Source organism: Rhamphochromis longiceps, linkage group LG23 (genome assembly GCF_057381845.1).
Source record: "Rhamphochromis longiceps isolate RC_006_pf linkage group LG23, R_longiceps_female_GT1.1, whole genome shotgun sequence".
NCBI classification, from domain to species: domain Eukaryota; kingdom Metazoa; phylum Chordata; class Actinopteri; order Cichliformes; family Cichlidae; genus Rhamphochromis; species Rhamphochromis longiceps.
The window spans coordinates 15,340,898-15,483,359 of NC_140578.1; the positions used below are offsets into that span (position 1 = coordinate 15,340,898).

Here is a 142,462-nt window from a genome sequence, read left to right on the forward strand (position 1 = left end):
ACTATTATCCATCATACATATTCTGCTCCCAATTTACATAGCTGGTGCTTCAAGGGAGCTCCTACAGGGAGAGCTCCTAGCTCCAGGATTGCACTGCAGCTCCACCTGAGGCTTTGGAAGAGAGTCTGAGATGTCACTGCCACTACACCTCAAGCTCAAATATGCTAATGGTTGTACAAAGGAATTCCAATGGGTGCATTCCACTTTGTATATTTTGATTTGAGAGGGAGAAAAATTTGCAGCCTGATGATTTTTAAATAGTTTCATATCATTCAGGAAGTGTTTTACGATGAAACAGCCTTAATAAGATGAATAAAATAGACAATTTTATTACATCCATCACTTATCAGGCTTTCAAATTTCCAGCATGATGCATTTACATGTGGTGGCATTTCAAAAATAAATTAACATTAAAATGCCCCGAAGACCTATTTTCTCATTCAGCTTCTTTCTATTATCCATGGTCTCCTACACAAGTCCACAGCTGTCTGCCAGAGCTAAAACTGTGTTGTTCAGTTAAATGGGTGTGTTCTGAATAGGCACTTTGAATCAAGCTGTCCTATCAATTGTGACTGTCTGAGTTTAAGTATTATCTGATTATCTATAGTTTGTGTGTGAGTGCGTTTTAATTCCAGTCCTGATTTGTGGATATTTTGTAGTGAATATTTAAAAGGAGCCAAATTTAGTTTTTGATTACTAGTAGCACTATGGGGCCAGTGTATTTTTACATAAATTCCAGTTTTGTTTGGTCTCATGCACACACACACACAGCTGTACAAGCTGTGCATGTACGCGCAGCAAACGCCAGGGCTGAAAATTGAAACCAACATGTGATGCCACAAACTGCTGTTCCTCAAATAGCCACTTACGGCTGGCTCCAAAAAATAAATATATAATAAACAAGTCAGTAATATGCATCCTTATTTCAAAATGCTTAGATATAGAGTGTAAATAAATATGTGTATAACTGACTACACAATGTACACTTTTTTTTGGTTTTTTTGGCACACATCATGACTTTTGGAGAGACATTGTTTTTTAGGTTTTTATTTGTTAGAACTATAATTCCATTATATGAAGTAGAGGCAGCAGATAAATCCAAAACTGGCCAGGTCGAATCAAACAGTATAGATGTATACACAGCACTACGAACCTGAGGAATATTATATAAATTCCACTGGAGGGTGTACTGTCCTTTTACGTTATGAATTATTATGGTTGTGGCTACTTTGACTGAAAGTTAAGAATACACACATGGCTGCAGTCGGCACAGCAAAGATAGTGGAAGACATATATATAACTTTCAGGAGAAAATCCTTTTTAAAAAATAGATTTTGGGGAAAAGTAAAAAAATAAAAATAGCTTTTCTCATTCAAATATGTTCATTTCTGGCTCCGAAAAACTGAGATGACCAGCCAAAATGCAAAAACCACCTCTTCATAACTAATGGCTGATGGCAGCTATTCATGTTTATTTATACTATACATATAAAGCTGTCAAAGCTGTCAAAGGGCTGAAAAAGACCGCTGAAGACCAAAGATAGACATACGAACACCACATGCTTTCCTAAATGGTCAGTAAGGGTGTTTTTGCAAATATTTTATGAAGAAAAATCTAGAATGAATTTGAATGAACTCAATGCGATTTGGTGATTGACACTGAATGCAATTTTTTTATTTTTAAATTTTGAGAAAACACTACTTTTAACATACTGATGATAATGCAATGTATTCATGCAGGCTTCAGGGTTTTGTTTTATTATATGAAATGTGTTGGTCGGTCCACTAATGCACTGGCTCAAGTGCACATTGTTTGCAAAGATTTGCAGAAATGTTTCATGCTGAATTGAATTCAGAGTGGAGATGAGTTTGCAGGTAGCTGTCTTTTAACTCTGCTTGTAATAAAACACCAAGACACTCTTATGTATTAAAATACGCTCCATTTTATGTGTGTCACACATGTATACATCCAGGCCAGTGATTTGCACAGCACTGTCCTTACTTTAGTTCCACTCTGGAGCTCTTTTTGCCCCTCCTCTTCTGCCTCCTTCTTCTCTCTTCCCTCTGAAAGACTCTCAGTGGTGGAGGGAAGCAGCAGCAGTGAGGCAGCACTGGGCCTGAAGGGCACTTTTCAGCCTGGCCAGACACACTCAGGCCTTGCTGCTTGGCTGCGCAACATGGGTCACCGCCTTACATTAGGAGGACCCTGCCAAAGTCAGCCAAGCGGAGCCCTGCAACATACCTGAAAATGAATGAACAAAGTCGCTGTGCCTACTGCAACAAAACAAGCATGTCTGACTGGGAAGTCAGTTTCTGATATCAAAATGAAATATTAATGACATCAGAAAGGTGTTTTTCATAATGCGTCTCATCAGTAGATGGATTTTTCTAGTCGTAAATCTTTATGCACATTATCTATCTAATATTTATAACAAATGAGAAGGCTGGCCAATAGTTTTGATTGGTGCCCCTTATCTTGGCACAGCATGGAGATGAAATGGTCTCCACGGGGCCAGCTGGGGCTCTTGTTGAGGTCAGAAGGAGAGGCTAAAGCAGACCTCTTATTATTTATTTGGAGTTCAGGCTCTATCCATCACTGCGGGTCCTCAGAGTCTCCCTAGTTGTAAGGCAGCAACCACATCTTCCAGCTTCTCCACTGAATCCCACTCTTACAGTCCAATGATAGACGTTTCACGAGAGGCACCTCAAGGTGGGGCTAAATGGTCTTACAGTATATTCCCAATCATGTCGCGTAGGCGGAGTCTGACTCTCATGCTCTTTGCTATGTTGCTGCCTGCCCAGCTTCTACTATAGCTTACATGACAAAAGCAAGGGGATGGAGTGAGTGAAATAAACCTACACTTCGTGTTTCTCACAGCCACTTTTTGGGGGGTAATTTAGCAGGGAGAGGGGGGTTTGGATCTCTGCGCGACATTACAAGAAAACGCGCATGTTTAGTAGTAGAAAGCAGCTGCCTGTCTCTTTTACGCATATCCTACTCCAGTGAAGGCAGCAGCAGTTCAGATCAGATTTCACATTCAACCCCGACCAGCTGAGAGAGGGAGAGAGAGACAGCCAGAGAGCAGGAGGGCTCGTTTCTCCGCTTTCGTCTCCGAAACCCCCTTTTTTCCTGAGCGCCACTGACCGTTCCAGCGAGGAAAAACCCGGGTGTGCGGCGCAGTTATCGGGATTTTTTTTATTTTTATTTTTTACCTCCCTCCCTCCTTTTTTTCTTTTATGTATTTTTGCAGGATTTCAGCAGCGAGAGTACCACAGAGAATTAGATAAGAGGGGAGAAGAAGAAGAAGAAGAAGAAGAAGAGATGGACGAGCAGCCGAGGTTGATGCACTCTCACACGGGGGTAGGCATGGCAGGGCACCCCGGCCTGCCGCAGCATATGCAAGAAGGCACCGGAGGAACGGACGGTGACGGAAGAAAGCAGGACATTGGAGACATTTTACAGCAAATTATGACCATCACGGATCAAAGTCTGGATGAAGCCCAAGCCAGGTAAAGGACACACGCTGGTTCGCTGTCAAGAGACGGCGGCGGCAAAGTAGATAAAAAAAAACTAAAATTAAAAGATGGTGAAATTAAAAATAAAGAAACAAATTCTAAATATATGCGCGGACATTTTCAAATTTCCTGAGCGCTACGGCGAAGAGGAAAGTAGAAACGTAAAGGCGGTGCGTTTCTGTGCAAAAGCCGACACAACCGATTTTGCTCCAATTAAAATAACTCGACAGCCGCGCTTCAGCAGAAAATTAAAGTGTGTGAATATGGCGTTTATTGCCAACGTGTCGCCCACTGAGGGTATTTTTGAAACACTTTTACTTTAGCGCAGTCAAGCTGCTTTTATTAGTGCACTCAGATAAAGCTCATCATTTATTTCTAAATATGAAATGGAGTAAGCGAGTAACAGCCCGCGCTGTCTCTGGAGTGTTGTGCAGTTCACAGCAAATGCAGAGCAACTTTCTTACTTGTGATACATAATTCAGGATTTCACCCATCTTGTGTGTTCCGCCTTAAATTCAGCGAAGATGAAGTTATGCATTAAAAAAAAATCTTTGTTTTTGTTTTGTTTGTTTTTTAAATTGATGAACTATAATGATATAATTTTATTTTCTTAGTGTAAATATTGGAGCGTACATAAAGGTAACTATCAAAGGGTTTATAGCACATGTGTACACATACAGCTGTTAATAATTTACTTTTTTCCCCTGTGATTGCTCTGCAGCGTTTAACTGCTAAATTAGTTAAATCGGTAGTTTCTAATCAGTAATTTAACACAGGATAAAATCTATGCTTTTCCTTGCTGTGGTTTGCTCATAAAGCCACTTTTCTGTTTCAGGAAACACGCTCTGAACTGTCACAGAATGAAGCCAGCTCTTTTCAATGTCTTGTGTGAAATCAAAGAAAAAACAGGTATGTTCATACTAATTTCGCAGGAGTGTGTACCACTGCTCTGTCGCTGCCTCCAAATATCCTCACGCAGGTGAAGGGAATTCAAAAGTGCACACACTGTATTATTAAGTAGCTGAAAAACCCACAGAGGCACAGTACCTGCTCTCCTTATCACCAGAGTCTAATTTGCTATTGAGGCTCAAATTCACGTTGGAAGGCTCGATTCAGTCACAACACAATTCACCATATAAATTTCAGTGACATGTAAGACATGTGTTTCCTCATGTAGCGCCAAAGTCTGCGTGTTTTAGCGGTTTCACAATAGGAACTGTGGACAATTACCTCCAACAGTCCTTATCAATTATTGTGTCAAAATATGAATGAGGTTCTTTTTTGATGCTATTGTGGAATAATAGAGAGTATTGAGCAAAAATTGTCACAAGCACGTTGATGTCTCCCCTTGTGAGTTAACTGTCAAGTCTGCTGAATACGTCTCTTTCTATTATGTATTGTGTCTCTCTATTAAAGCAGTTGTGAGAGAGCATGTCAGCAGAATAATTGCTAGGAGAGAAATAACGTAACATAGGAGGCGTAAGTCATGTTTCCAAATCATTCTCCCTGTGACATTTTTGAAATTGGCACAGAGAGAATTCAGTGCACTTCAGCTTGATAGCGTGCACCTCGTCTTTTATTTCCTTGTCTTTACACCGATGTGCTTTAGGACTCTTGCAAACTTACATTGTTGAGATACCGAGTTGCCAAAACCATGGCAGCAAGAGTCAGGGTTTCTGTGTTTCCCACTCATTAGTACATGACATCAAATGGAAGGGGGGGGGGGGGAGAAGATATTGTTTCATTGTCTCCAAAGTTGCACTTGCTTATACTTGACCTTTGTGGTAGCGGTGATTGGTGCTGTTTGTGTTGTTTCTCGTGTGTGTGATCCCACCCTCGCTTGGTGCTTTCATGGATGTTTTCATTGAGGCTTTCATTGAAGATCACCTCGCTGCTCACCCCCCCCCCCCACAAGCGTGGCAGTTTATCTTGAATCGGCCACTGCCTCAGGAGAGAGCAGGGGGGCCTTTTGAAGCCTGCTGGCTCACTCTCAGTTTTGTTGTCTTGGTAGGTTTTATCGAAGGGGAGTGACACAGTTATGCATAGTGTTTTACTCCCTGGCGCTTCTCGGAGTTCATCTAAAGTTCGGCTCTTCTGAGAGTACAAAGTAACTTGGACCCCTTCCTGCCTGCACTCCCTTTTGTTTTCGCTTTCAGCTGGTAACCTATAAATACAAGGTGCAGCATAAGGAGCTGTGTGCTGGAGATCTGGTGCCTGTCGTGTTATTGTAGTTTTTTTTTTTCATTTTATCCAGTCAGCTTTGTTCTAGTTTAGAAAGAAACATTTATGCAGTTTCTACTAATTCGGATACACTTTAAATGCCACAGTAGAAATAAAGCTCAGAGATTACTACAGCAAAGAGTAACTGTGCATTTCTCCTTTCTCACACCTCAGCTGTGCAGTCAAGTTTAGTGTAAATAAAGTATGGAGTGTGAAAAACACTTCCTTCCATGTAACACATCAAGTCACTGACAGATTAGGCGCCATTATACAAAGGTTGTGCCCGCTCTTTTGACTTAATCCTTTCAATAATATTTGCCTTTCTTGATGAGACCAGCAGTGTGCATTTGTACACGATGAGCGATATTATGAATGAATATTTCTTGGGTCAGTTTTTGAATTTCAGCTGTAAAAGGCTTCTCTGCTGTGTTGTGAAAAAGTCGTAGCTTGTTGCTCCATCTAGTGGTTTTCCCTTCTTTTGAAATCTAATTAAAGTAGTGGAATTACTGAGTGTTTAATATCTTTTTTATTGTAATGTAATTGAAGTTAAGAATTTTTTTTAAATGTACATTTACACAAATCTGAGGCTATACTGGCAAAACAAAGTAGCTGAATTGGCTTTTATGTTCAAAGGTGCTTCAATGTTTACTGTAAAGTGTAAATTTGGTTCTTTTTACTACATTTTTTTGGCACACCTTTTTGCTTAGATGTTCTTCACATTTCAATATTGAAATTACTACTAAATCAGTATGAGCCACTTTTAAATATTTCAGCGCGCAGCTTTAGCAACTGCTCGGAGCTGCAAGTGTGCGGCTGTAACTTTGTCCTCAGTAACCATCAGAGTGCAGAGACAGTGTGTATCCACAGAGCTGCTGTTTGCTTGTGTATATTTTCCATCCCTGGAGCCGCTGACAGCACCTGCAGGACACAATGCCAGTGCTGATCTAGGGCCTGAACTTGTGACCTGCTCTGTGTATTTTTACTGGGAAGAAGTGAGCGATGGCCAACAGAAATATTGTGCAGTATAAACAAGCACAATAGAACACCGACACCAGGGAGGAAAAAGAGGAGGAAGGAACACTTTATTTAAACCAGTGTTTTTAGTTGCTTTTTTTCTTCCTTTTTTGACAGGCAGCGGCTCTGACTTTACCCAGATTCATTCCGGGTATATTTGGGCTGTCTATTTTACTTCAAAGGAATGCTGTTTTCCTGATGCTGTGTGTGTGTGCGCGCGCGCGTGTGCAGCATCATACATTAATAAGAGGAGACAAAGCATAAAATATATAGAGCATATTAATTATATGACTGTATTTATCTCAAATGTGGAGCAAAGGTAAAAGCAGCACAGCTTCTCTGTGTTAGTGCTCATCGTAGCTGTGCCGCTGAGCTCTTGTAGTTTCACATAGATACTTTCCAAAAATATGTCGTAACAGTTGGACTCCACTGCCATTGGACGATATAATCTTTACCTCTCACTAACCGATTTCTTTAAATTAGCAGGGTGTCAAAGGTGAATATATCAAGTGAGCTATTTATTTGTCTATTAATGTATCTTTATCACAGGTATTTGTAAGGTGCCCTGTTTTTTTCTTGGGCTTCTCCTTTACTTTTTTATGATTGATGAAAATGCCTCTTTAGATAAGCAAAGGCTTGACAAACTGATTTGGAAAATGAGCCGCCTTGACCTCTGTAAACACTTCATCAACATCGTAAATCTCTGGCAGTGTCAAACAAAACCACTCCTTGACTGAGCTGCTCAGTAAATGCGCTGCGCTGACTCGCTGTTTAATTTTTTTCCTCTCAACCTCAACAAAAGGCCAGCTTTCTCGTGGCCCGTGTTTGTGTAGTGTAAGGTTTCAAGCCTAGGGGATCCTCCATTTATAAAAATGACTAGCCGAGTGATGTAATGTTATTTTTTGAAGGGTGAAAATAGGGTGTTTTATAGAGGGCAGCCGAGCAGTGTTTGACAGGATGAAATGAGCCAGAGGTCTGATTATGGAAGGTGCGTGGAAGCCTACACTACATTGACTTGTCAGACCATTCAGATGCTTGGCATCTGCCTATTTGTATTAGAGGCTGAACTCGGCTCAGCTCTGCACGTCACTGGCGAAACGCTTTGAAGCAGCCTTCGAGGTGATCGGGTATGATGTAACCTTTAAAACGTGATACAGCTGGTGCAGTGCTGAAACCGCTGGTCAATACTTAAAAATTGGTAAGATGACAGAAAATCTATCACCGCTGGCATTGATATGTGATCAATCACCTTTAAAGCAACAATACAAGTATGTCCGACGTGAGGATCCATTTATAAAAGGAATATCTTTTGCTTTTTTGCCACTAAATGGCTTTTGTTATTGACTGTTTTTATTAATGAATTGGTTAGCTTTGTGACTTATTAGAAATCAGTGACTTAATGCAGTTTCATGGGATCAGTCAAAAAGTATTCAATTTACTGTAATTTAAGAACAAGAAAAGGAGTAAATTCTCCCATGCGAGCAAACAGAGTTGTCGATTTATTGGTTTTTTATACTCAAACAATTACTTTAAACAGGTCTCGACACATTTCGATCAGCCGATTAATCAAATAATTGACGAGTCTTTGCAGTTTGCCGCAAAAGAGAGATCTGAAAAAAATCTTGGAAAATTGTGATCACCTTTCAGTCCACTAAATGAAGCAATTGAGAGATCAATCACAATTAAATTGTTTATGAACTGTTTTCTTGAATATGTACCTGACTGATAAACTGACGGTTTGGTCTATTACATGTTAGAAGGTTGTTAAAAAAAAGGAGTTAGCTGAAGGCTCTGTTTTCAGGTTACCAAACTGATACACATGGACTTGATATATGAAATAGCCACATTACAGCAGCAATTAAGCGTTTGTAGGGCTTGTTGGGAGTCACTGCAAGTGCAAAGCAGCAGGTAGTAACAGTACACATTACCTTCCGCGTACTGTATTACATGTCGAGGTGGATGTCACGGGGCCGTGCCTCCCCTCTCGTGATTGTCTCCCGGTGGACGCAGATACGTGCAGCCTTTGTCTCCCTCTTATCCTTCCTCCCCCGTGCTGATACAGCAGCATCCAGCAGGAGAGAAATGCCAAGCTCGCCGCCACAGCTGTTTCCCCAATCGCTCTGCTTAATCATCCACTGAGAGAGAGGAAGAGCTGAAGTCTAATTCTGCTCTGAGGATGTCGACGACTGGGGAAAATGTGTTTTGATTAACCAACATAAGGCAGACTTTTTTTTTCGGTGCTGCATTTGATGCAGAATCGTAATCACAGAATCATCAGCGAGTGACAGCATTGTAAATGGCGAGCTAATACCATTACAGTATAGAACAATGTGGTTACATTATACGTTATGCAAATTGTCAGTCGCCTAATTGATACATGTTAATCATATTAAGGAGCTTAATTATAGGAATCTTAGTGTGCTGCGATTTGGTAATTAACACTGACATCACACGTACAAGGAAAGTGATCTATTTTTTTCCAGGACACATTTCTCTTCTCATCCTTGTGAAAAGGAAGCAGCAGCTCTACATCGTTTTTATATTTTTGAATTTCCTGAACTGATGAATGATTTTCTTCCTCTCTGCTGAAGGCTACTGGAATGCAGTTTGTAGAAAAAATTACATTTAGCTCCCAGCAGCTCTGCCAGTGTGGAGATTACAGACTGAAGGCGAGATCCAAGCAGACTTGTAAAAGAGCGCGGGCCTCAATCTTTTACCTGAATGTCGACTCCTGCGCCTAAATATCACTGTTCTGCCATTTACCTCGATCAAGGCTCTCTTTGCAATCTCAGTCCCTGCAGGTTTGCTCTGCCTTTTTTTATACTGGCCTCCTTAATATGTTACGAATTTAATCAAGTCTACAAATTTGTTATGCACGTTAAATTGAACATGCAATGGCACATTCGAATGTGGTTGCCATACCAACCCCCCAGGAGTTCATTTTCCATAATGTAGTGTTTGGAATCTCATTTCCTCCACTCTCCCCTGCTGCTACTTGCAGACGCCACCTCCAGGCTTCCACTGTATGTTCGCCACGAAGGAGGCTCGACTGCCACAGCTTTCAAACACTGGAGGGAGGGAGAAAAGAAGGAGAGAGGGAGAGAGAGGCCTCTCTCCACGTAGTGGAAATGACACAAATTAATATACACTACTTAAACCAGACCAAGATTAATGGTTCCCTTTCGCTGCAGCTTAGTCCCACTGTCAGTTGCCGGGTGCTCGTTGGACAAAATCAACACTAATCAACATTTATTCCACTTTTGCCCTGGGCTCTCAGGAGTCTGGCAGGACTGCCTGCCCCCCCTCCCTTACCTCCTCTCTTCCCTCCCAGAAATCCACCCCTCCCTCCGTCCGTCTCGCTACGCTTTTCACCTCTCATCCAGCTCCTCCATACATCACCCTCCTCACACCGCTCGGCTCCTCAGAGAAGAGTGCGCCCCCTCCTATCAGGCCACATTAGAGTCATGATAGATTTTCTCTTTTCATTTGCATCTGATATTTAACACAGCAAAGCAGTTGCTCTGTCACTTTACAGTACAAGCGTATGAGCGCGTGCACGCGGGCTCTTGTACGCGTGTGTCTTTTTGAAGCAGTTGGTAATCTTATCTGCACTCAGTCACCACTGCATTATGGGAAACAGGATATTCATTCACTGCTCAGTCAGGAGTGTGTATGTGTGCACGTTTCAAGTTGTGTATTTATACAGCACTTCATTTGCTGGAAAGTAGTATTTTAGATTTCCCACCACCAGTAAACTGAACTCCGAGGTGTCACGTGTGCATTTTCCGAGTATCCATTCAGCTTATCGTGCGCGTCGTAAATTTCCCTTTGATTTCAGTGACTGGCACTCGGATCTGCTGACTCTTCTTTCAGCTCCACCATCAGCCTCGCACAGCAACAATAAGTGTCCCGTGAAGGCTCATAATTGGCCGAGCTAATGCAGGTCACAATTCCACTGATGCTGCACGACTCTTTGTCATTCCACCAGCTATGATAAAAAAACGTTCACAGGGGCGATTAATAAGAAATATGAACAAAATTAAACAGCATCTATATCCTGACTGTAACTATGGGGCAAACATGGAAAACATTATATCTTGACTGAGGCTCATGCTGCTGCAACTTAAGGAAATTTTAATGTTTTCCTTCTTGTGATTCTGATGCTTTGGTACATAATAGTATTTATTCATGCAGTGTGATTTTTCCACTGGAAGTTTTGAGGACAGACAAAGTAATTCAACCAAAGGAAGGAAATAATGAGGAGAACTACATCTGGATGATGTAACGATTCACCATCATTAAATTTTAGGGACTGTTAAAATTGTTGAAAATTATTACATGATCCGATAGTGTTATGGATATTTCTGGTTAATCCATCAGCAGTAAACCGAGCACTTAAAAATTCCAGTTTAAAAATAATTCCTGACATTACTTCCTGATATCTGGATATATAGGACTAATGTTAATTTAGCTGATGTGGTTGTCAGATGCTGTACCTCGAGCACTTCCAGGTCGTATAACATAACATTTTTAGATTTGACACAATACCTGTAGATGGAAAAATCTTAAATATACAAAGTCATGCAAGTAAGTTTGTTTCCATAGTTGTAAAACACAACAGCCTACTAGTAATATTAGCATGCCACTATAGATGCACCCACTGCTGTTTAGATTTCTAAAAGTCTGATTTCCTCATTCCATTTTTTTCCCCAAATCCTGTTCATTACGTTGTAATTACAAATTCAAAACATGAGTTGGCGGTAGGATTGCTGTCAGTGTTGGAGCTAATAAACATTAAAGAAGAGTAAGGCAAAAGAGAAAGAAAAGAGAAGACCTCAGAACCAGTTAACTGATTGGCAGTCATGAAGATGAGGAAAGAGGAAATGCTACACTGCCAGATTACTGACTTTACAGAGTTAGCATCATGAGAAAGCAAGTTTGGAGACATTATCCAAATCAGTTCCCAACTGGAGTGATTCCAATTAGTGCCTGGGAGATGTGACATAGGTTAATATGATCACCAGAGAATCATTTATATCTGAAGCTGATTGGCCAGTTTTTAACCATGAGTTGTCAGCTGTGAAAGAATTATTTCTTTATGATAAGTTTCTTTAAGTTTCAAATTTATAACAAAAACAAAAAAGACAGATGGGAAAAATAGACCTTGGCGTTGGATATTGGTTAAGCTTATTTCAAAGATTGACATCAGCCCAGAATTTCTCAGTTGGTCCTTATTTGTCACTCAAGTAAGGTGCTGAAACACCCCCCCACCCCCACCCCCTCCCTCCCTCAGATCTACAGTCCTCTTTTGTGTGCGTTGTTTTCACAACCATTTGGATTTTCATTCATCCAGCTATTGTCTTACCCACTTGTTCCTATTTAGGGAGCTGGATGTGCTGGATCTATTCCCAGCAGGCATTGGGTGGGAGCCAAGGAAACACACTCAGCGGGTGAACAGTCCATCACAGCAGTTCAGATTTTATTAATGTCCAGTAATCTGAGGTGGAACCCCTACTGCGACAGTCTCAGATTTAGAATCTGCGTGTCGCTTTATCCCCCTCTGAAGATGAAATTGTGCAAACAGCTGATGCCTCTTTTCCTACTTTGCCAAGATATTCAGCGCAGTGTTGTCCATCTTGTAGGACTGCACGGCCAGAGGCATTGTCATGGAACCAACTGGCCTCATTGAAGTGACACCTAGTGCTTTGTCAGCTTTGTGTCTCAGGTGCCAACCTGCGCTTCCCAAAATAAACTGTCATGCAATGTGGCAGGACAGAAAAATGTAGAAGGAGCATGTTGGGGCCCTGTGCCCCCCTGAAAGGAAACAAATGTTCCATAGCAGAAATGTATTGTGGCTTTGGATGCCTTCCCAGCACCGACACCAGCGACGTGGAGGGAAACTTAAAGCGTGGAGTGTGATTGTCTGCAGCATCAGCAGGGGTCGCAGCAGGTGGGAACGTAGAAGTAAAACGTGAAGTTTCTCTGCATTGACATAGCTTTTTAATTGCAATTATTTCAACTTATTTCATTTCACTGTGGACCTGTTAGAGTTTGACAGCTCTTTGTTACTTGCAGACATCCTCTTCCAGAAATAGCTTATGCTTACTGTAGTTAGCTGCTCTTCCTGTTTTTATAAATGGTCTGTCATTTTCTCTCTGCGGTGCAACATCACACCAGGGAAGTGAGCGGAGGATGTGTTCTCGGTTGAAGTCACTTTCAGACTGGTGTCAGGAGGCTGGAAAGGGTGAGCATGCGGAAAGTCATATGCAGAGATTCCTTACCGACCTCTAAAGTGTGACCACCAGCCGTGTCTGCCCTGTTGGATTTGGCCCTGAGTGTGTGATTCCTGCTAGATCTCGCTGTGGCCAGTGTGTTCTATAGCTGCTATGACATTTTTATGACTAGTGGACTGAAGTAAAGTTGGGAGTCACAAAGGCTTGAAATGGATCTGCACCTCTATAATGAGGAACCAGAAGCTAATCATGCACACAAAGGGAAGGCTTCTGTAGGCTGACAGCGAAAAGTATAATGATGTTTCACTAAACATGGATTGCAGAGCTGGAAAGGTTGTGATGTGAACATTGTTTGAGCCAGGATTGTCTGGAGGAGGAGAAATGGGCTCATTAATACTCTACAAGGGGGTCACTGCTCCATCCAAGCGAGACAATAAGCACTTCTGTTAAAGCCGTGCACCTACTGAGCTCTGAAATGTTACATTTGTATGTTAAAAATTGTTTTTCAGTACAAACAAAACACAAAAGATTTTTCTAAAATTCAAAGTACAACTAATTCTCGAGGCTAATATTTGAATTTTACAGGAAGTCAGCATAAAAGACGTTTTTTATTTCTAATAAAACTAAACCAGTTTGCTAAATCACGTTCGTTTTATTACACTGTCACTGTGACAGCTACACGACTTGACAAATGTAATAAATTTTAATTGATTGAACAGTCCATGGTATAAAACTGAAGATGGATTCATTTTTTACACTTTTTGTTTTAAATAAATATACCAAATAAATCATTTCTAAATGAGATTTCATCCACATTTATCCTGTTGCTCCGTCATACCTTTAGCTGTGATGCTAACGTTGCCAAAGGAATATGAAACGTGAATGTGCTTTATGTAATTCCAATACTAATGTCATGTTTTAGTTGGGTTTTCTTTACCAAGGAATTCAGAATGGTGTTTAGTGTCTACTGTTATACAAGATACAAGAAGCATAACTGGAAAAGGCTACAAAACTAGCTAAAATAAGCTATCTGACAGACTCTGTTGGTAACTTAATAAGAGGAAGTATTTTAATGTTGCAATTTGTCTTGTACAAAGTTACATTTTACAAAGTGAAGTTAGACCGCTGACAGACCTCTTGGAAAACATCAGGTGCAGGGGTCATTGCAGTTTCCATTAGCCTATGATAATCCTACTAACCAATTTTAAAAGAAGAAGAAGAAGAAAAAAAATCCAACCAGTGACAAATCATTTTTGGATTAATTTCTTATTTATTCTAGCAGTATTATTGCACCGTTATTCCAACATTACACCTTTTTTAATTGTACAATTAATCAGCCAAATAAAAAAAACATCAGGATAATAATTGATAATCAACATAATCATTAGCTGTATTTCTAACAGCCAACTGGCCGACCTGTCATTGCTCTTCTAGCTGATAAATCCGCTCTGCTCCTGCCTCCGCTGTAAAGAGATTGTGTTGATAAGTTAATATTCCGACAACAGAGATGAGATAAAGAGGTTTAAGGAGTTTGGAGGATAGTGTAACCTTGATAAAACGCTCATCTCAGTGACACTGATTTTCACCATCCATCTTCATCTGATATGAAGTATGCAAATGGTGGCATCGGCTGGGAGTGGAGTACGGTGCTGTTAAATGGGCCATTTCAAATGTTCTTTGTACCATGCTGACTTCCAAAAAATTCACTGTCAGCCAGCTCAGCGCAGACTGAAATCTTTTTGGAGACACTTTTCCACCTTTATCTTATATCTTCTTCTATTTCTTCCCACTTCCATCCGCCTCGCCCTCTTTTTTTTTCTTCCCTTCTCCAGCTTTCCCTTCCCCTCTCCTTGCGTGCCATACAAATTAGGTAGGCACTGACAGTGTCAGAATGGCTACTCATGAAATATTAACAGCTTGTAGAGAATTTTACATTGCTACATTTCTCTTCATTTTTAACTGTGTCAGCACAGGCTGTGGAACACTTATTTGTGTGAGTTCAGGAAGGCTATTACCCTAACAGCTTTTTTTTCTCCAATGTTGTAGATGATATCCATCAACCCTCTTTCCAAATTCATGCAGTCTATCTCACCTCAAATATTTTTGCCTTGCAAATGGAAGTGATTCGATTGTGTTTATTTGTACCTACCGCATCCTGGATACGTGATCTTTGGGTACAAGAGCTTCGATGTAAGAAGCTGTTTATTGCCTTATGAAGCTGGTAATTATCTCCTTATGGGTAAAATAAGAAAAACACTGTGGATTAGACAACATATGGAAGCCTGTTAAAATGTCTGCATGGAAGGTAAACCTTGGACTGACTGTGATAAACAATGAGTCCAATTATAAGTTGTTGAGGATCAGTATTACCGAGCGTTAAAGAGAATCTAAAAGAGGTGCCATGCTTCTCTTGTTTGCCTTTAAGACGGTTGATTTTGCTTTTATTTTTATTTTTTTATCTCTACTGGTCTCCAAGCGCCTTCAGCTCAGTGGGCGGGGTTGGCCTCTCTCTCTCTGCCTTTTTGTTGGATGGCCTCTATAAAGATGGAGCTGTCAATCATCTGCAGGCTTCCCAGTGCTGAGAGGCAGCATCAGCTCTCTGTGAGAGACTGGAACAATGACTTTTGTTGTCACACATGTGCATTTCTGTGGAGCGGTCTGTGGACAGCGTTTTGCCCTTTAATTAAATTCATTCTTTCAGTCTGGAAGGAGTCAAACAGATGAGAGTCTAAATAATTGAACAGACCAAATACAAAGATGGACATACAAGCCATTTTGGGCTTTTTTTGACAGCTTATTACAACTTGGGCAACCGTTTCTCCTAGAAATCACGTTGCTGCCCACAAAGCACCAGATGTCTTTGGATGTTGTTTTCTGGTTGGCCAGTTGTTCCCTTTAAAAACACGTCCATTTAAATCTAAAAATGAAGGTTTAGTAGACGCCCACGTCACACCTAGCCATTGTCTGGCTTAAATCATGTATCTTTTTTTGATGCAACACTTGATTGACGTTTTATTTGGTTGCGAAACGACTGTGATTAAACAGCCACACAACATTTACTCATACACAGAGTAGCATTACAGATGGCAGCATTTTTATTTTTAAATATAAAGACTTGCTTTGCTGGTTACATCTGCATGCAATGTTATGGATTTCATGGTGTTACAGCTTATTCTGTGTTGTATGGTGAGGTTATCTATCCTCTGGACAGTCTAAACGTATTGTTGCTACATGCTAGTGCAGCATGGTGATGAATGGTGTCTCACAGCAAACCCACTGGCTGCTTTAACCTTGGTCACTGGTTAACCAAATCCCACATTGTTTAGACATCCAGTAAAATCGTCTTCCCAGGTTTTTGGCGAGTGGTGCATAAATGGTTCGGTTAAATTTAGAAGCATAGCATCATTTTTAGATGTGTATATAGTGATGGAGTCGATTCAAGGGTATATTTTTTCTTCTATCACTATTTGTGGTGTTTTGTTTTATAGAATTTCTATGAGAAAGGTTTGACTTCGATTTCACTTTAGTCTAAAAAATAAATATCCCAATACCAAAATACAGCTAATTGTGGCTAATGTAGAGGTTTGTCTATATAGCAGGAATTGACTGTGGAATAATTGCTTATTATATAAAGAAAAGACATGTTGGAATGCTTCAAAAGTTTTATTTTAAATCGTCATTGTCTCATTATTAGTGTATTTTGCATTTTGTCGTAACTCTATTCTTTAAAATAAATGAATAAAATGATAAAATCCTGAGAGTAGTTTCCTATTTTAGCTAATCTAACGAATTTAAAAATCAGGGCTGTAATACAGAACAGTTACTATTGATAAAAATCAGTTTTACACTGATTTATTATACTGGTCATCGAACTTGGAGTCAGACAACATGTGAAAACTGTGGCATAGTCCGCTAGTATTAATAGGACAGAGTGATGTGACTCACTGTAAAAGACAACAAAAAGGTAAATCAGATTCAGGTGTAAATATTGCTTCTATCATAGTTTTGTTACTTTGAAAAATAAATGGAGGAAAATTAGTTAATGAGGTGTGTCCTCCTCTCTTATTATATGTGGCTGGGGCTTCCTCTCCTCCTGACTAATGATGATGTGTGGCACAGGTAGCTGTCAGCAAGGCATGATTAATTAAAAGAAAAACTAGGACGATTTGTCATATCGTTCTAACTGTGGTCAGAGAGCAAGGCGACTTGCGCTGCTGCTGCCTTCCCACCCGCCACTGTACCTTGACTTCTAGAGCTTGTTGAGTTCTACAACTGTTTGTGAGAAGTCTCATCAGCTCCAGGGGAGTTTTTATCAGCGTCTCTCTGCTTAGACTGTCTCAGCACAAACCCGATAACAATTAGGAGGCGTCTGCTTTGGAATGGAGCTCAGATACATAACCGTGCCAAGCGAGGCTGACATAACGAACAGATCCAGCACAGAGGAGAGCACTCCTTTGTTGAGTTTGAAGTCTCAGAGAAGCACGGATCCTTTGCCACTAACACAGCTAAAGCCGCATTTGATGTTCAGCGTTTGTGTTTTAGAGGCTCATCCATGCAACATTGATTACCAGCGCTGAGATTCCAGCATTGCTTTCAATGCACGCTGACTGAAGCTTCTCAGCTGCCTCTCACTGCAGGCCCAGCAAAGAGAGCAGGAGTCTTGTTTGTGTTGGACTGCAGTGTTGCTCCCAGCGTGCAGCCTGGCCCTTGTCAGCGGCCCTGTCATATCTGTCTCGGGCCTGTCCCGGCAGCCAACCAAGGCTCCCACGTCACAAAGGCGGGCTCATCCTGGGAGAGACAGGTGTCAGCAACTTCCCCCTTCCGTACCCCCCCCCCCCTCCCTTCACCTCTCCCCCCCCACACACACACATTTGTCGAGGCAGATGCCTGCTGCAACAGAGCCTTATATTTGAAGCTGAACAGCTTGGAAAGAAGGGTCATCTGTGCCACCCATTCACAGTCGCCATATCGCAAGAGACCGCAGCTCCATCAGCTGTGTGAGAGCGCTCGTGTCAGATACGAAGCATCCACCAGAGGAGACTGTCCCGGTCCGAAAGCATTACAGACTGGGGCTGAGTCCTGACTGACTGACACACTGACTGACAGCTTTATTGTGTCCTTTGAGGAACGAGGATAAAAGGCTCTTATGAAGAGGCCTTCCAAACACAGACCGCACTCGGTCGTGCTCGAAAAGAATTACTCGTTTCTTTGTATGCATTGTTGTTTCTTTGTGTAGAGTCCAGGTCTTTCAGCTGACAACACGATTTTCTTTTAATTGTCCAAAAGCAGCTATGGAGAAGTCTGACTAGCTTTGGTTTCAAAGCTTCAGGAATAGCATTTAGAATACTGTGTAACTGTACTACAGTGTAGGTTTGGGCGTTATGTTAAAATTTTCCAATCATCCACCATCGGTCCAGTATACAAGTGTACAAGTACTCCCTCTGTGTGCTCACGCTCTTACATATTCATTTAATGTAATAAATTAGTACAAACTGACATATTTGGCTTTATTTTTGTTCTAAATCAGAGAAAACTGGCATCCCTAAGGACCTAAATGAATGAGCTTTGCCAACTTTACATGAGCAGAGATGTGAGGGTAATATGTGTTATTTGATGATCAAGAAGGAAAACCTTAAATATATGGTAGTGTCGGTTAAAAACTACCAAGCTAGCCTAGCAGGAGCTCTGATAGCATGTTAGCTCAGAAACTAGTAAGATACCGGAATACCTATTTCCACACTGGTGCTCTATTCCATTTAACTACTTAACTATGAGACCATGTGACGTGACCATGCAATGGCAGTTCTCCACAGGGCTATAATCACTAGTCATATATGATGAGAATCCCAGTGAGTATCTCTGTATGTTATGGGCCAATACAAAGAGAAGGAGTGTTATTCAGTTTAAGTTAATTATTTAATGTTTTGAATTTTCAAGGAGGCAAACTATTAAATTAGCAAAAATTACACAATAAAACTCATGTCAGTCATTGATGGCAGATGCAATCCTCTAATCACTTAACCTTACAGCAGTTCTTGAAAGTACAGGCTGCCGACTCATCATCACCAGAGGCGTGGCTGATGATAACAATCAAATATAAGGCGGAATAAGTCAAATAAGCTGCTACTCTAATAGTAACTCTGAGGAGAGACACTTCAGTAACGTAACTTTCACTATCATCAAGTTTTCTTTTATTTACTTTGACGTTTAACATTAGATAGCTAGCAACGTAGCGTAGTAGTCAAGCCCTGCTGGCCGTGACGTGACTGAGCCAAGTGCGCATTTCTTTTATTATGAATCTTTGCTCAGGGCCTCAGCGGACTGTGGAGTCAGCACTGATCATGAGTCTAGTACACCTTGAACATGGCCATAAAATGACCTGTGGGTGGTGCAACTCAGAAGGCAGAGCAGGCCGCCTATCCAGGCTTCTCAAGTTTGTATGTTGAAATGTCCTTGGAAAAGATCCTGAACCTTATATTTCCCCTGGCATAAAAATGTGTGCAATAAATAAAGCATGTAAGTGCATAAAGTACTGTGTGTGAGTCAGTGTGAATACTGAATGTGTAGTTTTAAAGCACTTTGAGGGTTGTTAAGACTGGAAAAGCATTAATAGCAGTCCATTTACCATTTAAAATTATTCTCTGGATTTTTTTAAGCTGAGAGACAAAGAGAGCAGAAAAAAAACATGGTAACGTCGCCTCATTTTAGAAGCAAATTTGTCCTTGTTCTGTTCCTGATCTACCTGCCAGTGCATGACATTTTTATTCAAAGAAGTGACATGAAATAGTGAGCACTATCCCCGTTCTCGTGTCTTCATGCTATGCGGCCAGCATCTCTATTTTTCCCCTGCATGTGTTATTTTTGCAGTGATCTAAATTGATCCAGGGTGAAGCCAGACAAAGATTGCTGTATATTTAATGTCTTTCAGCAGCCACATTAAGAGTGCATTTGTATGGCAGTGGTGGTGGGAGGTGAAGGGGTGGGTGGGGGCTGCTGTGACATTAATAATTTAATTGCAGTCGTGTATCTGAATGCTGCAGGAGCACCAAGTGATGGATATTTTTAATGATATGAAGAGCGAAACCCTGAAAGATCAATGCAGGCAAACACACACACACACACACAGTATCTGTCAGTGTTAATCTAGGTGCCTGGTGAGGATGATTGTGCTCCCACACTAATATTGTTTTGGTCCATAAGCCGTCTGGTCTGATCTTGCGGGCTGAAGGTCTCCGGCCCAAATGACTCTGTCCCCTTTGCTGGTGCTGTCAGAACTGACAGTCCTCATGTTTATTTCATTTTACGTCTGGGCTGTCTCGTTTCCCTATCCTCCAATGTCATTAACGCTCTGAGCCAGGACCCTGCAGTGGCGCGCCTAATGAATTCCTCTGCGGCTCCTCACTCCCCACCTAGTTACCCCAGCTCAAGGTGTCAAATTAAAGCAGGCTGCAGAGAGAGAGAAAGAGAGAGAGAGAGAGAGAGGAAACGGTTTGAATGTGTCTGTGTGTGTTTATGTTTGTTTTAAGTTTGTTACTGAGAGAGCCTTGATTTCCTGACCACCAGAAACAAGCGAACTTTTAATCTTTTAATTAAAAATGAGCCAACAACAATAGACAAAAACACCTCTGTGGCGCAGCAATGAGTTTGATGCTACAACACAAGAGCTGTGTCTGATGTCGACATGCTGCTTTAACCTTCTTTTTGGTTTTCGATGTGTGTGATTATTAAGCCTCACTTGATGAGGAATTGTTGCTTTTTAAGATTCGGGATCTCCGGGATAATTTGGGGAGTGAAATCGGCAGCAGTGTGGATGCCCGGGTGACTGCTAATTGTGCTTATTTAGTTGTCATTGTGATAAGCGTAACGAGGCCAGACGTGTTATTGAGCTGTGAGGCTGCAGTGGGGAAACAGATTTCTTACATTCAGCCCACATTGATAGCGCCTTCATGATGAGCATTTGTGTTTCTGGTAAATCTGCAATATCATTTGTTTCTCTCTTTTTCTTTTTACTTTATGAGTATACAAGACACATATTGAGGCAAAGCGATGCCGGTTCTCTGTCAAAGTGTGTGGGTCTATTTCCCAGTGGAGACCTTTCAGAAGTGACCACAGTGCTGCAGCCTGAGAGCCAGAGGAGCAGGCCTCCTTGTGTGGCTCACTCTCTCTCTCTCTGACAGCGCAGGAAGATGGAAAATGGTGTCAATCAATTCATCAGAGCAGCACGGGTGGCTGTGCAGAGAGGAGAGCTGGGGGCGTGGTAATGGCAGCATGCAGGAGGAGCGCAGCGCATGATTGTGGCTTCCTGCTGCAACTATTCCCCCTCACTGCTATAGCTGATGCTGCAGTCCCTTAATGGACTGAGTGACGGTACACCCACCGGCTACAAAAGAACCCTGTGGTGCATCCTTAGTGGATGGCGTTGTGTTGTGTCGTGGGAGTGTTTGAAGGGGCCTCCTTCACAGCATCTCCGTACGCTGCACAGTCACGACCGTGTTTTGGTCCACCTCGGCACTTAGTCCACGGCTTGTTAGGCTAAAAGAATGTGCTGCGTTAATTAAAGATGTGTAAATATGCTCGAATGGGCTGCATCTTCACATTAGAGAGATTTGCGGAATCAGCGCTGTAATATATTTTAATTAAGGATTAATTAAAAAATAATGTGGATTTTATTTTGCCTGGCAGACTGGGTTTGGGCATGATTCTGGCGTCTGCTGTGAGCTCATCAGTGGAATATTGAGCACCTCGCCGGCTCCTCAGGAGCACGGGGAGACTCTCAAGGTCTCCTGGAAACAAAAGCTCTGCCCTCTTGCCTGTTTGGAAAAAAGAAGAAAGGAAAACACACATTTACTGTGGGAGGGAGTGGCCTATGCGTTGGCTTAATTAAATTTTTTTCAACCCCCCCCATCCTCACCCTCACCCATCGTCTTCCCTCTTTTTCGGCTGGAAGAGCAGCAGAGTGGCTCTGAGACACGGAACACTAGTTGTGCTGGCAATTATGTTAATGGGATGCTATTAGGCCATGATTCCGTATGAGCGATCGGGGAGAAGAAGAGCCCCGGCGGCAGAAAATGATAACGGAGCGTGCGCCTCGTTGATACCGCTCCAGCAGGATCATTTGCATAATGAACCCTCCCCACTAACGAGGGGTGTGGCCTCGACACTGAGCTACTTAGAGAGCTCGGGAGTCGCAGCATGAGGCGAGCCGACACTGAAAGCACAATGTGACAAAAAGATTCATGGACTTCACTAGTCGTTGGGAAAGCCATTTTGGCACGAATGTAACTGTAGCATGCAAATTCCTGTGCTCGCTCCTTCACAAACTCAGTTTACAGGCACTGCTCAGTGTGTCTTTCTACAGAGAGACATGACAATGCAGTTTCTTTGTAATGCACTCTTATTTTGAAAAATGAATGAGGCAAGTTCCATATTGCCAGCTCTTTGGTCTAATCTAGTCCTAGAGTGACTAGAATCAAAGGTGATTTTTTTCCCCCTGTGCAGCGTTGGCACATATAGCATGCTGTTATTTTCGGTACAGTCTAAAATGTCTTTGGCTTCTATAAATAGTTACAAATCAAATATTCATTACGCTGCCATTCTCAATTAATTCATGTTCTTTTTATACTTTCAACCTCTCTTTAGAGGCAACATTTTGCATTCTATGTACAGCACACACACACACACATGTATACAGATAGCGTGTGGAATATTTGGCTGTATGATTCACTAAGCGTTAAGAAGGAAACTACCTTGGGGCACCAAAGCCCTGTGGATTCCCTCAGCAGCAAAAATAAAACAAGCTGAGCTCCACTTCATTCACACTGCTAAACACACTGCATGTATAGTAGCCTTTTTAGTCTTATGTATACAGATGAGGTTATGCATTCATGCTATTGATCCAAATAGTGACAATTTATTATTAATCTAGTAGCACAAGGTTGCATTTTTATTCATGCATTGCTCCTCTCTCTTGATGTCTTGATGTATTATTTGTGTGTCCACGCAGAGCACATATTTTCCTGAGGCACGGCCTGTCGTCTTTAGACACAGCCTCAGGATTTGATCAGAATGATCTGGAGGCCCAGGGGAAGACATTAAACACCCAGAATGCCCCTCAGGCTGCTCTCCCCTCCTCTCGTTCTCAACCTTTCATTCTCCCTTAATGAGAACTCCTCCTAATTATTTCAGTGGCTGGAGCGTGGGGACACAGCCGGAGTTAGATCCCCTGTGCTCGGACGTGACTGCTATGCTGATGAAGGCAGGGGATCAATAATTTAGGCCCTAGCCTTAATGGTGGGGTGAGAAGAAAGCGATACATCTGAGTCAGAGATTACATTTTAAAGGCACAGCCTGAGCTCCAGCCGGAGTTAACTAGAAACCCCTGAATGTGTTTGCTGTAAACAGCTGACACATTTATGTTTACTGGAATCCTTATTGCGCTTCCTCTAAAGCTAAGTCTGTGTCTAAGTGCTTGTTTACCTAGCTTTGTATCTCCTGGATTCAATTATTGCAGTCTGCACAGTCACTCTGAAAATGTCTCGCTTGCCAAACGATTTGCATTTGAAGTACATGTGGATATAATTGATTTAGAGGCATGAATATTGATAGCATCTTATTAGCTCGGTGCCCATCCCTCAAACCACTCTGTGGAGAATAATGGTCCTCTGAGCATTTTTCTGGTCATCTTGCTTTAGCGGATGCACACATAATCTTTAAGTGTACAGAGCATTGGCTCCATGAAGCCCTTCCATCTCCCTCTGGGGAGGCATCCATGCATCTTTTAAGGACTGTTCACATCAAGAAGGCCTGAGCAGAGTACCCTGCAGTCTCTCCCTCAATTATTAAAGCTGGGATTTTGATGCTCTTTCTCTAACTTAGCTTTGGAAGAAAGTGAAGGCGAGAAGGGATCCACATGCAGGGGACAGTAGCCAAACCAAACCTCCCATCCCTCCTTTAGAAGGAGGAGAAAGATGGTGACAATTTTCTGTGGCAGTTTATTAGAAGATTCTTTTTCTTTTAATGGAAACTTGGAGGAGGTTTTGAAACATTCATATGGATTTCATATTGCAGACATTCCTGCTTCAAACAGAATGATTCACTGCGGCTTGCATTACAGTTTTCCAGCGCTGCGTACACTGTCACTGTGTGATAGAAAAAAGTGCTGCATCCAATTATAACAGGGGACACATTTGCTCACAGTGTTTCCTTTGATTGATGTGTGAGGGCTGTGATCGGCCCTCTAACGAAGTCCAAATGGCTCAGATTGAAACATTACTTATTGACTCAGCCTGACAAACAATAACATCGACAACAGACATCAGTGTCCTCTGTGCTCGTTGCCATAGAAGTGGTAAATATGAGCGATGAATCAACTAAGTACAAGACAAGATCTCACGTTATTCTCTTCATCACGTGTAATGTAGGAAGATTTAGTTATTGCATTCAGGAACATGGTACAGAATCCCCACTTGGCCTTGATTGGATCATTGTTTATTTTTTCCATTTAAGTGCCAAGGAAGTCATGCAGACTCCAAAAATGGTTTGGCTGATGGCAATGGCACTCCATATAAACTCCCATCTATTGTCTCTGTGAATTGCAGCTGCCTTTAACTCTGATTAAATATTGATATCCATGTGAACACTTGTGCCATATTGAGTGCTTTATTCAGAGCCACAGTCTCCCTCTGCAGTATGGAACGAGCCGGTGTCCGCTTGAGAAATAGGCCCATTGTTTCTGGAATCATTTTTGATTTATGGCGACAAAATAAAGTGTTCTGACACGGAGCTGGAATTAAGACTCGCCCGATCTCCCGCTAAGGTGTTGGAGAATTTGAATAAATGCTTCTGAGAGTGCGAGCTAACACGCGTGTTCTCAGTTTACGGCACATGTGAAGCTGCTGTGAATAGCAGCGGCTGTCGCAGTAATTTAATATTGTCTTCCACGGGCATAAATATTCTCTGGTTGGGAAAAGACAGAGGATTAGTATGGCCTAATTGATATTTGACAAGATTTATTCATTGTGATTCCACAATCAATCAAGACAACACTCTTTAAAGTGGTTTGTTACATGAAAGCCGGTCATATCTTTGATTTGCACAAGCGTGGGTCAAAGTGTGTTATACATGCTTACGAAGACTTTGGAAAGATTATGTGCACATTTGCGTCTCTTTAAGGTAGACGTGTGTCTCGTTGATGATTCTGTGCCTGAATATAATGGCGTAAATTGTCATGAGAGCTACGGAGACAAGCTTTAGTCTTAGTATTTCCTGTTTTACAAGTATATTTATATATTTAAATACATTTTCCGCACACAAATAGCACTACTTACATCAGTACAACATAATAACTTCCTATAATCGCTCTCTGTCTTTCTTTTCTTTTCATTTTTATTCCAGAATTAATTCTCAGTACATCCTGCTCAGTGTTGTAAATGTGCTGGATATAACCAAGTTGCAAGAGGCTGGGTGCAAAAACCAATCCCCATATTAATTCACAATGTTATGAAAAATGTTAACAGACAAGAAACTGATTTGACCTCTGTGGCTAATCTCACCTTTGCACAGTAACAACTGTACAGAAACGATTTAAAAAAAAAAAAAAAGTCCTTCATTTAAAACATTTTAGGAGACATGGCTGCTAAACTGAAATACAAGCTAGCATAGAGAGCAGGACTCGACCGCTGTGTGCTAAACTACAGTCATTTGAATCACTCAAACACTTTTATGGCGTTATTTGACTTTTGACTATTTGATTATTTGAATTGTTTGACAAATGCCCCAGACATCTGTGCTCCAGTTTTGTTGAGCATGCTAGCATTAATGGGTAACTTAGCGGGCAACACCCCGCCCTCTTCTTCTGGCTCCAAAAACCAACAAGGTGATGGTGAAAATGCTAATATTTAGTCTTCAAAATGTAGCGTTACGAATGCCCATCTTTTGCAATCGGAAGACTCATGGAAGAGTTTTGGATAAAACAGAGTTGCAAGGTAAAATTAGAAATAATTAGTAAATGAAAACATTATTTATGCTAAAAACACAGAAATTTCAGTTACTACCACTACTTTGATCTTTTTTACTGCAATACTTCCTGTTTAGCTGCTTCACATTAAAAGCCTTCCAAGGGCTCGAATAGCGTAATCCCACTCATTCCAGTAACACATTCTGCAGAATGGTTTTTTTTTTCCATCACAGTGATTGTGACTGCCATTGAAAATAATTAGTGAATGAAAATTGTTCATCTGCTGAATGGGGAAATTCCAGTTGCTTCTTCTTTGATGGATTTGTTTGTCCTGCCTAGATGCTTAAAGACTTCCAGCAGTTTAAGGAGCAAAATCTGTTCCTTTTCTAGTAATGCGATACAGACGACCGTAGGAAGTGACCGCTGTTCAGCAGTGATTGAAAAAGAAAATGGCAAAGTAGACACGATTAGAAATGCATGACTATTGGTGAAATTAGAGCTGAGGAATGTGCATTGTTCCATACTTATCATGTGTGCCATTACAAGGCCCCGAAATTCCTCTGAACCCTAGTGTTGTTTAGCATCTGCTTTATTTGTTCAAGCTATAATTTGAGAATTGTTCATTACTGAAATCCCTGTTTTTATCTGAGAACCTACTAAACTCAACCATCAGACAAATTGCACGATAATCTGGGGACCCCATCATCTTGGATTGCATCCACAGATTAGCTTGAGGCACAGTGGCGCTCTCTCCCTCCTGTGTCTTTCATCCCACACTGCAATAGTTGCCACATACTGAGATAATGCTACTGCAAGAGGAGACATTTTCTTTCCTTCTCTCTTTCTGTTTTTCTCTCTTTGTCTTTTCTCCGAATAATAGATCTCCTGCCAGTGGAGTTTCTTTTTTCCCCCCTCTGTGTTTTGCTGATATCTCAGGGTCAACTCAATAGCTATATGAAATAGAAACATTATAGACTCTTACTTTGAGACTTTACAAGTGTGTATGTTCATGCAGTATACCACGATCCGTGTCTGAAATGCCATGCTCTTGGGAGAGGAGAGCTATCCACATATAAGAAATGAATGAGGTAATGTGCTGGGAGGTAATGGGTTTATGCAACATACTGGAACAGAGAAGCTCATTAGGAGACTGGAGCCTTTACCCCAGTGCTGCTTGCCTTTACTCCCTTTGTCATAACAGACTGGTGGAAGCCAGGGAATTCGGAGCGGGAGTGGCGGGAGGGGGGGCTGGATCCATTTTGGGAGGTGGAATTTAATATTGGGAGCCTTTGCACAGAGGCACAGGTGAGTTGCTTTATGTATGAAATGGCCTGTTTCCAAGCAGCAAACTAGCCATGTCACTTTTACTGGCAAGGAGCGCAATCAGTGAGAATGCACTCAGTATTAATACTATATAAGCAACCTACATGTCATATTAAATGTGCAAAAAAGGTCGATGGAAATAGTGATTGAAATCAAAATCTTAAAAATAACTGCTTAGAAAAAGCTGGAGCTGAGTGCTTAGTGCAAATCAAAATGTGTCTGTAGTACTAAACTCCTTCCACAAGCAAATCTCACCACTTGGCAGCCATATTGAAACCCCCTCTGAGCACCTATTTTGGCAGTTATTTTGAAACATTATCTGCAATAAGTGTAATTTCAGTGGGCACCCAGGCATAAACACTGCATGTGTAGTTTCACCAGTCCAAAAAAAACCAGTTAAAAGTATGCAGCCTTACTAACAGAACAAGGTTACAACAGAAGAACAATAGAAGAAGTTTGACCTGAAATACAAATAATTAGTTTAGGGCGAGCGATGAATTATCATCAGTTACATTTGCTGTGTGGGTGTCAACTGATTATTAGAACATGTTAAAATAGTGTAACCAACAACAACAAAGGACATGAGAAGTTAAGCCAACAGGGGAATGCCTTAACTTAGTCTTTTTAAATAATATAATTTTAGTTGTTGGTAGTTTCAAGTGTTATGAAACTACCAACTATGGAAAGGCTTTTAAGGATTTTAATTGCATTCACTTTTGAGGGCATTTTTCACTATTTTGTGCTATTTTGCAAACCAGATTATGCCAATCAAACATTTTATTGCAATTCAAAAAATAAATAGATTCACTTTAGAACCTCTTGAGACAAATCCCTTAAAATAGAGAAGCTAGAATTAGGCAGTTTTTGGCACTTTTACTTAAATGTAATTTGATGATTGCATGATTTTTAAAATACTTCCCAGTTTTTGTCAGTTGGCTCATCTGTAACCGAGTTATTGTTTCAGTGTGTATAATTTGAAACTTATACTGAATACTGCACGGGCTCCCTTAAAGTAGTTTCCATTCAGTATTAATGGCCAGTTCATTTTAAAAGGTTTAAAACATAGTCTCAGATATCTGTTGTGATATTGCGAAATTTGTTCATTTAACTGTAAACTTCACAGCCTGGATTTTAAAAGTGAGCAGATGCACTGCTACAGAAATAGTCTCTTTGCTTTGATGAGGATTTTGTTGTACAGCGAGTGTAATGTTTTGTTGGTAGCTGCACACAACACGACAGGAAAATTCAAGTCTGGGCTTTGTGCCATCCACAACGTTATCACACATCAGTGGACAGCACATCAGCTGATGGAAGTGTGTGCACACTTTGCTCAGTGCTGGTGTCTGCATTATAACTCAGCGGATAACATGCTTCGATCATGTTTGGTTTGGATGATTGAGATGTAGTTGAGAGGGGGGGTGTGTGTCTCTGGCTAGGGTGGTAGGATTTGTTTGGCAGGCAGGCATCACCAGGTTTCTGGCCTCCGTGGAGGCAGAGTTTCCGGTCTATTTCCAGCACAGCGTGTTCATTCTAGGTGACTGGGGGTGGGGGGATTGGGGGAGTGTGTGTGTGTCATTAAAGGCCCGTCCTCTGCCTCTACCCAAGTGTGAAATGCTGCGCCTTGGAGATGCTGGTCTGCTTTTGTTTGTTCGACCACTTCAACTCAGAGATCCTGGGCAGAAGGTTATCGCTGCTTTTAGAGGTCAAAAACATGCTGCGCTGCTTCAATCCAGCCTTTCTTATATAGATATATATAAGATTTAAGATAAGCGACCAACCGAGCCCATATCCTTATCACATATCATTGATTTTTGCTTTTTTCTCACTTCATTTGTTTTGCAAGACAAATTAAATACATCTTAATTAGTGTAATTCAGACTGCACAGGCTTATTGAAAGACTACTCTATACAGTTTTCTCATTTACTGTCAGGAAAGAGTAATGAGCCTGTTGGGACAGATCACCACAACAATAAAATCGCCCAATTACCCCCTTGTTGACTATTTCAAAACCATTTTATAGTTGATTCAAAGATATAAAACTTTATTGGATAAAAAGATACGGGACAGAGCACTGTATGGTTTCCTTGGCTCTAGTTTATACTATCCATATTATAGGTCCTTCATGACATTTAAAACTTTATTAGACAGGACTAAGAAATCTGGGAGCAGTATATAAAATGAGGAATTTATTAGACTTTGTGCCCTTTTGTGTAGGTTTTCTTTGAAATATTGTATAGCGAGACAGATGAGCCCAGCCGGTGTCTGTAATGATGTGCAGTAAAGAGCAGGTAACAGATGCTGAAATAAAAGGAACATGATATATCAATATTTAGCATAGCAGATGTGATACGGCATTTTATAATGCCAGTAATCCCCAACTGACCCTGTAAGCCTGTAACAGCCGTGTGATTAGTACATTTAACTAAACAGCAATAAGAGCCAGGACCTTCTTGTCAGATATACAGGATTTTATTTTTGTTTTCAGGGTCATCTTCCCATGATGCACCGAGCCGAGACGTATACATCCTGCATAGTGAATGATATCTTCTAGATGTGGTTCAGAAAAGGCTATAAAAGCACCATGTTAAGCCGGAGACTTTTTTTTTCTTTCTTTCCTGAGGCAGGTGCGCATCCTTAGCCACGAGAGCAGAATTTAAAAGGAAGCGGGGAGGTAGGCTCTGCGGGGAAACCAAAGTAGGAAGTCAATATAGCCTGAATCTTTTATGAAGGCAGAGGTATTCAGATCACAGCTCTGCTGACAGAAAGAGCAGGCTGCTGCTTATATGAGGAGACAGAGACTAGTAGAGGGTCTAAATCTCTCCCAGATTTACCTCAGTCCTCATTAACGCAGGAGCTGCTGCTCGTTACAGCTCGCAACTCGCTGTATGTATAGCTTCTTATAATGCGATGCCAAAACTAAGCTGCAATGTAGGAATACATGCATCCACACGAGGTAACGCTTGAGTGCATTTTTCAGTTCGTATGGGCTACATCAGTTAAATGCAATCCTTTTTAAGGAAGAATACATTTTTTATATTTTGAATACATATATTCACGTCATTATTTCACACTGGTAACATTTCCTCAACACAACTGATGAAATCTGGAACCATACTGGCATAAGTGTATCAAGCAGTTAAAACCAATGCATGCAATATGTCTGACCGTGTCATTACGATTACAAGTGCTGCAGCTGGTCATACTTTAGATTCAGATTCAGATAACTGTTAATCCCAAAGAAGGCAATGTGTTTGCAGCTTACCCACACAGCTTAGAGAACTAGCTTTGTTAGATGTACTTAAAACTTTTTCTAATGAATTCATTAAATTGAAAGCAACATCAATCAAAGTGTAAGACTGTGTATTTAAAAACTGAACATTAACTACAACTCCCAAGATGCAATTAGGTCAAAACCATTTGATCTTTGAGCTTAAATTACTTCGAAGTGCTCCAGTAATGGCAGCTGGAAGCTGGGAAGAGCCATGTTGCGGTCTTTCACAAATAGTTTTTTGAGATGTGCCACGCAACCTTATCTGATATCAAATGTGTTTGCCAGTGGCCACAGTGGAGAGCAGTATGAAAACACTGCTATTATATAGAAGGATGAGGGCAGGTGGAGATATGGTAATGCTTAAAAAAAACAGAAGAATGATGCATTTTCATGGAGATGCTGATAGCGTCGTAGGCATGAAAAGTGCTTCGCGTAGCCGAGCAACAATGAAAAGATGTAAAGTGTCCAGCTCTTTTATGACCTACACGTCACACAGTGAAGTGCATGTGAATGTCTGATCGTCAAAGTGATGCAGACAGAATGCAGTGTTGTTAGATGGTGAAAAGTTCTTTTAAATACTACCTTAAAACTTATGGGATCCTTTGTACATAAATTTGGCAAAGGGCAGCATAATTTCCTGTTTTGTCAAAGCAATTATGCTAAAAACTGCCCTTGTCAATTATAGTTATATTAATAGTGGATCACATGACTGGGTGGAACGTCAAAGGGCTCTCTTGTTGCCGTGAATCGACTAACAATTATCTGCAGTTTCCTTCATCTTTACAGAGAAGTTTATTTATTCGTTCAGGCAGTTGCAGCAGATCAGCTGATCTTAATTAAAGCCCGCATTAGTTGACGTCTCAGCTGATGCCCTCCAATCACGTAACTGGCAATTTTTACAGTGGGCCCCCTATTTAACCTGCCTCCCTGCAATTGCATCTGCAAGCCACTTTGCAACCCACCTCCACCCCTGCTACTCAGTGATAAATTTGCTCTGTTTTACACCAGGTGGGTTTTATGTTCCCTTATGCGCACGGAAGGGCGGAAACGTGTGCTCTCCTGTCGTCTGGACCTGCATGTGGAAAAGGAGCAAGATCCCAGAACTATGCAGCAAAATATAAAGTACTACAGATGGAAAGATTTAATGTCTTTTGATTTTAGTGGTCCTGACTCCTGACTCAGCTACGTGCTCACCAACTTCGTCCCAAGGTGGAGCATTTAGCAGCTCGGGAGATGGTGAAGATCAAAAAGGAGGTAGAAATGAGTTAATACTGAACAAAATCATGACACTAAATTAATGCTAATCTTCGTTTTTGTTCTGCGTCATTGCATTGTGTCTATGCTAACAAGTGTCCAAACGTCAGTTAGCAGCCCATCAAAACAAGCTGAATAAAAAGATGAGGTATTCTTTGGTGTCTGAAATATAGATAATAGCTCATATTAACGGCAGCCTTTTCAGCACAAGCACTACATGGTTCCTGCAGGGCTTTAAGACTCAGTTCACGCTCAATCATCTTTGTCTGCTGTCCTCACTTCACTCAGACTTTTTCTGAGCTCGTTTGAGTGTGCGTTTTGTGTTGAAAGACAGAGCGCCTGAGTGGCTCTTGTTTACCAAGGCTGCATCCGGGGGAGTTTAAGTCTGTTATTGATTAGGGAGCCAGAGTGCATCTGAGAACTGATGTTTTGCGAAGCTTCGGCTGAAGAATAGCCCGTGTTGTGTCGAGAACTGAAAATAGCCCATCAGCGCCTAACCAAATTAATGCGTACTTGCTGCTGCCAAGATCTAATTTAGCATGCTGGAGAAATGCACAAAGACACCAAATGACACGGGATGAAAAGGGAAAATATTAATTTGAGAGGGAAACAAATATCCAACAGGGGTTTAATAGATTCCTGGAAATGTAACAGTGATGCTGCCCTGCTCATTCATGATATCGCCTCGGCGCACAGGGAAGAGCAGGTGCAGCATTGCAGAAAGGTCGAGGTTGGGCTTTGTGAATGTTGGCCAGCTACTCTGGGGCCTGGGAGATGTCCACAATAACAGACCTTTTTTATGTCCTTTTTCTCACCCAGAGATGCTCCGCTGGCTCTCATTGCAATTAAAACCAAGTGTCCATCAGTGGCTATCTCTGCTCTGTGTGGCCCATATGTTTGGGTGCTGATAGAGCGTGGATTACTCTGTTTGGGACACAGATAACAGGCTGTTTATAACCTTGGCAGAGTCTGGGGCCTAATCTGGCAGGAGCATATTTCCCCTTGCTCTCTGATAAAGGCCTGTTAGCAGCTTTATCACACGGGCAGATAGAAGTCGAGCCAGAGTGAGACGAGCACAGCTCTGAGCCCAATCTGGCACCACACACACGGTTCTGCCGCTTTATTTTTAGAAGCCTTCTCAACCTCCCCCCAACACACATACACACATTTACACAAACACCAGCCCCGCTCCCTGTCAGAAAGAGCAATTAATTTCTACATCTGCCTTCTCGAGCAACACAAGGACCAACAAACAAATTAAAAGGACAATGTCCCCATTCATCATCATAGCATTTGGAGCTGCATTATGAGAAAAGAAACGAGAGCAGCGAAATGGAAGCCATTCTCTCTTATACATGTCATCATGTTTGCTGTAGTTTGTTATATATAATGTAGCACCTAAACATAATTAGTCTTAGCCTGCATTTATGGGAGCTATTCTTTATGTATGAATGGCCATCTCAGTTCATTTAAATAAAAAAAACCCATCCTTGTCTAAATAAAAGGGATGGGGTTTTATAGCCTGTTTTCTGCTTATACCTCTAAGTTGCTGTGGGATACGTGCAGCCTTGCTCTGCTATTTTCTGTATCCCCATCTTGATGGCTCTGCGTAGGCACAATTAGAGAGAGCACTCCTTTCACAGCCAGAGAAAATTGTCGTCCTCTGTAAATTGCTTTTGCCGCAGCTTAAAGAAGATCTCTTGTTACCCTCTCATTCAGTCTTTCTCGCAGCCCGCTCTCCCCCTCTTTCAGGAAAATTGCTTTCTCGCAATCAACAGATTGCTTGCTGCACTTAGGGGTAAATACAGGTAGACTAGAGCATTAGCATAACATTATTCAGACAAGTGTCGACCTCTAGGCAGTTAGCGCTGCATCTAAGCTCAGTGTGAGGTGAAATGAAGTGCTACAGAGTTGGAGGAGCTGCTGCTGCTGCTGCTCATGCCGAGATTTTCCGAGAGGAGCCTGAATTGGCCAAAAGTGTAAGAGTAAGAGGAGATGATGCACTTAAGTGTTTCTGCACTCAAAGAGGGGTAAAAAAACAACAACAAAAAAAAAAAAACACAAGTCATCTTAAAGGAATTGAAGCATGGAAATGTGACAGCGAATCTTGCTTCAAGGTGACTTAACGTGTGCAGTTTACTCCCTGTCAGGCTGCTGGAGGAGTCAGATCCTGGACTCTCTGGAGGTCTGCAGCATGTAGGTCACACCAGCCTCATCATCCAACTGCAAACCGTGCAGGATACAGGCTTTATTGGTGCGGTGGTGATATATGGCACGCTGACACGAGGCTGGAGACAGAGCTGGATATTGGACCAGTCCTGCTACAGAAAAATGTTAATGCTTTTTTACTCGCGTCGGTTAGCTCAAATTAACCTCACAAGCAAGAGTCTAATTAAGTTTCCTCATTGAAGCTTAACACCACTCCTCTCGTCTGTGGATGATTTGATCCCCTCTGTCCTTGGGGATGGGCTGTGAAGAGCAGCAGGCGCGATCTTTCACCGAAGGAGACACCCTCTCCGTTCTCTACTATTACTGCACCCTGTTCTCTGTTCTTTCTTGATTGACAACAGGGGTTCCTTCTGACCTACATTTGCATCTGCTCCGTGACCCAAAAAGGGCCCACGTAATGAGCTGCTTGGTCATTTTTTTAAAAATCCCCAGCACTCAACTTGTGTGGTTGCGTTTCACTGTGTTGTGGTAGCAGTGTCCCCAGGGCTTTGTGTTTGGAGCTGCACGGCTGCACAAAAGCACCGTCCCATCCAGACGCCTGCCTGCATGGTCACCCAGGCCATTCTGGGTCATCTGATTACTCTTCACGGTGATTACTAATCAGGGGCTTGTGCTAATATTGCTCAGACGCAGAAGCGAAATCATCACTCAGATCTCAATCTTATTTGTCAGATGCTCTGTCTTCAGTTTTCCTGAAGTGTCTTCTCAAATGTGGCAATAAAACCAAAATCCATTCAGAGTCGTAGCCATGCAGAGCACCGGGTTGTAATATAATCTGACTGTGCAATGAGCCTGTTATTGTTTCCTCCCAAACACCGGGAACAGTCATCTCTGGCAGCAGCTTGTACACAAACAGAGAGAGATCCCCTGGGATCCTAGTGTGGATTCCACGAGCGAGTGTGAAAGCCGTTTGCTGCTCCCAAGACATGCAGCGAATGTTAGTGCAGCACAACCTGTCTGATAAACACGCATCATGACATCGGAAATATGAACATTTTCTTGATAAAGATGCTTTGTCAAAAAATAGCTCTGAATACACTGAAGTGCACTTAGAGAACAAATGGCCTCTTTCTATTCTTACACAGCACTGTCAGATTGGATATATGAGCTGTACAATATTGCTAATGTTGTAACATCTTATTGAATAGACAGACATCACACAAATACCTGCATGCATATCATACATAGAAGTAGTGAGGTGATTGAATTTAGCTCCAGCAGAAATATAAATTTAGACTCAGGAACAACCCTGGAACTTGTTTCCTGGTTTCATTTCCTGTCTCTTCACTGTGGGATTTTCTCTTATCAGCATGCGTTATATCATGTGAATAATCTCATTTTCCTGCAGCTTTTTTTTGCAGCTTTCATAATGAGAATTTCCCACAATCCTGATTTTGATGAACATTCTCGCTGCTGTAAGCGTTCCAGAGAAAAACCATTCCTTTTTGGAGGAGAGAAGAATAAGACATATTCACCTAGAAATTGCTTCTCTTTTTATTCATTTCACTCCTGCTTTAGTCCACCTCATTTCAGATATTACTGCTTCCATCTGTGCTGAACAATCAGAAAGGAAGCCTCTTTTGTGGCTCTCATTTTCCTCGGGCCTGCAGTCTCAATGACATAATGTTGTGCACGGGCCTCTGCAGGGCACGTCTTGCTATCTCTCACTGTGGATTCACACTCAAGTAGCTTCACTGTTCCTGATATGTAAAATACCAAATCCTATTATTTCTTTGGCTAAATAACACTGGTCCCAAAGGCGTTGTGTGATGTTTTAATGAGAGCCCCGATTCCCGATGCTCAACGGCATCTTCTCCTCTGCATTTCCTTAAACTGCCAAGTAAGAGCCCCATTAATAATTCAGCTCATTAAAGTGTGTAATTAATCTGGAGCTGTGTAACAGGGAGAGACTGGGGCGCAGGGAGAAATCTCTCCAGGGGGGCACAAGAGAAACATTGGGCTAAGAGACACAGCACACCCGGTGTGATGGAACCAGTTTCCCGGCACACAACCAGTCCTCCTGCATCATTTATCTGGCAGGAAAAAAGCCACAGAGAGGCGCCGCCGCTTCTGCTGCTACACCCGAGACATCTTCAGGCAACTCAGCCAATCAACAATTCAGCACGGGTACACACAGGGGCAGGCACTCTGTGGACTCTGTGCTTGCCTGCACGTCCTTGTGAATGTGGAGAATCTGTTCTGGTGTCTGTTTATGGAAGATGTAGGAGGTCATTTTCTTGGAAGGTGGTTTTAGTCGCCATATACGTCCTGCAAAATATAAATCCAAAAATACAAATATCCAAAAGTTCTTTTTTTTAATTCAAATAATTGACATAGTCGTAATTAAAGAGCCGCACATGTTATATGTTACTGCGATATTTAATGTATAGGTTGAATCACTGTTCAGTGTTTTACTGGCATGTAAATATATTATGCTTTAACAACACAACACAAAAATTATATTTTTGAAGTCATATTTATGTGTTTGTGTGCATATTACCTTCCCAATTTAAAGTTTCTACTTTTATAACCATTAAACATCAGATATGTTGCTTTGGTTTGTGATTACATGCTCCGTCACTGGAAGCTCAGCTGTTTCACAACGCTTTTTTACATTAGTGCTAATACTGCTCCACAAAGCCACTTCACACAGTCAAAACAGATAAAATATCATGTGCTCTCTATGTAGTTATTGTAGATGCTCAAAGCTAAACCCAGTTAACCGTTTAAGTAATTGAGGCTTTTTTGTACCACCTAGATGAGTTTTTTTTTTTTTTAAATCATATGAAAAAGTCTCATTTGCACCGACGAAAACTAATAAATGTAGTCCTGTTAAACGATGCTAGCTGTATGCTAACTAATCAAATTTATTACATAATTTATTCACAACTAATGTTATAATAATATAATTATACTAGATAGTCTTTGCAAATAAAAGTATGAAAGAAGCAGGAAAAGATCCCAATGAATGTCTTTTGTATGTTTTTAAAATTGTAACATTATGGTCAGCTACTACTACGACCACGCTCCTACACCTCTGTCTGTTTTAACTTTAGCAATTAATGCTCAACCAAAAAGCCCCACCATGAATGTAAAGTGCCTAACAATCCATTTCCTCAACTTCATTGTCACTTCCTGTAGTTACACGTTTGACTTTTTAAGGTAGTATAATTTATTCAAAGCAGCTTTCATGTCAAAAATGCCAAGGTGACATTCAGCTGACTAGAACGGAAGCGTTTCCTGCACATATGTTCATAGGTGCATTGACATTTACATGCTGCAGAATTACAAAGTTTGTCACACTGACTGATAACACATTAGCCGCATCACCAAAATCAGAAAAAGATGCCGTATTGCTGATTTGTGGCGAGAAACTACTCTTCAGCTCTCACACAGAGCCTCACTTGGTCACAGTTCAAGGAATCCTTATAAAAATTACTGTTTATTTTATGTGTTTTTGGAAAATACTCCTGGTAAGCCAGTGTGAGACTCACTGTGTTGGCCTCAAACATCAGTGAAGACTCTGGGAAAAGCAGAAACCTGGAACCAGACGCTGTGAATAATTTATGCTTTAAAATGGACGTGGGATAATTTATCAAATTTATTGCCAGTTAATTTCATTTTCATCAACAGATTAAATGATTTTGTCACTTCTAATAGTGTCCCGCTTATTACAGCATCTTTATCAATCCTTTTTAATTGTAATTTAGGCGGATAAAACTTAAACTGTGATGTATGACTAGCAGCCTCTGAAAGCTACTTTGTTATCACATTGTGTTGAGAGATTTCTCAGTTAGTGAACCCATTTTTGAATAGTGCGGTAGGTTGAATTACATTGTACAGCACAGATATCTGTGGACTGAATTTGTTTTTAAGTTACAAAACTCAAAGGATATCATCAGTTCTCAAAGGCACAAAGCCCAAACAAGGCAACTGAGGTGATATTTGTGCTGTTTGCTTTCAGATGTTTCAGGTAGACCTCAGTAAACAGTGGCATTTACACTCAGCATGCCTGCTGCCACTCACGAGCCCTCAGCTGCTCCAGATGTGGCTTAATTTACTGCGACTTGGCTAATCATGGTGATTAAGGATTAATTACTGTTAATCACTTTTACATAAACTGGTTGGCGGTAGGAGAGCTGTGCTCTGAGAAACATGCCACACATCACTGTGTGTAGTCAAATAGATGGAATGGGACAGAGCTGGAAGCTGCCAGGCCTCTCAGTCCCGGGTTTCTGTGCATTTCTGATGTAGCTTTTTAACTCCGGAGTTCACCAGTATAAGGAAGTCAACCTCTAATAATACTTAATTCTGGTCGTGTGGTGCCAGTTTGGTTTTCACTGAACATATGTGGGGATTGGTTAAGTCTCGGCATACCGAAGCGGGAGCATGTTTCTTAGTAACAGGAGAGGCGTTGTCAATATTCAACACAGCAGTTGTGTCTGGTCAGCTGAGGCTAAACAGACACTGCTGGGCCATGTGACTGTCCTGCTACAGGAGATAAGAATGTGAAGGAGCAAAACCACTGGGAGTTCTATTAACACAGACTGACAAGGGAATCACAGGGACATCAGGGGGTCCGCGGTGAGGCTGACAACAAAGCCGCTGCACTGTACCCCCCCACCCCCGCCCCTCCCGCACAAGCTCAGGGTGGCAGTGTGGTCACCTTCCCTCCTTGGCCTGGTTTCACACTGTGACATGCTCGTCTGCTCTCCTGAAGGAATGGTTTTAATAAGGTGGAGCAGATCAAGGCGACTGTTAATGACATGGCAGGCCCAGTCAACACAGTGCCCGAGGCCCTGGATGGCCCCAGTCTGGTGCATGCTGCTGGACGCTCAGTGTCTCATGAGGGACACTTAGAACACTTGTCTGGATGCTCTTTAACTGCTACCCATCCAAGTGTCGTATGAAAAAGTTCCACAGTGGAGTGAACCCAAGCAGATGGGCTTATATTTGTGCCTTTTGTTACTGATATTTGTCAGTTTAATTTTATGCAGGATCGAATACTTATGAACTGAAAGCACATGATCAAAAGGTACACCATTATAAAATGGCTGAGTATTTTATAAATTATGCTAAGGTGTTATATAGAATATATTAAAGCTTTGTGCGACACAGCAAAGCAACAGGATAAGTAAAAATTTTACAGGCTTGTACAAAAATGACTTTTTAGTCTTTGGAGGTCATTTACACTTTCTTGAACACAGCATAAAGGGTTAATCTTTTTATATCTCACAAAAGTTATAAATAAATTAAGAACAATATTAATGCATTGCTTTTCTAATTGATATTAGTGTGTTAACACTACCAGCTGTAGTCACTAGCTGTCTGCTGTCGGTGGTTTAAGTCACTAAGCACTGGTGTCTTTTGGTGCATTTTTAATGCAGTTATCTGACAAAGAGGTCCTGAATAGTTGTCTAAGTCAGTACAGGGGCATACCTGCAGTGTTTATGTGTGCAGCTTCCAAACCAAACTCAATAGGCTCTGCTAATAACACTTCACCCACTTGACCAAATATGGCCACTGCTAACTCGGAAAAAGAAAAAGAAGGATACTGACAGCCATAATACTACAAATCAAGTCACTGAAGCAGGACTTAATAACCCAGTGGGTATTTTATATCATAATGGCTACATCAGCATATGATCGCATGTAGAGTATCATAGAGGACATCTTTGAATCCTCATGCCACCCACAGCAAAAATAGAAAGTCAGTTATCTTCTCTGGCATCAGTTTTCACCACAAGTCCATTAGCTGACCAATAGGAACACAGTGCACTCCTTTGTATGCCACATGGCAACGAGACAAGCAGGCTAAAGAATAAACCAGGTCTCACTTTTAAGCTTTTTTTTCCAGACAAAGAAAGCCGTTATGATCATCTAAAACACTACAGTTTGTTTGCATTGTTCTCATTGAAAGTTGCCTCTTATAGCTCCTTTTTAATGACATAATACTGTCTCCAAGCCAATTCAAGGCAGCAGTTTATGGTATTCCTCTTAATTGCCTACACTGAACATTGAATTTGTTTGGTATTCTTAACCCAGCACAAGAAGTTTGTGGGGAGGGGTAATTTTTTATACATGTTTCTACACTTTGTGGGTCAGAACCTCGTGAGACTGTGCAGATGAGCTGAAAATGCAACCATGTAAAAAGAGCTCAAACTTTGTCTGCACCTCATGATCTCCAGCAGTGGATACAAACCAATGAAGAATATGAAAAGATTGAAGCTTGAGGTTTTTCTTCTAATTTAGTAACAAAATACATTTCTGCAACTTTTCTAAATGACATGAAAGAAATTGCATCTCACTGCTCAAACTATGACAGGGATTTCAAGATGGTTTGTTTAATTTAATCAGATATACTGAAATATTCTTTGGAAAAGTAAATTTCGCCGTTCTTGGCTGAGTAGATATTAACGGAACTAGATGGAAGCCCGAGGCTGTCAGTGAACTAATTCATCCTGGATGCTGGGAGATTAGGTCAAGCATTTAGTTTTGCTAAAAAACTTTTTTTTTCTAAAATGTCAGAAGAAGAACAACTATATACTAAAAAAAAAAAAACCCCTGTAAATTTTAAGTGGTAAGTTTTTGTCTGCTGTGTTATTAGTGGCCCTAAGACCTCGGTGGATCCAATTCTAATTCCCTCCATTAGTGGTATCAGTAGACGATTGCAGTGTGTGCGATCAGGACTTCCTAACAAAGACAATGCTGCTTCTTTCTCTTCTGAACTGGTGGTGACAAAGCAGAGGGACCACATGGTGGATGAGAGAGCAGCGGAGCGCTTTAATGTGAAGGCTGTCAGCTCCACTCCCCTTGGTTTTCACCTTCTGAAGAGCACGAGGCCTTATCGGTTTAATTGACTCTTTATCTTTTTGTTAATTTCCCCTTTAGTGCAGTAACTCCCATTCTGCCTTTTGATATGTCATTTTACACTGGCTTTTGCGTGACTTACAGGAAGTGTCTGTATAGATTAGTATATTTCATGAAAAGGCAGATTTCCTTTTAACAACACAGTAAAGGAGCTCAGTTGCCACTTAACTGTCGCCATTGCCCATTAACCTCTGTGATATTGTCTGTTAACCTTCCTCAATTAAAATGAATCTCGAGACTTTATGCATTTAAAGTAAATGCAGTAAAATAATTTTATTCTTCACACATCCCAAAGCACTTTTTGTGCATATCTTATGAATGAAGTATAATTTTATATCACCGGCAGCGATCCTTGAGTCCTTACAAAGGCAAACAGAGGGGACTTAAGGAGAGCAGGATTTAACAGTTTGATGCCTGTCGTCTTCCTCCTGGTGTATGTTGGTTCTCTTTCCATTCCAGTACACTTGCGACTGTATAATGAATTATGCCGATGTTGAATTAGCATGTAGCTGTCGCTTCGGCTCTGGTGCCTGCCTTGTGACAGGACCACCACAGCACAGGCTTGTGTAGAGAGAGGGGGCTTCTACTATGATTTATTAACTGCTAAAACCACAATGAAGTGTGTCCACTGAAGCACCAATACAAACAAATAGGGCCAATCCCGTCACTGCAAATCGAGACAGACAGGCTCGACCACTGCCTGACCAGAAAGGGTTAATTATGCAAAAGCGTTTGGCTTTGACCCGACACACAGTAATGTTTTAAAGAAGGACTGTTTAGTGCAGGATTACACCACATTCTGTTTATTACTTTAAAAATATAGGGATTTTACTCACATGCATTTTCTTTGAAAGCTCCAAATTAATGATCTAGTTGTTATTTTTCAAGCGAAGAGAAGATAAGAATATTTTTACAGTTGCGAAAAATGTAAAACCTACTGAAGTTAAAATATTTTCCCAACGACATAAGTTAACAACTACTGGATTTCAACTACAGTCGGTCACGATGACGCGTTTGCTTGGTGGAATGTTTCTGATTAAAAAAGGGCTACTGAGTGACTGCAGTCATAAATAAATGGCACAAATAAATAACCATATTTTTAAAATGGCAGTTTTCCATGTGAGATGATGACATTAGCATTCACTTGTTTTTTTCAGGCACTTTCCTGAAGTGCAATTAATCCGTCCCTTGTCCTAGCATGACTCCCTTTGCTAGACGTCATTCACAACACACTACTGTTTAGCTCACGCTTTCAGCACCGTGCATACACTAGCTTATATTTTATGATTCATTTATACACAGTAATGTACACCGTTGATACAGTTCCTACAGCCAAGTTTACAATGGAATATCATTTGAATAAAACGACGTCTCTGTAGGTACAAGATAAGGCCGTATTTTAAAGCAAATTCTTAACACACATAACGAAAATTATCCACAGCAGTTTACTGTCGTATTGCCATAAATAATTTCTGCCAGGCCAGAGTGACAAGCCAATATAACTGCAAGTTTTTCCTGGCATTGCTTTTTTGGTCTCATCCTTTCAGCATGATTTGAAAGTTTTATCCAGCAGTATAGCCTGTAAACTAGAGCCAGCTTGATGTACAGCATTTTTCAGTTGACATTTGCTTATTAATAATAAATTGTTATGGATGTGGATCGACATGAAAACTTTCTGGCTAGTTTGTCCAGCAGAGGGACTCCATTATTCAGTATGCTCAGCTCTGTCTGCAGCACATGTAGCAGAATAGCATCGTAGCTGTACAGATGTTGGAGCAGAGTAGCTGCCATATTTCATGCATATGCATACAGAAAATTAGTCAATATAGAAATACCGGAATTTTTTACTCTGATTAAATTGTGAAGTTTTCTATGCATTTTCTTGTTACTGCTGACTGCTTGCTTAATGCTTGAGCAAATAAAACCTCAGTAAGTTAAGTGGCATCAGATAGGCTGGATAGAAAGATAAGATGATGTTTTATATTCAAAACTAAGCAGAAGTTTGAATTTTAATAGAAGTATCAACCCAAATACATATTTACTCTGTGTTTTTAGCCCTATCTTCTGTGCACCACTGAAAAACTGACTGAAAACATGAGCGGCTGAAGTCTTTGCTGGCAAAGAGCTCTTCAAAATGTCAAACCAGGCAGTTGTTGATCTGACTGAGCATGCTGTCACCTGACCGGTATCGAGTGTCACTTTTGGCTGTCTCTCCCCGTGCCGCTCCTCGTGACGTAACAGTGCAGCTCACAGTATCTGGGTGCAGAATGGGAGGCCTCCAAAGGTCTCCACCAGTCTGAACTAAGGCATCCAATCTCTGTCAGAGGCCTTTATGTTTTACCGTCCATCTCGCTAACTATGACAGACCAGCCCAACGTCATTAATTAAACATAAGGCTTCCCCCCAATCACCCGATCTCCGTGACAGGCTGCCATGCCAACAGTCCCTGTCGACATGCCTCCGAAATCTAGAAGGGGATTACATATGGTAATGTTTTTTGACAGCCTGCCATTTGCCTCTGTTAATCTGATAGGATAAGATATCTGGACTGCAGAGCATGGTGTGCAGTAACTCTTTGAGTCTGATATTGTTATGCCACAAAAAAACTGAATCATTTCGAAGATGCAGGCAGTGTCCTGGAAGAAATCTTAATCCCCTGACAAGCTTTTGATACAATCCCAAATATTGTCACTGACTCAAAAGTATATTTTTAGACTTGGATCTGGCTTGTATTTGCTGTCAATTTTAATATTCCGCACATTCTTGAATCATATCAAGTATGGTGAGATGATGTGACAATCTATAATGGACCTGTGTCCTTCCACAGCATTTCTCCAAAGACACTAGTTCTGTTGCCCCAGGCTACCGGCCCACTTTCATTTTGCCACGGTTCGTTCTCCTTCAGAGGGAGAAGACGGGTTATTCTCTGGTCTTTGTTCAATTAAGACCAACCCCAAACTCAGAGCCTCTCTGAAATGGTGCATCTCTGTTGCAAGTTGTTCAATTAATATTTCAATACCCACAGACATCTTCATGTAAGGCCATGAGCCAGTCTTCTCGGATGACTAATAAATGGGAAACGGAGAATGTTACACATGTGCTCGCTGAAAAACAAGCAACGTGGGGGGAGCGGGAGGAGGTTTAGGCAAGCTGCTCTCCCCCAAACAAGGACGTTAATCATCTCCAAGCATGATATTCCGAGCTTACCCTCAAAGAGCAAAAGCTTTTTCCCTCAGCCTCGCGGAAATGAAATAAATATTCCCAGAGAAACAACCAGACAGTTAAACATCCACCTCTCCAAAAGCCAATTGCCCTTGGCTTTTATTAAATATCGATTTGATTTGTAAAAGGCCAGATGTTGGGAAGTTAAACAAATGTCGTGTTCTCCCATTCCAGTTTACTTTTGTCTTCTCAGCCGGTGACATTTTGTCTCTCAGCATGTACACAGAGCAGTAAAACCACCAACCATCCATCCTCTCCCAATCCATCCACACAGAGACACCATGAATACGTAATTTCTTCCCGGCAAAATCATCTATTGTGCATCCGATTCATAAATTCATTAATAACAACAGCTACTGTGGTAAAAAAAAAATCCCATGTTTTTATTAACGCATAAGCAAAGCAATAAAGCCTGGTGCGTGCCTCCTTGAGAGAATTGCTTGTCAACAACAGGAAGGGGGGGGGAATAAGGCATCGTCTGACAACAAGCCATCTTTGAAACACCTCCAAGAGAGAAATGGCATCCATTAGAGACATACAAAAAAACGCGTGCTTGTCGACGAGCAGTGGGGGGAAATCTCTCGCACACACATCCACAGATAATTGTTTATCCCTGAGAGAACCTTCAGTGTTTGTCTGCGGGTGGCTAAGTAAGTTCACCAGCACTATTGGACAGGGAGTGCCCACCAGACCCAAGGCTCGAAATACATTAGGATGAATCAATTAGGCTGCCATTAGCCAATAAAGTGGCCCTCACTGAGTCGTGTAATTATGACCCACAGCAAAGCCAATTTTATGGAGGCACATTATCCCTTTCTTTTCCTTATTAATTGTATTTGTTTGAGATAATCCCTCCATGGTTTTAATTATGCGCTTTAGGTTCAGGGTGGAAGAAATAAATCATCATTTGCTTCAATCACTTCCAAATACTGCAGGTCTGCAGTTTTGTTTTGTTTTTTCTCACCGTAAGGGAAGCTACCCATCGCGGGGCAATGACTGCACTGATTAGGCACTTAAATTAAAAATGAATGCAGAAATCCAGATTAACCCCACTCAGAGCGAGTTCCCATCAGATTCTGCGATAAGATGCCAGGAAGAGCTGATATTATAGGCAGCCAGCTACTTAGCTTGTTCCCAGCTCAGAGGACACTGTAAGTGTGACAATGTGCTGTCAATGAGGGATGACAGTACACAGCCAACATGGCGTAATGCATTGTTCCTTCCTGGGTCCCTCCTGACAGATGCTCTCCAAGACAGCTGGATCAGCAGCAAGAATGGAGCCGGGATACGAGGGGAGGATATGATATGCGGGCTGATTAGCGAAGGTATACACGTGTCAACAAGCGAGGCCTGGGGATCACGTCGGAGTTTGTGTTAATTGTCAGTTTAAGACAGCGTTACCTACTGATTTTGAGCACAATGCAGGGCTTTGAATAAGCAGCATTGCTGGATGCAGTCGTTTTCTTTCCATTTGTCCATGACCTTTCTTATTCGTAGAGAAAAAATGTCAGCCTGCTAGAACTTTTTCTGTTTCCCATCCAAGAGATCTCCTAAGAAATGACCTTCTCTGCAACAGGCACTCTTCTAAGACTGATGTTGGAGGAGCTTCAAGCCAAGTAAAATAAACACTTTGAATGTTAAGCTGGAACTTGGCAGACATGAACTGAATCATTTTTGTGGACACAGGGAATTTTTATGTTCCATTTTCATTTGACAGTCTAGACATTTTATGGGTTAGGGAAGAAATCTAGTCTAGGACTTTTGCCTGAAACATCTGTGAAGACATGCTGATGTTCTCTGGACTTTTACTCTTTGTTCCTGGACTTGGGAAGCAGGAAACGATATCTTGTCCCATGTGCTTTATGTCAATTTTGAAAAGATCATTTTTATTACAGATGCACCAAATGTAAAGTCCTGGGCCAATTTCAAAACACCCAAACTGTATTATAGTTTTTGTCTTAGCCACTTTAGAGATGTGTCGCACATTATGTTGTCTAATGTTTATTCTTCTGTAATCTTTTGCTCAAAAACACTCTGTACTCTGCCATATACAGTACTCTGTGTATGGCTTGTTTAGTGAGACGCAAATACACAACAGTGGCAGCACAGATTACACGTTTCACAGATTTACTAAGATTTAGGGGCTCTGTGACCATCTTGGATTGTGAAGCCGAGGTTGCTGGGGGTTCTCCAGCTTTCCGAGTTGGAGATCCAACTTGAGGGGACATTCCAGTTCCCACTTAAAATTAATCAGGGCATTCGTTTTAGAATTACTGTAGTCAGTAATCTCAGGCAGCTGTGCCAAACAGCAATATTTCTGTTAAATTAACAACATTTTATGATAGTCATGTAATAAAAGCACATTCCCAGTGTTCCTTTAAATGAACTGTCATTGGGAAACCAGAGCTGCTGCAGAGAATGCTGGACTAATGCTGTGTTCTTCTGCTTTGCTAGCAGTTTAATAAATAGTGAATAAACTGAATGTCTCATTAATAATAACCAATAACTAACCAACTAATAAGGCAGCATTAGAAAGCATTGTTTTGTTTTTTTGCTGATTTTGGTCTTCATTTCCTCCTTTATCCTAATGAAACAAAGCATCTTCATAACTGATGAGTTAATGAGTGGTTTTAAAGTCTAATACATCATCACACCGTCTGAACAGTTAACTAGAGGAAAAATGATGTAACAAAACAGAAACACCGGCCATTGCCAACATTAATTAATCAAATAGGTCCACTTAAATATCAATCTTCTACTTACACAGCACGTTAACAGGCTTTAATTTTGAAGAGGTGTTATTTAAGTCAACTCTTTACGTCTAAAACTCAGATAGATAGTTTCAGTATGGCTTGACCTATAAATCCTGCAACCTGTTTTCAGTTCAGTGTTACCATAATGTAAGTTGTCAGCCTTCTTTTTTCTTCTTTAAGTATGTACTGCTGTGAGATGTTTTCCTACTAAAAATTACTTCCAGAAAGGGCAGCTAGTCCATGGGATATTGTGGTGTGCTCCTATTTTAACACCCACTTTAGATCGGCATTTATGAGGTGGTAAATGTAGAAAAAGTGCCTCTCTGTACTGGTGAGCATTCAAGAGCCGTGGGAGCGGCAGCGGCGGCGGGGCCACTGCTGATGTACGTTAACTAAAGCAGACAGGCGGGTTTAGAGTTTCTGATGGAGCAGGTTTGATTGGGTCATAACGTGGCAGCAGTTGTGACGGTGTGGAGGTAAGGCGCGTGTGAAGCCATCTGAGATTTTCCCCTCTAAGCCTGTCTATACATTACTGGAGTGATGAAAGAGTCTTGGTAACGAGACAGGATGTTTGTACTGTCTTGCCATCTCAAGAGACGTCCCCCCCCCCAACGCCGCCATTTCTCCTCCAATACTCCTCCCACACTCAATCTACCTCCCGCTGAGTCTATGGCCTGAAACCCTGACCTCTTCCACTCGCCAACAGTTGCCATATTTGCATTTCCAGTCCACTTAAAGGCAAAGGTGGGGGTGAATGTGGGAGCCCCCCTCCTCTTCCCCTACAAGTACAGCAGGCTTCATTCTCATCCCAGTGACCCCCTGCCCAGGACTACCAACCCGGACAGCAGTCTGGGGTTAATGCACCAAGCACTCCTATTGTCTCTGAATTAATGAAGTGCTCCGTGCCTGTCCCTTCTCATTCAATGACAACGAGACAAATGACAAGTGGTATTGTTTTAAATGGCTATCGACACTCAAGGGGCGCAAAGTCACAGAGTCAGGGCTCCTGTTAGGTCCGATAACGGTAACACCAGCTGCCGTCAGAGTGCCTTCGATGTCCACTCTGGGGTCAATTTGAATGCTAGCAGCACAACGCTTCACACAGGAGAAGGGATTTTATATTGAAATGGATGGTTCTCAGATGGAGGAGGAAGAGTCTGAGCCTGTGTTTTCACCTCAGAAAATGGAAGGTGGGGACTTGGATGTCCTAAAGAATGGCAAGGGAGACCTCTAGTGGCAAAGAGGAGTATTTGATCAGATTGTTTACTGACGCTATTAATACTTAAACCATACTGTTTTAGGTGTGAAATCAGCTCACACCTAAAACCCACACAGGCACATACACAGCTGCAACTCTGAATGAGTGCTGTAAAGAATAAATAAAGTCCTGGTGAAAAGTTTAAAATATTGGGGGTGATCAGAGTGACTTTCAGAATATTTCTTAAAAGAATTTCCACTTGCCTCAGTGCAATTTCTACTTGATTTAAATGCAAGATTATAGTCAAATTGTACCCATTTTGATTTTAATTCCCAAAATGATTATAGCATTGTTTTGGAAAAATGAGAAATTATCTCAAACCTACTCGTATATAGAAAAACGTCAAGATATAAGGACAAACAAAGACTATTTAAAAAAGTCTGGGGTCCTTTTTTAACCGTGAATTTGGATTACTCTGTATCAAATGGGAAGAGCAGTTTTCTTTCTGCTTTGTTTGTTTGTTTTTAAATTAATGTTAATATCCATTTAAGGAAGAAAGGTTGACTAAAATAACAGGAAACAAAATATTATTTCAGATGTCGGGTTTTGTCAAAAAAATTTAAAAAATGTTAAAAAAAAAAAAAAAAAAAAAAAAAAAAGACGACGTAACCCAAGAAAAAATAAACGAATTCCACAACCTAGAAACTGAGAATAGGGAAATATTTGTCAAAACAGTTGTTGCTTATTATTCTGTCAGTATATTAACCAAATAAGGGGACTAATTACTTGAGCTCAAGTGAATCTGGCAGCCAGCTGAGCTGATTAAAAAAGGAAGTGTGGGTGACCAGAAGCCTGATGGGAGAGCTGTGCGATTTTTTTGGGGGGGGGGAAGAGTGGACAAATTGTGGAAAATATCTAAAACATGCAAATCAAAGAAGCTTATGTCTCCAAAAGGAGTGTATCTAATTTGATCATGAGAGCTTCTTTCCATAGATCGTCTTCAGGCCTGTCAAAGTCATTAATTTCTTGGGGTATTTGTGGAAGTAGCTTTGGATGAAAAACAAACGTGAAACCAATTAGGAGGTTGAATTTGAAAGTTGAATAGATAAATGAGAGGAGGCAGCACCATCTTCAAATGGTCCTTTTTTACAGCAGACCCCATGTTTCCTTCAGTGAGGCAGACTTCAGTCTCCCTCAGCCTGTGTGTCGGTCTTTGTTATACTGCACGGCTCACGCTGAGCTGGTGGATGTGTGGGTGCAGCTCAGGGGTGTCAGCTGCACGATTGACAGCTTGTTACGGTGCATCACACCGCTGCAGGTGCGACCTTTATGACTGACCTCTGGCCCTCTCCTGTCATCGCAGTGCTGAGCATTCGCGGCGCCCAGGAAGAGGAGCCCCCAGACCCCCAGCTCATGCGACTGGACAACATGCTTCTGGCAGAGGGCGTGTCCGGACCGGAGAAAGGCGGAGGTTCTGCGGCAGCGGCGGCTGCAGCGGCCGCCTCTGGAGGGGCAGGGGCCGACAACTCAGCAGAGCACTCTGACTACAGGGCCAAGCTGACCCAGATCAGACAGATCTACCACACAGAGCTGGAGAAGTATGAACAGGTAAGAGCAGATGATGCACCTTAGACCAACACCTGACAGAGTGGGAAAATAGGGCTGTGACGTATAGAGAATTTCCACAGAACCATAACACACTGATTTTTTGAAATAGTGTTTTTAGTGCGCACACACACACACACACACACACACACACACACACACACACACACACACACACACACACACACACACACACACACACGTATGACCAGCTTAATGATGTTAGGGAGTTTCCTGTGCATTTGCTGTGACAGCAGGACACATCAAAAGCAACATCACGTTGTGCACTTTAATGCCATTTTAGCTTGTCGTGCATCTCCGCGTTTTTGTAGCCTGGCACGCACACCACAGCAGGGCTAGAGGCTCAGGCCTGCAAGCACGGTGGTCTCTAAAGGCATTTTTTATGATACATAACTGCCAGAGCAAAGAGATTCCCAGACAGCGCGGGGAGAAGGATTTCTGCAACAGTTGGAAAAGATGAAAAAGTTCTGCTGAAAACTTTGAAAAAAGGAATGAAGCAGTGATATATTCTGTGCTGCGAAGCCTGAAGCGACTCAAGTTTGAGTCAAGGTTATTGAGCTACAGTTCGATTAATTAAACAATGGCCTTAACTGCCGCTTAAAGCTGCTCTCAGTGTATCCTTAAAAGTCTTTAAATTAAATAAGGTCATAATGAAACATCTTATATGTACTTGTAAGAGCCCTTTAAACTTGAGATGCTGTTTTTATGTGAGACTTGTTCTAATACTTTTTATACTTCGAGTAGCTATTATTTTATGCGGTCTGTATATCTTTCCTCGCGGATTTATGCGTGAACCACAAAAAAACAAAGAATGCAATAAGATGTGATGAGCAAGTTTAGGAGATGCACCTGGGATGACTTGGCAGGGGATGAAACTATTTGAAGGCAGCTTGTAAGCTTTGCCTTGTAAGATGGATCTTGATGAGGTTCCAGTTTGATTTTAAAAAGTGTGAAACGTGATAGAAAAATAATGTTTAGTAAGCAATGATTTATTTTATTTGTCAAGTAAAATGACCAAAACTTTTCTTAGTTTCAGATTCTCAAATGTGGCAATTTGCAGGTTTATGTGTGATAGAAAATGGAATATTATGAAGTTCCAAGAGTTTGACGAGAAAAACATGTTTTTTACTACTTTATCACATTTTACTTCAGGGTTTTCCAGCTCTGCACACTTTGAAGATGCAGTCCTTCTACAGAAAGTACAAAATCAGTTCAAAAACTGATTATATATTGCTGAGTTGGTCCATCTTCCTATATCTGCTTTTCCCTCCTGAACTTTAATCCAGATTTTTTTACTCCTCGCTGAGGCAGGATCACTCTTAAATCAAGTGGCAACCCTTCGACTGTTTCCTCAGTACACGTCAGTAAGAATTCACTTTAGACTGTGTCTTTACCCCAGAATAGTCCATCATATGCAGCCTCTGTGTGTATTCCAAGTATAGTCTTGAAGGGATGCTTTAAAGGAAGGGGGTGATTTTCTCTCATTGCCTTGATAACCGATGCATTCATGACAATAGCATCCCTTTCAGATGAGGCGAGTAAGACAGATGAACACAGAGATAGACAGACACAGACAAAGCCTGACACGGCGAAATCCAGGGAGAGATCGACGGGAGGAGAGGAAATAAAGAAGAGGCGGCAGTAAGAGGCGCGGAGTCGGAGTGTAATATCGTGGCAGATTCACGGCTGGTGTCACATGGGGGGGTGCGATGAATAAAACGTTGTGGCATGTTCGTCTCTCAGGGTTGGCTATGCTGTAAAAAGTGTGTCTGAGAGGGGAACAGCTGTCATTGGTTCCTCTCAACATACTGCCATCACCATTTCTGTTAAATATGAAATATATCAGTGCTTATATTCCCCCTTGGCTCTGCGAGAAAGCTTGCCCCAGAACTACATTAAGAAAAGCGCACGATTTGTGAATTTTAAATACTCGACTCTGCGCGGCAAATTTGACAAATTGAGGTCTCGTCTGCAGTTTTGTCTGACCTTAAGTGAAGTGTGCTCTTGAACGTAATCCTATGTGTGTGTGTTTATCTTCCCTACAGGCGTGTAACGAGTTCACCACCCATGTGATGAACCTGTTGAGAGAGCAGTCACGCACGCGACCCATTTCGCCCAAAGAGATCGAGCGCATGGTGAGCATCATCCACCGCAAGTTCAGCGCCATCCAGATGCAGCTCAAACAGAGCACCTGCGAGGCCGTGATGATCCTGCGCTCCCGCTTCCTCGATGCCAGGTGTGTGCCTTTGCATACAGGTTCAGGTCGTACACGGCACGCTCTGTGCTGCAAATTACAAAATCCTCTACGTGTGCTCTCCTTCTCTGCCTGATATCCATATGAATGGCTGATGTAGGAGGCCTATCATGCCATAAATGTGGTGTAACACATGCTGTTTACCACACATGCTGGACTGGTTTGCATGACTGGGTGCCATTTGGACTTGTATACCCAGCAACACTGGCCAATGAGAGCTTCGTGCATGATCCAAAACACTAACTGCTTCCTTTTTTTTAATGTAATCGCTTGTTCTCTTTGATGCGTGCTTTGGATTTGCATACATTTCTCTAAGGATAAATCTCACTCACTGTCTGAGTTGGAGGCATAACATTTAAATGAGGCATGCACTGCCTTACAAAGCTCCCTATCTATTCTCTTGCAAATGATTGTGGTGGTGCAGCAGCGAAGGGGAAGGGAGAGGAAGAGCTTTCGCTGGTTGAGAGGCACTGCCATGCTCAGCTCCACTGATTAATCTACTGGCTGCTAGAGCCCATGCTGTGCACATTTACATATTCTCATCCAGGCTTTCGAAGCGGGGGACAGAGATTTTAGCACAAATCTCCTCACCGGTGGATCCACGGAAAGAGATTTTCCAGGGTTCCCCTCCAGCTTATGTAAAGCCCTCTTTAGACGTGGCACACGCAGATATGACCTGATGAGTGCAAGAGATGGAGGGGTCGGTCAACTCATGAGCCACCAGCATGTGATATCTGTCTGCTTCAAGGTGTGGTGTTGGCAGGATATCGCTGGATTCATTTTCATATTCAAAGCATGACAGAATGCGTGTTAGCATTTCCTGCTGAGGTTTTACATGGGTGTAAACACACACACACACAAAACAGCAACATACAATAAAGTTGCAATAAAATTCAGTTAAAGCTGTTAAAAATACAGGTGAGCTTTAAAAAGCTATTTCAGTGAAGCTGCATCTCAACAACGTAACCACGCAAACCTTTCATGAGCGATCGAAAAAGTGATCAAAAGCTTATAAAGAGAGAGAATGCAGAGTTATGACTGATAAAGTCAGCAGTTTGAAAAAAATTTGTAACCCAAGTTTCACTGTTGACACCAGAGCACGTTTTTGACACATTATTTAAAACTGCTCTAAAATTGAAGCGTGGACCTCCGTTTTTTTAACTGTGAACAATGTCTAATGTGGCCATCGAGAGCATTACTACTGAACTGTACACTTCCTCTAAGCGTTTGGGAACATTGTAACATATTTCAGTTTGTAGTTTTAGTTTTGTCACCTGCAAATTCTTTATTTAGTTATTATTCTCACTAACTTTATAGCTGTTTTAAAAAAAACTATTGATCAACCCACTGTACATTACTATACTGCAGATATATCCTTTATCCTTGAAAACAGTGACGTATTTAATAGTTAATTCCTTCTAGATAAGGTGTAATTAATAAAATAAATGCTAGAGCTGTTCCATATTTGCTGGTGTAATGCAGTCAGAATATCAGATTTTCACCACAATGAAATTTGAAATTATATTATCAAACATAGAGATTACTCAAATTACTATTCAGCGTATTTTATCTCTTTTTTGTGAGTATGAATGCAAAAAAGACATGTGCAAATGCACAATTATTTATGATACGTTTAATTGACATCCCAGTGATAATTCTTGAGTTAAATGTTATGTTAATGAATGGGTTTAGGTTTAAACTGCACACTTTAAAACTGTAAAATAAGATTTCCATTGTTGTCCTTTAATTATACATATATATTTAAAAGGGGGAAAAAACACTTAACTTAAAAAATTCTGTCTAATCACAGAGCAAGTACACAAATCCAGAGCAGTCATAGTCAGTATATTCCCAAAACAGTGTTACGGTTTAAAGCGGAGCCCTACCCTGGCTGGTTTTAACGTCTGTATGTCTGAATATTCAAAAGGCAAACACTGCTATTAAACCTTTTAAAAAATGGAGACTGTGATTTCTTCTTTATCTCCCCACAATTAATAGTAGATATTGACTTAATTATTATGACCCAGTTATGTGCTTTTATTGCCAGCCCTAATGCTTTCTTCAGATGCTCATAAACAGAGCTGTAGTGCAGCAATTCTGGGCCTAATTGTTCTCTTGAGTCCTGACAAAGTATCTCAGTGCAAAGCTGCAGCTAAATTGAAAGTTTCTGGTGCAGCAGAGGTTTTCACAAAAGGGGGGTAATGTACATCCAAATCAAGGCCAGATAAACCCGCAGAGACCGTGCTGGTGTCAAGCCAACATCACGGATGCTCGGCTTATAACTGATGACCGGCTTGAGTTGGTATCGGCGTGCTGAAAACCACTTCCTCCATATTAAAGCAACCACAATATTTAATAGGGTGAACTTGCAGAAATGTCATGTTTAAAAGTGAATCCAAGATTTCGGATAAGGTTACATTTGTAGTTGTTGTGCAGTTTATTTTAGATTTTTCCTCAGTTTTGGAGATGGCCGCTGTAGAAATGACTGCCGTCTTATGAATACATTGGAACTAAATGACACTTGCATTGTGGTGCGTAAGTGCCAAGAATACATTTTAAAACTCAGCAGCGATGCATCTTTCCAAAGTCATGACCTGATTACAGTAAGAATGCACAAACTTTGTCATGAGCTATTTTATGGAGGAACAATTTTCTTTCTGTCAAACTACAGACAATGAGGGCGAGGCTGGCTAACTAAAGAAAAAAGACACGTCCATCCATCTTTTACAATTTCCCCGATTGTCTCGTCCCATTATATTTAAGAGAAAGCAAACATCTCTGCAGTGGAAAAGTCCCAAACTGTTACCTTGTGGATAAAGGCTGGAGGAGAAATAAGCAAATTTGATTTTGAGATCAGAGCGCTTATGACTTCTCTCTGTAATGATAGTTCCCCAGCGTTTCTTACCAGTTCCATGTTGTTATCGTTGCTCTAAACTTAATTTTATCCCCGTTTGAACCTTCACTGTTCTCTTTGCAGACGAAAAAGACGAAACTTCAACAAGCAGGCGACAGAGATCCTGAATGAATATTTCTACTCGCACCTCAGTAACCCCTACCCCAGCGAGGAGGCTAAAGAAGAGCTGGCAAAGAAGTGCGCCATCACAGTGGCCCAGGTACACCGCAGATCACCGCCACCTCACAGCACCTGTAGGAACACTGCCGTACACAGAGTAGCAGGACAAAGACGAGTTTTAATATGAAGCTGGCGCAGAGCGTCTTGGCAAGTAACCTAATAATATGTTTTGTGACTGTCATGAGTACAGACAGCGTCTCTAATCTTTTAGCAGTGCCTTTCATTGAGACAACAAAGGACTTAAAGTATAAATACGCCTTGTCATGAGTCTGTAATCTCATAAATCAAACCAGACAAAGCTATTTTTGACCAGTGACACAGTGTTCCTATTGAAGTAATGCAAGCTAAGCACAACTCAGCTGTCATAGTTCTTATTGATCTAATCTTATAGTGGATCACATGCACCACTTGCAACATAAATTCTAAATACAGTCCAAGTACTTTTACAAAGTGTGACACAAATGGTGAGAAATCCAGCATACTTTGTGCACGTATTTTTTGGGGGGTAAACGAAGTGAAAATAAAATAGACTGAAGTTTCTAATCGAACATCTTCGAGAAAGCAACTAATTGATTAATCAGCAGCTGCTTTCAGCTTGTGAAATTCAGCGCTGGGATCATTTGAGGCATTTGATGATTAAATCTAACGGTAACTTAACCAACATCTGTCTCATGGCGAGTGCGAAGACTAAAACATCTTTGCATTCCAGCACTCAGGTTGTTTCACTCCTGTGAGAGTTGATAATACGGAAAGCAATGACAACACCAAGGTAAACAGCAGTTTGTGTTTTGAATCCATCATTTGGGAATGGATTGTTTTCTCAATTGGTTTCATTAATTTCTAAGGAATGATTGGAGGGTGCAGCTGGGCCTGATTGTGGAAGCAGCTCGGTAGCCGAATGATTTGTAGAGTTTCCGTTTCTTGGCCATAATAAAGGAGAATGTTTACCTACTCTGTGCATTGGAAACTTTGCAGGATTGATTTGGTTTTCATTTTAATGTTGTTTATCATTAGCGCTGGGATTACCCCCCCGGCTTCATCTGGGAGTCCATTAGCCGTAATGGGTGTTAGCGGATGTTGACTGATTGGTGCTTGCGTGAGTTCTGATGATAGCTGCAGTCATGGTGACATAATGAGACTGTTATTGGCAATCATTCCATTCTGGCACTAATGCAGATTCACAGCACCAGTCTGTGAAGCCCATACCTCTGACAGAGGCTCTCTGCAGTGTTTTGCATGCCATTAAGGCCATGCAAGCTAAACACTGCCATGGTTTTTCTGAGAGCCTCTGTGTGGTAATATGTCGTGACAATTAAACTATATTCTTTTGTTTGTCTGCTCAGGTTTCCAACTGGTTCGGGAATAAAAGAATCAGATACAAGAAAAACATTGGTAAGTTCCAAGAAGAAGCCAACATGTACGCTGCGAGAACTGCCGTGAATGCGGCTAATGCATCCTCACATGGAAGCCAAGCAAATTCACCCTCAACTCCAAACTCTGCAGGTGAGACAGGAAGTCCCTGGCTCTGCTCAGCTATTAGATATGTGCCTCCTCTGTGTACTACAACTTAGTCAATTTTAGAGTTTTTTCATTGCTGATGCTGGTAATTTGTAAAGGAGCAAAAAGTAGATCTGTCAGGCAAACTCAGTTATACACAGAACATGCCTAAAACCTGACAAAGCACCATCGTTACTGCTGAACAAATTAAACATTTCCCCTTCACGACTCTAATTACCCCCCTAGTACTAAAATATGTCCGATTAGACGACCTGAACCCCGTGCCAAGTCTCCATAATCTCACTGTCCTCTTGTCTGGGTCTCAATTAATCCTGTTCTTCATGTATGCTTATTAAACTCTGTATTTATCACGGTCTCTGCTGACACTCTAAGGATAAGTCTGGTAGTATTCTACATTTTTCTTATTTTTGGTGAATAACAGTGGAAAAAAGACTAACAGTGAATTGACCCCACTTACTTTTCTTGTTGAGCCACATTAGTGTACAGAGATGATTAACTCTGACGTCTCATCACGATTACCTAATCCTAGGCAATCAAAAAATGTACTTCATATTTTTTTACAACTGTTACCAAGTGCTGCCAATCAGAGGAAAAAAACGTATCATTCCAACCGAAATACATCAAAACTATTCAGGTTTTCCAGAAAAGTCTATTTCTGCCTTATCCGGTATATAGAATTAGGGTTAACGTTGCCACCTTCTATCAAACCATCACATCTACATTCCTTTTTTTACCTTTCATACACACATTGTAGTTTGTTTGGGGTTTTTTTAATATACCACCTATACCATGTTCATATGAAAAATACCTGCAACATAAATTTCAATTCACACTTGCTTAAATTGCCTAAAATATATAGAAAAATGTTAAAGTTGCCTCTTTCATTAGTAGAATGAAGGATTCAAGTCTTACAGGACATTAATATTTAATCAATTTTTTTCTTTTTTTTTTGCTAAATGTGTAAATAGCCACAGGTGAAATAAAGCTTTTAAAATTAAATACACTACGTGTTTTAATTAGTAGCCTTTATTAAAAACTGCAATGCCCTGCTGTTATGAGATATTACTTATTTTTAGTTAAGAATGAAAGTTAATTTATGTAATCAATTTTTATAGCAATTTTTGTAGTGGATATTAATTTGACCTAGGAACACTTAACAAAAACATTGTTTGGTTTTTACCAAATAACAACGTTAAGATTGAAAACAGAGCGTTAGTTTGCTTTAATGTCTAGCAGTCGTAATTCTGCATTTTAAGCCACAACATTAAAGCTCAGCTCGCATGTTTAGATCGATATATAGAGCTTTAGCCTGAATAGTGAAGATGATCTTCAGGCCAGGAGAAATATAATTTATATAATCATAGTGTAGTGGTTTACACATGTGCCTGACATGTAAAAGATCCCATTCAAGACTGCGACAAGACAAATACCCAAAAGTTCTGTGTCAGGAAAGGCAGCTGATTTAAAAATCTTTGCCAAATCCCTCTTTAGCAGAAGTAGTTCTTAATTCAGGACTAACATTGAACAGATAAATGGCAAATGAAATGGAAATAAGAGAAAAAATATAAAAACCTGTTGACTGCTGTTCCCGGTAGTTTAACTACACTCCTGCATGTGGAGTCCAGGTAGCCCTAGGCCTCAAACTGACCAGCTTCAGAGTTCAGCAGTAATCCAGTAACATCAAAAGATGTGCAACCCCTAGGTCCGAGGGTGACCACCTGCCTGTGCCTAAATTACCTAAATATCACTCGCAGACTTGACACACATTTAATGGGACTGGCGTGGCAGCCATCTTGGAACCTTGAAATCTTATTAGCCTCTATTCCCCTTGTTATGGCTCCCTCTGGTGATGGATAATCCTCCTAGTACCACACTAAGACTCTGATATGTTGCCATGTTTACTTTGTGATGATTCCCAGGCTGTTTTCTGTCACCGTGACCCCCCCTAGCCACACGTTTATTGTAGTAACAGCTCCCCCTCATCTTAATCAGTCAAAATAAAAAACATCTCTCCCCATACTTTTTGCATAAGCGTTATATCATTCTTCTTCTGTGGTATTTTCTCCAGAGGCAGACAAACCCTCTGCCTCCTGTTGACACCAGCACATCCATGCTCACTGTACATGTGTGGTCATATATTAATGCTTTACAGGTGTGCTTATACACTTTATGTATTGCATAAAGTAGTAAAAATTTGAAAGAATGCCAGACTTATCTTTTTCTACAGTCCAGTGTTGTTGGGAAATGTTTATCATTTGCTGTCTTCCTTTGATGAAATATCAGACTTAAGAAGAAGAATGGCTTTTTCGGGCTTCTTAAAATGTCTTTTAAATGTTGTATTCTCCAAAAAAACACAACAACAAGTCACCATCACTAAAGATAGTTTTGTCTTTCAATGAAAGCAGTCCAGGCTACTTGGATGAGACAGCAATTGAGTGCATTTCTTATTAATCTGGGCTCCTTTCTTAATTCTTTTTTGCTAATATGTAAACAGATTACCTGGTAAAACATACACCTGATACACTACTTCTCGGTCCTCACTTCACCCCCCCTGGTCTAACAGCCTGCACGGCTGCTAGCTAACCCTCTGCATGCTGCTCCTCCAGGCTGCTTCCTGAACGGGCTGACTTGCTCCTCTTTGCTTGCTCTCTGTCTCTCTGTGATTCGACTGCTCCCTCTCTCCTTTCAGGTTCTGGTGGCTCTTTTAACATGTCAAACTCGGGGGACTTGTTCATGAGCGTGCAGTCTCTCAATGGGGACTCGTACCAGGGGGCTCAGGTGGGAGCCAACGTGCAGTCGCAGGTAGGGCCCCAAAGCAGAACAGAAGGTGATACAGGGGCGGATCGAGTACTGATCTTTGTAACGCCAGACTCGTCATGCACAGGTTTTAGATGAATTAACTAGTAACTAGGGTAATTTCACCCTCGTAGTATCAAGAAGCATCTGATAATGCTTAAATTAATTTATATTAGCTTAAAAGAACTGCAGAAATATGACAGTGCATCTACAGCCAAACCAGCCAATTCCAAGGAAGCTAGCAAGATGGACTGCATTGATTCAACCTCAAAAAGCCACGCCCACTGGAGGGGAAACGATTCAGTTGATGCTACACTTTTGTGTTTTAGCATTCAGTATTTAATTAGCAGTTACAAAGCTAAGGTTAGATATCTTTTAGTCAACTAAGTTTATCACCAGCTATGCTTTCTGAGTCATCCACATTCCACTATAATGGAAGTTATGCAACTGTTATTCTCATTTCAAACTCCATTTTTTGTTATTCTTAGAATAGCTTTGCATGAACCACAACATCATCATCTGTATTTACTTTATACTAGGAGTTGTGCAGCCTTTTAGTTCAAGCTTTGTCTGAAACAATTCAGTTTAGCTCCCTCCCTTGCAATTTCCTCCTGATTGGCCACTTTTATAAATAGGTCTGAACAGCAGTGGGTGGAGCCTCTGTGTTCACGTTATGATCATATTAAGAGTATCCCCTCTCAGTGAGAACATCCCGAGCCAAGACAAGAAAAGCATCTGAAATGTTTGCCATATTTAATACAAGCAGAAAGTAAGGAAATGCATAACAAGTAGCTTTTAACTTACAGAAATATAGGTGTAAAACTGACATTTTGATATTTGACTTATTAACAACAAATAATGACTCTCATTAATAATAATTAAGCACAGTCCTGCCTGAAATAGTCAAACTGATGTGGGTTATACCTGTTGGTACTGTTTTCCATCACCCTGGTGCTTTTGGGAATTTTTTTTATTTATTTTTTTCTTCTAACAGATGAAACTCACATGGAGGCTTCTAATAACTTGTTTCCCCTCTGATGTGGGCGGGACTTAATTGCCCTCTACCTCTGTGCACTTACTTGTACTCATACACTACTTGTTAACAAAATAAGATTCAGACCCTTTTTCTATAGTGGGACTTGGATAGCATTTGTGGGACTAATAGGGGACCTTTTATTTGTCATGTTTTAATGATTTCTGCTTTGACTGGCACATGCTGTTAATGACGAATCTTCTTAATCTAAATATTGTTAATCTTGCTGGCATAAGAGCATGTGTTCAACTTATTTTCTAATAAACTTCCTTTTTACCCTTGTCATGCACACCCCCTCCAAAAGAAAACACCCAGCTGCTTACTTTTACCTTGATGGAAAAAAGTCATTAATACCCCAGTCTCAAGGGCAGAAGATTTGTCATCCTGTATTCATCCTACAAACAGTTTGATTTCAGCTGGCAAAAACCAAACATCTCTTTATCCTGAATTCCCTTTTTGTTTTGGACTTTGTTGTCTCCAAGGACATACTTGCAGCAGTGTACTCTTGTTGTCTCTCTTGTTGTCTTGTCATCTCTCTCTTTTCTCTTGTGCTTCTCTTGTGTTGACTCTGACCTTGCTTTGTCTGCTCTTTCTGAATGTTTCAGGTGGATACCCTTCGCCATGTTATCAGTCAGACAGGCGGATACAGTGAAGGACTCACAGCCAACCAGATGTACAGTCCGCAGGGCATCAATGTAAGCTTTCCTTTTTTCCCCCTTTGTTTTTCCTTTCTCTCCCTACCAATTATTTCAAAGCCATAGGGCTCAGAATGCCACTTAGTAGGACTTGTCTCCACTCCATGGTCACCTAGTTGATTGCTTCTCTAGCACTCGTGCCACAGGCAGCACGGTACCCACCGTACGCAGGCGTGGTGCTGGCCACACACATGCAGAGCCGCCTTCTGAGCCTGTCATGTTCAATCAGGCCTGGAGTAGCACCTGCAGCCACGTATGGTCAGCCGTGAGAGAGCCGCACAAACAGGTGACACCTCTTTGCTCTGGACTTCAGCTCCCTCTGACCACCTGACCCGTGATTAGCAGCCCCAAGGCCAGAAGTTCCCATTAATGCCCCACAGGAGACATCAGCACCGTCCCGCTAAAAATAAAACCTCACGCTCCTGGAAACGACTCCTCATGTGCCATAGGGGTTTGTCCCCGACGTGTTTGTCTTATTTTTCTGCAGAGTTCGGGTTTAGATGTGGGGGTATGAGGGGTGGGGTGGGGGTTGCTAGCTGGCGGCGGCAAACAGTAGGGAAATTCACAGCGACAAGCCGTGTCGTAAAGGGGAAAATCGATAAGACAGACACAAGGAGAGCAGAGTGTGGACTTGGGACAGCAATCCAAGCGCATTGCTCAGATCATGTTCCTGCCACACTAATGGCCCTGACAGCGAGCCGCGCTGAGGACGAGGACGGTCACAGCCGCGGCTGGGTTCCTCCGCTGTCGTCGTCGTGCCTCACTGGCCATATGATAATCAGATGAAATGTCTCCCGTATAAAAACATGTATGTGTATTCAAATAGGCTTCCTGGCTGCTCCGAGCGCATCCCACAGCTAGCTGTGCTAACCCTGAGAGGACGCTAACGTATTCAGGCCCTGTTCTTTCTCAGTCCTTTGACCTCACAGATACGGTTCTCCTTGGACGCCTGCTTGCTCTACCACATCTTACACTGCCACAGTATGCTGTGTTATTCACTTTTATACCCTGTAAAGAAGCTCTGCAATGCATAATGTAGGAGCAGGATATCTGTCTGGCAGCCTGTTTGCCTGTGATTTATGTTGCTAAGGCTGGTAAATTAGGAATCTCTGCTCTTCACTTGCCTGTTTTTTCTCCAATCCATGCACGACAGTTTAGTTTGATATAATGTTTTAGCAGATAATAGTAAGTTATGACAAAGCTGTCTTTTGTAGAAAACTAGATTTTTTCCACTGAGGTATCTCAACCTCTTTTGGCCTTTATTTTGCAGAATTCAGGGCATAGAAGCACTTTTGTTGTAATGTACAATTTACAAAATACATCATAAGTGGTTTTTGGTTTGTCTTTGCATAAAAGTTATATATATATATATATATATATATATATATATATATATATATATATATATATATATATATATATATATATATATATATCGAAAATGGCAACGCTTTTATAACTTCATTGTTAATTAAATGCAGGAACGACCTGTATCCCGAAAAAAACAAACAGTTTTAGAGACTTGTCAAGACAGACTTTAGTAAATCTTGTGTCTAATACAAAAAAGCCTGCTGGATAATGACTGCTGCGGGTGATTACATTATACAATCTGACCCCTCCACTTTTGATTACACATTACAAGCTGTGAAATGAAAGGCTGTCGAGGACCATTTCCAATTTTTCTGATGGTTTTAAATTCGCTATTAACACCCTAAATGCTCTTTAACAGGCCTGTCTCTGGCGGTGAAAAGGACCTCCAGAGTTCTTATTGTATGTTAATTCCTACTGTCAGCATCGTAATTAGTGCATGTTTTGTTTCAGACGCCCTTCCATACAATTTACATATATTCATATTGTTTAAAATGACAGCAGCAGGAATTTATTTCAAGACGAAATCTTGCACAAGTTGACTTTTCCTCTCTTTATTGTTGTCATTGCTTAAATGAGTGAGTGTGCAGTGTATGATGGGGTAATTCTGTTTCTGCTCAGCTGGAAACACGGCAGTATTTTTTTTTATGTCAGTCTTATTCTGAATTATTAGTTGTAATGTGAGCTGTGTTAACTTTTCCGCCAATCCAGGAGGCAGTTTGACTTAAGGCTGTGTTTGACTGCGTAGTTCAAAGTATCCCAGCGTTGGTGCACTATCTTGCCCTCAGGACTTCTATTCGTTTTTTTATCTCAGTGTGTTTGAGCTGCATCGAGTAATGAACAGAAGAGCAACTCACTCACGCCCCACTTCTGGTTCTCTCTGATTCTTTTCCCCTCCCAGGCAAACGGCGGCTGGCAAGATGCTCCAACCCCCTCATCAGTGACATCACCTACAGAAGGACCTGGAAGCGTTCACTCCGATACCTCCAACTGATCCTCCACCCACCTGCTTCCTCTTGATTCCCACTTTCCTCGATCCACCACAACTCTCCCTTCCAAAACTTATACCCTGACCCCCTTTTTTTGGGACTGGATGGGAAACGGCGCGGCACAGTCGGGGTCTGGAGATGACGTTTTCACCATTACGGATAAAACTGTTCACTTTTCCTATCTGGACCACCGCGGCACCGTTAGCAGCCTGCGTAGGGTACTCATATTCACACCACACAGTTTGTACAGTTTCCACTTGATGTCCATGTTGCCTCTTTGTATTTCTCTTTACAGTATATATTCACACAGTAGGCTCACAGCAGCGTATTGGCCCACATCTTGTAAATTGAGATGCTTTCACACTACCTCTATTCGAAATAATAACATAGCAAACAAAATTTAAACGGCTTCGGTTTTACAAAGTTTCGTATTTTTACAAATTTATCACACACCACATCGAGCCCTATCGTTACACGTCTGTTTTCAATACCAGATTACTTTTCTTTTTTTTACCTATGGTGCCAAAGTTCAGCTCTGGAGGTGAATTTTGAAAACATTGTTGTCTCATGTCCTTAAATTTCTCATGCCATACATTGTGACATATTATTATTATTATTATTATGTTAGTCCATTTATATTAGTAAGCTGATATCCAAGTATTCAGCCTCAGTTTGTATTGTTTGTATTCAGAACTTCTACAGCAGACACTGACATTTAAGACCTTTTATTGCTTTGTGCCATAGTAGCTACGTTTCAGCTAACACGCGGTACAACAGTGCAGAGACTTTACAATCTTAAAGCGAGAAATTAAGGAATTGAGCTCAAAGACGTATATATTAAAGCACAATAACATCTACTGATTAAAGTCAAAGGGGAGCATTTGTAAATGTGAAAAAAAAAGAAAAACTGTTTAAATCTAACAGTGAGACAAACGGATCCAAATACTGCTGGTAACCAAACAGTAATTCAGTTTTTAAGGTATCATGTCATCAGGATTGAACACATCGCATGTCCTTTCTCATTCATGTATGGAATCACATTTGTGCCAAAAGTCCGAGCACGAGACGAATCATTTTGAGAACAGAAGATTTTTGGTTTTGCTCAACTTATTCTTTTCCAATAAATAAATTGGAAAAGTCAATAAAAATGTGCAAAATTTGATAAAAATAAATAATCGTTTCCTATTAAAGTTTGTAAAACTGGAACATGCTAAAAAATGTAATAGATATGTCTCTGCAATATTCATTTTTTTTTTTCCTGTTCAAAATGTCTCACTGAATCCTCAGGATTTAGTCACAAATCTAATCGGCATGTGTTCATCTTGATCTGCCTGACCTGTTTTGTAACCTCTGATAACATCAGAGAGAACGTCTGACGTTAGAAAGTAATTATATTCTCACTTATTCACTTTTTTCTTTGTTTAAAATGACACTACACTCATGAACATGATGCCAATCTGAAATGTGAAATTAAATTTGTGACCTTTGTCGTATGTACAGTACAATGTATACATGATTACAATAGTCCTCATGAGCATTTACATACTTTGATACCAAAAAAAGGCAGAATTTTATCCTCCTCATTGGGATCAGCTTTATCGAGGGTTTTCTTTTTCCTGTTTTTGAATGGTTTTAGTATCTGCAGTGCTAGTGAGCATCTCATTATGCTCCAGTACTCTGTATCCAAAGCCAGAAAAATGCACTTGGAATACAGTAGTGTTTATATAAATTCAAATGAAAACAAATACCCTGATGGCACACAAATCCAGAAGATGTTTGCATATATTTTTATGTGTCTCCATTTTGCAAATAAGTCATCTTTTTTGTTTCACTTGATATTCTTTTGACTGTTTTTCTTTTTATGCTACCATTATGTGTGAATTGCCCAAGAATGCTCTATATACAGTATGTAGATATGCGCCTTTACTCTTTTTTTGCATCTTTGAATTTGGACAGTAGCTATTTTAACGCAGCCTCTTTGAGTTCCTGTTGGATTTACGGTGAAATCCTTCTTATTCTTTTGTACTCATGTCACATGTTACAACCCTGCGTCCAAAATGGCTACTGTCCCATTAAAGGTGACGTGAAAAGTTAGCGTTAACATTGCCCTCTCTTTGGCTTTTATTTTAGCTGAACTGAACCCTGAGAGAAAATTCAGTCCCGAGATCCCAAACAGCCTGAAAACCACAGGTATTTTTTTAACAGTATTTATTACACACGTATGAAATCATGGATGTCTCAGAGCTTGGGCGTTGAGATCTACGACGGCGTGATGGCAACAGACAAACTCATTTGAATGACTCAGAGCGGCTCCCCTCTCGACTCACCTGCTCAGTATTACAGCCGAGGGGGCGAGCACCATTGAAATGATGCACAGAACCTGCCTCAGTCGTGTCTTTGGAAGTCATTGGAGTGAACTGACAGCGGCGGCCATGCAAGGCAAACACGAGGATTGTTTTTGCACCCCTCAAAAAAAGGCTTAACTCTACTTTTCACATTGCCTGTCAAATATTATCGAAGCTTCATGTAATGATGCTTTTTAGTTTTTGAATATAAAAGGAAAAGAGACATGAAAAGAAAGATGACCAATTTGTAAAACATGAAATGTTTTATTTGTTGCATGTCTTTTTGTTCTTCAATAAAATAACGTACTGCAGTGTTTTGAATGTTAACTTCTTTTTTATAAGGATTTCAGAGTGAAATCGTGGAGCCTTTTTCTTGACAGGTTTTAACTTTTAAGATCTCTGCGTATGTAAAAAGGTATCAAATGGAAAACTATTGTCTTTTTAATTCCGATTCAAAACTTGTTTTCTGTGGAGAAAAATAGCTGAAAGGTGTAGGTTTTATGGTCTCTTAATTTGTACTGGCAATGCGTATCCCAAATAAATAGTTTCTTTTGTTGCATAAACGGAGGTTTTGTCATTTTTCTGGTGAAGTTTTGTTTGCTCTTTGTGCTTTTCTCCACCACAAACTTGAGCGTGGTGTTTCCAGCAGACTTTTGTAACAGGGTCAGGGTCAGAAGTCACTGTAGGATACAAGTTAACACATTGTAGACTTGTCAGTCCAACACCTCTGGATAGCATTGCACGTCTCACTTCCAACTAGGCTGTGGCATGGAGGCATTTTATCACCACTAACATAGCACCGGAGCTTGGCCTGAGCTGCCGAGGGTGTGAAGGGGACATTTTCACAGTTTTCACAGTGAGTGAAAGCTGTGTGCTCCCGGCAGACAGACACCTCCTCTATCCCCCACCACCCTTCCCCACACCCAGCGCTCCCTCTGAGGCATGGTTAATGTGCGTTCCCTGAAAGAGGCGGAATCCACACTTATCTCTCTCTTCCAGATAAACCAGACAGGATGTCTGATTCTGCTTCTTCAATTCATCCCTCCCTCTGGAAAAAAAAATAAAAAGAAGGAAGGGGCTGAAACATGAACTTGTGGATTAGGAAGAGGTTCCCAGGAGCATCCAAAATCAGGGAGCGTGACAGAGACTGTGGGAGTGACATATGCAAACATGATCAAGTGTAATTACATGGAGAGGCCTCCTTATTTCTATCAAAGGGTTTCTTTTAGCCAGTGTTTCAGGAATGAAAGGCAAAAAGTGCTGGACGTGTAGCTTTAATTTATTCATGTTCTCCTGCAAACCAAAAAAGGCATTGTGAGACGGATTCAGTCATTACATGGTGAAAAGGTGTAAATCCCATTCTGAGTAAAATCGCTGTGCATTCTTTTGAATGTCTGAGTCCTTTAACAAAAAAAAGGCTGTAAAACATGCTGTACCGAGACAAATGCACTGCAGGTTTTTATGAAGACTGCACTGATCATTGTTCATTTTACATCATGAAAGTATAAATCCAATCAGCAACAGAATCTGGACCACCTTAACTCTTTTAACCTTACCTTGGGAAGGGATTTAGATTAAGAGCAATTAAAGAACATTACCCCCTTTCTTTCTTAAAAACTTAAATTGAACTGGTTTAAATCCTTTTCAAAACTAATAAGAATCCATTGGCAGGTATTATTATTAGGTTAATAAGGGCATACCATTCACAGTAAGCATTTAGTTGGTGATTCGCAAGTTAAAATCTTTGCTGTCCTGGTTAAAACTCATTAATAAGCAACGGTTTTTAATGTATATGATACCTATTATATATTAAGTTTGTGAGGAAACATTTTCCTACCTTTTCTCATTTCACCAACATAAAAACAAAAGGCACAGAGAAAGAAAATCAAAGTTCCCGTTTCATTTTGCTGCTCCTGGTATTGTACCTGCTAGTTCATGTGCTGTCAGTTTTGTTTAATGACAATGCACAACAGAGCCACTGGCAACATATCTACACTGCCCCTGGTGGCTAGGTGCTGTAGAGATCATAAACCCCGCGCCGCCTGTAAAATAAGTAGTTGTTAACGTGTCTGTTGAGCTATGTTCAGGAATTCTACTCAAACATGACGAAGGGCTGTTCCTTACTTAACTGTACAATTTATCCTTAATTAACTGTACCAAAAACGGTGTCGTTCTACAGTAATAAGTTTGTGCTGATAAATAGTAAGTCATGTCGTTACTACTATGTTAAGAGCACAGATAGCAAATTGGTAGTTGATGCACATGTGGCTAGCTAGTTTGTAAATTATAAATATAGACTGAGCATTCATGATGGCTCAAGGCAAATCCAGTGATTTAAGCTGGCATATAGCTGGCATATCACCTGGGCTGAGGTGGAACCTCAACATCTCATCTCCACCAATGACCGTTTAAAAAGACGGGTGTAGTTTCCGACTGTGAAAGATGAAGCCAGCAAGCAGGTATGGGAGGAGCTGTGGGTCAGCAGCAGTAGTGACGGGCAAATTCGGTTCATTTTACTGAATCGAGCTTTAATGAGTCACTCACCAAAGTGAATTGGATTTCCTGAGTCATTTGAGTCACTGAGTCAGTTGACCAGAGAGTGCAAAAATTTATATTTTCACTCAAACTTAATTTGTTTCTCTTTTAATGTAAATCCTACTGCTAAGATGAATGATTGTAAAAGAAAACAGCTATTTTATAGAGCAAAAAAGAGCAAATAAAAAATTTGAAAGGGAACATTTATTTATTTTTTATTTTATTAGTATTTTCCTTAAATGTGTCAAATATATTTTCTCATCTAAATGTCCACTGAGCTGTGAGCCAGGGGGCGGTACCCAGCCAACATGTATATATGGGCCCCACCTGGTTTTTGCTCGGGCTGGATGGGTACCATATGGGCATAGGCTCAAACTGGGCTTTTTGTATGGGGCCTACTTGGGTTCTTCACATTAAACCCATATGGGCAATGCCAAGTGGGCACTTTTAGTAGGTCCTAGCTGGGTCAAACATGGGAAACATTTAACTTTTTTTTTTTAAACTTTATTATTGCTCAGTAATAAGACAAAAGTATTTATTACCTGAGTACGAGATTCATAAAAATACACCATAGCCATGCATTAGTTTAGTTTGTTTATTTTTAGCAAATGCATTTTGCAATTTAGAATAAATCTGCATTCATGTGCAAAATTGAGCATTTCCCAATGAGATTGAGAACATGCAGTGCCCTCACAGAAAGGGCCAAACAATTTCAACAACAGTGAGAGGTTCTGAATCGAGGTGTTTTAAATTGTAAGGTAAAAACCTTACAAAATTAAAGCTCCAACCCAAACAATCCCCCACGAGCAAGCACTTGGCAACAGTGGGGAGGAAAAACTCCCTTTCAACAGGAAGAAACCTCCAGCAGAACCAGGCTCAGAGAGGGTCAGCCATCTGCCGCGACCTGTTTGGATGGGGCTGATGCGAGACAGAACCAACACTGTAGGATTTTAAAATTGTTGAAATCTTGTGAATTGTATATATCATAGTCGAAATCATAGCCTGATTTCGACTATGATTTTGTAGGGAAACAATGTTTTCAAAAATTTCCCAAAAGAACAACAGTTCCTAGTGGTCTTTGAAGAGGATTGTTCAGATGAATTGTTGTTATTCTCCTTAACAACAAAAACCTTAATCCTCTTCTCCTTCATCCTGTTCACTTCAGATATCAACGTTCTTGCTACATTATCTTCAAAGTTTAACTGCCTGAATTCCATGGCAGTCTGTACCATCAGTTTAGACTTATATGTCTTCTTTAGACTCTTATAAACGGCTCTAACAAGTTTGCCTAAAGATTTTGGAAGTTGTGCGGGTAGTTTACCCACAGCCATTTCAATGACGTTTTCTAAAATGGCAAAAATGTTGACCTGCTTTGTTGCTGTGCCTGTCTTTAAGGCGACCATGTTGTTCAGCCTAACAAGAAACTGAATTATAAAGTTTCTTTCTTTAGTTTCTTGTGTCCTTTGCCCTGGACTGGGGATCTGTTCTTCAGACGTTTCAGCAGGACTGGTCTGATTTTCCCAAACAACAGAACCCTTTATCCTTTTCTCCTTTACCTTATTGATCTCTGATATTAAAATTCTTGAGACATTTTCTTCAAATGTTGACTGACGAAATACAGTGAAAAATCGTAGCAAGTCCTTGGAGTTGTACATCTTCTGCAGTCCATGGAAAACAGACTTAACCACCCTGTTTATAGATGTTGGCAGTTCTGCAGGTAATTTTCCTGCAGTTTTTTCTGTGACTGTTTTGATGAATGAAAACATGTCGATGGGTTTTATGACTAATTTAGTTTTTGTTGTAATGGTGTTTGAAAGCTTTACAACAAACTGAACGATAAAGTTTTTTTCATCCATTTCTCGTCTCTCTGCCCGTGTACGGGTCATAAAGACGGATTTGAAGAGAAGTGTCTGCATCTCCTCTTCAGATATTTCTATGGGCCTGGTTTCCTGTGGACTGTCTCCTTTAAAGGAATCCATTTGAGTTTTTTTCTGTGCTGTTCTCTGATCCCGTTACTAGTGTCTGTAATAACTTTTGTTTCTAATGTCTCTGCAAAGCAAACCCTCGGTGTCGAATTGTGCTATACAAATAAACTTGCCTTGCCTCCGCCCCTATTTATGAGCTGGTAGGACCAGATCAAAGCTGAAAATGTATCACGTGACACCGACGTCAGCTCTGGAGTGTGATGTCACTGGAGAGGGTGTAGCGACTGTTTTTATGTGTTGTCGTTAGCAACAAGGACGGTAAAACCATCGTGTACGCTTGTTTATTTCCCTTTCACAATAAAGCTCAAGATCCTGTTGAGACTTTTCAAAATAAACTGAATGACGTGAAAGAGTGTTTACGGATGAGTATGGGCTCAAATTGTGGTCATAAATATGTTGTACTTGTAAAAAAGATTTGTATGTGTAAAAAAGATTTGTGTGTGGACTTAGCCAAAAAGTACATGTGAAACTCGAACCGGTGTTGTGCCAAAAAGTGATTGTCTGCCAAAAACTGATTTCCAGTGTTTCTGTGTATTTTTTATGTGTAATATCTTTACGTATGTTCGTAAATAGACTTCAGTGAACAGGGGATACAAAGGGGTTACATAAAGAATTAAAAAATTATCTGTTTTTTAAGTATCTTTACAACTTGTACAACCAATCCGGTCCTTTATCCCCACTTAAAATATTTTTACAGAACTATTGTAATATTTGCTGCCGTTTCTGCTGTCCTGTTGGGCAACTTACTCTTACAAAATACATTTTTAATGTTAATGAGATTTTTTTTACTGCATAAATAAAGGTTATATAAAAGTCGCTGCCAAAAACTGATTGCGGCTTGTATCTTGTTACACGAATGTTGTTTGTGGCTCAAGATGACTTTATGTCATCCATAAGGGATGCATTTGACATATGTTTAACATATTATAGCCCAACAAGTTACTTATAGCACTTTAAATATGAGCAATCGCTTTTTGGCAAATACCGGAAATCAGTTTTTGGCAGACAATCACTTTTTGGCACAACACCGGCAACCTTCCGATTACAAGGCGAACTCCCAACTCTTGAACCACGACCGCCCCACAAATAAATAACAAAATATTTATGACCACAATTTGAGCCCATAGATGAGAAGCAAAAAAGAGCCGCCAAGTGCTAAAAATAAACCTTAGACTCAAACGTTAGAACAGTTGAATAAATACTCACGAAGAAAACGGCGGCCGTTACAACTTATGTATCGTTTCATGCATCGCAGGTATACGATGCCCAGCTGAGTCGAGCTGCCCGAGATTCACAGAATTTACAGAAAATGTTACATTTTTGTGATTTATATCGTTATCGGGGCTATAGATGCTTATATTGGGATATGTGATTTTGGTCACATCGCACAGCCCTACTCTGAGGTCATAGCAAATTAGAACAAATGAAATATTTTACTGGAGCTTTAGATCCCTCTCTGTCCACAACAGAGGAAAAACAAGGCACCAGTGAAGGATCACCCTGCTGTGCTTTGATCAACATTTCTCTGGTCATATTCAAGCTCTGATTAACTCAAATCAAATCACTTTTATTGTCACATCACATGTGCAGGTACATTGGTGCAGCACATGTGAGTGAAATTCTTGTGTGCGAGCTTCACAAGCAACAGAGTTGTGCAAAAGTTTGGACTCATAACTCAGACGCCCTCTACAGGAAAGGGCAGAGCAGGCTGTACCTGCTGCGGAGACTCAGGTCGTTTGGAGTGGAGGGCCCACTCCTGAAGACCTTCTATGACTCTGTTGTGGCTTCTGCTATCTTTTATGGTGTGGTCTGCTGGGGCGGCAGCATCTCTGCTGGGGACAGGAAGAGACTGAACAGGGTGATCCGAAGGGCCAGCTCTGTTCTAGGATGCCCTCTGGACCCAGTGGAGGTGGTGAGTGACAGGAGAACGGCGGCTAAGCTGTCATCCCTGATGGACAACATCTCCCACCCCATGCAGCAGACTGTGACAGCACTGAGCAGCTCCTTCAGTGGGAGACTGCGGCACCCACGGTGTGGGACGGAGAGATTTCGCAGGTCTTTCCTCCCCACTGCTGTCAGACTCCATAATAAAGACTTTAACTGATCAAGCACACACATCCATACATATGCAATAATACTAAGTGCAATAATCCTTTCTGTCATCATTGTATTTTTACTCAGTTGTATATAGTATTTGTATTTGTATTCTATTTTTATCTTATTGTATATTTATTTTATTTTATTCTACTGTATATAGTATTTTATTTTATTCTATTCTGTACAGTTGTGTACTGTATTTATTCTTATTGTATTCTAATTTTTGCCTCATAACTTTTGCACTGTCCACTCCTGCTGTGACAAAACAAATTTCCCACGTGTGGGACTAATAAAGGTTATCTTATCTTATCTTATCTTATCTTATCTTATCTTAATACAATAATGTAAACAAGCAAAATACAAGAATGGCTACATCTGAAACTAATAAATATATGTACAATATATAATAGTATATGCATTTCTGGATGTGTATACTAAATATTTTTCTACGTGTGTGTGTGTGTGTGTGTGTGTGTGTGTGTGTGTGTGTGTGTGTACACATATTTTACAAATTAAATAGAGTAAACAATAAATAAAATATATAAAAATATACAGAGTTGAGACATGTGCAAAACAGTGGCATTACTGTACAGTGTGGAGTGCATAATGTTAAAGTTCCAGTAGTGAAGCTGAGGTGTCTATGACGTGTTCAGCAGTCTGATGGCCTGGTGGAAGAAGCTGTCTCTCAGTCTGCTGGTACGGGACCGGATGCTGCAGAACCTCCTTCCTGATGGAAGTAGTCTGAACAGTTTATGGCTGGGGTGACTGGAGTCCTTGATGATCCTCCCCGCTTTCCTCAGGCACCGCTTCCTGTAGATGTCTTGGAGGGAGGGAAGCTCACCTCCAATTATCCATTCAGAGCACCGCACTACTCGCTGGAGAGCTTTGCAGTTGTAGGCGGTGCTGTTGCCATACCAGGTGGTGATGCATCCAGTGAGGATGCTCTCAATGGCACAGTGATAGAAGGTCCTGAGGATGCGGGGGCTCATGCCGAATCTTTTCAGTCTCCTGAGAAAGAAGAGGCGCTGCTGCGCCTTCTTCACTGTTTTGTTTGTGTGTACTGACCATGTAAGATCCTCAGCCAGGTGTACACCAAGGAACCGGAAGCTGCTCACTCTCTCCACAGCAGCGCCGTTGATGGTGATGGGGGTGTGTACTTCTCTGCACCTCCGGAAGTCCACTATCAACTCCTTTGTCTTTGCGACGTTGAGGGTGAGATGGTTGTCTTGACACCAGTGGGTCAGGGCGCTGACCTTTTCCCTGTAAGCCGTCTCATCACCATTGGTGATAAGACCCACCACTGTAGTGTCGTCCGCAAACTTCACAATGATGTTGGAGTTGTTAGTGGCTGTGCAGTCGTAGGTGTAGAGTGAGTATAGGAGAGGGCTCAGTACACACCCCTGTGGAGCACCAGTGTTCAGTGTGATGGGGGATGAGGTGATGCTGCCCAGTCTGACCACTTGGCGTCTGTCAGACAGGAAGCTAAGGATCCAGCTGCAGAGGGAGCTGCTCAGTCCTAGATCCTGCAGTTTCCTGTCCAGCTTCGAGGGAACGATGGTATTGAATGCTGAGCTGTAATCTACAAACAGCATCCTCACATACGTGTCTCTCTTCTCCAGGTGTGACAGGGCAGTGTGTAGTGTCAGGGCTATGGCATCATCAGTGGACCTGTTGTGGCGGTATGCAAACTGTAGAGGGTCCAGTGAGTCGGGTAGTGCAGAGCAGATGAAGTCCCTGACCAGCTTCTCGAAGCATTTGCTTACGATGGGGTTCAGGGCTACAGGTCGCCAGTCGTTCAATGAGGAGATGGTGGAGGATTTGGGTACAGGGACGATGGTGGCCATTTTGAAGCAGGCTGGGACTACAGACAGAGAGAGGGAAAGGTTGAAGATGTGTGTGAACACTCCAGCCAGCTGAGCCGCGCATGACTTGAGGACGCGGCCGGGAATCCCGTCCGGACCAGTAGCTTTGCGTGCGTTCACCTTCCTGAAGCACTTCCGCACATCCTCCTCAGACACAGTGTGCGCACTGACGTCATCCGCGGTGCGCACACTGTCCGGTCTCATGGTGTTCGCTGTGTCGAATCTAGCGTAGAATACGTTTAGATCCTCACACAGGGAGGCCGTGGTCTGCGGTGTGCTGGTTTTCCCTCTAAAGTCTGTGATCGTGTTTAGTCCCTGCCACATACTCCGAGGTTTGTCAAACTGTTGCTCCACCCTGTCCCTGTACTCACGTTTGGCTGCTTTGATCGTCTTCCGGAGTTGGTAATGTGCGTGTTTGTAGTCCGATGTGTTTGCGGAGGCAAAGGCGGTGCTCCGTGCCGCGCGAACATCTCCGTTAATCCAGGGTTTTTGATTTGGGAAGGATTTAACTGTTCTGGATGGGACAACATCTTCCACGCATTTCCTGATAAATCCGCAGACTGAGTCTGTGTACTCGTCAATGTCCCTAGCAGCCACGTGAAACATTTCCCAGTCCGCGTGATCAAAACAGTCCCGCAGCGCAGACTCTGATTGGTCCGTCCAACAGTGCACTGCCCTCCGGGTTGGAGCTTCCTGTTTCAGCTTCTGCCTGTAGGCGGGCAGGAGCAGGATGGAGCGGTGATCTGATTGGCCGAATGGGGCGCGGGGGAGGGCTTTGTACGCATCCCGGAAAGAGGTGTAGCAGTGGTCGAGTAGCCGGTCTCCACGAGTGTTAAAATGGATGTGTTGGTGGAGTTTGGGTGAGACTTTCTTCAGGTTTCGCTTATTAAAGTCTCCGGCTGTGATAAACGCTGCCTCTGGGTGTGCGGTTTCCTCGCTGCTGATCGCGCTGTACAGTTCCCTGAGCGCTCGGTCAGTGTCGGCTTGTGGGGGAATGTAAACAGCCGTAATAATCACTGCTGTAAATTCCCTCGGTAGCCAGAATGGCCGGCACTTAATCATCAGGTACTCCAGGTCCGGTGAGCAGAAGGATTTGACCGGGTGCACGTTCGCATAATCACACCAGCTGTTGTTGATCATGAAACACACACCACCGCCTCTGCTTTTCCCAGTAAGATCCTGTGACCTGTCCGCGCGATGCACGGAGAACCCCGGTAGTTGTATTGCGGAGTCTGGTACCTTGTCCGATAGCCAGGTTTCTGTGAGGCAGATCACGCAGCAGTCCCGCATCTCTCGCTGGAATGAGATCCGTGCCCGAAGCTCGCACAGCTTGTTCTCCAGAGACTGCACATTAGCCAGTAATAAACTGGGTAACGGTGGTCTGTTAGTGCGCCGTCTCAGTCGAACCAGAACGCCAGATCTTCTCCCTCTGCGTCGGCGTTTGCGGCCTCCAGGGCCAGAGAACAAAGGCGTCTCAGGTGAGATGAATGGGGGGTCTGCAAACGGAGCGTCCGTGTTGCAAAACTTGAACTCCGGAAAGTTATAAGAAAGACCGTCTTTTATGTCCAGTAAGGTTTGTCGGTCGTACACAAGGAGACATGTGCTACTCGCGAAAAAATGAAGGAAAAGTAAAATTAAACACAGAAAAAAGCTGTTGCTTGGGGGAGCTCGCGACGAGGCTGCCATACTCGGCGCCATCTTGAATCAAAATTTGTCCTCGGGAATCATTTCAGGGACGTCACATGTGGAGATTTTTACAGAATCAATGGGTGACACGAAAGAGTCGTCTTCATCAAACGACCCCGACAAATCCACAATCTCACCCATTTTACGAGCCTGAGCACGAGTAATTGCGCACACAGGAAACACCTCTGAAGCAGTGGAGCCTGAGTCATGCGCCTTAACATTCGTTGCCAACCAAGAAGAAGAAGAAGAAGACGTGACCCAGGAGGGAGGGGGTGAGTGAGTGAGTGATTCGTCTATGCTACGATTCAGCACAGCAAGGGAGGGGGTTAGTTTTTTTGTTGTTTTTTTCTTTGCGCCATTTTTTTTTTTTATTAGTAAAATTAACATACAAACAAAATGCACCATATATTACACATTCAGAGAATAGACATTCCTTACATATTAGCAACTTTCATATATATAAAAAAGGAAATATAAAGATGGGGTCGGGAGGGGGTTAGTGAGTCCTGAGTGATTTGCTTACGCTATGATTCAGCACAGCAAAGGAGGGGGTGAATAACTCAAATGTGCTGTTAGAATGTTAGCTGAGCGATGCTACTGTGAACCGAGGAGCTATCCGGTTGTTCAGTCTAACGTCACTAGCCGTGTCTGGACCTAAACTCTGCTGCAGGTCCATATATCAAACGATCACTATGGCATTACTGAGAGTTGAAAAACTGTCTAGAGTCTTTCATCTTTAATAAAATGATCAGCGTTCTGCTCTACCAGGTGTAACAATTGAGTTTAACATCCAGGCATCCATGAAAACGGAATTTATGACATTTAACGGAGTTAGAAGTTAGCAGGGAGTTAGCTCGCTAGCTTCTATCTAAATACAATATAGCATGTCCTGACTGCGGGGTTTTGGAAACAAATTAAAACATACAGCTCTGTTATCACTTCCAACATAAATGAAGACAGAAAACTAAACAGCAGTGACGTTTGTAGGGTTACTGAAGTTGGGCTAGCTGGTATATAATGATGTGCTACGTGACCGCTAGCGACACAGCTATGTTAGCATAATATAAACAAGCTAACTTTTTTTCCACTCGATAAAAGTTAACGTGAGTGTTCTCGGTGGTCAGGAACAAATGTAATCGCATGGCAGGATGCTGTAAAAGGACCAAACTTCAGCCAGGAGAACAACTGAGATAATCCATCCACAATACGAGGTTAGTCATTCATATACTGCTGCATGGGCTGGGCTGTAGTTACATCCTAAGGTTTTGAAAACTGAGCTTAAATAAATGATTAGCGGTAATAAAAGCTGAGGGAGGTCAACAGTGATCACTGACTGTTTTAGGAGCTTTTTGAGATTAAATAGAAGAAAATACATAACATTTCTAAATAAAAAATATGTTTTTATTTGTTTTCAGAATCAGAATCAGAATCAGAATACTTTATTGATCCCTGGGGGAAATTATTTTTTGTTACAGTGCTCCATTTTAAACCAACATTAAGACAAGACAGACAATACGCTAACTAAGAATAGTACAATATATACATATATATACATACATACATACATAAGTCACTTATAAATAAATATTTGGAAAAGAAACATGTGTAGCTGTAGCAGCAAACAGTGTGTTAAGTGGATGCGTTGTACAGGGAGATGGCCACAGGCAGGAATGATTTCCTGTGTCGTTCAGTGGTGCTTTTCGGTAATCTCAGTCTCTCACTGAACGAGCTCCTGTGACTGACCAACATGTCATGGAGTGGGTGGGAGGTGTTATCCAACATTGTCTTTATCTTGGACAGCATCCGCCTCTCCGACACCACCTTGAGGGAGTCCAGCTCCATCCCCACAACATTGCTGGCCTTACGGATTAGTTTATTAAGTCTGTTGGCATCTGGGTTTTGGGTTTTTTATTGGCTGTTATGGCACTAAAGTTCTTATTTAGTTTACTCTTTCTGTGTACAGCACTTTGTGACTGTTTGTCTGTGAAGCCCTTCATAAATAAACTTTACTTACTAGAGTCAAATCAGAGATAAAGCAGTGTTAGCTCTACCTTGTCTGCTGCCGTATGAGTGTGTAGCATTGCCATCAGATCTGTCACTTGTGATCTCTGGTAACTGTCAAATCACTCAGCTTGAGGATTCATAGCAGGACTCTGTAACCCATGGGTGATGTCACAGTCTGGATGGACTGTACATGTTGATCACTACTGTACAGACTCTGATGATTTATGATGCAAATGGTGTAAAATGTCTGTATCCGTTTCCCAAAATTCCTGCTGTATTTTTGTGCACTGAGAGGAAGTAATGATTGATTGTCTGAATAATGATTAATTAATTGAAAGGCATTTTCTGCTGCTTATCCGGTCGTTAAGTCTGACGTCACTAGTCGTGTCTGGGCCTAAACTCCGCTGCAGGTCCATATATCAAACGATCACTATGGCATTACTGAGAGTTGAAAAACTGTCTAAAGTCTTTCATCTTTAATAAAATGATCAGCGTTCTGCTGTACCAGTTGTAACAATTGAGTTTAACATCCAGGCATCCATGAAAACGGAATTTATGACATTTAACGGAGTTAGAAGTTAGCAGGGAGTTAGCTCGCTAGCTTCTATCTAAATACAATATAGCATGTCCTGACTGCGGGGTTTTTGAAACAAATTAAAACGTACAGCTCTGTTATCACTTCCAACATAAATGAAGACAGGAAACTAAACAGCAGTGACGTTTGTAGGGTTACTGAAGTTGGGCTAGCTGGTATATAATGATGTGCTACGTGACCGCTAGCGACACAGCTATGTTAGCATAATATAAACAAGCTAACTTTTTCCCACTCGATAAAAGTTAACGTGAGTGTTCTCGGTGGTCAGGAACAAATGTAATCACATGGCAGGATGCTGTAAAAGGACCAAACTTCAGCCAGGAGAACAACTGAGATAACGAGGTTAGTCATTCATATACTGCTGCATGGGCTGGGCTGTAGTTACATCCTAAGGTTTTAAAAACTGAGCTTAAATAAATGATTAGCGGTAATAAAAGCCGAGGGAGGTCAACAGTGATCACTGACTGTTTTAGGAGCTTTTTGAGATTAAATAGAAGAAAATACAAAACATTAAACATGTTAACAACACAAAAGCCATATTAAACGCTACTACTTTAGACCCGGAAGTAGGATTCGTCACGTCATCACTTAACGACCGGATAGGCAGCTTGGTCACAGTGGCAGCAGGGTAAAATTTTAAATAGCCAGCACCTATATAGTCCTTTTAAACTTTGCAGTGTTATAAAGTATTTGAAGTGTGTTTCTCATCCACACACACACACACACACATAACCACGCAAGGTGTTTTGATGCCCTGCAGGGTAACTTGGGGTTTGGTGGCCTGAGACTCTCAGCAAGTGGAGAGACTGGGGATCAAACCAGCTCTACCAGCTGAGCCAAGGATGTATCCCATGGTCCCTTTCCAGTTTGACCACAAACTCTGCAGTTTCATTTTCATTCATCTCTGAACAGTAATAAGATGCAGTACAATAAAATGGTGTATAGGATTAATGTGCAACTACAGCTTTCCATGTTGTTTAATCATAACTAGGGAGACTTCTCATTTATGCTGTTTCTTAAAAATAGAAAATAACAGAAATTTAAGATCTCGAGGAAGAAATTTAAATGTAAAAATACATTTTTGATTGAAAGAAAAAATTAATGAATTAATTAAAGCACCTTGGTGTCTATTAGATTAAGAGTCTAATCCAGCTCTCTGCTCTATACACTCGGACAGGGAACAAGCACAGGATTGTGTCTCTCTATAGGCTAAGACAAACATTCATTATAATCACATCTGCCTTCTTTGACCTCATCTTAGTACATCTAAGCCAATGGAATTTCATATCAATCTTCTTCAACCTCAATGACCACAAAGCATGTGGCACATGCAGGAGGGCTCAGGGCTCACATTATATCGATGACAATATAAGGCTCATCAAGAGGCAGGATTATTCACAATGCATAATGTGCACCCGATACAGCATCTGCCAACACGATGCACACACACGCTCACAAGGCTGCACACATGCGCCTGAGGGAATGGTTTCTGAAGTAGACGATGTAAGGTCTGAGGTGGAGAAGCTTTGTCTCAAGGAAACCTTCTGCATTAATAAAATGAAACAAGTCGTCTTCTCTCCTGATAGACCGTATATGAATCACAAAATAACTCCACAAGGCTGCGCAGGAATAGGGTCAAGTAATTAGTGACTGTGGGTGTGTTCCAGTCAGCGTTGCAGATTTCAGATTTGGAAACAGTTCAGTTTGGCAAAGCCTCAGTACTCCTTCTGCCTATGCCACCCACAGATCCTTAATGAATTCCTCTGATCCCAACTTTCATAAAGAAGACATTTGGAAAAGATTTCACAGATCCGCGTGCGTCATCGGAGCCTTTCAAGTGACTTCAACCGTGGAACATTTGAATTAGACTCTGCAGAATATTTGAGCCTTTTTTGGGGTGTGGGAGTTTAAGGCTGTAAACTCTTTCTTTATATTTGCCTTAAGCTTCCATAATGAGCAAGTTATGGACCTTATCATGTTCTTCAATTACAGGAAAAATAAAGAAAACCTTTAAAACCGTGCCAGGAGATGCTCTTATTAAATAAATGAGAAAGTTATCTCTCCAAAACATAAATCAGAAATGAAACAAAAAAATATTTAATGAAGAACATCCGTATCCAGGGCTGCTGGAATAATTAGCTCAGTCATATGCAAGGATTATTCACGTCCACTCTCTTGCTCGCTTGTTTCTGTGAGCTCATTTATTTGGGGTTTGTGTCTCTGTGTTTTTATCTTCTTAAATGTTTTTCCTGCATTTCTGGACATGAAGTCATTTGACACATTTGGTCACTGCAGTGTGTCGCTTCAGAGGGAAATCCTGTCTTTTCAAAAGATAGCAATGCTGATTATGTTGTCAGGACGGATTTGTGTCTGGTTAAAAACCGTCTAGTTACCCCTGCTCTGTGTACCCTGCTATATAGTGTATACTGTAATTTAGGAGGCAGCTGTCATATTGAGTTTCCCCATTATCCACTATGTACAGCGAGGCTCAGAGGCAGTCGGCACTGGATGTGATATAAAACCTCTCTGAGGCTCTCCTCGCACACAGTCTTGATTTTATGAATTTCAATTAATTGTCAAAACAGTAATTTCAGGGATCATTTTACAGAATGGGCCAAATCCCAAACCTCAATGTGCACCAAAAGTAAAACGCTGATGACCCCTGTTATGGTCTCTGTGACCTGATGTGTCATACAAAGGCAGAATCATTAAAGGAAACAATGGAGATGAGAAAAAAAGCTTATGAAACATCATGTGAAGGCTCATATACAAAATGTGCAACAGATACTGGCACAAATGGGCCTCGAATAATGAGAGGATCTGGTGGAATTTTTTCATGGAGTAGGGGGCATGTTACTTGTTTCATTACAAAGTACTGCTCATCTATAGTTGTATATTTCTATCCTGACAAGAGTGTACTTTTCCACGGTGACATGCCCCCTGTTTCATAAAGAGTGCACTGAAATCTATGGAAGCCCGTTTCCGCCACAAAAAAAAAGTATCCATAACTCGAAATTTTGAGTTATTTTCTAGAAATTTCAACTTATTAACTCAAAATTTCGAGAAAAGTAGCTCGAAATGTTGACTTACTTTTCTCAAAATTTTGAGTTAATATCTCGATGTTAACTGCTATCAGCAATCTACGTGAATGATGTCATTTCCTTGTTACCCAGAAGCTGAAGCTCTAAGCTACAAATGTTATAGCTAAGCTACCAGTATTACAACCAGTCATGAATGCACAAATTGCTGATTTGTGTGGCTTGTGTTATTAGCTGAATCACATGGCGTTACTCTCAGCAAATGTACTCTCGAAAAGCGCCAATTTGTTGCGATGGGGATTTTTAGTGCGCATTCCAGATAGATTACTGATTGGCAGAGCTAGCTTGAAATTTCGAGTTGATAAGTCGAAATTTGAAGTTAATAAGTCGAAATTTCGAGAAAATAAGTCGAAATTTTGAGTTATGGATACTTTTTTTTGTGGCAGAAACGGGCTTCCATGGAAATCTGTATTCAATATGCTGCTTAAATATATTTTAACTAATAAGGCAGCTAAATGAAATATTTAATTAGACGTGATTTAAGAGTTACTCTCCTCCTGCAAAGTTGCACCGTTTAAAGTCAGTCTGTAGCTTTAAGCAAAACTAGTGTATCTGATGAATGTCGTATTACCTTGGCTGCTAATTATTAAGCTACTGTTTTATTTGTTTATTTATTTATGATCATTTAAATTACTAAAAGGCTGGAGTGTCAAAACTATTTCTTTTAGATGATGCAGGGAAAAGTTTGAAGGTTTACAACATCGGTTTGTGTTGTCCACAGTTTTTCCTACACTTTTTATGCTGTTTTGCCATAAAGTTAATGACTTTGCATTGCGTGTCTAATCCAAAATCATTTTTGTAGTAAGGCACAAAATCAGATTCTGGTGCCAATAGAACTTTTACCAAATTCATAAAACTGCTTCACTTTGGTTTTGTACCGCAGCGTAAATGGATTTTGTTCAGATTCATATTTTATGACGGGGAGTAAATGAACGCTCTAATTGCACAACAGAGAGACGATTAGCTGTTGTAATAAGGTTCAGATGCGGTGGCGACGGTGGTTTCGGGGCACTGATAGTGTGTCAGAACTATATGTGCACTCACCAGGGAGTGCAATTTACATCGCTGCAACTGTTTAAATGATTGGACAATCAGGAAAGCCGATGTTTTCTTTACAATATGCCATTATTATATGAGAAGAAGAAACTTTCTTATAATGTTCAACAGAAAATTATAAGAATGGAAGCATGGTCAACTTGGTCATGGCCATCTTTTAACATGAACTACCACTAAAGAGGAAAAGTAAACTATTTGTTTGACTCATTTTGAAATCTGAAGCAGGATGGCATGCTGACTGAAATGGGAGGGATCTTTAGCAGATTGTTTAGATTTAGTATTAGCAATGATTTAAAAAAAATAAGCACTTAAATATATTTTTACCCTTTAAAGGTGGTTTGAAAAGAAAAAAAACTGACTGAAGTGCAGATAAAAGCATCAGAGACAGCAAGTAAATATCACTGCTTAAATTAAAAATAAAAGTAGATTTATATGTCAAAATATAGACTATTTTATATATGAAAAAATCATTTGTTCTTTTTCGGGAGGACTGGTTTTGGATTATCATCATATCTAATACTATTTGGAATATGCCAATTATATGTAACTGGACCATCTAAGAAAACAGGAAAAACCTAAGAGCCTCACAAGTTTGTCACTTTATTTGCAGAAATCATGAAAGAAAAAAACAAACATGTTTTGCAAAGAATCTAGGATATATTTCTGTGTATAAAGTCAAATTTAACACTAGGATGGTATGAAAACAGTCCATCCTAGTGTGTCCTCTGCAGTCTCTAAGTTTGGATGATAGTTTGGCAGATAACCTCAGCTGAACCTTTCTGTTTTGTGATGTTCGCAGGATGTTGCCCGTTAGCTCTTTGTTTAAAATTTAGACCTCATCCACGGACACAAGTGTGACCTTGTGCAGCTTTGAGCTGTCTCAGCAGAGCATCTGACCACGGCGGCTGACACAGCGAGACGTCCGCCTGTTTGGGGACAGAGGGTGTATGTAGGTCAGGCATGGGTCTGCATGCTGTGACAGCAGCACGGTCACTGTGCTGTGCAGCAGGACAGGGATTGGAGTGGACAGAGAGAGCCGGCACAGAGAGAGGCCCCCCTCACACGTCAGCACCGATACTTCCTCATTTCCCCCCTTAAACACTTTGACATTATCAGGCCACACAGAGCAACGTCCACCCTCATTATTCTCACCTTTGGTACTGCAGCCAAATGGACAAAGAGGAGCAGAAGAAAAAATAAAGGGCAGAAATGTGAAACAGACATCAGATCATAGTGCACATCTAACATGTGGGGATGGTCATTTGATGAGAACGAGAGCTTCCGCATCAAGGCACTAAGATTTATTAATTTATAGAAACCTTCAGTGTATTAATAATAATTAAACAACAGTAAACAGTGGATTAATTACACAACAAGGAATTATTTTGAGCACATTGTTTTTAATTGAAAAAAGTGTCCTGATTACAGTTCCAAACTATAATTCCAGAAATGAAAGCAGACTGCCATCTAGTGGTTCAAACAAACACTGACATTTAGATGTGATATGAAAAACTACAACAGCTTCAGTGACATGTGAAAAAAAAATCCCCATGCTGTTTTTGTATTTATTATTCTCCATGAAACTAACGCACTAAAACAGGCATGGGGGAATCATTTCTCCAAGACGCCACAAAAGAAACTTGAACTTGTGGAAGGACGTAACAATAACCTTGTAATGAGATCATAATGATCAGTTCAAGTTATAAATGGGGGCCCTACGCAACAGTCCCAGTTTTTCATGAGGCCCCTTGGAAAAATGTTTTGCCCACCCCTGCATTAAACAGAAGTGACAGTTTTCTACTGTAAATGCTGGCACCTCTGAAGGTGAGTCTCCGAATGGTAACAGGTGAGAAGGCCGCTCATCGGTTGTAAGGATGCATTGACCCAGACGCAGATTTGATGTTTGTCTTGATGCTGCTTGGCATTTTTCCTGAGAGAAAACCAAAGGGAAGAGATCAACCCTATATATGCATCTTTAAGGTTTTTTCTTTCTTCAAGTGCAGATATAAATCATTCAAAACATCCTGTGTTAACAGCTGGGTTGTCAAAAAAAATTTATTTAATTTAATACTCCAATATTAATCAACTCCAAAATGACTATCAAATTGAGATTCTCCTTTGCCATAGTATCGATACAAACAGTTCCATCTTTGAAGACAGTCTGCAGACAGTGACGCACACAGCCCCTCCCCTCACTAACAACTAAAGTTGTTAGCATTCATAACACTGAACAACACTTGAGGAGGAATTTCAGAGGTCAGTAAAACGTCTGTTTCAACAGCACTGAAGTATTTAACAGTTCATTAACGCAGCAGCTAGCATGCTGTAGTTAGCCTGTAATGATTATGAATGACAGATGGCATATTGAATATAGAGTTGTGGCAAGTCGGGTTATGGACACATGGTGAATCGAGTAGGCTGCTCTGCACAGCCATGAGTGGATAATCCAAGAAAATAAAAAGTCAAATCTGGAGAAGAGTAGCTTATTCAGATGGGTTTCAGGCCTGAAGAGCAGAGCTGAGGATGCAAAGAGCTGCAGAGTGGATGGTGGATGACAGAGAGGCTGCATGCAGTTGTGAACAAGAAGAACATTTTTTTTTTTAATTAATAAAAGAAATCAGATGAATCTTAAAAACCTATTTTGTTGAATCCAACTTATTTTTGAAAAAGTTTGCAAAAATTCAACATGTTTTTTGAAATGTGAGTTCTTCACTATTACTTTTCTTTACTATTGTTGCAGGATGGGGTCAAAATCGTCAGCATGGTCTCAAAAATGGTATTTAGTAGTTCCCTGAGTATATACTCAATAAATTCTAGTATTGTGACAATCTTAGCTAGCAGTCAATGTGCAAGTTTCGAGGTCCATAAACTCTTGAAAATGATCTGTAGAGTTCAAAGCAGTATCAATACATCTAAACAAACAAGCAGTTTCCATATGAAAAATGAATATTATCATCTCATTACAATGTAATGTTGGGTGGGAAGTTTCCTGGCATTAATATGGGGATTACTTTGAGGTGAAAGCTCATTTCAAGTTAAATTAAACAGGTAGTGCACACCTTAACATGTTTTTAAGCTGTAAACTACATGATAACAACTATACTTAGACCACAGAAATGAATTCTATGCAGAAATGTTAGCATTTCTACCAAATTTATGACAAAATGCCATCTATTATTTTAAATCATGTCCATGTTTGGAAAGCCAGGGATGACAGTCAACTACTTTGTAATACTCATATATATATATATCAGATATGACTGTTAATGCCCCCTAATAAGGGCTAATCGTCAGTACGCGCCACGGTCCCTTCAGCCTCTGCATTTGGGTGGAAGCATAGATGGATTATTGCATGGGAAAAATGGGCACATTAGCTTGAGAATGTTTTTTCATTTGTGCAATATTATTGTTTTTTTTTTAAATATTGGAAAAGGCCATTTATTAAACTGCATGATAATGTAAAATTGTTTGAGTATCCTGTTATGAAGCCTAGAACTGAGCATTTTTGCTATTAGCCTGGTGTTTTAAAACTTTGTCTTTAACATATCCTGTATAATTCACCTTCCTACCTCTTAAAGTGACCATCATTTTTAAATGGAGCATCACACTTAATTCATTATAATTCAAAAACTAATGACTGTCATCGGTAAAATGTTGAAACTGAAGAAAACTGAAGAAACACGGCAAAGCACTCTATGGCTGGCTCTCACATAACTGTGATGCTGTGCTCAGGTAAAATACTAACTCAGCTTTCCAAGTCTCCTACCTGTCTGACCTTGCTGCTGTTGAGCCACAGGTCCTCCCATACCTGCTTGCTGGCCTGAACCCCCACCAATAGTGACCTGCTGTAAGGTTGGACCTCCACTCATCATGGACCCCTGTCCTTGGTGTCCAGGGGCCACGGGACCAGGAGGCCTACATTTGGAAAGTCCCTTTCCAAATGCAACGGCCGAAACTAATGCGTTAGTGTCAGCAGGGTTGAAAGACGGTTTGCTCTGTCGCATAGCTGTGTAAAAAAAATAAAATAAAATAAAATTTGAGAGTCACCATTGTATTTGTGTAATTTATTAAAGAAAACTGCAGCAGAAGTGCAACATACCAGCGCTTTCTGCATCTCTGTCCTCACGAGGGTTGCTTAGCTTCTCCAGCAGAGTAGTGCAAATCTTATTCAAAGCCTGGATCTGTTTCTGTTCATGACAATAAAACCTGAAGGTTTAAACAAAAATTGCAAAATATTCCCAAAAATGACAGAATATTTTATTTTATGCGAGTCCAAACTAACCTGGGCCACATCGGGGCCAATACGTGCTGCCTCTGTACTCAGCGTTTTCTCCTGCTCCTCCACCTCTGGGTCAGGTTTGGTCCGCAAGTAGTCCGGTACGATCTCATGGCTGAACACTGGAACGCGCTGCTCCGTGAGTTTCTGAGAGCAGGTAAACAGACAGCTCAGAGAAACTACTTCTTTTTTCAAAAGAGGAAACGTGTTATCAGCTGTGGTACTCACTGCCAAGTCCTCATCTCGGTCTGGAGACAGGACCAGGGGGATTATAACTTGGTTGCGAAAGGACGGTGTCTTCTCGTTCCTGAGCAGTTTATTGATGGTGTTCAGCTGACCAGACAGAAGGGCGAAGTTATCCAAAACAGAAGGCCTATAGGACAAAAAAGGGCACATCTGTGAGAGCTCAAAATAATCCACAAAGCACGCGTTTCAGATCAAATCTGTATATCCACAAGACAAGATTTTCCACAGTTTCTGTCAAATTTGCTCCTGTAAATAAAAGAAACAAACCGTGTTTATATGTTGTTGTCAAAAACAGCTTGAACAACAAAGTATTAGCTCGACTTAAATCTATGTCGCGTTTCTTTTAAAACAAAACAGCCTGCTTTACAATGAAAATAATTTTACTCACCACGTCAAACGCTCGTACTCGTTTTCTAGTTTGTAAATGAAACTGTGCAGAGCATTTTTAACGTGAGCCACCCGCGAAATGAGAGACTCCACTGACGCCTCTAACTGTTTCTCTTCTCGTTGCTAAAAGACAACAAAAGCATTAAAAACCTCCCAAACACTGCAAATACACAGCTGTGCTAGCCAAACGGCTAAAGAGTGCATAACCTCAGCCACTTAAGAGTCAGTCACTTAAACAACAAGAAAATGAGTCATCAGACAAAATAAACATTTTAATGAATGTTACTGCATCTAAGAAGGCATTATACTGTCGTACAGAATATATATTCATATTTATTACCTGCATTGTTCAAGTAGAATTTAGCCAACCTCAAGCGACAGAGAAGCACTTCCGGTTCATCACTGTCAAAGTAAAAGCCTGCTGGTTAAACATGGCGGAAACGCTATAACGTTTATTTATTCAAAATGTTCTCGTAAACAAATAATCCAGTACACAACTTATGCGATATTTAAGCAAACATTTCAGTTTAGAGTTTAGAGTTCAAATGTGATATATGTAAAAACTGAATGTATATCTATATTAATCTATATTACTATAGTAATTAATTTGTACATTAACTGTATACTCTCTCTCTCTCTCTATATATATATATATATACATATACATATATATGTATGTGTGTGTGTGTGTGTGTGTGTGTGTGTGTGTGTGTGTGTGTGTGTGTGTGTGTGTGTCAGATAACGCTTTGCAGGTTCTCAATTACATTCCTACCTTATAAATGCTCCATTTATTTCTATACTTGAGATATAGCAACATACAACTGCTTTTAAACTACAACATGGTGCTGCTGCCTTATCAGTAAAGCAGTTATTGTTTAACAATATGAACCATGTTGTCACGAGACAATCATCTAGATACACAGACATAAACAGTTAACCTAACATGCATGCTTCTGGGAGGAAGCGTGAGCACGCAGAAAGAAACCAGGACCTTCAGTTTGCTTCAACATGAAGCACAACACATACGAATTGCAGACCATTATGAGTGAATGATCTGCAATTTTAGAAAGCACCTGGTAGCATATAATATCAAATGCGCTGTCAAAGTTTGTGGTTGTACACCACCAAAATCCTCATTCTACCTGCTAATTAGTATTATCAACAATAATAACATCAGTTACAGAATAACTAAAATGTCAATTAATAGTACCATTTTCCAGGTACCAGGAACGGAAAAGAGAGATCATATTTCTCCCATAATATCAACTCTTTACTGACTCCGTTAAATGCGGAACTTAAAATCCTTCTCCTCACATATAGTAATAAAAGTATATTTTTATTATATTACGTCAATAATATAATAATTATTGAGTAGAGAGCCAAACGGCTAAAGTAGAGAGTCTTGGCACCCTCTCTACTTTTGAATTTGGCCTTGAAAGTTTTTATAACTCATAAAGTTAGAGCTTGGTCAGGTGACCCAGCACTAGACCACGCTTGCTGAGTGACTTCCCATATTAAACTTATTTAACAAATTATTTTAAATATTTTTTCTCCACTCAGCTCTTTTCACTCATGTATTGTATGTTATTAACTTCATCCGCTGGTCTGCTGTCCTTTGATCTTTCCAGTTGAGGCAGATGGCTGCTCTTCCACAGGCCTGGTTCTGATGGAGGTCTCTCCCTGTAAAAAGGAAGCTCTTCATCTCGCCCACAGGGGGGGGGATCCCTGATTGTTGGCATTTTCTGTCTAATATTGTAGTCTTTACCTTGCATTATAAAGCACCTTGAAGTGACTGTTGAAGTGATTTCAGTATAGCATATTCATACAGTTCAACTCACAAGCAACAAAGAAAAAGAATTTGCTTCTACAAGTTTATTTTGATACAAAGAAGCAGCTGTCCAAACAACAGTACATAAATGTGACAGCTGTTAGGCAGAAATTTTCTTCCGATTACTTCAATGTTGCACACTTGCGTGTTTATTCAGAAAACCCCAACTTTTAAATCCAGCTATCCTTCACTTACTGATGTAATAATGAAGTACTGAATACTTTTGGGGGGGGGGGGGGGGGGGGGGGGGGGAAGAGTGCTCTGCATCTATGCTTGTTTACATCATGTTCCACACACTTTGCATTAATTATGTGTTATCCTAACACAGTAAGAAGGGAGAAGTGAAGAGCTCTAGTCACAGTTCTGGCACAGCGGTGTAAAACTTTAGAAGAGGCTTTCGACATCACCCATTTCCACCACTACAGTCTTCAGCTGGGAGTAGTACTCGATGGTCACCTGGCCGTTCTCTCTGCCAAAGCCTGCAGGGATCAGGAGAGAACTGGTTAATTTACTGAGCAAATGCAGCATTTACCCAGACCATGAAAAGCTGACAGCATCTTACCCGACATCTTGTATCCTCCAAACGGCAACTCTATAGGGCTGATGTTGTAATTGTTGATAAAGCAGGTCCCTGCCTCCATACTCGCAGCCACGCGATGGGCTCGAGAAATGTCCCTGTAGGAGGAGGAAAAGAACCGACTTTTATACAGAGTGCAGTGAATTGGCCGCACTGTGGAGACCTTGAGCCACAGCCAACAGAAGGCAATAAACTCATTATCTTAAAACAGCAAGGCATCAACAGTTGCACCACACTGCTGACTCGTGACAAACTGACCTGGTGAAGACCCCAGAGGCCAGTCCAAAGGTGGTGTTGTTGGCTCTCTTGATCACTTCTTCCTCCGTGTCAAAAGGCAAAACGGACATGACAGGGCCAAAAATCTCCTCCTTCACACAGGTCATGTCGTCTCTGCAGTTATCTGTGTCGAGAGACTTTGTGTGTTAAAAAACAAAGCTGAGTGTGCTGTACCACCATTAACCAAAGTGTTAGACATACCAAGTACGCATGGTGACATGAAATACCCCCCTTTCAGTTTGGGGTCACTGGGGACAAAGGGATCTCCTCCACAAAGCACTCTGGCTCCCTAGAAATAAATAAATAATTACAAGAGTTACGTTAAAGATTCTTTGTGCTTAACTGAGAAACCACAAACTATTAAAGCCAATCCACTCCCTCTAATGAAAAGCACCTCTTTCTTGGCCTGACTGACAAATCCCAGCACTTTCTCCAGCTGTGGTTTGCTGATCAGAGCTCCCATCCTGGTGCTCTCGAGCAGGGGGTCACCAACAGGGATGGCCTTGGTCCTTTTGACTACCTCCTCTAGGAACTGTGGCATGATCTCCCGCTGCACAAACACTCTGGTCCCATTGCAGCACACCTGCATATTTCACCACAAAGTTAATAAAACAAAACCTCCAAGAGTCTGTCTTGCATCAGGCTGCACAGTACACAAAAGTACAACGTACAGACTCACCTGTCCCTGTGTCAGGAAATTTGCCATTAGTGCCCCCTTCACTGCATTCTCCAGTTCGCAGTCTTTGAAGATGATGAGAGGAGATTTCCCTCCAAGCTCCAGAGTCACCTGCTTCACACTCTTTGCAGACATTTCCATGACCTGAAAGTAAAGAGAGCAGCCATGGTCTGTGGGCTTGTATAACAAAGTCACCTTTAGCTTAAAATAAAACAGCAGATTTTTAAGGCTGGTTAGGGTGACCCTCCTCCACCCTGCAGGAGATCTCCAGAGCAGAACAAGGGCTACTGTTGTCACCTCCAGGGCGGTGTACTCTGAGTCTGTCCAATTCATACAACATCCTGAAAGATGAACAGTGAAGCCAATGCAGACTTAAGGATGAGGACTGATTTAGATTTCTGCAGAAAATCTTTGTAGAGCCTGCAGCATTAATGCTTGTTTGAGGTACATTATGTGTTAACTACAGTGTGTTTGTGTCCTGGTGTTTTATATGCTGAACCAGTTGACTGAAACAAAACACTGGGACTCTTATCCTCCCAGGTCCCCACTGCCTCTCTGCAGTCAGTTTTCTCTTTAGGGGCAAAGATATTTGTAACTGATATCGTTTCACTTCTTTGTACTTTCCCTCACGCCAGTTCCTATAACTTCAGTTCTCATTCCAGGAATTTGCTGAAATTTGATTCCATTTCTTTCTTATACTGAGATGATGACTGTTATTCTTTTATTGACAAGTTCAAAAATCGCAACTAGAAATGCACATGAGGAATCAACAGTTGCTAAACAGGCGAATCACAGTAGGTCAGGGCTGTGTCCCACAGGAGAATAAATACCCCAATACGTGACTCCAAAAGTGAGCCAATAACCCTACATTCCCATCTTTAATGTCCAAGTCCACAGCACTAAATTCAGTTTACAGCCTGGTTGAAAATAATAATGAGAAGAAGAAGAATAAAGAATTCAATAATTCTTCTTAAACCATTTCAGTTTTGGCAGCTTGCTAACTGCATTCTACCTGCTTGACTTCTGTCTTAAAACAAAACATCACAGCAGCAGACAAAATGCTAATGCTTAACATGGAGACATCACAGTGCCTATGTGCATCTATGTTCTAAAGTAAAATATTCTATATTAGTAAACAGATCCCACTCCAATATTGGACAGGTCAAAAAACAAAACAAAGAACAAAATTTACTTTGAAGGTCATCAGTGTATCTGGGCAGCCCAATTACAGTCCATGTGTGGGAAACAATGCTGTACTGGTCTGTACCTTTTTGCCTGTAGGAACACTCCCCGTGAAAGAGACTTTAGCAACTTTTGGATGATGGCAGAGCAAGCTGCCGGTCTCTGCTCCACCTTGGACCACACAGAAAAGCCCATCAGGTACCCCAGCCTCTTTGTAGATCTCAGCCAGGATGACAGCAGTCACCGGAGTCATTGGAGAGGGTTTATATACCATGGCATTACCTAAAAAACACAACCACAATTAAATCCTGCAAGTTAAGGCCTGCAGAGCCATCTTTGTGAATGGTCACGAGACAAGACGAACAGATAGAAACAAACCGTACAACAGGCTGATTGATAGGAACGTGTGGTAGAATCCAGTATTAAACAGGCCAAAAGTAACATTTTAAAAGAATAACATGTTCATCAGTGATGTGACAGAGGCTCTGTGGCTCTGCTGCATTATTTTTAGCAGGCTCTTCCTATTTTAAACTTCCAATCTATTGCTTTTCTCTCTCTACACTTGTTTTTCTCCACTCTTTTCTTGCCTCTCACACTCACACTAAGTTGCAGCTGACTGCTGTCCCTTCCTGGTTGTGTTGGACGGCTCTTCTTGTTAACAGACCCTCACCAAGTACTGCTCACTGAGGATGTCTTACTGTTTTTTTAAAATATGATATATAAACTTGTTCTCTGTTAAGCTATTCAAGCTAAGCACATGCAGAAGAACTAGTTTTTCAAATGTGCATATTTTAACAAAAAGACACAGACAAAGACGGACATTTGTTGTTGTTTTTTTTTTCCCCCCACACATCTATGAAAAAGTATGTCTTCTCTAGTCTGTCTTGTTTCAGTCCCCTGCTCTCCTATATGTCGCAATCCTCTGTTGTGCAGATTACCGACAGCAGATGATACACATGCTATTATAAAACTCACCACATGCCAGAGCAGGAGCAGACTTCAATGTTGCAAGCAGGATAGGGAAGTTCCATGCACCGATTCCCACACACACACCAAGTGGCTCCCGTCTAGTGTAAGCAAATGCTCCTCCAGGGAGCTGGATATGCTGGCCTGCACCAAAATGACAGCACAATGTTAAAAACAATACCAAATGGAGGTTTTTGCAACTTTTGATAAACACAGAAGCATTGGTGCACCCACCCGCAAGTGTACCAGCCAGGCCGGCATAGTACTCAATGCTCTTCCAGGAAAAGTCTATATTTCCCAGAGCCTCAGTGATTGTTTTCCCATTGTTGATCACTTCCAGCTTTGCAAGTTTTTCCCTCCTTTCCTATTTTTTTAACATGCATAAAGGGAAAAAAAAAAGAACTATTTTAATTGAAGCTCTTCAGTAATTATGTGGAACAAGATGTTTTGTTTTAAGATTGTATTGTCTCTTTGTCATTGCATAGACACAAAAAAGGTTAAATTGATCCAAATGGTTTCCCTCAAAAATGAAAATAGCAAACGTTATTTCAATCCATAAAAAGGAGAGAGAGAGATGTCAATTTACCAATTACAGGCCAATATCACTACTCCCACAGTTCTCTAAAAATTTAGAATAGTTATTTGTTAATAGACTTGATAAATATATTGAGAAGCATAATCTCCTAAGTAATAACCAATATGGCTTTAGAGCGAAAAGGTCCACTTGGATGGCAGTGATGGAACTTGTTGAAGGGATATCTACTGCAATAGATCATAAGGAATATACTGTTGGTGTTTTTATAGACTTAAAAAAGGCGTTTGATACAATTGATCATCCATCCATCTTCATCTGCTTTATCCGGGGCCGGGTTGCGGGGGCAGCAGCCTAAGCACAATTGATCATTCTATATTATTGAATAAACTAGAGAGATATGGTATAAGAGGGATGTCATACAAGTGGATGAAAAGTTACTTGGATGACAGATTTCAATATGTCGAAATCAATAATGTAAAATCTAATCAGTTGACGGTAACTTGTGGCGTTCCTCAGGGCTCTGTGCTGGGCCCTAAATTATTCTTTATATCTCTATCTATCTATCTCTGTAATGTGTATTGTTTGCTGATGATACCACTCTGTATTGCTCAGGTAAAAACCTAGAACAGCTTCTGACTACAGTGGAAAAGGAGTTATTTATATCAATACAGTTTTTTAATATATTTAAGTTATCATTAAATATAAACAAAACAAAATGTATTATTTTTGGCACTAGACAAATGAAAAATGTATCTAAAATCAGGGTTAATGGAATTGAAATTGAAAGTACATGAAAATAAATTTTTTGGAGTGATAATTGATGATAAGCTTAGCTGGAAGTCACATATAAACCATGTGAAAACAAAAATGTCAAAAACCATTGCTATTCTCTCCAAAACAAAGCATGTCCTGAACAAGAAATCATTATACACACTTTATTGTACTCTGTTGCTTCCATATATGACTTACTGTCTGGAGATATGGGGTAATGCATATAAAACAAATACTCTTCCTATTTTCAAGTTACAAAAAAAAAAAAAAAAAAAAAAAAGGAGCTATAAGAATTATAAATCAATCAAACTATATAGAACCAACTAACATTTTGTTTATTAATCTGAATACCCTGAATTTTTAAGATTTAGTTGAATGCTGGCACAGATAATGTATAAAACACAAAATAACTTGCTTTGCCGCAGTACTCAGAAGCTGTTTAAAGTCAGAGAGAGTCAATATGACTTAAGGGGAACAGATTTCTTTAAAAAGAAAAAGAGAAGGACAAACATAAAGCAGAGACGTGTTTCTGTTTTCCTTGTTTAAAAATAGAGTATTAGAAAAATATAAAGAAGAATGAAAAGAGCAAAAATAATAATGCTGAAACCCTTGGTTGTTTTGCTTTGATTATTTTAATGAAATTTAATTTAATGTAGTTACTCATCTAAGGTGCAAAGTTAGTTTTGTTTTTTGTTTGTTTTGTTTTATTCTTTGCTTTCAGCTCTATGTACATGAGCTGCATGCTAAAAGATCTTTTGTTAAAAGTGTTGGCGTAATAAGCATATGCTTCAGCCAATACCTTTTGATTAGCCTTGTCTCATGCTTTCTTGCTTTGTGGTAATCTTTATTCTGTATTCACTGAGATATTTGAATGCTAATCAATAATTTAAATAAATAAAAAATTCAATAAAATTTAAATTTTAGCTAGAAGGCTCCAAGGTCAAATGGCTGGCTGGAACAACAATTTCTCCCAAACTGTGCTGTGACTGTCTGACACTATCCTTAAAAGGCCACCTGTGTCGGCTGGTGAAAGACCACACACACACACACACACACACACACACACACACACACACACACACACACACACACACACACACACACACACACACACACGGCAGGTCTGTGTCCCGCGCTGGAGCATAGCTGCAGGACAGGATGGCTGTTGTCTACACTGGCTCACTCCTTCATACCCCCCACCCATGTCACGCCCTTTTTACATGGTGTAAGATGTGAAGATCCATGTGCTTTTCTGTGCTGAGCTGTTTTTTGGGGGGTTTTTTGTACTGTTCTCAAACTGCTCTCCCACTGGGAACTCAGTTTGAGCAGAGATCTTTTTCTCTCCTCTTGTCCCTGATGTTGGGTATTTCTCTTTGTTTCTCTTACATTCTACCTCTCTCTGACCTGTCTTCCCAATGTGAATGTTTGTGCTATGTATGGTTGAAAGGAGTCCAGTTTTACTGCAGGTAAATGCGTAACATGCAACAAGGCCAGCAGTGGAGGGAGGGGTGCATTTTAATGAATAACTAATGTCTTATTACAGCCTTCCAACAGTCAACTCCAATTTATATTGCACAAACACTGAACTAGACAGTTTCCTGGCCTGCTGGTTGTTGTTACACAACAGCTTGGCCGCCTCACCCTGATAATGCGAGCAGCCTCCAACATCACCCGAGCCCTCTCCATGCCTGCCATCTTGCTCCACTTCTGGTAAGCGGCGTAGGCACTCTGTATGGCTTCGTCCACCTCCTCAGCCCCACAGGGCACCATCTGACACAGGACCCGGCCTGCAGAGACCAGAAGAACACCAGGTTACAGAGCTCTACACCATGCATTTTTCTTTTTTTCTATTTTTTTTTGTTTGTTTTTTTTTTGTATCAAATCTCTTTTCAATTTCTAACAATTGACATTTTTAACCTGAATCAGTAAAAACACCCTCACTAACAGTAGTGATCTTCTTTGTGCAACATTAAAATGTAAAACAGACCCTTGCATTGTTTAATCTTCAGAAATGTTTATGCCTGCCTGTCATTACTGTGCATATCCCTAACCTTTATAACCTGAAAGCATGAAATCCAATTAACTTTATACTAATATCAAGTAAAGGGAAAAAAACAGCCCTTTGTTTGTCTACTAGTCTGCACATAGTTAAGGCAAAATGTCTATGTTACAATACTTAACAGAAGTCTGAGCAGAATCTGAGCGTTTCAAATATATTTCAGAAAAACCGCAGGCCTTTAAACCACCGTCACTTGTTTTCCCCAGAATACGTGTCCTTAGCAGGAGCACTAAGGCTAAAGCAGATTTTAAAGAGCAGTATATTCACCAGTTGCAGGCTCAAACACGGGCTCAGCGTTTTTCTCCTGCCTGGGTTTCACTCGTTTTCCACCCCAGAAGTTCAGAGGCTCCGTGACAACCACGGTCCCCGTCGAGGCTCCGGGCATCGAGTCGAGGGTTGACTGGGCCATTTCCAGATGCAAAGCGCCTGCAGGGATACAGGGAAGGATGTTTCAAAGCTGGAAAACAGATGTGCAAAATGTGCAACTCAGGACAAGCGATCTAAACTGGTCGCTCCCTTTGCTAGCGTGAAGCTAGCACGGACATTAAGTTAACTAAAGTTGCACGAGAGAAACAGCGCGTGCACATTTTAAATGAAAGCAACAAAATAAAATAGCTGAAGTTTTACCGCTTATGCTCCCGCAGAAGGACTGGAAAAGGTTCTTCACAGTCTATTTCAACACCACGCCTCCTTCATGCTACCACCCCGTATTTCTGCTGACTCACTCACTTCTGCTGTTAAAACACAAGGTGTTAAAGGAACCAGCAGCAGAATTTTTGGTGCAACTCGCCCCCCCCCCAAAAGAAAGTCTGTCCACTATAAGACAGAGGAGCATTAATTATTTTAATCATATTCAGGTTACCACAAAGAGTTTTTTCATTTAGTTGAACTTGAAATGTTTGTCAGTAGGTAAACAATTAGTATTGTACAGTCAGAAATATCAAGTTATTCTTAATACTGCAGACTTGCAATGTATAAGTTGTCCTAACAGTCATCTTAAGTAAGCTTTACTTAGTTTTTTTTTGAGGCAACGAGTTTCCTCAATTTTTTTTAGTTCTGGGAACTAATTAGATTTTACAGTGTGTGTAGCTGTCCATACCTCAACGTTACAAAAGCACAACCACTGTCCACACCCCAACCACACCTCACCTCACAGTAAATGATCATTTCCATTTTAAGCATTTCCAAATGATCATTTTCCATACTGCCAGTATAAATATACACAGTATACTGCCATCACTACAATATAGATGTTTTACACACTCCTTTTGTTGTTGACATTTACAGGCTGTGTGCAAAAGGCCACACTCTTCATATTCATGCCAACTAATATTTTTACGTCCAGTAGGTGTCCTACTAGAGCAAATGAAGCTTCAAGAAGCTTTGCGCTGGGGTGAACCAATTGGATGACAAGCTTCAGTGCTTCATGAAGCTTCATCTGCCCATCACTACTAATTACAATGCCAAATTACAACTTGGCCTATGGCATCAATTAGTGCACAAATGGCATCAATTAGAGCACAAATATACATAAACTATCAAGTTACAGTCAAATACATGAAAATAATACGAGCTGCGCTCAAGAGAAGGTTTTGCCTCATGCTCATACCTTTCTGCTCATCAACATCAGGTACCGTGAACAGGTGAGTGCAACCACATTTATCATCTACCACACTCATGAGACACGCCCCACACCCGTGCACCAAATACAGCGAGTCCATTTAAACCAACCCACTTAGTCAAAAAAGGAACAACTCATATGGTTCCTACACCAGGGTTAGCAACCTTTAAGACCCAAAGAGCCATTTGGACCCGGTTTCCACGCAAAATAAAACGCTGGGAGCCGCAAATACTTTTTGACATCTAAAATGAAGATAACACTGTATATATTGTTTTTTACCTTTATTGCTTTGTGTGAACAACTAAGGTGTGTTGCTTATGAAATCCATGAAGTGCTACAGAGAAAATTACATTTTATTTATGTAATTAACACATTTTGAACTCAAAGAAATATAACAAAAGGAAAGACACCCAGCTGAACTAAAATGATCCATGTAGCACCCTTATATCGCCTTTGGGCTTTTGGAGCCTTGACCTGACTTTTAAAATAATAATTGGAAAAAAAGCACTATGCTGCTAAAAGATGAAAAATACTGCCTAAATATGTATTTTACCAGGTTAATGTGTGTGGTCGGGTGCGGTCTGCAGCACCGCTGCAGGGGAGGCGGACGTACCTGAGCGGCACCCGCAATCACGCCTCGCCGCCTTAACGTCTGTGCCATCTATGCTGTTGTGTTGGTGTGTGTCGGGTTGTGAGCTGAAAAGCTACAGCCGGCTGTATGCGTACAGCAACCGTGTGTGAAAAGTGGTCAATAAAGAGATGCTGAAAAGCATGTTCATGGAAACATCGTCGGGTCTGCCGTGATATCTTTACAATGGGACTTCTGCTCCTGAACCTTTGCGCACAGCGTCTGCAAATCGGGGCAGGACTGTAAGCTGTCATCTGTGAGGCGTGAGCGGTGTTTGTTTTTAACATAGTTCACGGTGGAGAACAGCTGCTGACATAATGTGGATCCGAAGATCCATAACTGGCCTACCTGGGGTTGAAAGTCTCGATAAAAGCACGACGTTTCGGCGGGTACACCGGCTTCCGCGAGTGTGACGCTTATTTTGAGCGATGAACAAAATAATAAAATCTGATTTTATTTTTATATTTCAATGTCACAATAATCAAACAATTTGGAACTACAAGTTAAAAAAAAAACTAACATAAATAAAATACACTTCAGCTAAATACTTCTAATTTATTTCCCGAAACCACGCGGAGCCGCAGTATAAGACTAAAGAGCCGTTTTTCTTATTGCTGGTGTTTTCTTAAGTTGCAGTCCGTTTGGCATCTCAGGGCCACCGTAGTATAGCATTCACCTCACAAGCAACAAAGAAAAAGAATTTGCTTCTACAATTTATTTTGATACAAAGGAGCAGCTGTCCAAACAACAGTACAAAGAAGTCTTCCTCTAATGCTGGTTCCATCGTTGCACACTTGTGTTTCCTCAGAAAACCCCAACTTTTAAATCCAGCTATCCTTCACTTACTGATGTAATAATGAAGTACTGAATACTTTGGGGGGGGGGAAGAAAAAAAAGGAGTGCTCTGCATCTATGCTTGTTTACATCATGTTCCACACACTTTGCATTAATTATGTGTCAGCCTAACACAGTAAGAAGGGAGAAGTGAAGAGCTCTAGTCACAGTTCTGGCACAGCGGTGTAAAACTTTAGAAGAGGCTTTCGACGTCACCCATTTCCACCACTACAGTCTTCAGCTGGGAGTAGTACTCGATGGTCACCTGGCCGTTCTCTCTGCCAAAGCCTGCAGGGATCAGGAGAGAACTGGTTAATTTACTGAGCAAATGCAGCATTTACCCAGACCATGAAAAGCTGACAGCATCTTACCCGACATCTTGTATCCTCCAAACGGCACCTCTACAGGGCTGATGTTGTAATTGTTGATAAAGCAGGTCCCTGCCTCCAGGTTCTCAGCCACGCGATGGGCTCGAGAAATGTCCCTGTAGGAGGAGGAAAAGAACCGACTTTTATACAGAGTGCAGTGAATTGGCCGCACTGTGGAGACCTTGAGCCACAGCCAACAGAAGGCAATAAACTCATTATCTTAAAAGAGCAAGCCGTCAACAGTTGCACCACACTGCTGACTCACAACAAACTGACCTGGTGAAGACCCCAGAGGCCAGTCCAAAGGTGGTGTTGTTGGCTCTCTTGATCACTTCTTCCTCCGTGTCAAAAGGCAAAACGGACATGACAGGGCCAAAAATCTCCTCCTTCACACAGGTCATGTCGTCTCTGCAGTTATCTGTGTCGAGAGACTTTGTGTGTTAAAAAACAAAGCTGAGTGTGCTGTACCACCATTAACCAAAGTGTTAGACATACCAAGTACGCATGGTGACATGAAATATCCCCCTTTCAGTTTGGGGTCACTGGGGACAAAGGGATCTCCTCCACAAAGCACTCTGGCTCCCTAGAAATAAATAAATAATTACAAGAGCTACGTTAAAGAACACCCACAGTAATACAGATTCTTTGTGCTTAACTGAGAAACCACAAACTATTAAAGCCAATTCACTCCCTCTAATGAAAAGCACCTCTTTCTTGGCCTGACTGACAAATCCCAGCACTTTCTCCAGCTGTGGTTTGCTGATCAGAGCTCCCATCCTGGTGCTCTCGAGCAGGGGGTCACCAACAGGGATGGCCTTGGTCCTTTTGACTACCTCCTCTAGGAACTGTGGCATGATCTCCCGCTGCACAAACACTCTGGTCCCATTGCAGCACACCTGCATATTTCACCACAAAGTTAATAAAACAAAACCTCCAAGAGTCTGTCTTGCATCAGGCTGCACAGTACACAAAAGTACAACGTACAGACTCACCTGTCCCTGTGTCAGGAAATTTGCCATTAGTGCCCCCTTCACTGCATTCTCCAGTTCGCAGTCTTTGAAGATGATAAGAGGAGATTTCCCTCCAAGCTCCAGAGTCACCTGCTTCACACTCTTTGCAGACATTTCCATGACCTGAAAGTAAAGAGAGCAGCCATGGTCTGTGGGCTTGTATAACAAAGTCACCTTTAGCTTAAAATAAAACAGCAGATCTTTAAGGCTGGTTAGGGTGACCCTCCTCCACCCTGCAGGAGATCTCATGAGCAGAACATGAGATCATGAGTTGTCACCTCCAGGGCGGTGTACTCTGAGTCTGTCCAATTCATACAACATCCTGAAAGATGAACAGTGAAGCCAATGCAGACTTAAGGATGAGGACTGATTTAGATTTCTGCAGAAAATCTTTGTAGAGCCTGCAGCATTAATGCTTGTTTGAGGTACATTATGTGTTAACTACAGTGTGTTTGTGTCCTGGTGTTTTATATGCAGTACTTTTATCCTCCTGGGTCCCCACTGCCTCTCTGCAGTCAGTTTTCTTTTTAGGGGCAAACATATTTGTAACTGACATCGTTTCACTTCTTTGTACATTCCGTCATGTCAGTTCCTATAACTTCAGTTCTCGTTCCAGGAATTTGAGAAAATTGGATGCTACGCTTTTTTTCTTTCTTATACTGAGATCATGACTGTTATTCTCTCATTGACAAGTTCAAAAATTGTAACTTGAAATGCACATGAGGAATCAACAGTTGTTGAACAGGCCAATCACAATAGCGGTATAGCTAGTAAAGCAATATAGCAAGTGAGTATAGCAAGATAACTCCTGACACCAATTGTATGCATGCATGTGGAAACTTATCACAAGTGGGCCTGAAGTTTTATTGCACCTTCACAGAAGGTTCATTGTAGACTTGAAGATCTGCATCGGCGGCCACAATTCAGAGATCACCCTAGTGTTTGATTGGAGTGGTTCTCTTCATATTGAAATATGTTATTAAACTCACTTCAACTAATGCTCACCGAGGTGTTTGCAGGTTATTGTTAAAATTTCCATAACACTACATTTCTAGGGAGGTGCAAATCAGGTCGCACTGTAGGATTTTAGAGGGGTTTGTGGTTCCAATATAGTTATGGTGTAGATTTCCCCACAGGAGTATAAATACCCAATAAGTGAGTCCAAAAGGGAGCATCCTAAATTCCCATGTTTAAATGTCCAAGTCCACAGCACTAAATTCAGTTTACAGCCTGGTTGAAAAAAAAAAAAAACATAAATAAATGAAATAAAATATATAATACTACTACTACTAATAATAATAATAATAATATTAATAATAATAATAGTTCAGTGTATCTGGGCAGCCCAACTACAGTCCATGTGTGGGAAACAATGCTGTACTGGTCTGTACCTTTTTGCCTGTAGGAACACTCCCCGTGAAAGAGACTTTAGCGACTTTTGGATGATGGCAGAGCAAGCTGCCGGTCTCTGCTCCACCTTGGACCACACAGAAAAGCCCATCAGGTACCCCAGCCTCTTTGTAGATCTCAGCCAGGATGACAGCAGTCACCGGAGTCATTGGAGAGGGTTTATATACCATGGCATTACCTAAAAAACACAACCACAATTAAATCCTGCAAAGCTATCTTTGTGAATGGTCACATGAAACAAGACAAACAGACAGGAACAAGCTGTACAACAGGTGGATTGATAGGACTAGTGTTCATCAGTGATGTGACAGAGGCTCTGTGGCTCTGCTACATTATCTTTAGCAGGCTCTTCCCATTTTAAACTGCCAATCTTTTGCTTTTGTCTCTCTCACTCTTGTTTTTCTCCACTCTTTTCTTGCCTCTCACACTCGCAGCAAGTTGAAGCTGATGGCTCTTCTTGTTAATGGACCCTCACCAATTACTGCTCACTGAAGATGTCCTACTGTTTTTTTTTCTTTTTCTTTTTTTTTTTTTAAATATGATATAAACCTGTTCTCTGTTAAGACAAAGAGGGACATTTGCCGTTTTGTCTCTGCCCCCTCCCCCCCACATCTATGAAAAAGTATGTCTTCTCTAGTCTGTCCTGTTTCAGTCCCCTGCTCTCCTATATGTCGCAATCCTCTGTTGTGCAGATTACTGACAGCAGATGATACACATGCTGTTATAAAACTCACCACATGCCAGAGCAGGAGCAGATTTCCATGATGCAATCTGGAAAGGGTAGTTCCATGCACCGATTCCCACACACACACCAAGTGGCTCCCGTCTAGTGTAAGCAAATGCTCCTCCAGGGAGCTGGATGTGCTGGCCTGCACCAAAATGACAGCACAATGTTAAAAACAATACCAAACGGAGGTTTTTGCACCTTTTGACAAACACAGAAGCATTGGTGCACCCACCCGCAAGTGTACCAGCCAGGCCGGCATAGTACTCAATGCTCTGCCAGGCAATGTCAATATCCACCAGAGCCTCAATGATGGATTTCCCATTGTTGATCACTTCCAGCTTTGCAATTTTTTCCCTCCTTTCCTATTTTTTTAACATGCATAAAGGGAAAAAAAAGCATGGAAGTATTTTAATTGACACTCATCAGTAATTTTGTGGAACAAGATGTCTTGTTTTAAGATTATGCAATGACCGAGAGACAATAGAGACACACAAAAGGTTAAATTGGTTCAAATGTAGGCCAGCAGAGAAGGGAGGGGTGCATTTTAATGAATAACTAATGTCTTATTGCAGGCTTCCAACAGTCAAGTCCAATTTATATTGCACAAACACTGAACTAGACAGTTTCCTGGACTGCTGGTGGTTATTACACAACAGCTTGGCCGTCTCACCCTGATAATGCGAGCAGCCTCCAACATCACCCGAGCCCTCTCCATGCCTGCCATCTTGCTCCACTTCTGGTAGGCGGCATAGGCACTCTGTATGGCTTCGTCCACCTCCTCAGCCCCACAGGGCACCATCTGACACAGGACCCGGCCTGCAGAGACCAGAAGAACACCAGGTTACAGAGCTCTACACCATGCATTTTTCTTTTTTTCTATTTTTTTTTGTTTGTTTTTTTTTTGTATCAAATCTCTTTTCAATTTCTAACAATTGACATTTTTAACCTGAATCAGTAAAAACATCCTCACTAACAGTAGTGATCTTCTTTGTGCAACATTAAAATGTAAAACAGACCCTTGCATTGTTTAATCTTCAGAAATGTTTATGCCTGCCTGTCATTACTGTGCATATCCCTAACCTTTATAACCTGAAAGCATGAAATCCAATTAACTTTATACTAATATCAAGTAAAGGGAAAAAAACAGCCCTTTGTTTGTCTACTAGTCTGCACATAGTTAAGGCAAAATGTCTATGTTACAATACTTAACAGAAGTCTGAGCAGAATCTGAGCGTTTCAAATATATTTCAGAAAAACCGCAGGCCTTTAAACCACCGTCACTTGTTTTCCCCAGAATACGTGTCCTTAGCAGGAGCACTAAGGCTAAAGCAGATTTTAAAGAGCAGTATATTCACCAGTTGCAGGCTCAAACACGGGCTCAGCGTTTTTCTCCTGCCTGGGTTTCACTCGTTTTCCACCCCAGAAGTTCAGAGGCTCCGTGACAACCACGGTCCCCGTCGAGGCTCCGGGCATCGAGTCGAGGGTTGACTGGGCCATTTCCAGATGCAAAGCGCCTGCAGGGAATTATGTAGCAAAGTTATAAAACAGATGTGCAACTTAGGACAAGTGATCGAAACTGGTCGCTCCCTTTGCTAACGTGAAGCTAGCACGGACATTAAGTTAGCTAAACTTGCACAAGAAAAGCAGCGCGCGCAGATTTTAAATATGAAAGCAGACAAGTAAAAGTAGCTGAAGTTTTACCGCTTATGCTCCCGCAGAAGGACTGGAAATGAAGGCAGACGCTAATCACCTTCACGCCCGTTTAGCAGCCAGAAGACCACGCCTTCTTCTGTTACACACTCCGAGTAGAGGTCAAAAAAACAACCGTAAAAATTTATGCAGGTCTGTTTTTAAAACAAGATGATTTATTAGTTAATACTGGCAGTGTAACGGGTGCAAAGATTAAAATATCCAGCAGCAGAATTAAAGACATTATAAATGAGAGATGTGTTAATTAGAGCAGGATTAAAAAGCTCTATATAAAAGTACTGTTCAGACTATTTTTAAGTGTTTAAAATACTTTGAGAATTTCATTAATGTATTTATCTACTTGTTAGCAAATTTATGAAAGGAGCAAGAACTGATGTTTGATGTTTTTGCCGTTCCTTTAATTTCTGCCCAGATTGTGGCATCTTGCTTGTTTCATACAACCATGAAATGTATCCACAGCATGTGTGGAGTTTACCCGTGCAAAACTGAATGCACTGATAATTTAATAAGGTGGAGACCTGCTCTGTAATGTAATATCCCAGAGTTCACTTTTCGGGACCTCAGATTGTATGCAAAACATGACCGTGGCTTCTGATTGGTGCTTTAAACCTGCACGTTTTCTTAAAGCCAGCAGGAAGTGACTCCTGAATATGCATAAAGAAGCCAGTTACTGCATATAGAAGTCGATGGGGAGGGAAAACCATCATCCTACTCAATGTACAACTTCAGTAAACACTTTTCTTGATGATTTAATGGGCTTCAAATTACTTGACAATAACTAGTAAGATTTTAAATGGGAAGGATAGTTTTTGTGCTACATCCCACAATTTTTTGTTTCAACTTTTAATCACTGACAATTAAAAAAAAAAAAGATCTGATTGATTTAGTTCAGCAGCATCTGCATACTCTTGTTTGTTTTCCCTTAAAAATATCTTGTTCACTCAAATGAGTTTCACTCCATAGCTTCCCTTTAAATTAGATGGTAGTACAAAGGGACAAAAAAACAACAACAACAACAACAAAAAAGACATGCCTGAAATCTAATCATAAAACTTTATTAATATGCATGACACAACAGTACACAATGACATACAATAATACTGAAACTGGATCAGATGTTACTGTGTCAATCGTTAATTTAAAATCTCCAAACACTCCATGAATTTTGCTAAATGCACAGCTGACATTTGTAACCTTTAATAATCAACAGAATGAACTATAATTTTCCTATAATTTCTAACCAAAACAGTTATAATGTTTAATGTTAAATAAACAACAAAATGAATAAGAAATCAAACAAAGTAGTGGTACTGTAGCTGCAACGGGTAAGACTTTTAACCTCAGCAGGAGCAGTTCTGTCTGTGCGCTGGTGGGGGCGCTATGACTGCAGGCAGCAGTGCAGGAACGTCTGGGCTGCTGATTAAGAAAACTTAGCTGCTTGTGGAGGAGGTCCTAAAAAGCCTCCAGCCTGTTTGGTTGCAGCTCTGGAGGGTGCAAGACCGAGCATCTTCTGAATGTTCTACAGGAAAAAACAAAACAAAAGAAAACAGCAGAAACTCTAAAACAAATACCCAAACCAGCACAGAATATACATTTGATAACACTTAGTATGCACGATATTAACCCTGATATATTGCTGTATATTATTCTACACATACAGTTTCCTGCTAACACCAGTTAGATGTGTATTCAACAAACAATACAGAATTTGTCCTAAGGGTGGCAGTAGAGAACACAGCATGTTACTTAAATTAACTCAACTGCCTTGGTCTCCCTGTGGAAACCAGATAATATCCTCTGGAGGTGTTTATGCTGAATCTGAGTAACAGTATTTAGTCCTTGTACAGCTGCAGTGAAAGCTCTGTCCATATTGCCAGCAATAAGTCAGACTCGTTCCTGGTGAGTATGTCCACTGATATACAATAAAAGTATAGACGTTACCTGTCTGATGGACATGGTGCAGAGGATATAGAGGAAAATAAAGGAGCAGTCGGTGTAATCCTCGCCCAGCAGGTTGCGGTGTGACAGTCCCTGGATATACGACAGTGGCACAAATGGCAATTTGGCCACAACTCTTCCATCGAAACTGAACGTAACATAAAAAGCCAAAAAGGGAACTTGTTTAAAACAATGGACTGGACAAGTTACTTTCTTATATTTTGCCTGATGTTTTTTTTTTTTTTTTTATGAAAAGAGAAAGCTTTTTAACAAAATGTGAAACAGTATTTTACCCTGCAGTAACTTACATGGAGTTGAACATGCCCATGAGAGCTGTGAAGCAGAAACCAATGGCGAACATGGATTTCATCCGTACCTACAAAACAAACACTCAGGATTTAAAACGCATACATTTAACCATAAACACTTAAATTAAAATATATAAGGTTTGACTGGAATGATCAGCGGGCAAAATTTTGACCCACCTCAACTGATTTAAGAACAAAAAATACGCTACAGTTGTTGAAATGAAAACGAAATGGTCATTCTGAAGGGTTTGTGTGGGAACTTTTTTCAGATTCAGTTGACTTTAAATGGAATGACCTCGCTAAACTACGATAACTAGACAACCCCAGTATCAGACATTAAGCCTGGGCTGCATATTAACTGGAAACAAAACATCTCTCACCATAGACAGGTCTCTGTTGTTGTTCTTCAGCTTCTCCTCTTGCCTTTCTGCAACACAATCATTCACAAAACACTGTTATCCAGAGGAGAAGGGCCGATCATAAAAGCAGAACACCGGTTTGTTTACAGGGTTCTTACCAATCTTCTTCTTTTGTTGGCGTCCAGCAGATTCAGTTATGGTTTCCTTTTTCTTCTCAACTAGTATCAGAGAGGACAAAATTAATCTTTTAACAATCTGAAAAAAATAGCAAGTTAACAAGACAACACTTGAGTCACTTACGTTTTTTGCTTTGCTTTTCCACTTCAGCCTTTAGCCTCTTGTACTTTTCAGTCCGATACACTAAAACCCAGGTAATCCCTGAGGAGAAAATACGATTGTTTAAATAAAATTAAAAAAAAATTGAAAACTGCCACTGAAGTTTCCAACATTTCACACTGATCAATATGTGAAGTCTTTGCACATTTCTGAAACCTTTTCCTGAATCAGAAGAAATCTCTGCAGCCACAGTATCCAATAAGCTTTGGATCCTTTTCTGTCACACCAACCCTCTGCATTCCTCCTTCACTCTATCCATGGACCTCCTCTATGGTCCACACAGCTCAGTGACGATCAGTTCTCTTCTTAGACTAGCTTTACCAACTCCTTCCCATAGATTAATGGCATGTCTCATCAACTCTATCTCTCTGCAGTTATTACAGCTCTCCACATCACTCTTATTGTTTAAAACTGGTAGCAGTAAACGTCTTCTCTATTCCTCAGGCATCCTCTCACTTTCTAAGATTGTGTTAAACAATGTAGTTAAAAAGTCCACTGCCCTCTCTCCCCTCTAAACATCTCCATACTGCCACAGGTATGTCTTCTGGACTACCCATCTTTAAATTCTTTATTCTCTTCATCACTCGCTCTAATAGGCTGACAAAATACAACAAAAAGACTTCTACTTCTACTCTGGAATGTAAATCATACACAAATGTGGTTAAATAATGTCTTACTTCCGTATCTAAACTAAACATTTAGACAAAATTAAATTGTAACAAATATTTTTTTTATTTATCTTTTTCAAATTGTTAATGTAGATAGCGAGGAAGTCAATATTCTCCCCGAGGAAAGCGTCTCAAACGTAAGTTCAGGCTTTTATTGCGAAATTAACCGGAAGACACAAACGTTAAGCTGTATTCAGTCATTAACAAAGTACAGGTCAACAAAAGCAACAAAATTGCGAATTATTGAATATTAATAACATTGAAGACGTTTCCCTACCATATAATCCGGAGTAATGTAAAATTCTGAGCTATAACATTGTTTTCTGGAGCACGGTAAAACGCCTGCCTCGACCTGTCAGACAGATTTGGCTCACCTTCGGCTAACAACGCTGTACAAATTGAGATGAAGACGATCAAAATGGTGTCTGCGAACATGGTACTCATGGTGTCAAAGTCCCGTTTTCCAGGCCGTAGAGAGGAAAAGTATTTACTTTATATCAGAAGATAAACCCTGACCACCTTCCGCTGAGCAGAGTTTCAGCTTCATACAGCCCTGTCAGCGTTACTGCAGAGGTCAGACCACGAAAAAGCACTTCCGGTTCATCCGACCGAGCCCCCCCCAAAAAAAAAAAAAAAAAAAAACAAAGAAAAAGAAAAAGAAAGAAAGGAAAAAATGCATATACATACACAAAAATATGTAACAATGCAGAGAGATTTTTCTTAACCATTTTAAAAATAGTCGACACTCTTGGACATTCCCATACCACGTGGTCAAAATTGTACTTAAAGGACAGTCTTGGAGTTTTTTCTATAAAGATGCCCTTCCATGTTGCCATATTTTTTCATAACTGTCCAAATTTCTTCATACTTACCTAAAATATTAAATGTAACATTCCACCTTCCTCCATCTTGTAGCCAACTTGTTCATTTTTTTGCATCTGAATCGTGTTTGCTAATATCACACTACCCAAAACTGTTCATCCATCCATTTTCTTCACCCTGGTAAGCTTGCCAATCAATCACAGGACAAACACAAAAAGAGAAACAATCACTCACATTCTCACCTACAGTCAGTTTCGAATCACTAATTAATCTAGCCAACGTGCATGGTTTTAAAGCAGGAATTTCAACTCATTGTTATAACGGGTCACAAGCTCACTTTGATCTTAAGAGGGCCAGACCAGTGAAACTCCCCTTTCTGTCAGTGAAAATAAGTTTAAATAAACATTTAATATCTTAATACTAAACAAGAACTATCTTAATATGAGAAAAAGAAGAGTAATTGCAACAGTGCAACTTAGTTTTTCCGCATGCTAAAGAAATGCTGCTCTCATTAATGGAAGAAAGACTATTTTGGCTTAACTTGCTAGAAATAAAAGTATGAAATTACAGAAAAACAATCCTGGTAGCTCATCAGATAAAAAAGAAGGTCTCTGTTAATTCACAGAAAATGCCCCTTTTTTGCAGATCCAGTGTAAAAACATATGTTTCTATAGTCAATGGTGAAAGTTGAACCTTTCTGTTATTTAATTCTTTATCTATTACCAAGGGGCAGTTCCTTATCAGTAGGAAAAGCTGCAAAACTTATTAGCATTCATTCAAATGTCCAAAAATTAATTACTTCCTTCACATTTTCTAAAGACATCCATCCAGTGGGCCAGATTTGAGCCTTTGCTAGGCCAATTCTGGCCCCAGGGCCTTATGTCTAACATCCCTATTTTAAAGTGTGGAAGGATGCTTCTTCATGGGAAGAAGATGGATCGTTTGAAGGAAAACACAGGAACTTCTGATGTGAGACGAGAGAACTAACCACCATACACCACTCTACACTTTAAACAGTTTACGTTTCATCAAAATGATTGTGGATTTTTTTTTGTGCTGATTAATCCACGTGTTCAAGGTTTAGAGTACTAGTCAGCTTACTGACATCTGTTTAACTCAAAGAAAAACAGTCCGTGTTTTTAATAATGTTAAATTGCTGCACAAGTAAAATTTATAAAAGAAAAGAGAAAAAAAGGAACCCGCTACTACCTGTCAGCGATTTCATCATCAGCATCCTCATCTTCGATTTGTTGCCCTTGAACGTCATCATCACCACCAACTTCACCGTCGCCTACACCATCATCAAATGGGAGGAGCGCACACTCCCCCGGCGTAGAGGTACGGTGCGCGCTGCAGATGAAACATGGCAGGAGACAGCGAGACAAAGCCAGGTGACCAAGCCGAAAATGACTCAAATATTCGGCAGCCATTCCTCATCGGTGTGGCCGGAGGGACAGCCAGCGGGAAGGTTGGCTTTTATATTATAAACCCTTTCTTCTTCTTTTTTTCCTTTGGATTATTTCTTGGAGGCGTCTGATTTTTTTTTTTTTTTTAAATATCTGTTGTGTTAGATTATGCGTTTGGGATGAAGAGGGCAGGACTAAGAAATTAAACGTATTCTTCCTCGGAAAAAAGAAGTTTAGTTTAAAATCATTACTTAGTCACTCGGCCTGGTTGTTGTGTTGATCAGTAGTGAAAGTTACGCAGGCCGCAGTACTGCATGTCAAATCAGAAAACGTGCACTGTCAACACTACTGTCATTTCCCCCCCATTGAAACCAGATTGATGTTCAGATTTCAAACTTCCGTGAAGGACTCCCGTATTTTGTTTTTCATGCTTTTTTTTTTTTTAAATCAGAGGGGATGTAAAGAGTGGCGAAGATCATGGAAAAGAGGAAAAGGAGGAGTGAGGTTTGTCATAATTAGCATCAGCTGCGCTGGCTGCGAGGAGTGTAAAATGCATTTGCAGACAAAGAAAGCTGAAAAAACTGACTGTTAACGCACTGTGCTGTCTGCAGCAGATGGATGCATGATTATCACTATTGGAGGCTGCAGCTTTGATGTTATTCTTTTTATTGCGCTTTCTAAATGATTTTCTGATGTCACACAATGTATCCGCTGTTTCAAAGTCGCTTGATGTTAACTTTATCTCATTTCACTGACCTGCTTGACACTGACAATATAGACGCCTTTGGTGCCACGACAGACTAAATATGTGCTTTGGCATTCTGTATTGTGCAGCATGTTATAGGTTCCCAGTAGTTTCCAGTATTCTGTCTTGGATGATCAGAATATGCTGCACTATGGTCACATTTTGTTGCAAAGTGGATAATCACAATAAACACAGTCTCTAGGGTGAACCAGGGCTCCAGTTTATGACAGGATTGCACAGCATTTTTATACTAAATCTGAGAAAATGTCCCATATTTTGATTGGCTCAAGTTTACATAAATCAATACATCTAACAAGAAACGAGGCGCAGATCCATGAAATAACCTGAAATGATACGTAAAAGTTTTAACAGTTATTCAGGATATAAAAAGTCATTCACCGAAGCACAAAAACTATCATATAAGAACATAAAACAAGCTTCTGAAGTTGGGAAAATTGTATTCAAATAAAATAAAGTACATTTGTCCTTTTTATTTAATCTTCAACATGTATTTGAAGATTGGTGCTATGAGGCCCTGTTTTGGAGCACTTCTCTGTATTAGCAACATGTTTTGCATTTTCATCATACAAGCATAGTTTTTGACCTACATTTAATTAGTTGGGATTTGTTTGGCTAACTAATTTAGCCTTGTATTTCCATGAATCCAAGACTGGCATATCTCTTGACATTATTCATATGGGTGACGGTATGCTGACTTCTTAGGTGAAGGTGGTTGTGGTTCAACAGTCAGTTGTTTGCGGCTTCAACTTCCTGGTGTTATGCCTCTATTTTCCCACAGGAGTAACTGCTCACAGAACCACCTGTTCTCCCAGACATGTTATCTGAACAGGGAGTAAACTGCAGTTATTTGTTATGTGTCTGAAATGGCGTCAATGATTTCCAGTAATGGACTATGCTGTGTTTTTACATGATTAGGACGTCAAGTGTAAGTAAATGTTGGTTTCAGTGCAAAAATATCAGGCCGTGTTAAATCGTGTAACGAGGATCACTTGTTTCTGATTCTTTGTTTGTGTTCAGTCGTCGGTGTGCAGTAAGATCATGGAGCTGCTGGGCCAGAACGAGATCGACCACCACCAGCGGCAAGTGGCCATCCTCAGCCAGGACTGCTTCTACAGGGCCCTGACCCCGGAACAGAAGGCTAAGGCGCTCAAGGGCCAGTTCAACTTTGACCACCCAGGTACATCGCCTCTGCATTTGTGAGTCATGCTGAGTCACTGGGCCAGAGGGGGCTCGAGCATTGAAACGTAAGCATTCATGTTCATTCATGCCAAATGTGACTTTTGGTTTTAACTACCTTGTGCTCTTTCCTTCTCTATAGATGCATTTGACAATGACCTCATAATCGCGACCCTGTGGGACATCAAGGAGGGGAAAACGGTCCACATTCCTGTTTATGACTTTGTTTCCCATTCCAGGTGACTAACTGTTCATACAGGCACAACATTAAAAGGGGTTTCAGCAGGTTTCAGCTTACACAAAGAGATCTCTGATGCAGCATCAATGGAAGCATCATAATACATAAGACATGCATTATATCTACTGTGGTGGGCAAATTGATTTTCATATCATAGTGAAATGAATGGAAGCCCATAACTGCCTGGAAGGTGGGAAAATCTGAGTGCGCTTTGTAGTAAAAGTGTTCAAATGTGAAACAGTACATGAAAAGTTAATTATTTATTTATAGTTTTTTTTAAATTGTTTTAAATTTGAGATTTCATTTTTGTTAAAGTTAATTAAAATAAAGAAAAAAAAAATTCATTTGCAACAAGACATAATTTCTTGGTTCAGTACATTCTTGGGGTGCTGCAGCTTTAATAGAATTCAAGACCTTTTTTCAGAATAACTCGCAAGCTTTTTAATCTCTCCAATCGCCATTCTTATCATTTTTCACTGCAGTGGATGCTGTTTAACCTTCTTTCTGTTTTAATATATGTCAGGAAAGAAGAGACCATGACACTGTACCCTGCTGACGTGGTGCTGTTTGAGGGCATCTTGATGTTCTACTCTCAGGAGATTCGAGACTTTTTCCACATGAAGCTGTTCGTGGATACGGATGCAGACACTCGTCTGTCACGGAGAGGTGACGCATGGCGAGACAAATCTGTTATGTTTATAAGCACGGGGCGGGGGGATGAACGTAACGGTTCATTGAATTAGTTGTTTTTAAAATGAGGTCCCGTGGTGCAGGGGGGCTGCAAAGAAGGGCTCTTGAAAATTAAAGCTAGTTTGGCATCTTAGGAAACAAGCTTTTCTGTTTTCCTGTTAAAATTGCTACCATACAGCAGGTTCTTGGCTTAACCTCCAAACTAGAAGCTGGGAAAACACAGTGGGTCTGCTTATAGGTAGCTAAACAACCTACCAATAGATCAACTCAGTAATTAACTCATTATCTTTTCTTTTTTTTCACTTTTTTAATAGAAAAAAGGAAGAAATTATACAAAAGTGTTAAAATACTTTATGCAGTTTAAACGTTTTCTCCCTTGTCTCGTTTTCCTTCAGTGCTCCGTGACATCAGTGAACGTGGTCGGGATTTGGAAAGCGTTCTAGCCCAATACATCACCTTTGTCAAGCCTGCTTTTGAAGAGTTTTGTCTGCCGGTGAGTCCATATTCTGTTAGCACATTTGCAGATTGTCCCTGAACATGGAGTCAAAGATAAAATGTTTGCTCTTTTTTCTTTTTTCTTTTTTTTGACTTTGTTTAGACAAAGAAATATGCTGATGTGATAATACCGAGAGGAGTTGACAACATTGGTAAGTAGTTTTTTGGTTGTTCTGGGGGCGGGTCTGCCTGGGAAGTGCATCATAAAGACTACATTACAGATTATTTAGAAAAACAAATCTAGTGGAAGCAAATTTTGGAGACTCAACAGTGTTTATCAGCAAGGACGCAGCTGTGTTTATCTCCTTGCTGGGAATTGTGGTCTTCATACTCAGGAAGCAAGGTGAGGACAAAACAGCTTTGTCTAGTTTTAGGAAAGCTGTAAAAGAAAACTGCACTGCTCTCTGAAGATTTTGTCGTGACACACCTGCTCCGACCATTTCCCCTTGATTGCTTCTTGGTCAGGTTTTATATGTATACGTGCCGCTGTGGCTTTTTAATTGTAAAAATGTTTCTTGCCATAAATCTGCTACAACATTTGTTGATGTGGCAAAGACATGCATATAAAAACATTACAGGCTTTGGTATAATTGTGATTTTTAGATCATGAGACTTCTTTCCAGATGATCAGTAGTCTAATTTTCTACACATAATATTTGAAATATTTGTTTAGGTGTAATTAACCCAAACATACCTTAAGTTTTAAAATGTATTCTTACAAGTGTCACAAAAAAATAATGTGTTTTTGTAAGAAGTAACAGACCAAGATTTCTATATAATATGGGCTGTACAATTCATTTAATATATATATTTTAAAATATACAATTTATAATATCTGCCATAGAAGCGAAATAGTGTAGCTATGGTAAACAAAGAGACAATTACATATATTTTTTCATTATTTTGTGCCGTTTTATTCTGTAAAATAGCTTAGACCTTTGATGATTAAAGATGAGCTGTAAGTTTTGGGGGTATTAACTCTTTTTGGATGATGAGTTTGTATCTCTCAGTAAAACAGAGTTACAAACTGAGACCATCTGTAACCATGTAACATCTGTCTTTCAACGCAGTTGCAATAAATCTCATCGTTCAGCACATCCAGGACATTCTGAACGGCGGTTTGACCAAACGGCTGAACGGGTGGTTCAGCGGTTATGGGACGGAGAAGAAGCAGCCGAACATAGAGTCGAGCAGTCGGCCCCACTGAAGCTCATCACTCCTTCAGGGAAGAGGAGAATGGTTTGCCTGAGTGTGCTGCTCTTCGTCATGGCTACTGCAACAAGGCAGCATAACTTCCGGGAATTCAAAAAGCCTCCTTTTGGTGCGATTCTGCTTAGACTTATTCAAATGAAAGGAGGCTTTGTGGAGCTGGTTCGCAGCAGAGGTATTCAGTTGAAATTTTCTCTTTAACTTGTGTACTGGATGACACTGATCGAGGGAGGAGTGAAAAAAGGCACTCACTTTTAATTTCATTTCAAACTGCTGCTTGCCTTTAATCCAGCACGGAGCTGGAGAAACTGTCTGCAAAAAGATTCACACACTCGACAGCCTTTAACGATCCAATAAATGAAGTGAAGTGACATGCTGCTGATTCCCCGTATCAGTGCAAACTAACATTTTTCTTTTTCAAGATCTGTTTAAAAATGATTAAACAAAAAGCTCAGCTGAAACAACCAATTTATGCCTCAAACACCCGATGTACTACATCACCGCCAAAGATGGTCTTTGTGGACTAAATATGGAGTTTCATTTTGCATTTACCCATTTAATATTACGAAATCAGGAAAATTTATCATTTTAAGAAATTACCACAAAGTATAATTTTTCCTTGTAACTGTCAGATGCATGTTAAGATGTTTTCATTAAAAGAAGATGGACTGAACTCTAAAAGGAGATCGATTTAATATGATCTGCGTGTTCTGTTAAGGTTGTTTAATGCAGTTTCTTTTCTGTATGTTTGACTGCTCAGGTACTGTTATTTTCACCTTTAAAAGCTTCTTTAATGAAGACCGTTCTGTGTTGTGTTATTCTTGATGTCACAAATTGAGAGAGAAGTGCCACACGCTGCTTAGTGCTGTAGAGGCAGCAAAGATATGGAGTGGCATTTTATGTCTCCGTTGTGATAAAATGCCCCAAAGAGCCCTTAAAAGTTTTTTTGCAAGTAAAATGTGAACCTTAAATGGATTGTTTTCCTCACAGCTGAGTCCTGTAGGTTGACTCCATACTGAATGGTGTGCAGCCAGCATTAACAGTGGGTGTGCTCTGGGGCACGAGCATGTGCTCCAAATGGAAGAGGTGTCACAATAAAATGATGTTCGCTTGTGTCAGATCAACCCAGCATTAAAGTGTTGTTAATCATGAGAGAAATAATAATGCTAAAGGGAACTCCTACACCAGCAGCACCTGCCGGCACTGTGCGGATGCCATTCTGACTCAGCACTGTTTTGAAGCTCGATATTGAAATTGCCTTGTGTAAGATTGTCTCCCAAAGGAGAAAATGCCAAACATTACAATATAAACGCATGACACAGGCACACTTTAGCAAGTACAGACCTGCAGTGACATCAAAGCCTTGTTACTGCTTTTGTCTACATTAGCCATTCATAATCTGCTTAACAGACAACTGGAAGCATTGCACATTAAATCAGACATGTGGTTGTGGTAGGCTTGAATTGAGTGAGGCATGCTGTGTGTACGTCAGCAGATATTCATGTAGATTGCGTTTGTTTAACAATTTCCGATGCTGTAATTGGTGAAAAATGTACTGAGACTTCTGCAGGTAGACAATAAAATAAAACAATAAAACTCAGTTTGAGTTCTCACAAGATTCAGCTTAAAAACAAACGAAACATCTGAATTTAAATCACAAATGTATTTTACTTGCAAATAAAAACCCTCATGTCTTAACTTTATAAACACAGCACTTTAAGGGCTGATAGACACATTTAAGCTAAAGCTCAAATCACAATACTTTTTCCTACAACCAAGAGCATCAATATCATGTCATACATCATAGTTTCAATACTTAAAATTTCTGTTTTCTGATTCACTGGACCAAAATTGAAAAGGATTATTTTGGTAAACTTTAAAGGGTTAACTGCTTAAAACAACTCATAATTTTTACCTGCATTTTGACACCAGGCTCATCCTGTAACGGCGATAACTTCCATGTGAAAACGGTTAAAAACAGTGAGTTAACAGAAAACAGCTTTCTTTTTCTGTTAGTGTAAACCATCGATGCATTTTTCTTAACTTCATATCCAATTTAGCATCATGAGAAGGCAGAAGTTCATCAGGGCTGTAATAGGGCAGAGCGTGGGGTACATGGAGAGGTGTCCAGTGTATCACAGGACTCAAAGTTGTTGTTTTTTGGTTTTTTTTTACATTTTCCAAATCACAATATCTGCTTTCAATGCTGCCATGTATTCAAACAATTGAGAAAGCTTTCCTGTCAGGGTTTAAATGTGTATTTGTAATAACGTATCTAAAATTAATTTTACTATTACCTAATAGTTAAACATGAAAATTCATTTTCTTTTTGATCTCAGTCCAGGCTAATGTAGCCCTGCAGCAATGTGTCACATATTCCCAGCTGTGCCCCAAATCAACAGTATGCACTAAGCAGGGTTTCTGGATTTTTTTTTCACTGGAAAAGCAAAAAATAAAAGCAAAGAACAAAAGACAAACAAAACTGGAGCAGGAACATTCCGTGAACTGGCTGCATGGGACTGGCCACAGTTATTTACTTAAAGTCATACAACGAGTTCAAGTAATCACTTTACTTCATTCACATGTGATGGAAAAACAGTGTGAATTTTTAAAGTAGCACTCTTGTGATTAAATAAAGAAGCACTTTGGTATGAAAGACGTTTCTACAGAACTGCACGTTCTTTTGAGTTCAGTATGTAAGACAGTCTGAAGAGTTCCTGCTAAAGGAGAGTGGCCATTCAGTCCTGGGAATCTCAGCATGTTAATGTCACTCCCTCATAGAAGTGTTCTGACCAAACAGGCTTCGGTAGAGTTCGCTGCGGGCCTCGTCGCTCATCGAGCTGTAGTCAATCGGCGCCATGAAATTGACCAGTTTGCTGTGGATGTGGAACCGGACTTTGCGCCCCTTGCTGGCTTTAGTGTCTACTTTCTTCTTGATTTTGCTGCGCAGCTTCTGGATGGCCAGCCACTGCCGGCCCATAGCCACCTGATCGTTGGGGTCCGCTGCGCTCGTCTTACGCTCGATCAGCTCCCTCAGCAGCTGGTGGTAGAAATCGTCGTCATCAAATATGTCCTCATTGAGATCTTTCAGATGCGTGTTGGATTTCAGCTGTTGCTCCGACACCTCGCCTCCCTCCATGGGGATGTTCTCAGATGTGAGAGCAGGGGCTTCCACCTTCCCCAGGACCCGGTACTCTGAGCGCTGGGTCTGGGTCCGCTTCAACAGCCTGTCCTTGTCCATCAGCACCTGCTCCACCTGGGTGAGAATGTTCCTCTCAAACGCCCCAAACCCTTTGGTGCTCTTGCCCATCGTCAGCCTTGTTTTGTCGTGCCACTTCTGCAGCGTGGCATTGCAGTAAGGCTGGAAAGCTGCAAACCGTTTGGCCATGAAGTCCGGGTACTCTGCCATCTCCAGTTTTCGTTTGGGCGCTCTGGCCTGCTGCGCTGATCCCTCCTTTTCATCGTCGCTGGTTATCTCCTCGTCTTCCCCCATGTCGATGGATCTCGTGTCAGCGTTCTGGTGCAGAAGTTGGTCATGCAACTCCAGCAGGGACCTCTGAAGAGCCTTCAGAGCCTTGTGAGTGTTCTTCAACGCCGCTGTGAACTCCCCCCCACCTCTCCTCTTGAACTCTGGGAAAGTCTGTGGCTGAGGAAGCTGGTTGGCAGTCACCAAAGCTTTCTGGATTTTTATCCGGCCCTCGAGCAGCTGGTCCCACAGGGCCAGTTGGGTCTTCACCGCCTTTCCTTTCTCCACCTCCTCATCTACTTTGTCCTGGGAAAACGTGCGCACCACTCCATCATCATCATCCTCTTGCTCGCTTTCCATCTCATCATCATCATCATCATCATCAGAGCCTTCCTCTTCTTCACTGCCTTCAGACTCCTCATGGCTTTCATCATCATCCTCGCTCATTCCCAGGTCATCCATACCTTCTGTCAGTTTATGGAAGTCTACTTTCTGAGGAAAGGTGATGTCAGTTGCTTTCTTCTTTGAAGCTAGATTAACATCGAGTTCTGAATCACTGCCCATCAACAACTCTTCCTCATCATCGTCTTCCTCCTCTGAAGCATTTTCATCGTCATCTGCCTCTTCATCCCCCACTGAATCATCTTCGTCACCTTCTTCCTCTTCCTCCTCCTCAACATCATGTTCATCCTCCTCAGTCTCTCTAAGCAGCTGCTTTCGGGACACTGGCTTTCCCACATACCGTCTATCTGTGTCCGAAAGCAGGGAGGTGTTGCGCTTCCGCAGAGCGCTGAGGCCGGCCGCATCTTCATCCTCATTGTCGTCTTCATTGAACCGGTCCACCACTCTGGCTTTGGTAGCCTCGTCATCATCATCCTCCGGATCCACGAATTTTGGCAAAGGATTCAACAGATCCTCAAGCTCCTGTGAAAACGCGCCTGCCATGGCTCAAAGTTTACAACCACCACACGTGCAGACTCTTCCTGTGCGCCAGAGCGGTTTGATGACGTTAGAAAAATGCGACACGTATAAAGACGCTGCAAAGTTCAGCCCTGCGTGAGTTCTTTCAGGAAGAACCTGATGATAAATGAATGCAGAAACACCAACCAAGAATTGATGGCTTAAGTAAAATCAAGCAAACAAATGAACAAAACTGGAAATAATTAACAATTAATTACTGATATAGTTATTCAACGGTTTCTTTTTCTTTTGTAATGTAACAAAGCCATTTAGAAGATTTACAGAAGACCAGAAGAGTCTAATAAACAATGTTGTGCTTCAGTAATGAATTGTTCCATACTGTACATCTGTAGAAGTTGTTGAGGATTATGGTTTGGCGTCTTAAAAAGCACATTCTTGGGTCTTGTCATAGATTTATACATACCCCAAGAGGAAGCCAGAAATTGTATTTATTAACGGAGTTTTATTCCAAAAATAGGTGATTAAATGAATAAAAAATAATATTTATTTTATACTTCTGAACTAACAAACAATCAAAGATGCATCAAACTAAAAATAAATCGATGTGCAAATAAGGAATATTTTAAAGGCATAAAAGAAAAAAAGTTGCTAGTTAACTTAAAAAACTGACACAAACTTTAAAAAAAAGAAACCCTAAGTCTAAATTCTTAAAGTAAAAAATGACTGAATTATCGCGGGATATGACCTTTGAGACAAAACTTTGGTCAAAAAAGCCCCTCAGCTATAATCCTCTGCGCATGCGTATACGGTTGGCGAGGCTCTGGGCTGCTCTTGCTAGCTCAGTTTTGTTCATCGGACTTGCGCAGAAAACGCTTTCTGTAGAATAAAGATGTCAACAAGCGACTTTTATTTGAGATATTATGTCGGACACAAGGGGAAGTTTGGACACGAGTTTCTAGAATTTGAGTTCAGGCCTGACGGTAAGTGTAATTTGAGCGGCAATACAGACGCGTTAGCTGTCCGTGGTTCGAAGCTAACCGGTTTAGCTAGGCCGCAGCGGAGTCAAAGAGCCAAATTCTCCGTTTGGATTTAGCTGCAGGAGTAATGCTGATTACTAACTTTGTTTTTATATAAATAAGATAATTATTACCATATCGTGTGGTTTAGAATATAAGCAGTAATGTTTTGAGTTTATCCTGTGAGTGCGTACGCGCCATGCGGCCTGTAGCGATTGATAACAAACTCGGGCGTTTTGTTCGAAACGATACACAGTTTCCCACGTTAAAGTTAATCTTTTTTCCCCCGCAGGTAAACTGAGATATGCAAACAACAGTAACTACAAGAATGACGTAATGATCAGGAAAGAGGTAACGTATGATTGATTTTAAATGTATGTGTAAGGGGTGGTGAGATATCTGTAAAGTAAGAGCTGGTTGTTTGGTTATTTTTCGAGAAGTAGTTTCGGTCATCATGCTCAAACAACATGTATGTGGTTATAAATTAATGCTGTTTCTCGAAATGTACAAATTTAAATCTGACTTGTGCGTTTTCCGGTGTGCCAACCAGGCATATGTTCACAAAAGTGTGATGGAGGAGCTGAAGAGGATCATTGACGACAGTGAAATCACCAAGGAAGATGATGCTCTGTGGCCGCCTCCTGATAGAGTTGGCAGACAGGTTTGTGACCTCTTTATTACCCCGTGTCCTCCCAGTTATTACAGTTTGAGCTATTTTCATTCATGCCATGCAGATTTAAAGTTTTCGAGGTACATTGCAATAGGCAACTGTCCAAGGCGGTCTTTAACTATTCCACATCGCAAGTACAGTCTGTGTGCTGTTGTGAAAATATTCTGGTACCTTCGCTGAGAGTGGTGATTCTCAATCCTGCCTTTTGCATGCTGTATCCAGGCAGCTCCTTCACCCAAACCACACTAAGTTTATCCAGTAGTGAAAACTGCTGAGAAGTGGACTGTTTCTGTTCTTTTATTCCATTTTCTTCCTGGTTTGGGTTGGGTACGCTTAGACCTCATGGTTATACTGAGGCTTATCGTTTCCATCTGTGGAAGATTTAAAAAAGAAAAATCTGACTTGATGACCCTACAGCATCAGTTGGATTTTGCTGATACTGTAATTGCACTCTGTTTAATATCTCCATGCAAAGTTATACTTTCACAATCTGAATATTTTATGATTTACATAAAATATTGGTGTGAATAAATTTGGCAGTTTTTTTTTAACTTCAATATCCTGGAATATGTTATAGTTCTAATAGCAAAACTGATAAACATTTAGTCAGTCATTCATACTCTAGATCTTTGTTCTGTTTCCTATTACATACCTGGAGTGATTGCTCAAGGGTCATATCATCCATTGGGATAAATGGCTGCTTAAAACAAGTTATTGTTTGAAAGTTCAGGCTTATCTTCTGAGTGTGATTTCCTTCTATGAAAGAATCATTTTCTAATATAGTTATACTCTTAGTTTTAGTTTTTCTAACCCTTTGCAAATTGAGCATGCAGATAATAAGACGGAAGGTGGAAGAAATGTCCCAGTTTGATAAGGTCTTTGGCTACTTTACTTAAAAGTGAGCAGTCAACTGCAGTTCATCAGTTCATTCATTCAAACCTGTGCGGACAGAAGGTCAACCAAATGGATTTTTCTGTGACCAATAAGATCATAGTGGAGAAAGAATAAAGTTGGGAGCACTCTGAAAATGACCTAAACTTTTCTACTTATGAAAGAAAGTGACCTAAATTTTCACCTTCATCAACTCTGCACTGATGATTTTCTCCCAAGATAATTTTCTGAGGCCTGTTTTTGTCTCATCTTTTACAGGAACTCGAAATTGTCATCGGGGACGAGCACATTTCATTCACAACTTCCAAAATTGGCTCCTTGATTGACGTCAATCAGTCAAAGTAAGTAATATATTCAGGAGTTGGGAAGTGGAAAGTAAATTGTATTTGTTACTGATGTAAGCACACATGTGTTTTTAGGGACCCTGAGGGCCTTCGTGTGTTCTACTACCTGGTGCAAGATCTGAAATGTCTTGTTTTCAGTCTGATCGGCCTACACTTCAAGATCAAGCCCATCTAAAATCTGGATTTTGCTCATTTTAATTACTTTAGCTGATGTTTCTGTTGTACTACCGCATTTGTACATTTGCTTTTGGTAGAACTATTTTTTATTTTAAATAAAGAGTGATTTGGTTAAAGAATATGTGTTGTCTTAAATGATCAGCTGTCTGTAAAGAATCACAAGGGCAAATAAAAGAGCAGAGGTAATTAACTTTTAATTTCAAAATACATTCAAGCACAACAAATGGCTGTAATCTAACACTAATGACAGTTCAGTGTATTACAGTGGTGATTTGTAAATGCTCTGGTTGAGCTTCACATCATTAAAAAAAAAAGGCACATCCTCTGCATCCTGACTGGCAACTATTGCAGAGAAGTTTAACTGCATGAATGACCAACTAGAGTCAGAGCTCCAAGTTCAACCCACTCCCTACACCCTTCTGAAGGGCCTTTTACAGAGCAACGATTCCCTCATTTCTCTGACATAAGCAGTAACTCAATTGGCCTCTGTGTCACTTCATAACACTGTAAGATAGCTATATTATATATGCATTACGTGTATCATGGCCATTAATTAGTGGAAATTTGCTTCGTATTTCACTTCCATTTAAGAAAAAAGTTTAATGTGGAGATCCTCCTTGAGAAACCACAAGTTGTGTAGGGGCAGGATTATATTTAAACTGTTGCCTCACAGCAAGAAGGTGCTGAGTTTGGAGAACATGCGAAGGCCCCTCTGCATGTTCTTCACGTGTTTGCGTAGGTTCTCTCCAGGTACTCTGGCTTCCTCCCACAGTCCAAAGATATGCAGTTAGTGGGGTTATGTTAATTGATAATTCCAAATTGCCCATGTGAGTGCAAACGGTTGTCTGTTCTTATGTGCTAGCCCTGTGAAAAACTGGTGACCTGTCCAGTATGTACCCTGCCTCTTGCCCCATGGTAGCTGGTATAGGCTCCCTCCCCCTGATGAGGATGGATGGATGGATGAACAACCTTAAATCGCAGCTAACAGTAACATTAGGCCACAGCACACTAACATCAGCATGTATGTAAGAGTTGGTCACAAATGTCTGAATGGGAATTTGGAATGACTGTGGGCTGAGGAAGTCAAACACGAGCAAATTTTCAATGAAGGTAAATAAAATATGTTGTATATTATTATTATTGTTTTCAGGGCTTGAAAGTGAATATGAAAAGATAAGAATTATATTTTGCTACACTTGATTTTTCTTTGATTCTCTCATTTTGTAGTGTTATAGATGAAGTTGCTGATATTTTTTCACTACAGTTGGATATTTTTCACCAAAATGTTAGAATATCAAGTTTTACCAAAATAACTGGTTATGATTTCTGCCGCACACCAGCAGTCCTATTCATCACCGAACAATTGTTATGATACGTATATATAACTAAGGGATGACAGAGGAAACTTTGTTTTCAAAGAGCTGCCCTTCAGTTTTCCCCATCCTTTCTATTCTCCCTGAATTTCCTTCCTACTCTTACCTTTATCAATATGTAAAAGTACACTTGTTCACTCTTAGCTCAGTGGCTTTCCATCCAGCACTGTGAAAATGTCCTCTAAAGACTTGTGGACACACTGCAGGAACTCATGGACGTTGCGAGCCGGGTAACTAGATACGTTGCAACCGATCCAATTGTCGTGGACGCCGTAGCCGACACCAAAACCATCAGGTACCACAGGGGCAAAGCCGCCGAGACTGACAGCTGGACTGGTGAGGGTGCTAGTAGAGAGGATGTTATGGTTGATGGCGGCGTAAGCTGGGTCAGTGTACAGACTGGGCAGAGCTTGGCCCTTTGAGGCGGCCAGGTATCGCATCGCGAACAGGTGACGGTCGAAACCCTGACCTGGAGAGAGATGCAAAAAGAGCAGTTAGTGAAGGAACTGTTCTCAGGTCAGCATTGTGTGTAATAAAAAGTGCTAATCAGTCATTATCTTAACACTTCAGTTTTTTATATCGAACAATGCATTCAAGAAAATAATTATTTAATAAAGTCACACATTATGGTGAATAAGAAGACTTATGACTTAACCTTGCTTGCATTACTGTAAAAAACCTCCTAAAATTTCATATTGCAGACCGTGCCCCTCTATGTCTAATAAGCTAATATCAAAACATATTTGCTCATCCATTTAGTAGAAAAATGCTAAAACTGAGAATCCCAGTTTTTGTAAATCAGATATCTGCATATGTCAGACTGAAGTGCGATTTGAGCTCTGAGAGAGAGCCCAAGTCATAAAGGCCAAAAAAATTACCTAAGTATCATTAAATCTAAATGAATAAATCTAAAAAAGTGACAATCATACATTGTGTTTTTAAGACCATACACTTTGATGTGTTTGTTTCTCCCTGAATATGTTAAAAAGATTTACATTTTTAACATATGCTGCTATATTTTTAACTATTACATGGCCATGCTACAGTATTGCTTGGCCTGTTCAATGTGTGGGCAAAATTATACACTTAATCACATGGTCACTTAGATGATGTTCAGCTGATAAAAATGGGTCCTTTTAGCCCATTACTAGGTGGTTACTTGGCAAACTGTTTATTAAATATTACAGCAAATTCAACTTTTTAAACTGTAAATGAGATGCTATTGTTGAGAAATATACTTTTTTTTAAAGCATTACAAGTGCACAAATCCTAAACACACAGCAACATGATGATTACATAATATTTGGTACAGATAAGAACTTTTAGAGCAGTAAAATAAAAAATGTCTGTGTGCAAAGATCGATTGCTCAACTCCTGATGGTGCAGGAGGACAAAGAACCAAACTAAAGGTGTTTTTTTCCTTTGGTTCTGATTAAATCATCTTGGGAGGGCTGTGAAATATTTAAACATGGTTATAGCGTTTTATGGTTTAAATATTTAGCTCAGATAAACTACTGATTTGGCCTGTTATGATGTGTTGTTGCTATGACAGATAATTACCATCAGAGATATCTGCAGCTTAAAACACTGCGTTTACTGGTGTACAAAATCACCATAATTTATCTGCATGCTGACATGTCACACGCACCCATAGCTGCCTCCTTGGTGAGCTGCCCATGATATTTGGAGCATTCATCGAGCATGGCCTGCAGCTCCGCCACACTGTGTTTGCCAGGCTGTTGAACGAAAGCATGTGAGCACTTTTTGGTTTGTACAGTCGCTGGTCGGATGGTCTCTGTGCGGCCATGCTTGAAAGCTGCAGTGCTACATGACTCGTACGTGGCTACAGTCTGTCCGTACTGCCTCAGAAAGCCCATTTGGAAAGCCAGCTGGGCTATAGCATCTGGACTCAGCCTGTTCTTCTTTAACTGTTCCTTCCCGCCTCTTTTGAACTCCATGGCGTCAATAGTGAGTTTTGATACGGCAGAGTCAATATTCTCCTTTGCCTTTTGGATGCCATTCTCCAGCTCTTTGTTCAGCTTGAATTGCAATCTGCGCACAGCAGAGGCCGAATCCACAGCAGCAGCAGCCGAACCTGGGTGCACTAGTGGCTTCTCGGTGGTGTCCTTAAAGACCTCGTTCTGGAAGCGAAGCACAGCGACGCCGTCACCCCAGGAATGTTCAAAGTTAATAGCTGCCTGTCCGTCTTTGGTTACAATGAGGCTGAAGGACTTGTCGTACCAGCGGTTACAGCCGTTGCCGTGCAGCATGTTGTGGGAGATGTGAATATGGTCCCGCATGCTCTCGTCATCCAGGGAGAGACAGAAAAGGGCGCTGTCCACGACCCGTAAATCCTCTGCGTTTCCAGCACCAATCAGCTTGTCCCTGAGCCCTGCCCACACGTCCCTGTTCTCACTGGTCAGAACACTCAAAGGGAAGGCTGGTGCCGGTGTCGAGTCAGACAAAATGTACTTCAAGTGGGACTGGATCTCTGCAGGTTTCACTAAATTCCCATCCCTGTCTATTATGTCAAACACGTACATGTTTCCTTTCCTCATAACCAAAAGGTGTCGCCCTTTCTCATCAGTAAAGAGCTCATCTCGCCCATGCTTAGGAATCCGAGTTGAGTTAAAGAGGCGGAAGTACTGAGACATGTCCAAAGGGTATGCATTCACCATGTAGGCCCCATACCAGGACAGTGAAGATGGGACCCAGCGGATAAAGTTCTTGAAACTGTCCGTGTCGCTTTTGACTGGGTTCAGATGGAAAACCTCTGGCTCCAGCAGACCGGCTCGTAGCGTTTTCATGAAGCGCACAGCTGAACACACCATGTTGGTCGCCCGCAACAGCTGGTCATTGTACTCAGTCTTTGGGTCGGGATTGAAGGACATGAAAGGGTTGAAGTTGAGCACCACAGAGTCACGTGCAGACAGATACATATCAAACCAGGGAGCTGTGACACAAAAGAACATTTTTAACCTCATTTAACAGTGATTATTCCATCTTTGATGCTCAGTTTTAGGCTAGTCATAGTTACCTGAGATGTAGCTTGTGTGCTTATTGTTTTTATCCTGAGCAACCAGTTCCTCATGCAACTGCTTTCCCGCACCATTCTGGAAATCCTGAGCAAGTTTCTCTGTTGTTCTGCAGATACATGACAACAATGGCTCCAACTAGGTTTAAAGCATTTAAATAATCAAATAAAAAGTTTGATTTAACTTGTGGAAACTCACCTGAACTGGTCATCATCCAAAAGAGGCTTCTGGGCAGCCAAATATCTCCTGATAGTATCCTCCAGTTTTGGTATGGGCAATCTAAACAGCAAAAGGGAAATGAAGTCAGTCATGTTTTATTCGATTCATTTGTATGTTTTATAATAAAAACAACTTAACGGAAGAGAGCACCCACTGTGATGTGGTGACCCATGTTCAAGAACCAAATGTTCAACAGCTTTCTTAAACTAGGGACATTTTCTTCTTTTTATTTCATTTAAAATGTCTGATGGGTCTCGATTTCTATTGTAACATTTGGACGGCAGGATCAGAATTAGACATAAACAAAACAAAAGCATGATCTATCCTGCCTTGTATGAATGGTTCAGGCTATGGTGATCATGTAATGCTGTGGACAATGTTTATTTGGCACACTTTGGGCATCTCGTACCAACTGAGCATTGATTAAACACCAGAGCGTACCCGAGTATTACTGCTGACCATGGCCATCTCTTTCTGGGCACAGTGTACCCATCCTGTGATGGCTGCCTCCAGGAGTATAAAGCACCATGTTCACTCTGCTCAAATGACCTTCACAGTCACCGGATCTCAATCTAACCGAGCAGTCTGGGATGTTGTGGAATGGGAGATTTGCATCATGGATGTGCAGCAACTGTGTGATGCCATCTTATGGACTGAAATATCTGGATAATGTTTCCTGCACAAAATCTGAACTGTTTTCACACACCTATTTTTTTTAAGCGTCATTAATCATAATTCATGTCACCCTCTAGTGGTCACTGAGTTTAGCGCAAGCATGCCCTTTTACCTACATCGATCTAAAAGCTAAATGGGTCACCTTTATTTCAGGACACCTTTTTGTTTTGTTTGCTGGACATCTCCGGCGCACATGAAACCACAGATTTTTTTGAGTTTGCGCGACATGTTTGGAGAAAATGAAAAAGCAATGTGTCCAAATTCGTCACAAAACGCCTTACCTGGGTAAACTCTTCTGGTAATGCATGGAAGGCACGACGCTTTGGTGCAGATACTCCGAAGATGATGAAGAGGGGGCCTTTTTGCTGCTATAGTGTCTCATATGAACCCCCAGAGCAGCGCTTCTAAAATGAATTAGACTCCCGGACTTCTTGAGAGAGGCGACACAATGCAATGAAAGCAGACCGGCCATGGTGTTGATTTGTAAACTGATCACCTACAGGAGGCTACAAACGTAAAAACGATTTTAACAGGTAAAAGGTAAGCCTGGACGGAGCGAGCTTTCACCTGTCACTGAAGGAAAGATACGCCAGCTAACTAGCTAACATTAGCAACCGGTTAAACTTCCTTAGAGTACCGCTTCGTTTCAGAGACACTCGGGAAAGGTTTAGCAAAGGAAAATAAACGCCACGTATTATAACTCGACTTTATAATTTTAAAAAGTAAAGGAAAACGTTAGAAGGGGGAAAAAAAATAGAAAGAAATAATTAACTAAAGTGACAACAGGAAGTTTAACCAGTAGAGCGTGTCACGTGACTCCTTCTGGTCCTGACTCTAGATTTCCGGTATAGTCTTGTAAGGGTGTAAATACATGTTTCTTTATTGTAAATAATAAATATCTAAAGCCTATATATTGTTAAAATAAGGGCCCATGGCAGTGTCAATTATTCAGTTATATCAAATTTAAAGATTTATAACTTGGCTTATGCTGCAGTAAAATAACCTGAAATGAAATTAGTCCTGTTAAATAAGCTTTGATCTAAAAGACACTTGTATTGCATTTTATATTTGTTTTGATTTCAAAAAGCTTATTATTATGATAATGTCAACAAGATGAGAGTGAAACTCCCTTTTGCTTTAATGACAACAGCATTCAAGCTGCAAGCTTGTTTGCATACTTGGACTTGATTTGTTTTCACTACGTTCGTGAAAAATCTAAGGTTTTTGGTTGACTGCTTTTCACAAAGATATGAACTATTATCTCGGAGCATGTGAACAGTCAGAGTATCATCAGTCTTCAATCTAGGCTACCAAACCAGCTCGGCAGGCTTCACTATTTCCCAAACCATCTTTTACTCTGGGTTTAATACAGTGCTGTGTTATTCTTTCTTCATCTCCTCACACACCTGCAACTAAACATAGTTAAACATAATCTCTTATTTTAGATACTCATTCCATGATCATTCTTTTGTCTCCTTGAAGATTGAAGTTGATTTTACAGCTCTTTTTGTCCCTATCTGTGCTGACAAAGAACAACAAGTATAATGAAAGATAATATTTTAGCTTAACTTTCCAGACACTCGAGAAAATATTAATGGCAAAGAAGATTCCATTATCTTTCAAACAGGTGTTGGGTGGTTAACTCTTTCTGTCTTTCTTGATCATATTTGTTGAATTTAATAAATAATATGGTCCTCAGCCTGACAGGAATTAATCCTCACGCTCTGAAACAACAGTGAATACTATAAAGTTACAATTTGAAGGGGCTCACAACTGCAAAATATTACAGTTTTTCTCAGTTGCTTAAACACTATAACCAATCTTTTGAACCCAAATTTCAAAACCATAATGCCACTTTCCAAAAAGCACACCTATTTCCCTGAACTATAAACACTATGCCCCTGCTTTACCACACGAGTCAGATGTGGTGAACTGTTACTACAAAACTCTACAAACAAATCCCTACATTTGTCAGTGCTTACTCCATGTGGTCACTTAGAAAGCACTAGCAGTCAATAATATTAACTCACATCAGCACAGCTTTAGCTCAATTAGCACACAATTAGCCAAGTGGAAACACTAGGAGTCGAAATGTATCACACACCAATCAGAAACTTTGATGGATAGATAAAAGGGCCAAAGCCAGTTCATTCAAGTTTAAAACAATGGATCCAAAGACATGCAAGTTGAGGAGGAGGAACAGGAACAGGAACATAATTCGCCATCGGGCTATTGTAAATGTCCCTGGTCAGCGTGGAGGGAATATCACTCTGTGCGTAGCCATCAGCCAATGAGGGGTACTCCACTGCCATGCCATTCTAGGACCCTATAACACTTCTCCTTGCTCTTCTTGATGGTCTAAGACGACATATGTTACAGCTGAACTACAGGGAACCAGCACAGCCAGAGCAGCCTCGCTACGTTGTTGTTTGGGATAATATCAGCTTCCATCGCGCTGCTATGGTTCATGACTGGTAGATAGAGAAGTTGTTTTCGGCATGGTGGTGGAAGGTGTATGACTGAGAACCTTATGTCCGTGTTCACCTTCTCCAGGCCATGGAAGAGGCCTGCCTAGACATACCAGTAGATGCATGCCAGGGGTGGATCAGGCATGCAAGAGGAGTTTACCCCCGCTGCCTGGCCAGGGCCAATATAGCCTATGATGTGGATGAGATTCTCTGGCCTGACCCAGAACACACACAGGATGCTGACGTGGAATAATATTTTTGGTGTGTGTTGTACTGTATGGTACATGGATAAAAAATGTGCCACTGTATATACATTGGTTGTGTCTTTTGTGTTCATCATGTGAAAAGGTTTTTGAGGGGAAGAACCACAAGCAACATAACTTGCCAGTTTTGGGAATATTGTTTAACATTTATTGCACCAAAGTGTAAGACTATGTTGTTGTGTGTGTGTTTTTGAGGCCTTGTGTGTGCTGTCTGTGGGCAAAGTTTGGTTTTTCAGCAAAAGTTAATAGTTTTGGGTGCAGAGCTTCATTTTTTTTTTCAATATATTTTTATTGATTTTATAATTGAGCAGTATACAACAATCACCTTCAAAAGAACACAATAGAAGGTGGACGGCAAGTCAACAAGGTGGTAATACAGCATACATAAATGTTAAGATAGAGTATATTTCACTTAAGTTTATCCATCAGGCTAATGACTGGTTGCCAAATCTTATAAAACACACTCTCTCGGTTAGACAAGGTAAACCTGATTTTCTCCAGATGGAGTACATTTCCAAATTCTCTCAACCACATTTCGAAGGTAGGAGGTTTAGCAGACTTCCAGCAGAGAAGTATCAGCTTTCTAGCCACAATTGTGGTCATTGACACAACCTGCGTCTCTGTCTTGTCCCTTGCCCATCCCAGTTCACACACCCCGAACAATGCTGCAAAGGGGGTACATGGGACCTCCCTGCCAATGGCTTTGGTCAGAAAATCAAACAAATGATTCCAAAAGAGCTGTAGTTTTTGGCATTGAAAGAAAAGGTGAGATAAAGTTCCTCGACCACTCGAACACTTAACACAGAGGGCTGAAACGTTCTTATATATTTTTTCCACTTTAGTGGGAGAAAAATGCAACCTATACACAACCTTAAATTGGATCAAACAGTGTCTAGCATTTATAGAACTACAATATATATTCTTAATGCACTCTTGCCAAAGATCATCAGAAACATCCCAGAGCTTCATTTTGACCTGACAATACGATGTTTGGGAAATTGGGTGAGACATTATGGATTTGTGTTTACTGTTTTGGGAATACGAGGCATAGTTTCAAGAAATGTGTTTAAGCAATCAAGAAAAACTGTAAAAGGAAAAAAAGTAGATTAAATAATCAATTTGGTGGGTCCATAGAGTTAGTGGTTTACACCTTTGCCTGACATGCAAAGTCTCCCTGGTTGAAGGCTGGGAGGACACACAAATCCCTTGGAGATTGTGTCAGGAAGGGTACATGGTGTAAAAATCTACCAAATCAAATATGCGGCTCCATCTGCTGTAGTGACACCTTGTGAATAAGTGAGCAGCTAAAGGAAAGTTTTAGTTAAAGAAATAAAAATATTCAAGTTCATAGAATCTTTTTAACTATTAAGTTAAATTACCACAACTTTTTAGGTGATAATAATTAAGTCAGTCAAAAGTTGGAATAATTATGGATAACTGGCTTCTAAAACAACTTTTTTTTACATACTTCAAACAGCCATTCTGTCATGGTCTGGGTAGTTTTCCACTGCATCGGCTCCTCCCCTCTGGGTGGAGTCTTTGTTGTTCCTCACCTGATGGCAATCACACCAGCAGTATTTATGACCTGCGCACACAACTAGTCTTCGCCAGATTATCTGCCAACTTTAGTCCGTTCTCAGCCTCATGTCTGTTCCTTGGTGTATCATTGTGTCTACTTGCCTTAGTTCTCTGTTTTCTCGTCAGCATCTGGAACCCACCTACCAATCCTCATCCGTTCAAGCTCTCCTGGATTCTGGTATGCAGCTGCCAGTAACCTCTCCCTTTTCAAACTGCCAGTCTCTCCTGCCTGCCTCCCTGCATTGCACGTAGTACCCACCTGGACCTTTGTCTCCTGCCTCCCCCCTCCAAGCAACCTCCACCTGCAAGCACTGCCCTGGCCAGCCACAGTTTCCCCTGCCCAGTCGCTGCACCCAGTTGTCCCTGCAATCTAGTCATAGTTTTGTTATGGCCATAGTTTCTCTTGCCTCAGACGTCTAGTTTACGTTCCTTAATGCTAGTCTGAGTTTTCTGTTAGCTTCCAAGCGTTGTGAATAAAGACTTTTGTTACACCGCACTTCAAACCTCTGGTTTTGAAACTGCACTTGAGTCCATCCCATTTCCATGGGCCACTGTGCCATGACACATTCAGTATTACCTTTAAAATACATTGTATTAGGTAAAGATCAGCATTTAGTATCTGTAAAATATTTGGTGGTTTTTTTGCACCTTCTATTAGAAAAAGCCTGCATTCGTACCATCTATATAACTGATGTTATATTTTAGGTAGAAGTAATCAGGACTTTATGCATCACTACATAACTTGAAATACAAGTACACACAACAAGCACAGCAAAAGGAAGGCAAATAGGAAAACGATTTTAAGAAAAACCATGAGGAATGTTCTCTTTTCCAATTAATTATTTCCTACTCAGGGGATTTTATGGGTAACTAATTTCTCAGTGTTAGTGAGACAAAGTTTTCAGTACATTCACGAATCTCTATTCAAAAATATATAAATGGTGTGTGGAGAAAAGCAAAGGTTTGATGATTTATTAATTTTCAGGACTCGTTTACCTTTAACAATTTTGCCTCAAACGATTCTTGTGGCTCTGTTGTTTTCAATCCTGATAATGTGGTGCATTAAGAAAGTAAAAAGAAGTAATAAGAACTTTGCCCACACAAGAGGGTAAAACCATGGCATTATGCGACCTTTGGACCAGTAGAGTGCAGTGTTTTCCTGTTCAGTGATTTTGTGGTTGGAGCTCAACCTCCGCTACACACATCAGCTGCAGAAAAAAAACAGCTCGCTGAAGTGTACCAGCAGCATCGGCTGGCTTCCCATGGCGCTGAGCCCGTATTTGTGATAAGTGAGGGAGTGATCAAGCCAGCATGAGTTAGATGGTTGGCCGTGAGCCCTCTGCTGCTATCTGAAGCCCACCCAGCCAGGCACCCGGCCTCCCTATGTGCTTCTCTACAAAAGCAGACAGGGTTATAGTTCACTGGGTCTCCATTAGACTGATGAGATTTTCAGATGTTTGCCTCATTCTGCTCTGCCTCACTACAGAGCCTACAGCAAAATATATAACATATATATTGCTAATTGTCTGACATCCAGCAGTCATCAAGCACCATATAAATAAGTCAGATCTGAAACTGCCTACCTGACCCCAGCTCAACGGATTTTATTTGTACAATAACTTTAGTATATTTGTAATGTAATAAGCTATGTATGTATATATCTATATCTATCTATCTATCTATCTATCTATCTATCTATCTATATATATATATATATATATATATATATATATATATATATATATATTCTGTTTCTGTGCGAGTTAAAGATGCTCTTGATAGGAAAATATTGGGTCTGCTTTTGCACAAAACCTATGCTGTGAAATAACAGAAACATTTCCACTCAAATCCTTTTGAAGGGGTCTTTTAAACTGTAAAGCAACCACTGAAAATACTTTTTTAAATTAATGCAAATGTTTCATCACCAATAATAACAGGCTAACAGGTTAAACTAAGAAGATAATAATGACATAAAAGAGCTTCAGCAGAAACATTAATTGACATTAATGAATCTGTAATTATGTATATGATTACACACAACACGTTTATGTATGTACTTTCAGTATATGTCCCACAAAAGAAAATTAGTTTAGCAGCAGGGGCAACAAGGACGACAGACACATACCCAGTGAGTGCACAACAATAAAATAAAGTCCCAATAAATAAAAATAAAAACAATAAAATGAGAATAAAAGCAACAACAGTAAAAAGCCACAAAATGGCTATTTGCCATTAAGAAGACAGGTTGCAGTATGAATAAAAGAAACCTGGAGTCTTTTGGTCCTACTGATATCCCTACTCTAAAATGACAGCCAGAGGGCAAAGAGTCAAACTCACTGCGGAGTGGGTAGTTCAAACAATGAATAATAGAAGGAACCTCCCTCAGTACATGCTTGTTATAAAAAGTCAAAAGCCTGTCTTGCCAATCACCTGAGATTTTGCTGGCAATTTTTGCCAGAAGTCCTAACAAACTCTTGTTTTTCAGAATCATATTACCAAATCAAGCAACAATGCAAAAGGATAAAACAGATTCAATAAAACTTCAGTAAAACAAAGACAGTAAAGACAACAGAGTATAAATAATACGCACTTAATCACTTTGCAAAACATTCATTTGAACATAAATGTGTAAACTCTTGTGCTCTGGCGTTTCTTTCAGTATGAAAATAATTGTCAACCTATTTTTTTTTTACACTAAATGTATTTTATCTTTAAATAATCTTATTTTCTGTGGGTCCCTGTACCTGGTCATACAAAGGTACAGAGCCTGAATTACTGATTAATAACGCCTGCTTTTATATACGGTTATATTTAAATAGCTGGTATGAATAAATTTAGTGGATCAGGTTACTAATTGTAAAAAAAAAAATCTCTGTAATTTAACCCTACGGATCTGTTTAAGAAAATTATCTGAACAAGCACATGTAAACTAGATGTTACTAAGTGAATCCATAGGACAGTCAGCTAATCTGGTTTATCTGACATCGACAGGTCGAGTCTGAATATCCGGGAAAGTGCAAGAAACGAGGAAGTGCAGCCGTTAAGCTAATAGCAGGTGAAGTGCAAGCAACATCACTCCTTCTGCTGCTTCCACACATACCGAGGAGCTGTTTGTTCACCTACACTCACAGCAAAATGCCCGAATTACAGAGACCGAGGTGAGAAAAGCACAGCTTGCACTGTTTAACTACGGCACGTTTCTGAGCTCACCGTTTGCTGTCCTGGTTAGCTGAAAAACAGGTTAAATGTCAAATATTGCAACAACGTTAGCTCTTTTGGTTTTTTCATACAAGATTCCGGTTGGCATGTTAAATATCTCAGCTGCTGAGGAGCTGTTTGAGGGTCATCACACGGTGGCATCCCTGCTTGTTCTTTGTGTAAATGTCAAGCTGGATGTCATGTGGAGTTGCTGCCTGAATCCTGACTAACAGGTTAGACAGAGGTGTCACATATGCGGCCCTGGCTCTGGGCTCTGGTCCTGTAGGTAATTTTTAGGTATCTCAGGTTGTTCATTATTTGTTTTTGTAAATGGATGGTTCACAACGGGAGAATTTTTAGGATGTACTTGTCTTTCCTTGCATAAAAAAGAAAACTACATTATTATCTATTAAATTAGGCTGCACACTGGCCATTAATTAAAGTGAGTTTGACACTCCTACATTAGATTTGTATAAAAATGTGATAATTTATTTATAAGGCATGCTTGAAAATCCATCTTACAAAATGCCTCCAGAGGCAACAAAATACCAGATACCAAAAATTCGCTAGCATGCTCTACCAAAATAGTGCTTTGTTGTGTATCTGACAGACGAACCCTGCGATCAACAAGTCCTGAACAAAAATTTGTCGCAGAGTGAACACTGAACTGTTTAATCAGTGTTTTAGTAAACATGTACCATGGCATTAATGAGCCATTGATAAAGCTCTATCGTTGTGTTTAAAGTTGCCAACCTGTGACACGGTGTTTATTGACTATTCTTTATGTCCTGGAGTTTTGTGTGTCTCAGTTATTTTTACATCAGGGCTTCAAAATAGCTGCACAATTAAATACACAGTGGTGTTTTCAAGTAGGGCTGTGTCGTATCATATCATCTGTGATAATACCAGTGTAAAATTTTACGTGATATATAAAAGTGTTACATTGGAATGTTATTGTTATTGGGGTGCCACATGTTTAATGCCCCTATCGCTCACAACAGTGAGACAAGCCCATACGTTTCTGACAGTTAGAGTCAGAAATGGAGTTACCTGAACAACCTCCAACCAACAACAGTGCTATGCAAAGTATGCAAGATAACTGTTCCTGCTAAATGTGGAACTAACAAATATGTTTTACAAGTTGGGGCAACAACACTAGCAGCTGGTGATTTGCCACCCAAATGTAAACAAATGATCCAACCAAGCATCGCTGGAACACTGACTAGTTACACTTCATACGGTAGGAAGAGCAAACGGTGGTTGGAAATCCACGGTTGCTCGGTGGAAAAGCGAATCTTTAAGCAGCGGGTTAAAAAGCTCAACTCAGAATACATGTGCCCAGGTGGAAAATGTTTTTCAGTTTTAGTATGCGATAGTAGTGTCCAAACTACTGAAGAGTTACAAGTTTAAGTTACTTTAGGTACTTTAGGCAGTGTTTTCATTCTTTTCTTTTTATCTCTAACGTCACCTTCCTATTCTTATTTGTCTTCATCATCTGAAGGATTCAAGCTATTGACACTAGCGCAAGTGATGGACTGGAGGGGTTCAAGGCGCATGCTGTGTTCCAGGAAATTGACAAGAAACTGCAGGAGGTATTTATGTTACCTACATGAATGGGACTTGATATGCGCATTTCCAGCTCCATAGTTTTATTCGTAGACTTTTGCTCCTTTGATTAATATTTTCCATGCCTTTTCAGTGAAAATAAATAAATAAGTATGTATAATAAAAAACACATTAGGTCTTTTAATAATATGTATTATGATTTGGTCTTTGCTTAAAAAACGAAACACAATAATTTTGTAAAAGATTTTAATAAATACTTGAATCCACCTATCCAAGCATTTACAGTTCTCCTAGGCTTGTGTTCATATAGCTACACAGGCTTTTAGCCTTATGGTGGCACATCAGGATCTGTTCCCAAACTATCATTTTATAACACAAAAAAATAATATCAAGCTTATGGTGACTCAATCAGACAAATGGTTTCCATCAAAACTCTGTTTTTAAGCAGTTACCTTTAGTTGACCTCAATCATACAGATTCATCTCAAGCTCGCCAGCAGTGCTCTCTACATAATGAGTGGGATTTGTCATCAATGAGGAAATGGCAGCAAAGTTTAGTGTAATATCTCTGAAAACTGATCAGACAAACAGACTTGAGTTTTTAGCTTGGGAGCTTATCTTTATCTTATCAGAGGGAATTTGTTCTACTTTTGTATTTTCATATTAGTTCAATGTTTTTCTTTCTTTTTTTTGTTTCTACTCAAATCCAAGTTTTGGGCAGATTAAGGATGAACTAGGTTATGTAATACTTTTGTCGCTGACCTGTGTTGGGCTGCAGAGTGTACTCCACAAACACCTGAGTAAACGGTGCACCCGGCAGATTTAAGGCTGTTTACATTTTGTTTCCCACCAAAACCCGTCGTGTGTCTTCTACGCCCCAGAAATGTTGACTGCATTGGCTTATCTGAAAAGCTGTTTCCTTTCATATTTTATTTGCATTATTTCCATTTATGTTTTTATTGCTAGCTGTATCAGTTTGATGATTAATTGCTGCTTTCCTTGGCACCTTAATGCCACAAAACACAGAAAATGGGGAAGCTCTTTCAGGCCCCAAGTCTGTAGCTCACAGACTAATCATACTGCAGGAGCATGCGACCATGCTGCTTCAGTTCAAAGCAGATTTAATAATACAAAAACAATTATAGGAGGCCAAAACAAACAAAAGAAGAAGGCCTTGAACCAAACCACAGAGTGAGTTATCAAATTTAGGCTTCTTCTTTAAGACTGAAGCCAGTCACCTAATGCCCATGCACTAGAAAACTATAAAAACACTTATAAAAGACTAAAGTCTAGAACCCTTTCACATCTAAAGATGATGTGAAAGACTTATTTTTAGCAACAACTGGAATCTTGAAGATCTCTGTTTACATTACTTCAACTAGATTACCTTTCAGATAATTTCCTGTCATGTTACAGCTGGAAATTTACAAGAACAGCTGTTGAATAAAAGGGTTTTTGGCAATAACTGTGTGTGCAATAAAAAACAGCCCAAAAGAAAAAAATGTCAGAATGTGGACACAATGCTGTGTGGGGGGGGGGGGGGGAAATGAAAACGATCTGTTGGCTATTGAAAGTGTTTATGTGATTTAATGTTAAACTTTGCATGAGCCAAGAAGGGAAAACGTTTATGGATTATGATTAATACTTGGTTTTTGTTGGAATGTCAGGAATGAGGGAAGAAATGACAAAAAATGACAAAATGAAAATTGCCTGTGAAACTTAAATTGTTGAAAAGCTGTTTGCTTTGAGACTGACAGCTCTATTGAAAGCAAAAACTGAAAATGGGGCAGCAGGTAATTACCGAAACAACTAATTAATAATAAAGAACTACTGAAAAACAAGTGAAGACAGCCACTCCAGCCTCCCTGTGGCTTTATGTAAGTGCAATTCATCCTCCACAGCCAATCAACACTAAGAAAGCAGGACGAGAGGAATGTAGTTGGCTAATGAAGAATAATTATCAAACATACCCAGTGATTAAAAGCAAAACTCCACAACAATAATACTAATGATAAAAACTCTACAGGATGCTTTCTCATTTAAAGCACTTTTATTGTGTTCTCTTACATGTGTATACCTCTGGGCGTTCACATTTAGCAAACATAGTTTATTTTAACATTTGAGCCTCTTTATGAGCTAAACAAGAAGAGAATCACCTGCCAAAAACTGAGAGGTACCACACGAAGCTACAAATATCTCTGTCATAGTTTTACGTTAATCAGAACACACGAAGTCTTATTTTTTATATGTTCATTAGATGACCGATGTTAGAATCCAGACACTATTATTTTATTTCCTACAAAGGCATTAATTAAATTAAATTCAATTAAAGATAATGATGGGCATAAGAATTAAGAAATGAAAGGGTGCCCCTTAGGGCTGTGCGATATGACCAAAATCTCATATCCCGATATAAGACATCTATCGTCCCGATAACGATATAAATCACAAAAATGTAACATTTTCTGTAAATTCTGTGAATCTCGGGCAGCTCGACTTGTGTGAAGTGTTTCCAGCTAGGCGTCGTGTACCTGGAGTCGAGTGTTTTAACTCAGCGGTCCTCAACCCCCGGGCCTCGGACCGGTACCGGTCCGTGAGTCGTTTGGTACCGGGCCGCGAGAGTTGAGGCTCAGGTGTGAAATGTATGGTTTTCAGGGTTTTTATCGGTTTTCAGCATTATTTTGTTATCGTTTTTATCGTTAACTCTGCTTTCCTGGGTCTTTTCACGTGTGTTATGAATAAATCTTATTTTTTTCGGTACCGGTACTAGTTTTATTTTGTTGTATTTATCCGCGACACCTTAAAGGCCGGTCCGTGAAAATATTGTCGGGCATAAATCGGTCCGTGGCGCAAAAAAGGTTGGGGACCGCTGTTTTAACTGATGCGTGAAACTATATATTTTTAGATATAAGTTGTAACTGCCGCCGTTTTCTTTGTGAGTATTTAATACACGGCGTGCTGCGGGGAAAAGCCTGTTCTAATGTTTGAGTCTAAGGTTTATTTTTTTAGCACCTGACGGCTCTTTTTTTGCTTCTCATCTGTCAGTACTCTGCATACTATTTCATGTGATTCAGTTTATTTTGAAAAGTCTCAACAGGATCTTGAGCTTTATTGTGAAAGATTTATGTGGAAAATAAACAAGCGGACATGCGATGGTTTTACCATCGTTGTTGCTAACGACAAGGCATAAAAACAGTCGCTTGTCCGTAGTGTGGTTATATTAAATATAAGAGACAGAGAGAACTGTAAGAAATGAATATAGCCACTACAGTGTCCATCAAAACGATGAAAAAATATTGCCGTAAACAGTTTATTTTGTGACACCACGAAACAAACAATAGCGTAAAATGAAACTATAGACGTTTTTATATCGTCATCCGATATATATCGTTATATCGAACAGCCCTAGTGCCCCTGTGCATTCACTCCTCACATTTCTTCCGCTGATGGCCAGCAGGGCACAGCAACTCCTCTAGTTGCCAAAAGAACCTGGATAACAGAGGTTTTTGAGAAACTAACCTTTCTTCTCAGTTGATTCATAGCCATTAAATGGCTTTCCTTACCAATTTTATGGTCTTAGTTACTAGTTTATGTCCTTAATTAATGCTCATTTTGTAAAGTATGGCCTTATTTAGTGTAAAAAAAAAAGATTTAAGCAGGATATCCTTTAAGTTATGGCTACATTTTAATTGACAAAGCTCTACCATACAAGGGTGCCTGGGGTGTCTGCTCCACCCATGGTGGATCATGCTTTATGAAAAACATGATCGGACTTTACAAAGTCCAACTTTTTTACACATGCATGCACACAAACACACATCCGCTCAAAAGGTTTGCTGCTCGTGATCAAATACTTTATTTACAATACCTAACTTTGCTCATTATGTTGCTTTTAGTTGTGAATGAACTGTAAGCAGATATTATATATGAAATTAGCTGATTTCTCTTTAGAGAGTGGCAGCAGCAAACAGGACAGCAGGCAGGATGACGAGTTTATGAAAAAGTTGCAATGGGCTTGGACTCATCCAAGGTTAAGAACCACTGCGTTGTAGAATCAGAACTTTGCTTTAGAACTAAATTTAATGGATTATCCATCTCCATTTAAAAAAGGATGGTTTTCTTGAATGGTAATTGGTGACAATGATTCATCTAACTCAGGGGTGTCGAACTCCAGGCTTTAGGGGCCGGTGTCCTGCATGTTTTAGATCTCACCCTGGGTTAACACACCTGAATCAAATGATTAGTTCATTTTCAGGCCTCTGGAGAACTTCAAGACATGTTGAGGAGGTCATTTAGCCATTTAAATCAGCTGTGTTGGATCAAGGACACATCTAAAACCTGCAGGACACCGGCCCTCGAGCCTGGAGTTCGACACCCCTGATCTGTTTCAAAATTGTATAAATATTCAAAATGTTTAATTTCAAATAAAGCCTCATAGTCTTTATCATTTTATAGATTTTCAGTTCCTGTGCACATTTAGCTCAAATGTAAATGTAGCCCACTCTCTTGGCTGCACCTACAGTTACCAAATCCTGAACTGGAGTTGGGCAGATTTTCCACTGGTTTTTTTTTTTTTTCCCTTCACTATCTGAATATTTTCAGTAGTTTTTCTGCCATTACCTGAAACTCTAAAGAAAATAACACATGGCTTGTCAGGCTGAGCATAAGATGAGTGAATGTAGGCAGTAAAACATGTTCTTTTAAAAACTGACAACTTTATGTGGAACATTTTGTTACTGCACTGAATTTGCAAAACTTGTGAAATATTTTTGATATATTTTTCCTTCAGTCACATGTAGTGGAAACTGTTTTTGGTTTAAGGTATGTGAAATGTCTTTGTACAGGATGGGGAGCAGTTTGTGAAAAAGATTGGTGGAGTGTTTGCCTTCAAAGTAAAGGACGGCCCAAGTGGAAAGGAGGCAACTTGGTTTGTGGACGTGAAAAACGGCAAAGGCTGCGTTCACAATGATACTGGTGAGAAAGCTGAGCGGCTGTGTGAGCATGATTTAAAGTCTTCCAGTCTTCTTGTATCCAATATAATGGATTCACGAATGACCCCTCGGTCCCATTTTCGGTGTTAAAATATCTCTGTCTCTTGAGGGTTAAACTGCTCCCATTCTTTTCAGTCAGTGAGCAAAAACCTCTGAGCTGTAACATGTTTTTTTAAACTTAGCTCGGTTTCTGTGTCTCTGCCCTGCAGATAAGGAAGCCGATTGCACCATTTCTATGTCAGACGCAGACTTGTTGGCCTTGATGACTGGGAAAATGAACCCACAAACTGTGAGTATTCAGTGTTGGTACGGCCTGGAGGCTAAACTGTGAAGTGCTATAAGTGCTGTCCATTTACCATTTTCCCTTCGGTCTGTTGATACTGCAGCTGAAGTTGATTCAGTGAACTCTTTTCTTTCCATAAAGTACCAAAAAAACCCAAC

The 142,462-nt window shown here is 40.7% G+C and overlaps 10 protein-coding genes across 13 annotated transcripts in view; 4 read left to right on the forward strand and 6 right to left on the reverse strand.

Annotated features, from left to right (window-relative positions):
• Positions 1–2,798: 2,798 nt before the first annotated feature.
• On the forward strand, positions 2,799–66,309 carry LOC146641504 (pre-B-cell leukemia transcription factor 1). 3 transcript variants are annotated; one of them, XM_085398174.1, is made up of 9 exons: positions 2,799–3,509; positions 4,351–4,424; positions 49,422–49,666; positions 51,730–51,920; positions 54,916–55,051; positions 56,355–56,514; positions 59,219–59,331; positions 60,964–61,053; positions 63,323–66,309. In XM_085398174.1, the coding sequence occupies exons 1-9, from the start codon at positions 3,322–3,324 to the stop codon at positions 63,413–63,415; spliced, it is 1,290 nt and encodes a 429-aa protein (XP_085254300.1). In that variant the 5' UTR covers positions 2,799–3,321; the 3' UTR covers positions 63,416–66,309. The 3 variants fall into 3 exon arrangements, with proteins under 3 accessions (XP_085254300.1, XP_085254301.1, XP_085254302.1); XM_085398175.1 differs by having other exon boundaries at positions 56,355–56,403; XM_085398176.1 differs by lacking the exon at positions 59,219–59,331 and having other exon boundaries at positions 2,801–3,509.
• A 17,744-nt stretch (positions 66,310–84,053) lies between these two features.
• med8 (mediator complex subunit 8) lies at positions 84,054–87,998 on the reverse strand. Its single transcript, XM_085399363.1, has 7 exons — positions 87,923–87,998; positions 87,584–87,705; positions 87,178–87,322; positions 86,956–87,096; positions 86,773–86,860; positions 86,440–86,679; positions 84,054–84,603 (listed from the first exon to the last, which is right to left on the reverse strand). The coding sequence occupies exons 1-7, from the start codon at positions 87,926–87,928 to the stop codon at positions 84,533–84,535; spliced, it is 813 nt and encodes a 270-aa protein (XP_085255489.1). The 5' UTR covers positions 87,929–87,998; the 3' UTR covers positions 84,054–84,532.
• Positions 87,999–89,645: 1,647 nt separating this feature from the next.
• Positions 89,646–97,233, reverse strand: LOC146641506 (4-trimethylaminobutyraldehyde dehydrogenase-like). Of its 2 annotated transcripts, none has more exons than XM_085397524.1 (12): positions 97,080–97,233; positions 96,720–96,878; positions 96,035–96,180; positions 93,322–93,451; positions 93,097–93,231; positions 92,207–92,403; positions 90,943–91,083; positions 90,658–90,846; positions 90,465–90,552; positions 90,246–90,387; positions 89,973–90,085; positions 89,646–89,889 (listed from the first exon to the last, which is right to left on the reverse strand). In XM_085397524.1, the coding sequence occupies exons 2-12, from the start codon at positions 96,859–96,861 to the stop codon at positions 89,795–89,797; spliced, it is 1,518 nt and encodes a 505-aa protein (XP_085253650.1). In that variant the 5' UTR covers positions 96,862–96,878; positions 97,080–97,233; the 3' UTR covers positions 89,646–89,794. The 2 variants fall into 2 exon arrangements, with proteins under 2 accessions (XP_085253650.1, XP_085253651.1); XM_085397525.1 differs by having other exon boundaries at positions 96,720–96,909; positions 97,080–97,171.
• Positions 97,234–99,401: 2,168 nt separating this feature from the next.
• LOC146641507 (4-trimethylaminobutyraldehyde dehydrogenase) lies at positions 99,402–104,873 on the reverse strand. The gene is made up of 12 exons (XM_085397526.1): positions 104,752–104,873; positions 104,406–104,564; positions 103,721–103,866; positions 103,283–103,412; positions 103,058–103,192; positions 102,305–102,501; positions 100,896–101,036; positions 100,611–100,799; positions 100,399–100,486; positions 100,180–100,321; positions 99,907–100,019; positions 99,402–99,823 (listed from the first exon to the last, which is right to left on the reverse strand). The coding sequence occupies exons 2-12, from the start codon at positions 104,545–104,547 to the stop codon at positions 99,729–99,731; spliced, it is 1,518 nt and encodes a 505-aa protein (XP_085253652.1). The 5' UTR covers positions 104,548–104,564; positions 104,752–104,873; the 3' UTR covers positions 99,402–99,728.
• A 921-nt stretch (positions 104,874–105,794) lies between these two features.
• Positions 105,795–108,954, reverse strand: tmco1 (transmembrane and coiled-coil domains 1). The gene is made up of 7 exons (XM_085399213.1): positions 108,744–108,954; positions 107,666–107,743; positions 107,524–107,583; positions 107,387–107,433; positions 107,007–107,074; positions 106,702–106,846; positions 105,795–106,279 (listed from the first exon to the last, which is right to left on the reverse strand). The coding sequence occupies exons 1-7, from the start codon at positions 108,811–108,813 to the stop codon at positions 106,181–106,183; spliced, it is 567 nt and encodes a 188-aa protein (XP_085255339.1). The 5' UTR covers positions 108,814–108,954; the 3' UTR covers positions 105,795–106,180.
• A 1,572-nt stretch (positions 108,955–110,526) lies between these two features.
• uck2a (uridine-cytidine kinase 2a) lies at positions 110,527–116,985 on the forward strand. Its single transcript, XM_085398754.1, has 7 exons — positions 110,527–110,659; positions 112,381–112,540; positions 112,682–112,778; positions 113,301–113,443; positions 113,863–113,960; positions 114,066–114,114; positions 115,033–116,985. Exons 1-7 carry the CDS (start codon positions 110,555–110,557, stop codon positions 115,167–115,169), a joined length of 789 nt encoding a protein of 262 aa, XP_085254880.1. The 5' UTR covers positions 110,527–110,554; the 3' UTR covers positions 115,170–116,985.
• Positions 116,986–117,667: 682 nt separating this feature from the next.
• aatf (apoptosis antagonizing transcription factor) lies at positions 117,668–119,651 on the reverse strand. The gene has a single exon (XM_085398753.1). The coding sequence runs from the start codon at positions 119,580–119,582 to the stop codon at positions 117,939–117,941; it is 1,644 nt and encodes a 547-aa protein (XP_085254879.1). The 5' UTR covers positions 119,583–119,651; the 3' UTR covers positions 117,668–117,938.
• Positions 119,652–120,345: 694 nt separating this feature from the next.
• magoh (mago homolog, exon junction complex subunit) lies at positions 120,346–122,775 on the forward strand. Its single transcript, XM_085398470.1, has 5 exons — positions 120,346–120,538; positions 120,867–120,925; positions 121,125–121,235; positions 122,394–122,476; positions 122,555–122,775. The coding sequence occupies exons 1-5, from the start codon at positions 120,448–120,450 to the stop codon at positions 122,652–122,654; spliced, it is 444 nt and encodes a 147-aa protein (XP_085254596.1). The 5' UTR covers positions 120,346–120,447; the 3' UTR covers positions 122,655–122,775.
• Positions 122,776–122,847: 72 nt separating this feature from the next.
• cpt2 (carnitine palmitoyltransferase 2) lies at positions 122,848–128,775 on the reverse strand. The gene is made up of 5 exons (XM_085398469.1): positions 128,240–128,775; positions 127,263–127,343; positions 127,067–127,173; positions 125,678–126,982; positions 122,848–124,498 (listed from the first exon to the last, which is right to left on the reverse strand). The coding sequence occupies exons 1-5, from the start codon at positions 128,428–128,430 to the stop codon at positions 124,170–124,172; spliced, it is 2,013 nt and encodes a 670-aa protein (XP_085254595.1). The 5' UTR covers positions 128,431–128,775; the 3' UTR covers positions 122,848–124,169.
• A 6,490-nt stretch (positions 128,776–135,265) lies between these two features.
• Positions 135,266–142,462, forward strand: part of scp2b (sterol carrier protein 2b) — an 11,324-nt gene continuing 4,127 nt past the window's right edge. The window contains exons 1-4 of the mRNA XM_085399136.1: positions 135,266–135,425; positions 136,967–137,057; positions 141,875–142,004; positions 142,231–142,310. Of these exons, the coding sequence (XP_085255262.1) occupies positions 135,403–135,425; positions 136,967–137,057; positions 141,875–142,004; positions 142,231–142,310 (324 nt within the window). The 5' untranslated portion in view covers positions 135,266–135,402. The remainder of the gene's footprint in view (positions 135,426–136,966; positions 137,058–141,874; positions 142,005–142,230; positions 142,311–142,462) is intronic.

Coding starts and splice junctions, on each gene's coding strand:
- LOC146641506 (XM_085397524.1), bottom strand. CDS start 96,861: ATGGCCCAGTCAACCCTCGACTCGATGCCCGGAGCCTCGACGGGGACC. Junction 90,388..90,464: donor CATGTCACCATGCGTACTTG/GTATGTCTAACA, acceptor CTCTCGACACAG/ATAACTGCAGAGACGACATG. Junction 89,890..89,972: donor TGGAGGATACAAGATGTCGG/GTAAGATGCTGT, acceptor TGATCCCTGCAG/GCTTTGGCAGAGAGAACGGC.
- LOC146641504 (XM_085398174.1), top strand. CDS start 3,322: ATGGACGAGCAGCCGAGGTTGATGCACTCTCACACGGGGGTAGGCATG. Junction 49,667..51,729: donor AGCTGGAGAAGTATGAACAG/GTAAGAGCAGAT, acceptor TCTTCCCTACAG/GCGTGTAACGAGTTCACCAC. Junction 61,054..63,322: donor ACAGTCCGCAGGGCATCAAT/GTAAGCTTTCCT, acceptor TTCCCCTCCCAG/GCAAACGGCGGCTGGCAAGA.
- magoh (XM_085398470.1), top strand. CDS start 120,448: ATGTCAACAAGCGACTTTTATTTGAGATATTATGTCGGACACAAGGGG. Junction 120,926..121,124: donor ACGTAATGATCAGGAAAGAG/GTAACGTATGAT, acceptor TGTGCCAACCAG/GCATATGTTCACAAAAGTGT. Junction 121,236..122,393: donor CTGATAGAGTTGGCAGACAG/GTTTGTGACCTC, acceptor CATCTTTTACAG/GAACTCGAAATTGTCATCGG.
- med8 (XM_085399363.1), bottom strand. Junction 87,323..87,583: donor GAGTACGAGCGTTTGACGTG/GTGAGTAAAATT, acceptor TTTGTCCTATAG/GCCTTCTGTTTTGGATAACT. Junction 86,680..86,772: donor CAGAGATGCAGAAAGCGCTG/GTATGTTGCACT, acceptor TTTTTTACACAG/CTATGCGACAGAGCAAACCG.
- aatf (XM_085398753.1), bottom strand. CDS start 119,582: ATGGCAGGCGCGTTTTCACAGGAGCTTGAGGATCTGTTGAATCCTTTG.
- uck2a (XM_085398754.1), top strand. CDS start 110,555: ATGGCAGGAGACAGCGAGACAAAGCCAGGTGACCAAGCCGAAAATGAC. Junction 112,541..112,681: donor GTTCAACTTTGACCACCCAG/GTACATCGCCTC, acceptor CCTTCTCTATAG/ATGCATTTGACAATGACCTC. Junction 113,961..114,065: donor TTGAAGAGTTTTGTCTGCCG/GTGAGTCCATAT, acceptor GACTTTGTTTAG/ACAAAGAAATATGCTGATGT.
- cpt2 (XM_085398469.1), bottom strand. CDS start 128,430: ATGGCCGGTCTGCTTTCATTGCATTGTGTCGCCTCTCTCAAGAAGTCC. Junction 127,174..127,262: donor TTGGATGATGACCAGTTCAG/GTGAGTTTCCAC, acceptor ATGTATCTGCAG/AACAACAGAGAAACTTGCTC. Junction 124,499..125,677: donor CACCAAGGAGGCAGCTATGG/GTGCGTGTGACA, acceptor ATCTCTCTCCAG/GTCAGGGTTTCGACCGTCAC.
- LOC146641507 (XM_085397526.1), bottom strand. CDS start 104,547: ATGGCCCAGTCAACCCTCGACTCGATGCCCGGAGCCTCGACGGGGACC. Junction 103,193..103,282: donor CCTGGCTGGTACACTTGCGG/GTGGGTGCACCA, acceptor ATTTTGGTGCAG/GCCAGCACATCCAGCTCCCT. Junction 102,502..103,057: donor TGCTCCTGCTCTGGCATGTG/GTGAGTTTTATA, acceptor TGTGTTTTTTAG/GTAATGCCATGGTATATAAA.
- tmco1 (XM_085399213.1), bottom strand. CDS start 108,813: ATGAGTACCATGTTCGCAGACACCATTTTGATCGTCTTCATCTCAATT. Junction 107,075..107,386: donor ACAACAGAGACCTGTCTATG/GTGAGAGATGTT, acceptor TTTGTTTTGTAG/GTACGGATGAAATCCATGTT. Junction 106,280..106,701: donor GCACCATGTCCATCAGACAG/GTAACGTCTATA, acceptor TTTTTCCTGTAG/AACATTCAGAAGATGCTCGG.